The sequence below is a fragment of the Telopea speciosissima genome, chromosome 10, assembly GCF_018873765.1.
Source record: "Telopea speciosissima isolate NSW1024214 ecotype Mountain lineage chromosome 10, Tspe_v1, whole genome shotgun sequence".
In the NCBI taxonomy this organism is placed as follows: Eukaryota; Viridiplantae; Streptophyta; class Magnoliopsida; order Proteales; family Proteaceae; genus Telopea; species Telopea speciosissima.
The window spans coordinates 45189175-45332828 of record NC_057925.1 but is presented as its reverse complement, the minus strand read 5'-3'; the positions used below and the strand labels follow the sequence as shown (position 1 = coordinate 45332828).

The window sequence follows — 143654 nt, the reverse complement described above, 5'->3', positions numbered from 1 at the left end:
TGTGGGGTCCACACAACAACCAGAATATTGCTCCAGCTTCTCTCTCTCTCTCCCCTATATCCACTATCCGTTGGTTGCAGCAAGAAGACAGCTATTGTTGGAAATTGGTAGTAACTGAGACATGGCCCTACAGGCACCTGAGCCGTGGCGTAGATTGGACTGGGTTTGGCCCCAGAGTGAGTAAGCTATACATAATGATCATCAATAGTAGATGGGTGGGCATGAACTTCTCATGAACTTCCATCTTTCACTTAAAAACAAAAGGGGTAGAGGTGCCTTTTCATATGAGGAAGAGAGAGATAGACTCATGGCCAGGAGTGTTGGTATAGGCCCGGAGAGAGTACTTTCTCCCAAAAAAACCAAAACCCTTAATCTTAGCCTACCAGGTTAGACCAAACTAGGGCCCAATGACATGCCTTTGCATTACCGAGGGTATGGGTGTCAATTTTTCAGCCTGATATGGTCATACCAATCGAAACCGACAACGGTTCAGCCCAGACCAGTCTGGACCAAGCCTTACCGGTGTGGATTCAGTTTTGGTGTTATGAAATTGATAGAAACCAAACCCAATCCAAAAACTGATTTAAAAAATACAAAAAAGACATTATTTTTAGTATTTTAAGGGAGAGGGTTCTCTACGCAAGCGGTATGGGGGAACACATCAATGAGATGCGATAAAATGATATCATATATTGAAGTGTAGCAAGGTCATTTCATCCAGGAGAAGAGAGAGACTCATATATGCTAGTGAACCCTAACCCTGCGGTTTAGAGAACCTTTTTTTATTTAAACAAAAAAATGCATAAGTATGAAAAACCGAAATCGAACAAACAACAGCTTGATAAGAGTCAGTTAAACCAACCCAAATAAAAGACGAACAAAAACCGAGCTTCAGCTTGATGATTTGGTTTCAATTTGACCTATTACCATGCCCAAAACCAGTTCAAGCCAATTAAACCAACTGCTTGACACCCCTATGCATGGGTAAGACCGTAGGCCAAGTGGAAAGCATTTAATACCCGATGAAGGGTTTTGGGATCAATGCATTATATAACTGCGAGGAGGAGGAAATGACTTAGAATTAAATTTACAATACTATCATTCCTTCATCTTCAACATTGGTCAAGGGTAGTTTAAGAATTTAAAACCAAGGGATGATCTAAGTTTCGTTTAAAAACCAGGGGGTGACGTATAATTTACCCAAGAAAGAAAAAAAATCAGTCTCTTCTCCCACACTCATACACATTCCCCCACTTGGTTCATTTGGATGGGTAAAAAACCAACCCTTTACTACACTTTCGGCAAAAGTAAAATGCATTCTGCAGATAAGGTTGTAAACTTGTTCGTTGTCGCAAGCTTGTGTTAAAAATCAGATTTGTCCCGTTCTTGCTTTCTGTTTACGAATTTTTCCATGTTTCATCTAATGGCCCCTCTGTGTCTATCTGATGATATTCTTATATCATGGAGAGGGCTTTGGAGTTTTGACTAGGTTTAAAAACAAACAAAGAAACAAAGTAAGAAAAGGGCAGCAAAAGACTTTTTTGCTTTTGACCTTTGACTTGTAAGTGACTGGGTCATGACAGTATATTCGAGCTCTTGATGACTTGGGGAATTTCTGAACTTTGAAAGATGTTCATTTCCATATCCAGAAAGAAGGAAAGACCGAAAGAAAGCAAGTAATTAATATTAGGATAGAGAGAACCTCTCCCTGTGTTGTTTTTGTGTGTGCGTGTGTGTTTGTGGATGAGGATTCCGTTCCACATTTCCACCACCAATTATGGTCTCTGCTCCTCCTGTCCCCCACAATTAACCCTTTCTTCCTCCGTCAGTCACAAACTCTAGTGAGAGAGATCCACACATCAAAATGTCAAACTATAAAATTGAATAGAAGAAGTCAACTTCACCATCTTACCTCACCAGTCAACTCTTTTCTCCCTTCTCTCTCAGGGGACCTCCTCAAACACATTTGTCTCTGTGTCTGTGTCTGTGTCTGTGTGTGTTGGAGAGTGAAGAATGAAGGCGACCAAGACAAATTAAGGTCAAAAGAAGGAAGAGGTGACTGGAACGGGTTAACTCGATCAAGACCACATGAATGAAAGAATCCACCTATGTTTTTTTTTTTGTCTGAAATTGCCCTTTCTCTTTTTCCTTTCCTTGAAAATTAAAGGGTCACTGATAAGAATATCCCAAAAGTACACATATCCGGCTGTTCCCCATAAACAGATAATAATTATAATGACGATAAGGAAATATATTTATAAGAAAATTTGGAAAAGTTTAGATTCTTCATGGTCAAATTGGTCAAAAGCAAAGATCTTTTTGAGATGCAATTATCTTGACAAACCTTGGAAATATCCCCTAGTTTCTTTTCTTTTCTTTTCTTTTGGGGAGAGGATTCCCACGATGGCAGTGTATGGGTTGAAACTGCATACTCCCATGCATCCGAAATACTATGGCAACCTCTTTAAAAAAAAGTCCTAAATATATACCCCCACTATTTGGAATTTTTCTCCTCTCAGGTTCCTCCCCGGTCAGGTTCGTAGGTTCCTGTCATAGGGAGGGCGAAAATGACGATCTCACCCCACTCGGGTAGTGTGTTCGGGCAGGGGGTGAGGTCGTCATTTTCGATCCCCTATGAGAGGAACCTACGAACCTGACCGGACAGGGAACCTGAGAAGAGTTAATAGTGATGGAGTTTCTTATTCTACACCCCTCCTTCGCTTGAAACTCCTCATGAGCATTAGAGGGAACTCTCTCTTCTTTTCTTAACCAAATTAATGGAACTTAACAATGGTCCAATTACTTCATAGAGGTCCACCATTATCAATGGAGGAGAAAAGATAACATTCCGAGATTCTAATCTAAAATATAGTATGAGAAATAAAGCCCAAATTTTATGTATCGATAGACGTATCCTAAGGTCTCATGCTGACATGTCAATTTTCAACATAATCGAAATTTACCAGGTGGCAAAGAAAATTCCTTAAGGGGTTGTTTGTTTGACGATGAGGATGGGGTGGGAAGTGGGACTGGGACCCACAGTGTAGTGGGTTGGAGATCAAGGGAGAGATTTTTACTTTTCCCACGAACAGCAACCAAAGTCCTATCAGTTTAGTGAGACTTTGGATAGGATAGGAGTGGGATTTTCAAATGTCGTGACAGCAGACAAAGCATGTAATGTTGTTCCCTGAGCTTTTGTAAGTTCACCACCCCAAGTTACCAAACAAGATTGGGGTGGGATTTTGAAATGCCAGGTCAGTACATTCCCACCCCACCTAAGTTACCATCAAATAAATGACCCTAAAAGTAATCAAGGATTATGACAAAGGAGCAAAGACCATGACATGGACTATGAAAAGGGCCAATACATAAGGGCACATGTTTGTGGCTTGTCTAATCATGTCCTATCTATCCCAGAAGCAAAATTGCTGCCTCATATGGTTACTCTAAATAATGAAGTGTTAACTTAAGTTTGTAAAGGCAGTGTTAGGAATTTGGGTTTCAAAGCTTTCTCATCACTTCTCTATTCTCTCTTTTAGGCTATGTTTGGAAGTCAAATAAAAGACAAGAAAAAAATTTAATTTTTTTTAAAAAAAGAGATGAGAGATAGATACATTAAATCATCATTTGTGTCATCTTAATTTGAAGAATTTTCCATAAGGGTTGCTAACAACAGGTAAACCACCTCAAAGTAGGTTCATAGGGGGTAGTTGAAGTTTGAACATGTCAGATGGGATTAATTAGGGCCTCAAAAACTCGGGGGATCCGGCTCTTCTGCAGTGTGGGGGTGCGCTAGAAGATGTTTGGCCCACCATCGGAGCTCGATACGTGGCCGAGGTGCCCTTGAGACAGCTTGGATGGATGCACACGTCTGATCGTACTGCACATGCGATGGAGAGAATTATTTCCTACTCAGTCATCGTCAGATGTGCGCATCAATCCGAGCCATCTGAAGGGTACCTCGGAGATGTGTCGAGCTCCGGTGGTGCGCTAGACATCTTCCACCGTATCTATCACGCCCCCCGTCCCGATGTAAGATATTTTGCCACACTAGGGGGTGACTGGGAAAATCACGCATCATCCCAATACCTATCAGGATCATAGATACAGTGTCTCGAGCCACAGTCCGCCCTGTCACCAAAATATGATGACAGAAAGGAACGTACCAAATGAAATTAATCGTTCTAATCATAGAATTAGCGAAAGCGAAATTAAATTAAAACATGCGAAATTATAGAGCATCGGTTCTCTAATGATAACACATAGTACAATAACAATGTTCGTAACCATTCAATCTCTCCTAATAATTAACACACAATTTATACATGATTGTGGAATAAATACAGAAATTCAATAATAATTAATTGCTCCAAGGGCGCCACACGCTTGGGTGTACATCTACATCCAAGTCACAGTCACCGAACCCACTTGATTCGCATCCAACGGTGCTCGTCAAGATGTTATCTGCATATAAACTAAAAAGGGTTGTACAACGGGGTTAGCTACACTAGCTAGTGAGAGAGCAATGGGGAATGCGCATACATCACACAATCAATATCAAGCAGAATGATGCATGCTAATGTTAGATTCATTTTCCACCTAACACACACAATTCTATTGGTCAAGTATATGCTACTATGATAACTCGGGAGACACTGAGGGTCACTTATCCTATCGCCCTAGTGAAACCTCAATTATCACGAGGGGACCTACGCCGGTAGAAGCCATTATGATAACCCAGTGGTAGACCCCGATAGCCATTACTACCCCTGACCTGGCCTCTCCTGCCTCCACAGCTATCAGGTGCTCCGACTATCCAACACATAAACCCCTGTTGGCAAGGGTCGTAGCATAAGGGAGCAAGCATCCTAGCCACAGATATACTATATGCAGGTCCTTTTGTCCTGAGAGGTATTTCGGGTGCTTCAACATCCCATTCCATTTAGTACCCGGGTACCAGCACGGCACGACACATATAGATCAGGATGGCATATAGCAGTTTTCATAATTAAATAAATTGAGGTTCCGACAGCGGCACGCCCGACACCGTAGCCCGATACAATGGTGAGCATGCTATCACATTCACAACAGTACACAATTAAGATATTCAATGCAAATGCGCACGATGCTTATAAATATATAATAACATGCTTAATATTACCAAATATATATAATTTTTAAGCCCAACAAAGTCACCCAGAACCCACTCACCGAACTCGGGTGTAGCCCAACGTGATTGGCATGAATCTCCCCGGGCATCGGGTGTCATCCGGCGTGGTTCACATGAATCTCACCGGTGCACCAGCCTAAACATACAAAAGAAATCATTAAAGCATGTATAGAAGGGTCCCATGCTAGGCCCCCAAGATTAAAATCAAGTTTTAACCAAGACAGCACAAGCGGAGTCACAGACGGTTTCAACAGAGGTGGATCTGCCCCTGACTCCATTCAGGCCAAGAGGTAAAAACAGAGTGAGCAGACCCTCGAGCGGAACATCTTACTTAGATCCAATCGTGCATCTGTTTAACACCAGAGGCACACCAAAAAAGGAGTGGATCAACGGGCAGATGTGCTTCTTGAGTCCACCCCTGCATCCGTTCGATTCCTGAGACATACCCGAGAGCAACTGGCCTCGGACGAATGCAACAGACTTGAGTCCGTTCGTTCATCTGTTCAGGTCATTTCGCAGGGTTTGTACTGGGCGGATTGACAGATGGTACCACGATTGGTGGATCCAATTGTTCATCCGCCGGCAATCCAGTCCGAGATTTCAAAGGGCTTTTGCTCCAGCTTGAAGCTTGGAGTACCCCAAGTTCTCAAGGACATAGGAGGGGTGTCTAAGCCTTCCTAAGGCCACCAAAACCTAGGCTTGACCTCATGGATCCAAGATCCAACAAGGATTGGTCTCAAATTGGTCCAAGGGTTGGGTTTCAAGGTTCAAAACCAAAATTTAGCAATAATGGCTGCAAATGCTGCTTATGGGAGCTCAAACCAAGTCTAGGTCAGCTCCATTAGAGCTCCAACTAGGGATCGAGCTCCACCTTGAGTCCCAAATGGAACTCTAGGTCAATCCAAGCTCAAGGAATCAACCAAAACATAAAATAAAAATGGAGAAAGAGAGGTATCAAACTTGGAGTCTTACCTTGGTGAGGAGCTCCAATGGAGAGGCAAGATCCAAGGCTAGGTGAGCCCCCTTGCTCTCCTCCCTTCTTTTCCATCTCTTCTCCTTCACCTTCTTCTTCTCCCTTCGTCCAGACAGCAAGAGAAGGAGATGTGGGGGCAGCCAGCCACCTTAGCATGGCTTCCCTCTTCTTCCCTTCCCCTCTCATTCCTCTCCCACTTCTACTTCTTCCCTTTCCTTCCTCCTCCTCCTTCTTCTCTTGTCTCTTCTCCTCCATGATTTGCTTGGGAGGGGGAGAGATAAGGGAATAAAGGGGATCCTCTTATCTTTAAGGGGTAGAAGGGGCCTTAGGTTATGTTTCGTTAGGGGTCCCTAGAATGTAGTTTTGTCCTTAGGCTTAAATGGATTTTAGGTTAGGTCTTAGGCCATGTTTGGTCCATGTCATAACCATTGGGTCCAATTAATTAGTTGGGCCTTGTTTGGGGTTGAGCCCAAGTCCATAGGACTTAATTGTCCTCTAAGGCTTGTTTGGTTTAGGGTAGGGTGTATAAAACCCATTATTCACTTAAGTTAGGCCTTGTGGGCCTTACTTTCATGGCCCACTCACCCAACTAAGGTTAAGGGCTGGTGTCCACATGGTCCAATGGTCAAATTATAGTGTCCAGGACACGGGTATGTGGGTCCCATAGGAAAATTATCAAAAGAGCAAGTAACAGCATGGGCGGATCCTCGAGCGGATTCAGTACGAGTGAGTCCGTTCGTGACTCCGGTGCTGCTGTCAAGGCCCAAACTTCAAGGAAAATTACGGGATTTTTGACCCACATTTCCAGGGCTCCAAGGAGCTCCTTGTAATAATGTTTTAAGTCTGAGGTTACAAGTGTTGGCTGGTGCCACCATGGCATTGCCCTTGGTAAAGGTCTGAACTGCCCCGGGGCATAGGGGTATAATTGGGGTGCGGGTGTAACATCCCCCCAACCTTATTAAAATTTTATCCCCAAAATTTGAGGCAATCCCGATCCCCGGGGTGAGGCTTTGTTGAACGACAACACTTCCCTTTACCCAGTACATGGGCTGAGTCAAGAGGTCGGGTCAAGGTGAGCCAGTGCCTATATGACACAGCAAGTTAGATCTCACCATTTCTTTTTTCCTTAAAGGGTCACATTACCGCAGGGGTGTGATCCACAATAACCCTGGCTTCAATTGATTTTAGAGCCGGTGGTCGTAGTATACCAGTAGGTTAGAGGGGCATCACTTGATCTAGAGAATCTAGGGGACTTTCTGCTCTAGGTGGCTTAGTTTAGTGTGTAAAACACTATTCTGGTCGGACTTAGGTTACAGACTTAACCTGTCCAGTCCCCGACATAGGGTTCACATCTGGGATGCTTTCACTTTTGGTTATCTCATTACCTTACCCAACTTTAGAATGATTTGGAATATTGATGGAATCTCCTATTGTTCACTCCCCGTACGGAGGGAACGCATTTGGTGATCCATTACCCCATTCATATCTGTCATTGGAGAAGGTCCTGTTATATCCTTCAGTTTCAACCTTCAAGGTCTTTAAACCTATCACACAGTTATTCCACAGGGGAAAAATCCATTATGGTTCTCCTTCGAGAGCCAGACAACCTTCTATGATTTCGGTCTAAGTCAAATCATGTTAATTAATTTACCCCATCGTTGGCGAATTCGTTAATTACTACCCAGTGATCAATGTGACCAAGGGTCAGGGCTCAACTAAGTGATCACATCAAGACCAAAGTAAAACTATACTTGTAGTACTAGAGAATCACTCTAGTCACACAAGTCCAAGATCCTAAGGGGTATATATATATACATATATATCACACCAAGACATAGGCAAGACTTCAAGAATTACATTCATAATCCTATAGATATATCTGTCATCTAGGTCAGTCTACAAGAACAAAAGTCCTCGGGTACGGTCTTCTAAGTTCCTTCTGGAGAGTCAACTCATGGTGTAAAACTCCCTCTATGAGTCTAAATAAGGTTGGGATGAACCAAGCAAAGTACAGATAGAGTCGTCACTAATTTGAGGTGTCATAAATGATCTCCAGTACACATGGCCTTTATGGCTCTTTCAAATGAACCAGTCCAAGCCAGCCCATTACTTTCCTTTTTAATACCTACCCACAGGTTTAGTCTTCCTATTCATAAAGGTTTAGGTCCTTCAGGTCATAGGATTTAAGGGTCTTCATTCCCAAGAGTAACTCTCCTCCTTTTAGGTAAGAGGGGAGTCACGATGGTCATCAATGCCTACCATTTCTTATTGGTTGGCCCAGTCGGGTACAAGTTCTAATCCCCGTCAGTTTAAGGTATTGACTCAACTTAGGTGGCCCCCACAATTGGGTCACTCAACCAGGGTGTCCAATCTAGGGTATAGGCATACAATCAACACATATGGGTGTGGTCAGAAGGTCTCCAAAAATCTGGGCTCAAAATCCTAAAAGAATTCGAGCGGACTCATGAGCGACATCAGTACTCTGGTTCCGTTCGTGGTCCCTCCACAAAACAGGGAGAGCGGACAACGGGCGGATGCAGAACGTGAATCCGTTCGTTTGTCTGTCCTCAGAATTTTAAACGACCGAGAGAATATGAATCAAACGGATCTACAGACAAACTCATAGCGGTGGATCCGTTCGTTGATCCGGTCAATTTTAAAATGACAATTTTCAAATCTTATGCGGGGCGGATTAATGATCGGAGTCACGATCGTGGATCCGTTTGTTCGTCCGTTCGCAGAATTTTAACAAAAACAGAACCGTGAACTTCAAAACTCATTTGGCTCCAAAAGAAAACATAACCGCAGGGAGGGAGAAGGGCACTACAGGGCTTCCTTGAGTGGATCTCTTGCAACTTCAAGCCTCAAAGATCCCCACTTAATTAGGGTAAGATTTCTTTTCTCTTATTTCCTTTCCTTTCTCCTTTCTTCTCACTGTAAGATTTTACTTGTGTCTCTTCATCTTCTCCTACTTTTCTGCTTGAATTTGTGATGAATCATTCCAAGTATGATCATGCCTTGATTTTGTTTACATTTTCATGGCCATATATACCAAGTCCATGCCAAAATCGATCTGGGCTAAGGCTTTTGGATTTAAATTATGCTCTATTAATCAATGACACTATAGGAGCGGCTTCTTACTTGCTCTTTGCATCCTTTATAAGCATTGTAGAGATTGCTTACTATGTTTAGTTAAATGACTTGAGTTAGTCCTAGGCTTGATTGGATAAACTCTTTAATCCCTTCATGCTTTGGGAAAACCCGTCAAGTCCATGTTTAATCCATTGTATGCATCTAAAGATACTATTCCATTGTCTTATCCTCAAGTATATACTTTTATTCTTATTTCTAATAAGTCCCAGGTATTCATTCCCTTTCTCTTCAAGTAAGTTAATTCTTGTCTCTTGTTGGGGTACTTCATCCGATCACTTGCTTGTTTGACATTAGTTGGGATATATAAGAAAGCTAGAAGTACACATTGTTTACACCAACCTCACTTCTTCACTCCCACACACTAAAGGAACTCACATAACTCTGTGTGCGAATTTATCTTGTTTTTCCCCTTTTATTCCTAACACATCTCCAATAATATCCATGTCATATAATACATTCATAGTTATTTCTTTTTTACTTTCATCATCATGTATAGTCTTCCTGTCAAACCATTCCCTTATTACTTAAGCATTTCACTTCCCTAATTCTAACTGCCCGTCATATGCTATCTTTCCCATTTGGCTTACCCTTGCTATTTCTTTTGATGATGCCTTATGTGTGTAGGTGACTCTATAGCTCCTAAAAGGAAAAGGAACACTGCCATTGTGCCTACCATCTCCACTACCTACAATGTACATCAATTCACTCCTGAGAGGACCGAGGGAATTTTTCGGGAGCACCTCTTTAACAGAAGGATTCTCGTGGAAAGGGATATGACAATGGAGGAGCTGTTGGCATACAAAGTGGGTGCTAGGTTCGAAAGATTGGAGTGGAGCAATATGCTAATTCCTGCCCGAGTTTTATTACCCTACCTTAGTCCAAGAGTTTTACTCTAATCTATTGTTGACCGAGGGGGACGATGATGACCTCAGGCTGACTTCACTTGTAAAAGGGGTTGCCATTAGCTTTACTACAAAGGAGTTGGGAATTATCCTTGATGTCTCAGCAAAGGGAAAAAGGGTTTACTATTCTCTAGGAAGTCACCCAGACAAATGCCTGCACTCAGAGGAGAGTAAGAAGTTATTCAAGGTTCTGACAAATAATAAATACGAGGAGAATGAAGACCTCTCCAAATTTCCTCCTTCTCAATAAGTTCTCATCTTTATTGCCAAGACAAATTTGGCTCCCCCTAGAGCACACGGCACACATCCTTCTTTGATGTCCGTAGTCCTAGCTCACTCTCTATACACTGGCCAGCCTATTTGCCTTCCATATGTGATCATGAAGCACATAGCCCGCGCTGTAATGAATCTTGCCCGCAACCACACTCTGCCCTATGGTCGGTTGCTCACTTTGGTCTTCTTATGCTTCGAGGTCGATCTGGACCATAAGCCCAAAGAATCAAGCACTGAGGGGCCTATTGGATTCGGTGCACTGCAAAAGATGAACTTGTACCATATTCATGATAGTATAGGGGAGCAAGTTCAGTACAGGGAGGGTAGAGGGGTCAGGGATGATGAGGGGGATGATAGTGATAGCGATCCCGAGCTCAGGGGTTCTGGACCATTTGCAACAGGGCCTTCAGATACACCAAGGGAAGGAAGTGACATGTCGATGGCCATCAAGCGGCTGAGCGTGAGGGTGGTGGATGGCTTCGATGGAGTCAGGAAGTAACTCAATGCCCAAGCTTGGCATCTTGCGGCCATAGAGCGAGGAGTAGATGACATCAATGCCTTTCTTAGTCGCGGTGGTGGTGACGGTGTAGATGACTAACCCAGTTCTCCTCCAGCATTTCTCTGAAGTTATTTTAGCAGTCTTTTTTGTCTCTTACCCTTGATGGGTAGTTTATGGAACTATTTTCATTTTGCTTCGCCTTTAGTTTCTTGCATTTCTCTTTTCCTCCTTTGATCTGACAGTGTGAACAATCTGAAAACCTTTAAAATTAATAGATGTATATATTAATCTTGTGTGGTTACCATCAGGCGTTTGGATCAGATAGGTGGAATCTGGTGTTTTAAGTTAGAGAGGGCACAAATATGCCCAAATAGAAATTCGATACATTCATGGTTGGATTCAAAAATCTGGGTTAAACAGGATAAAATCACAGGTGTCAAATTGTGAAGGATATAATTGCCTTCAGGAAGAATTTGGAATCATAGGAATGGTTATGTTTAGCTTTATATATATATATATATATATATATATATATATATATACATATATTTTGTTTAATTCCCTCTTTTAGATCATTGCTCATAATTGTGGGTTGGTTGTATTTAATTCATTGTATATCAGGGACAATCACTTATAGTGACCCAATCTTTAACCAGTTAACACACAACAAATAATTACATATTTATATCCCACAGTCTAAGTTTCAAGTACTAATCTTCATGTTGCCTATTATCTTCTAGGTTCTTGTTTTCACTCCAATTAGTTTCCTGCCTATGTCTGCACACAATGATTTATGTTCTTGAGATTTTTAATTCAGGACCTAATTTGTGAAGAGTAAATCAAGAGGTTACGCCCAAACTGTGGTCGGTGCAGAGCATCATCGCTCTAATACCACTCTATCACGCCCTCCGTTCCGATGTAAGATATTTTGCCACACTAGGAGGTGACTGAGATAATCACACGACATCCCAATACCTACCAGGATCACAGATACAGTGTCCCGAGCCACAGTCCGCCCTGTCACCATAATATGATGATAGAAAGGAACGTACCAAATGGAATTAATTGTTCCAATTACAGAGTTAGCGGAAGCGAAATTAAATTAAAACATACAAAATTATAGAGCATCGGTTCTCTAATGATAACACATAGTACAATAACAATGTTCATAACCATTCAATCTCTCCTAATAATTAAACACACAGTTTATACATGATTGTAGAATGAATACAAAAATTAAATAATAATTAATTATCCCAAGGACGCCACACTCTTGAGTGTACATCTACATCCAAGTCACAGTCACCGGCTCCACTTGATTCGCATCCAATGATGCTCATCAAGAGGTTATCTACATATAAACTAAAAAAGGTTGTACAACGGGGTTAGCTACACTAGCTAGTGAGAGAGCAATGGGGAATGCGCATACATCACACAATCAATATCAAGCAGAATGATGCATGCTAATGTTAGATTCATTTTCCACCTAACACACATAATTCTATCGGTCAAGTATATGCTACTATGATAACTCGTGAGACACTGAGGGTCACTTATCCTATCGCCCCAGTGAAACCTCAATTATCATGAGGGGATCTACGCCGGTAGAAGCCATCATGACCACCTAGTGGCAGACCCCGATAGCCATCACTACCCCTGACCTGACCTCTCCCGCCTCCACAGCCATCAGGTGCTCTAACTATCCAACACATAAACCCCTGTTGGCAAGGGTCATAGCATAAGGGAGCAAGCATCCTAGCCACAGATATACTATATGCAGATCCTATCGTCCCGAGAGGTATTCCAGGTGCTTTAACGTCCCATTCCATCTAGTACCAGGGTACCAGCACAGCACGTCACATATAGATCAGGATGGCATATAGCAGTTTTCATAATTAAATAAATTGAGGTTCCGACACCAGCACACCCGACACTGTAGCCCGATACAATGGTGAGCATGCTATCACATTCACAACAGTACACAATTAAGATATTCAATGCAAATGCACATGATGCATATAAATATACAATAGCATGCTTAATATTGCCAAATATATATAATTTTCAAGCTCAACAAAGTCACCCAGAACCCACTCACCAAACTCGGGTGTAGCCCGACGTGATTGGCATGAATCTCCCTGGGCATCAGGTGTCATCCGGCGTGGTTCACATGAATCTCACCGGTACACCAGCCTAAACATACAAAAGAAATCATTAAAGCATGTATAGAAGGGTCCCATACTAGGCCCCCAAGATTAAAATCAAGTTTCAATCAAGACAACACGAGCAGACTCACGGACGGTTTCAACAGAGGTGGATCAGCCCCTGATTCCGTTCAGGCTAAAAGGTAAAAATAGAGCGAGTGGACCCACAAGCAGAACATCTTACTTAGATTCGATCATGCATTTGTTCGACACCAGAGGCACACAAAAAAGGGAGCGGATCAACGGGCGGATGTGCTTCTTGAGTCCGCCCCTGCATCCGTTCGATTCCTGAGACATACCCGAGAGCAACTGGCCTTGGGCGGATGCAACAGACTTGAGTCCATTTGTTCATCCGTTTAGGTCATTTCGTAGGGTTTGTACTAGATGGACTGACGGACGGTACCATGATTGGTGGATCCGATCGTTTGTCCTCCAATAATCCAGTCTGAGATTTCAAAGGGCTTTTGCTCCAGCTTGAAGCTTGGACTGCCCCAAGTTCTCAAGGACATAGGAGGGGTGTCTAAACCTTCCTAGGGTCACCAAAACCTAGGCTTGACCTCATGGATCCAAGATCCAACAAGGATTGGTCTCAAATTGGTCCAAGGGTTGGGTTTCAAGGTTCAAAACCAAAACTTAGTAGCAATGGCTGCAAATGCTGCTCATGGGAGTTCAAACCAGGTCTAGGTCAGCTCCATTAGAGCTCCAACTAGGGATTGAGCTCCACCTTGAGTCCCAAATGGAACTCTAGGTCAGTCCAAGCTTAAGGAATCAACCAAAACATAAAAAGAAAATGGAGAAAGAGAGGTATCAAACTTGGAGTCTTACCTTGGTGAGGAACTCCAATGGAGAGGCAAGATCCAAGGCTAGGTGAGCCCCCTTGCTCTCCTCCCTTCCTTTCCATCTCTTCTCCTTCACTTTCTTCTTCTCCCTTCGTCCGGACAGCAAGAGAAGGAGATGTGGGGCAGCCAACCATCTTGGCATGGCTTCCCTCTTCTTCCCTTCCCCTCTCATTCCTATCCCACTTCTACTTTTTCCCTTTCCTTCCTCCTCCTCCTTCTTCTCTTGTCTCTTCTTCTCCACGATTTGCTTGGGAGGGGGAGAGATAAGGGAATAAAGGGGATCCTCTTATCTTTAAGGGGTAGAAGGGGCCTTAGGTTATGTTTCGTTAGGGGTCCCTAGAATGTAGTTTGTCCTTACGTTTAAATGGGTTTTGGGTTAGGTCTTAGGCCATGTTTGGTCCATGTCATAACCATTGGGTCCAATTAATTAGTTGGGCCTTGTTTGGGGTTGAGCCCAAGTCCATAGGACTTAATTGTCCTCTAAGGCTTGTTTGGTTTAGGGTAGGGTGTATAAAACCCATTTTTCACTTAAGTTAGGCCTTGTGGGCCCTACTTTCATGGCCCACTCACCCAACTAAGGGTAAGGGCTGGGGTCCACATGGTCCAATGGTCAAATTATAGTGTCCGGGACAATGGTATGTGGGTCCCACAGAAAAATAACCAAAAGGGCAAGTAACAGCATGGGCGAATCCTCGAGCGGATTCAGTACGAGTGAGTCCATTCATGACTCCGATGCTGCTGTCAGGGCCCAAACTTCAAGAAAAATTGTGGGGTTTTGACCCACACTTCCAGGGCTCCAAGGGGTCCCTTATAATAATGTTTTAAGTCTGAGGTTACAGGTGTTGGTTGGTGCCACCATGGCATTGCCCTTGGTAAAGGTCTAAACTTCCCAGGGACATAAGGGTGTAATTGGGGTGCGGGTGTAACAGTATCCCCACACTACAGAGGAGCCCAATTCAAACTAGGGGAAAACTAAATATAATTTTGCATGACATTTAATTTCACTGTGACACCACACTTTTATGAGGTCAGCATTTTTGTTTTACGGATAGATCATATTGACCTATTGAAAATATTCATCCTTCTCTAAGTTACAAGGGAAGGATTTTCCATTTTAAAATTAACTTGCAAAATGGTGAATAACAATAAATTATAACTAGTACCAAAACAAATGCAATAGGGAAGGAACTCTGGGCATGGTGGCGGCTATCAATTTTAGTTGAGCATCAGCATATGTCATGGGAGAGGTCGATGTATGACATCTGTTCAAGCCATGGCGATGAGAGAAAGATTGTATTTACTCTGTGGCAACAATGGGTGAAGAATATTCTTACGTGGGAGGGGATAGTTAAGGCTCTTAGGAAGAAATCAGAAAAACCAGAGAAGATGAAGGACGATGAATGGCAAGAGTTTAGGGATTTGCCAAACAGTACGATCCAGTTGTATCTTGTAGATAAAACTCTTCTTGGGGTCATTGGGTTGGTGGATCCAGATGAAGTCTGGGCAAAACTAAAGAGCAAGTCCTAATCTAAGTCATTGACAAGTCAGTTATTTTTTAAGAAACAGTTATATGGTTTTTAGTTATTAGAGGAAGCGAAGTTTGAGGTACATTTGGAAGAGTTCACTAAAATATTGAAGGAATTGTTGGCTCTTGATGTACAAATTGAAAAGGATGACGAGACACTTCTTCTATTGGCATCACTACCTCCTTCATTTGATCACATTGTAACTACACTACTGTTTGGTAAAAATTCTCTCAAACTTGATGAGGTTATTGATGCTTTGCTAATGAATGAGACATGATGGAAAAATAGTGGCGAGGGGGCGTTAGAGGAGGGTAGTGCCATGGTTGCATGTGATGGTTATAGTAGAGGCAGATCAAGTGACAGATTGGAGGAGTTCGACAAGTAGAAGGGCTGCTCAAAGTCTAAAGGTCGAAAAATAACATGTTATTATTGCGAGGAGGAATTTCATATAAAGAAGAATTGTCCAAGGTGTAAGGAGGATAGAAAAGAGAAGGAGAAGGAAGGTAAATCATCCACTGTTGATAATGTGGAAGTGACGATGGAGATGTTTATTTCATTATGTCATCAAGTACAAAATTCTCAGATTTGATTTTAGATTTTGGTTGTTCATTTCATGTGTGTTCAGTTAGGGATCAATTTGCTACATATCATGCATGTGAAAGTGGTACTGTTAAAATGACAAATAATGCAAAAATCAAGGTTGTCGGGATTGGGACTATACGAATTCGCATGTTTGATGGGGTTGTGCAAACTTTGACTGAGGTGAGGTAGGTGCCAGATCTAAGGATGAATCTGATAACACTGGGAACATTGGATTCGATAGGTTTCAGATGCTCATCTGAAGATGTAGTTCTCAGGGTTTCAAGAGGGGCCATGGTTGTGCTGCAGGGACAAATGATTAGAGAATTTTCACAAGCTTGCAAGAAGTGTTAAAATAGTTGAACCTATTGTTGGAACTCAGGTAATAGGTAAGGGTGGAGGACAAAAACTGCAAATGGTTCAAGCGATGAACAGGTGCAAGTCTGGAAAGAAATGAGTGGCTTTCACTTCAGATTGGGTGAGTGGCGGTGCTCTCTCGGAGCGTGCAGTAGTGGTAGGAGAGGTGGAGCCACGTCAGCGTGCGACGGTAGTGAGCTGTATGAGACACCCTGGGTGGGGATTTGGGCTATGCCGATTTGGGTATGACAGACATGCAAGAATAACCCAGGTGGGGATGTGGGCCATTCCTGTTCCGGGTATGGTGGATAGACAAAGATAGTGGCGGAGTTTGCAACTATGACATCAATACCGGTTTTCTTCAGGGTGGCTTGTAGAATTGAAGCCAAGGTGGAAATTGTTGGTGTTATGTATGCCTTGTAATCTATAATGGTCCACATAATTGTAATTGGGTCTGAATTTGTAATTGAGACGGGTTTTAGGTCAATTAGATATACAGAGTAAAATTATAATTGTGTTGGGTTAGGGTTTTAGGGTTCCCTATATATTTTTTCTGTGTGGAAAACCCTGGTCATAAGCAAATCACAAAGGGGAGCACTTTGTGAGGTGGAAAGTGTAGAGAGTATTTCAGGAAGATTTGAAAAATCTCTAGTTCTCTCAAGTGGATGTAGGCAATTTTGCCGAATCACGGTAAATTTATTGCGTTGTGTGTGATTGTTTGGTTGGGTTCTTCCTCGTGGTTGCACATTCGTCCCCAACGGGGACAAATTAGACCCCCAATAAGCAAGGAGTCCCCAAAGTGTTTGAAGATCACAAGATCGTCTATAGGAGAGTTTCCTTCTCCCATAGAGCCAGGACATGGCATGGGGCACCGCTAAATGGAAACAATTCTACATCCACCTCGGGATAAGATCCTCTTTTAAGCTTTCCAAATGGACAAGAGAGCTCTAAGAGAGTTAGACAGTGGACCTGAAATCTCAAAAAAGAAATTGTTGTATTTTATAAAATGAAGTTCCAAAATACCTCTGTATGTTTCTGGTTATGTTTGACGTTGATTGGTTTTGACCGATGTTGACATGTTTGCATTGCGTCTCTTGAAGGGACATATCCCTTGGGAAGGGTGTCTCCAAGGGGTCCGTCTCCTCTATATACAGAGGATGTTTTTGGACACTTGTATGAGATGTACAACTGTTGTTACACACTCTCTCTTATACTCAATTTCTCTCAAGTTTTCTTTATAGTTTTTTTATTACTTTGAAAGGTCTTGTTATTCCATTTCTGTTATTGACTAAGCACAACCCGAATGTGCCTCGACAGGGCCCTATAAGCGAGTGCAACGACTACTGGAGGGGCCAATGGTTATTTTATCTTGGAGGCTAATTCACAAGAATCAGACTTGCACCATAGGGGGGCGTCTACAGTCTTAAGGAAAGTGTCCATTGCCACGACTCAACCCTTTAAGTTTCTCAACATAATTTTCAATTCGTGACGTTATATTTGGTGCTTGAGTTGCTAACATCAACCTTGGTTTGTCTACAAAACAGATAAGTAATCTAAACCGTTTGTTACATGTATTTTCATGTCTGATTTGGGTGATATATTTCCAACTAGAATTCATAAAAAGTAGCCATATATCTTAAAGAAAAAAAGGTAATATTATGAGCAAATGACTTGCCGTTGTTGAACTCTGGTAACAAAGACAAGATCAGGGAGTTAGAAACTAAGAATACTTTGAATGTTATCATGAACTCAATTCATGAGAAGCCTTCCAAGTTTTCTTTTATGGGAAATCAACATATCCTGGAAGAAGCAAATAAGTTGTAAGGAAAGAAACAGTGAAAGGAAGGCCATGGTAATTCTTCTTATAAATATAAGAGTGAGGAAGGAAGGTCATGTAAAATTTCTAAAACCTGTAGTAAACATTAGCAGCTCCATGGAAAAGTCTCGGAGAAAAGTTATAGCCTGTTCCAGATGGAGCAATTGATGATGAAGAAATAGGAACTCTGAAATTACGGTAAGAGAGAATGAAAGAAAAGAAGAAAAACAACAAAAACAAAGCTTACTGTCAAACCAGAGATCGTGGAAGTCCAATCTTAATCCAATAAGTACTTTCTTATTGGATTGGAACAGTAGTTCTTTATGTAATAAATATATTAATGGTTATCTCTATCAATATTCAACGACAGTTTGGCCGAGTGGTCTAAGGCGCCAGATTTAGGCTCTGGTCCGAAAGGGCGTGGGTTCAAATCCCACAGCTGTCAATAAAATTGGGTTTTTTTGAGATAACTCTTTGCATTTCGATCTTTAACGATTCTTCCCTATCACTATCACCTATTATTTTGTGTGGATTCATAAAAACCAGGTACACTTCAATAAAGCTGAAACCTAATCCTATGCAGATTATGTCAAATATATCTCAGTGGATAGTGACTTATGTAACATCCGCCTTGCCAACTTCTGATGTACCTTTTCCCTCTTTATCAATTCTTAAAGACTTATTTGGTTCCAAATGTATACCTACCAAAGGTCATCCTCTTTTGATTTGTGCTAGAAGTTTTGATAGAAATTCTTTTGAAATTGGATGGGAAGCAATTGTTACCTATCAAGACCAGTTTATGTTTGTGGGGCTGGACAATGGTTTTATAGGACAAGAAATTGAAGCAAAGGCAAGGAGTATGCTTCAAGGACTCAACACAAGATGGCAATTGGGATTCAAGCCAACAGATCGAAGTCTGGACAAGTTCGGAGGAGTTAAGTAGGTTTATACCAAAGAATGAGGAGGTTACATGGAAAATTATCGCCCCCTACTGTGCACACATGGGCAGTGCCCAATCGCACAATGGGCACTGGACCGCCCCTAGTACTGGGGGCGATAAGAATCCTTTCACATGGCCATGGGGTTGTCTTCAAGTCTTGTTTGAAATTCAGTTGGGCCATCTTAATTTTGAAAGTGTTGTAATTAAAAATTGTGAGTGTATATGTTAAGGCTAACCCGATATCTCGCTTAGCATGTGTCATCCTCTCTCTTCCTACTTTGAAAAAGGACCCCTTGCCTATACGTTTATACCAAATACAAATTGAAAGTTAGTGACATGCCCAACCAGCTTCCTTTTAATTATTATTTATTTTTCCTCTCTTGACCGTAAAGACCTATGTGAATGATACCATCTTGCACCGCCATTGATGTGGCGTGGGAAAAAACTCTCGCTATACGTTCATAGCAAACACAAATTGAATTACATCCAACCCAGCTCAATCATCAGATCTGCCACGTGGCTGAATGTGTACGTGTCCCATCACTATTCACTACACTACTTAGCTTACAAAATTCAAATAAGATTTGAGAGTTTTGAGACATTATTTGAGAGAGATGAGGCGATGGGGTTATGATTTATGAAGACGAGGAAGCGTGACAGGCTTTAGTGATAGGAATGGGTGGGTGGGACAAGGAACCATTAAAGATGCGGATTGCAACACGACGATTGGCTTCCTGAGAGTAATGGATCCCATCCCAACTAACGTAACTACTAGGGTTCTCACAAGCATTTCCGTAGACGGTCCCGTTGATCACTGCCTTCTTCCCACAATCCACATGATAGCCGTAATAGCTTCCACAACAAAACTTAAGTGGGTCCACGAAACCTTGATTCATGGCATTGGTGATGAGATCATATTTCGCGTAATACACGTCGACGTATGTGAAAACCGCTAGCGGGAACTGAGTCCTGAGTAGTGTGATCCGGTCCAAAAGCTGCCGGTTGAAGTCCTGGGCCACCTCGTTTTGGGTCCGTACACACCCGTTCTGGTCCAGATGCGAACCGTCCTTGTTTGGGTAATATATAACGGCGTAAGGCAAACAGCCCACCGGCCCCGTATTATGTACCCAAAATGTCCTCGCCCCTTCCTCATAAAGTCGCTACAGTCCCAACATGTAATTAATTATTGTACTAATGGCTACATAAATTATAAAATTAAGGGCAAATTTCACGGACACCCCCTATAAGTATTTGATATGTCACGGACACCCCAAACTTTGAAAAAATATCAAAGACTGCCCTTATTTTATGAATATATATCAACTTAGTCCACTCTGTTAGGTCTCTGCAGTTAAGTCTCTGTTAATTTTTTTATAATGATAAAGTTACCCTTACCACAGGGTCAACCCAAAGTTAAAATTGGTCGAACTCTCTTTCCCTTTCGCGATCAAACTCTCTGAACCCTAGTTGGATCTCAACGGCGCCTTCATCTTCTCCGACAAAGTTACTGGTAATGGCCAACAACACAACCTTGAACATCTGAACTAGTTCTGAAGAAGCTTCTCTGTTGGTCGTCTCTCTCTTCAGGAATGTCAGGAAGAAGCTATATAGAAAGAAGCGTTCTTCTTCTGCAAGCCCATCAGGTGAGGGTGGTTGTTGCCTCTACTGTATGCCGCCTCTCACGTTGGATTCGATGGTTAATCCTCAGACAAGAAACCCTAAGAGCCCTGATTTCTCTTATGGTGCTTTGAAAGTTCAAATAGAGAACAACGGTTTTTTCTCAAGGGAATGCAATGTCCACATGGATATTTCGTAAGCGCTTTCGTTCCTTTTCTTTGTTTCTGGGAAGAGAAATAAAGGTATAAGGAGCTTCTAATTATTCCATTTGGTTTACAACATCTGGTCGTTGTTAAGCTTTTAAGTCGCCTCAGCCTTTCATGAATTTCTTCAAATAGGTTTTGTATTGGAAATTCGATGTCCTCTGTTTGAGGTCTAGGCCTCCAGTGTGAGAATCAAGAGAAGGAATTTCTATTGCTTGAAGTAAAAAGACCTGTGAGATAAGAGGACAAAGCTATTTACCTTTATTATTGAAAGGTCAAAGACAAATAGCTGAACATCTGGTAGAATCAAATCGAATGGTGGGTCTTGTTGCGTCAGAAAATCGTCCGATGGTCCTTCCTTCGAGTGCCGTAACCTGCAAAAGACCCTGGGTGACAAAGGAGAACTGGTGTGGTTCCGGCCTAGGACTCTCCGATGCCTAAGTTAGATCTCTCTGAGCAAACAGATGAGTGAATAGAATTCAAGATGCCTGATGGAGTAACATACCTTCCTTTTTATAATGGAGTACGGCGATGCGAAGAGTCCTAGTTGATGGCGAATAATCCCCTTAGTAGATAGAGTCTCGGAGTGTCGAGGGTCTTCCATGGTTGGTTGCTTCTCTACGGGGAGGTAGTGTCCTGATAGGAATGGTGTTTCCAATAGATAAATGTAAAGTGTTTGTGTCCGTCTTGGATTATGTGATTGATGGAGGATGGTGTAGAGTCCTGAAGGTGATAGAAGTCTTGTCTATGACGGTGGTACAGAGTCCAGGTGGCGGTGTACCTCTTATTGGGGACGATGGTAGTATCCTTGTCCAGGTCCGTGGAGGGTGGTTGTTTGGGCCGCACCCATAGAGGGCCGTGTGGTTCGCGTCCACAGTTGGTCTTTCGCTGGCCCGGCCTTGGTCTACCTCCTTGGGCCGGGGACACATGGCGACCTCTGATTGATTGGTGTGATTTTGGGTTTATCAGGTCTCTACAATTCTAAACAGCAGGACAAAGACTTATATTCTCTGCTGTAATGCGGAACTAATGTCCGACAATTGAATCATCCATTTTTGCAGTTTTTTTGTTTCAGTTCATGGTCTTCTTGTTTGGAGTGGGTGTAAAATTGTTTTATGGGTATAAGAACTGAATATTTAGTCTAAACAAAAAAATAAAATAACCCCGTTTTCAACCATGTTGAGGACTATAATTTCTATTTGTTGGTGCAATAGTTCATTTGTGTTGGAAATAGATCTCTACGTGTCTCTTTTGTTTTTGTTTTTTTTTTTTTTTTTTTTTTGGGTTAATTATCAGCTACATCAATGATTTGTGTCAATCGAGCAATGGAAAAAGGGCCTCGGCTAAGTGAAAAGAGGGATTTGGCTGGGTTTTGAAGAAGTAGAGGAGAAGAAGCAAAAGCAGAGAAGAAGACGAAGAATAAACAGAAAAATTACAGTGATAGACTTGTCGAAGAAGAGATCCATGGATCTCCGATTACTTTACGGCGTCGCTTATTGGCACCCCTAGTTTGGGCGCTGGGGTTACAAATTCCACCGTGGGAGCTTCGGAGTTACAGAACTGCACAAGAATCTGACCTTTCACTGGATCGACGATGGTGAAGAAGAACAGAGTGGGGGTAAAATGGATATTTTAACTTTGAGTGCTAATTGAGCTTAACATCAGGGGGAAGGTTGATATTTTGCCCAAGTTTTGCATGTCTGTGACATTTTGCATACTTAAAGGGGGTGTCCATGAAATTTATCCTAAAATTAATTAATAACGAGTCCAGCTCAGGTTCACGTACGTGAGCGTACTAGAACGGTTCACAGCCGTAAAGATGGAATCCACCTCATGTGGGTCCCATGGCATGGATTCCATCTTGACGGCTGTAAGCCGTACGTGAACGTAAGCCCAACGCACTCTGTACCTGAATGGCCGAAGAGAATTGATCGAGAATATCAGGAACTGAAGCTCGAACTTGATCTTCTGACGTGTGTTGAAACCCGTAGGAGAGATCGTTCTGGCCGATATCGAATGTGTACAAAGCCTTGGAGAAATCCTCTGGTCTCGGTAGATTGTTCTTGCAAGCTGCGCTTTTCCCTTTATTGCAGATTTTACAAGTGAAATAAGAGGATTTTGATTACCAGATAAAGTTGAAAGAGGTGAATAAGAGATTAAAATTACCAGCAGCGAGTTGTTGCAGAGAGCGTGCTTTGAATTGTTGAAATTGAGAGATCTGGATATCGAGATGGAAGGGACTGTAACCTCCTTGGCGAATGGACGCCCCTCCTGCGGCGAAGTTCGCCCCCTTCCTGAAACTGGTTCCAATTGAGTCCAGGTACGCGCTCAAATACGGTAATCCCAATTCCTCCGCTGCACATCAAATTTTTTGTTTTAGTTTTGCATTAGCAACAAATATAATTAAATTAGAGGAGAATTGATTCACTTTGGATTGGAACCTTAAAAAGATACAAAAAAATATAGATTTCAGAGGTTCGTCTTAGAGGTTCTTCCTTCTTCTTCTTCTTCTTCTTTTTTTTAATGACCAACAGTGTCTGCTATTAATTGCGGATACGGTGATTGTACCATAGTAGAAACTCTTAATTTATTTATTTTAATCTCATTTCTTCCTGATCTGGACGGATTAGCGCAAATACGCAATGTGAATGTGGTAGACTATTGGGTAGAGTTAATGAATCAGGAATGTGGCGATGATGAGTAGATAAGTTAGTGGAATCGATCATTAAAAAATAAAAAATTAGAATTTCAGGCATGAAATGAAGAATCAGGGACTGAGGTTGGGCCTGTGCTCACCAATGAAATCGATAATGAGACGGCCATCGCAGGACCTGCCGGAGGGCTTGCCAAAGAAGGTCTCGCCGTTGGGGGGAGGGATCGCATCGAACGCCGCGGATCTAGCGCCGGTATCTGAGTTGGAGTCCCCGAAGTTGTAGATCGCTGGGAATTCGCAGCTCGAGAACTTGGAAGTGGATGACGATGATAGGTTTAAACTCTCCACTACAGCTACTCTTCCCATGCCCATCAACCCCAAAACCAACAACCCAAATAAAGGGCAAGGGCAGCCCCAGATTACCCTCCTAATTCCAAACCACCCCAAAGCCATAACCTTGTTTCTCAGTCAAGTTTATGATTGCTCTCTCTAGTACTGTCTCTACTCTCTAAGCAAGAAGCCAAGAACCTATACCCTTCAGTCCTCAGTCAGTCTTCCACAACGCCCGTCTCTCAGTGTTCATATGTCTCTTATCCAGAGTCTCCTTCACACTATTTTGATTGACTATTTACTTAGAGCCAGTCTGAGAGATAAGGTAGATGTTAGAACCAAGAAAGAACAACAAACAATAAGGGGAGGGAGAAGAGATAGGAAACCCAGCAATCGTGTGTACTCTGTACTGCCTCAACTTTGTCTTTGTGCGATAATGTGAGGTTACCCTTTCCTGAAGGAAGGAAATGCAGTGGCGGATTCACTTGCGTCATTTGCTGTCTACTCCACAAGATTCCAACTTTTGGTTTTTCCCTCCCCTTTCTATCTCTCCTTGGATGGCACACATAGGCTTTGCTGTGCCATTGGATGTTTACCGCCGTCCCATCAGTACTGCAAAGGAATTTAATACATCCCCTCTTGTTGTATGCCGACTCTTTTGGAACTTTGCTCCTTCGTCAATAAATTTCTTTTTATCGAAAAAAATGTTACTCTTTCCTTGTCTCTTTAGCTGACACTTGTCGAATAGTTTGACTGAAGGGAACAGAGAAGAATCCATCCTTGGGGGTTTTTCAAATTTTTGGTTTTTTTCTTCGCTCGCCAATAGGGATGTAAACTGGTCGGATTCGGCTCAGATAGTGCTATATCCGTATCCGTATCCGCATCCAATTAGCTTTTGGACGAATTTGGATAGTACTAAACGGATACGTACACGGATACGGATTGGATATTTTATCCGTTTACATGTAAATATAGCTTTTCGAATAGCTATAGTTTATCCGTATCCGTATCTGTTTAGTTTTCGGACGGATTCAGATAGTGCTAAATAGATACGGACACGGATACAGAAACGGATTTCGACTATTCATTTACATCCCTACTCACCAAGTAAGACTCTTTGCCACTCTCTCTCTCTCTCTTCTCTTTTCTCTCTTCTCTTTTCTTTTTTCTCTTTTTTCTTTTTTCTTTTTTCTTCCCCTCTCACCCCTCCTCTCCTACTTAAAATTTATTGGTGAACTAATCAGTCTTTTACTGTGACCCTGCCAACTGTATTGATGTTTTCAGTTAGGCAGTGCCATTGTTAATTTGGAATTGGGTGATTTGCAATAAGGGGACATGAACTAGATCAATTTGCCATTTTTTGGAAATATAATCAGATCATGAGCTTTTTAATCGGAATTCAAAGATATCTAGGGGAAAAAATCCTGCAATTGTTAGCAATAAGATTCTTCTTTTTCTTGATCCTATGAACCAATCCAATAACTGTAGTACTTGTCTGGCCGTTGGATTCTTTTAACAAATGTCCTTATAATGTAATCAATATAAAACACTCAAGTGAGAACTTGCTAAGGAAGCAATTCAACACAATTTCGGATTCGATTCTGATTTTCAAAACATTGGTTAGACCCACTGAGGTGATCTGTTATTCCGAAGAGATTCGACTCCTCTACTTCCAAAGATGGTACTTCCATCCTACTTCCATGCACTCTTAGTGTGCCACGTAGCCTAACAACCATCCAACGGTCAAAAATGCAAAAATTCAAATTAGAGTGAAAAACACCAGAGATGTGTTTGAACCACCTTCAATCCAAAACCAAACCCACCCGACTGGTTCAAACACATCAAACCAACCCCCTTTCACTCACTCTCACTTCTCCTCTTCTTCCACCGAAAATAGCTGCCAGACTTGGCACCGGAATTAGCTTACATTCCTCTTCTTCCACCATGCTCCCTTCTCCTGTTTTGGTAAACCCAACCCCAACCCCAACCCAAACCCAAAACAGGAGAAGGGAGCATGGTGGAAGAAGAGGAATGTAAGCTATTTTCGGTGCCAAGTCCGGCAGCTTGGTGGAAGAAATGTATGCTATTTTCGGTGGAAGAAGAGGAGAAGGGAGCTTGGTGGAAGAAGAGGAGAAGTGAGAGTGAGTGAAAGAGGTTGGTTTGATGTGTTTGAACCGGTCGGGTGGATTTGGTTTTGAGTTTAAGGTGGTTCAAACACATCTCAGGTGTTTTTCACTTTAATTTGAATTTTTGCATTTTTGACCGTTGGATGGTTGTCAGGCCACGTGGCACATTAAGAGTGCACAGAAGTAGGATGGAAGTACCATCTTTGGAAGTAGAGGAGTCGAAACCCTATACATGGACCCTTAAAACAGCAAAAGAGTTAAATAACCTTTATTGAACTCGTTTTGGTGAAGCAGATGTTATTGTCTTCTAATGTTGGGTTGTAAATGCATAAATGATTGTTTCCATGGTGGCCTCATCTTTCACCCTCTGGATTCATGATAGACTGATTGTGATAAATAATAGCAAAAGTATTAAGTTTTTGCAAAGCCATAAGATCAATTGACGTTGTATTGTACGAGCTAATAGAAAATTCTTCCATGTTGATTCTCTTCATTATGCTAAGCTCCACGAAAATGCTTACAAACAACAGCTGGAGATATTCAGAACAAACAAGGGCAAGTTTGTTTGAAATCTGCATTAAGAATGTCTTTCTGCACTCAGCACAAGCGAAGTACCCAAATCAGTTTTCGAGGAAATCCAATTTTCATTTTGATCCCGATTGACGATTTTGATGACGATGGCTTGCGCGTGGATGATGAACAAGGGTTTCAGTAAATTCCAAAACACTTCTAAACTTATTGTAAAATGCCTCAATAAGTTTTATTCCTGCACTGCAATTCTTTTTCTTGTTTCTTCTTAACGTACTCCTTATTACCTCATACAATAACACAGAGGAGTCCTTAAACAACTAGAAGAGTAACCCTAGGAGCATTTATTTGAGAACTCATGGATATGTAGCTGAGGTTGGGCTAGGAGTCAAGGGGCCCATTGCACATGAGGTGATGAATGTGTATTTGGGCCGATAAAACCATGGGCTTTAGCAGTATGTAGATTGCCTGAAGGGGATGTGGGAGAACTATGGAATGATGATCATGTGAGATGGATGGATTGGGGTTACGAGAAAGTCCATTATCAACCATATGGTTTGTTGTGATAGGATGACAGTATTCTTGAAATCTGTGGATGCATCAAAAAAGAAAAAAAATGCAAAATACATTGAGTATGACACTTACAATCATAGATTGGATCGCTTTTTGTGGGTGACCTCTTCTCGTACCCAGCCTGCCCGTCTGCCCACCTGCCAGTCATACATGATGGCTAAAACATCTAGTCAATGGGTCAATGACTGGTTCTTCATAGTATGATGACTAATATACCCTTTGAAAAGTTACATCGAGTATGTAGCTAAGGACATTTACAAGACAACTCTGAAGGACTTCAAGCATTTCTTCTGGCACACTATCACATGGCCTGTATTCGTCATAAAGTTGGAGAAATATGCATGTCAACACTATCGGTCCATGAGTAGGCTTGATCCTCCACGTCATAGTTATAGATATTAGCCATCTCCGGGGATCCACTTTGTACTTATGTAACACCACACTTACCATTTATTGTTGGGACTTGGGAGTTGGGTCTTATCACGTATCACCATACTTATCATATACTTAGACTATTTCATAAGGGCAAGATATCACTGCTTGATCGTGTAGCCCCTACACCAACACGAGGGGCCAATGAGAGCACACGTAGGGGCATCAACATAGATGAAATTTTTTATTTCAATAATGACTAGGCTGTAATTTCACATGCTCCTCCTATGTCTAAGCACAAGAGCCACACGACCAAGCAACATTCTTTTTCTCATTTTATAATTAATGAATATTATGTTTCTTCATTCATGGTGCATAATTTATTTGTTTTACTTGCCTTGTTCTGTTTGTTAGTATTAAAACAATGTGTAGAATAGACAATATTACACAATGTATACAATAGGGTTCGGGGAATACTGCCAACCAAGGGTCCAAACCCCCTCTTTGAGTGACTCTTTTTTTTTGCAATATGAGTGTTTATATATTTAGGGTTTTTTACAATTACCACCCCAAAATCTTTACTATCTATTATTACCCCTCCCCCAAAAACTTTCAAACAACTGTTACCCCCCTCTGATGAATACTAATCACTAATTGATCCCCACCGTTACATTTCTGTAACGGTGAGAGTTAGTCGTGACAGTGTACCGTTGTCATGAATTTTCTAGGACCAAAATACCCTTTTGGGGTGGTAATTGAAAAAAAAAAAAAAAAAAACCATCACCGTCCTCCTCCTTTCTCCCTCTGCAACCCCAAAATGTGGCTGTCATCATGCCAAAATCAAAAACCTTGGATGGAATGAAACCACGCCGCGAAGTCTCTTCTTTCTCTCTCTCTCTCTCTCTCTCTCTGGTGAGGGGGATATGAGTAGAATAAATCTCCTTTCCTTCAGCTGGGTTCTTCCAAAGCAAGCTTAAGAGTCTGATTTTGCAGTGATTCCTTGTATATTCTCTGGTGGAATTCATCCCAGTTTTCACTTCTTGGTTATTGTGTCGCCTGAAACACTCATTAATAATCTGAGAGACATCAAAATTAAGAAATAGCAGCAAAATTTAAGCACCCACCACGTTAATGGATCCAGCTATTATTAGCATGAAGAGGAGAAAAGAGAGAGGAGCAGAATCCCATAATATATGCTAGCTCACTCATCTCTATCCCTTTCAATGTCTTTGGATGCACCCATTAATGGAGACCTGAAAGCATTATCCACTACCCAACAGCATTTTAGAATAAGTTCCCTTTCATGTCTCATCTTCCCCCCTTAATTATTTCACACCATATCGCCATTACAGGAATATCTGTTGCTCCAAAAGTCCAAATCCATCGATCATCCATTTTTTATTTTGAATGACAAAAGCTTCCTTCACCCTTCCTTCACTCCCCGAATCCCAGAATCTTTCATCGAATAATCTTATCTTTCTAATTGTGTATTTTTTTTCTAACTTTCAAATTTAAAAGTGAAAGATTAAATGGCACACATTGGTGGGGTATCTGATTCAAGTTGAATAGATTATTATCCTTCCTAAAAATGGGGAAATAATTCATGAAAAAGTATAATTGAAATCAAAAGGCAAAAATTGATAATAAACAAACAAAATACGAAAACCCTTTCCTTCTCTTTTACGATATTAACACTGTACAAGTGTACATCCATCCATGGCGTCACGAAGAAATCATAAAGTAAAGAAAGGGATACAGGGGGAAATAAATAAGAGAGTTTGCTCATTGGAGGGAGGATTTTAAATGTTCTTCTTCTCAGGCAGCAGTCAGAACAGTGGTAATTTAGGATTTTTATGTTCATAACAAATTTAGGGTTTACGATTCAAAATTTTTTCAGGAGAAGCTTGCGGGATTAGATGTTTACTGATGATCCTTTTACAGGTGGAGAGACTTCGCGGCGTGGTTTCATTCCATCCAATGTTTTTTATTTTGGTTTGATGGCAGCCACATTTTGGGGTTGTAGAGGAGGAAGAAGAAGAAGAAGAAGGAGAAGGAGAAGCACGATGATGGGCGTTTTTTTTTTTTTTGTTTTTACAATTACCAACCCAAAGGGGCATTTTGATCCTTGAAAATTCATGACAACGGCACACTGTCACGACTAACCCCCACCGTTACGGAAATATAACAGTGGGGTCAGTTAGTGATTAGTATTCATCAGAGGGGGGTAACAGTTGTTTGAAAGTTTTTTGAGGGAAATAATAGTAGATAGTAAAGATTTTGGGGTGGTAATTGTAAAAAACCCTTTTCATTTATATAAGCTAAAACAAGGTTTTCCTGAAGTTCAAGAACCTAATATGGCCGATTGCTCACCGAAATGACCAACCGAAACAATTTGGCAAAAAATGAATTGTTTCAGCGAAATTATCATTTAGTCTAACTAAAATGGCATACAGAAATAAGTTGTCGAACTATGGTATAGCACCATAGCCTCAATCTAATTGTGCATGTATTTGTTTTGCTTAAAAGCAAGGAAACAAAACTTGAACGTAGAAAATTAACAGCTACGGATGGAGGATTTATTAAATCTCGACAACATGACCCAAGTGAAGAAAAACTTCTAAGGATCCTCTGGTTCTTTGGCATGGATCTCTCTCAAATTTTGAATAACAAAAGCATAAGGAGGATCATTTAATCATGCTGAATGGTTAAGATCATGCAATTCATTATCACCAATCTAAGATGTGTTTCAACAATTTATACAGTAATCATGCCAGAAGAAAAAGAAATTAGGAACTGGAAAGTTGGGACCTAAGAAAGCAACCATTTGGTGAGGGTTAATTCATGTTAAGGAAATGCATAACTTTATATGGCTTTCAATACATGCAGAATGTGCATGATTTCCTCGGTCATCTCGTAATTTTTCCTTGATCATGTGCTTTCATCAACATACACTTAAAAGATACTGATTTTTCAAAATGGCAGAAACTCACAGTTGTCTAAAGATTGTAAGTGCCCGAATGATCTTCCAACATAACCGGGTAATCAAATGCACGATCATCAGTCGATCTCCAGAGACTTAAAAATGGCATTGAACTGTCTTATACTGTGAGATGTAACTTGGGCCCAGTCCCATCAACCAACAACTGTGCTTGGTTTCCATCCTTGGCACATTCCAGTCATGACTAAAACTCAAGTGTTGGAGATCCAAACACCACCAGAGGTTCCAAACACCAATTCACATTGGCCAAAAAACTTTGCTGTTAAGTTTGGAAGCCAGAGACATCTCAAGCAAAAACCACTTACCTATCAACAGAGAGAAAATAGGAAAATGATCAAGTTATTAAAACATTAATTGACTGTTATACACAATGATAAAGGATAACTTTTCCAAGATGGGTTTGACTTCTGTCTTAATTAGTTTGACATTCTACATAAAAGTGACGTGTTTGCAAAGTAGAAACAATAAGATATCCCTCCAAATGGCCTCTTATAATCATAGATAATACTTCTCTCCGTAACTTCACCTTAATCTATCAGGAGACCGAGAGCTTCTTTCAAGCAGACAATATATTCTACAAAATTGCCTCTTATATAGTATTATTTCCTAACTATTGTCTCTATAAGTTCAGCTTATCCATAACTTCACCTTAATCTGTAAGGAGACCAAGGGCTTTTTCAAGCAGACAATATATTCTACAAAATTGCCTTCATAGTATTTCCTAACTATTGTCTCAGTAATTTCAGCTTAATTAGGGCTTCGTACCAGGCAAGAAAAAAGGGGTTACTAATCTTCTTAATTTTAGAAGTTGGTTTACTAGTATTATTGTTCACTAGGAATTGCTTTCACGACATAAAACCAAAACAGAGTAAGTGCATTTACCTTTACAAGAGAGAACAAGAAAAATCTTCTTGATGAGACTTGTGCCATCAGTGTATACTAGGGTACTATCCTGCTTTAAATTGTGTAAGGAAACAGAAGTTGATAGAAAAGAACAGGTGTAGAGAAAAGGGAACTTGCCTCTAAACAAAACCAAAGTAGGCCATCCTTCATTCCACCTCTTTCTCAGGTCCAAAGAACACTGTGCTACATACTGAAACCACGATGAGCAAACATCCAGCAATTCTACCAAAAGACAGAGCTACACTTGGTAAACCAATGCTCCACATCTGTGATAGGAAGGGCTACAACACAGAAAATAACTGTCATACATCTAATTGAGAAGAATGCAGTAACAAACGAAGGCAACATGCAAGTGAAACCAAATCGAAAAATAGAACAAGAGAGAGAGAGATTGTGGGTGCAGCCCATCTATGGTGCATTGGTTGCAGTAGAAAGAAATAAATCGGAAAATATTTGGGGACTCCTAAGTCTCAGGATTCAGAAAGCATTAAAAACAATAGCCCTTTTAGGCATCCATTAGGAATGTAAAATGGGCTGACTCCACCCCAAACTAGTCGATTATAAGATGCAATATCAGGGATTCTGAGGGCTAGTGCATCTTTTTGTATCTTTGGTCATTCCTGTACATGCTATGAGCATGCTCCTCATCCATGTCCTTTTCTATTCTTAATATACCAAGACAAATATTCCCAAATAAAAAGGAAAGATTTGAAGATGAAAGATGGAGTATGACACACATGAACCTTGTTTCCCTCTAAAAGTAAAAGGCAATAGTATTTCCTTTTTGCATATTATATGAAATAGAAGCATAAGCAAGAATACCTCAATGTACTGGATGTTTGCAACTTTGCTAGTTTTTTCAAGCTGAAGTCCACGTGCTAAAAATACCTACAATATATTACACATGTTCAAAAGCTCTTAATCAGTTGCAGAACTTTGTAATTCAGTACAGTATATATGAATTACATTTTGAATGACAACTTAGAATGATGCATCAATCAAAATGTTGACCATGTTTTAAACATATCCCAATACTATCCTCTTCAAAGATTGGCCTCAAATCTCAATAAAGTACCTACTTACAATTTATCTGATGCCAAGATCAATGAATTCAAGGTTGAATTTGCCAAGCATGGGATGTCAAAGGATTACTTTTACACAGATTCAGCTTTTCCTGTTTATCTCCCCTTCCCTTGGTGCTCCTTCTTTTCTATATATATTCCCTTCTCTCTTTTAATAGAATATTCTTTTTGAAGTGATGGAAGGAGGTTCTAAGAAATCTTATTTGTCCATTTCTGACGTAATAGGAGGCAAACCAATCTTCTGTACAATGACAATATAACAACAACAAACTTAGCCTTATCCCAACTTAATGGGGTCGGCTACATGGATCCAAATAAAATAAAATAGGAAAAACTGAGTTCTAACCAAAAAGAGAAAGAAGAGGTGGTAAAAGAGGGATGGAGACAGAGATGAAAGATGCAAAAATGGAAAAATGACAAATGAAGATGGAAAATTAATAAAAGAAAAAAGGATGAAAAGTGAAAGATGAAAGATAGTAAGAGGAAAGAGGCACAACCCAGCACGTTAGGAGATTCTCAGCTAAATGGGGTCTGCTACATGTATCCTTGCCCTCTAATAGGCTCTCTTCGAGGTCATACTTGGTACATGTAAACAGCCTTAGAACTGAATGCTTGAGTGATTAATCTGGATCACCAAGCTCCTTTATTTATATTCAAAGAGTTACAATCACTCAGACTAGAATTAGGAAAGCTACCCTTGCCAATTCTAATTAGGAATACCTAATAAGAATCGGCTAAGGGAGAAAATCATAAAAATAGACAAAAATACCCTTATTGGGTAGAACTACTTATTCTAACACTCCCCCTCAAGTTGGAGCATAAATATCAACCATGCCAAAGTTGACAAGAATAGGATGAAAAGCTTTCCCACTTAATCCCTTAGTGAACACATCAGCTAGTTGGTCAGCAGACTTCACAAAAGGGACACAGACCAACCCTTCTTCCAACTTCTCTTTGATAAAGTGTCTATCAACCTCCACATGCTTGGTACGATCATGCTGAACAGGATTGAGAGCAATGCTGATTACAACCTTGTTGTCACAATACAACATCATGGGAAGACGGACTGGAGTACCAAGATCTTGCAACAAGCCTTTGAGCCATAACAATTCACAAGTACTGTGTGCCATAGCACGAAATTTTGCTTCAGCACTAGACCTTACCACTACGTTCTGCTTTTACTACGCCATGTAACAAAGTTTCCACCAACAAATGAGCAATACCGGAGATGGACTTCCTATCAGAGGATCCAGCCCAATCTGCATCAGTATATGCTTCAACACGAAGATGGCCATTCGGAGACAAAAGGATTCCTTTTCCTAGGACTGATTTCAAATACCGGAGGATTCGGAGAACAGCATCCATGTGAGAAGAGTGAGCATCATGCATGAACTGACTTACCATACTTACAGCGACTGCTATATCTGGTCGTGTATGAGATAGATAAATAAGCTTGCCGACCAATCTCTGATAACGACCTTTGTCAACCGGTGCACCTTCCTTTTCTTTAAGTCGTGTAGTAGCTTCCATAAGTGTATCAGAAGGATGACATCCTAGCAATCCAATCTCTATCAACAAATTTAGGATGTACTTCCTTTGAGAAAGAAATATGCCCTTAGAAGATCGAGCAACTTCTATCCCTAGAAAGTACTTTAGGTTTCCTAGATCTTTTATTTCAAATTCTTGGCCAAGGTAAGTCTTCAACTTGCTGATCTCATTATTCTCATTCTCGGTGACCATAATGTCATCCACATAGACTATGAGAATGGTTATTTTTTCACCATTCCTTTTTATAAACAGAGTATGATCAACATTACTTTGCTTATAACCCACAGAAACCATAGCCTTGTGAAATCGTCCAAACCATGCACGAGGTGACTGCTTCAGCCCGTATAAAGCAAGCTTCAATTTACAGACTTTGCTACTAGTTTTATCACGTGAGAAACCCGGTGGAATATCCATATACACTTCCTCTTTAAGCTCTCCATGGAGGAAGGCATTCTTCACATTTAACTGTTGCAATTCCCATCCCAAATTTACTGCACAAGATAGTAGTACTCTGATAGTGTTCAGCTTTGCAACCAGTGCGAAAGTCTCCTGGTAGGTTGGTAGTCGATCCCATAAGTCTGAGTAAATCCCTTTGCCACCAATCGTTCTTTGTATCGATCCACAGTACCATCTACCTTCTGTTTCACCACAAACACCCACTTACATCCAACTGGTTTCTTTCCTAGAGGAAGAACCAGAAGTTCCCGCGTATCATTCTTTTGTAAGGCTTTCATTTCTTCCATCATTGCTGCCTTCCACTTTCCATCTGTAAAAACTTCCTGCCAATTCTGGGGAATACGAACAAAAGAAAGAGAAGAGACAAATGTACGAAAGGATGGAGAAAGGGAATCATAAGAGACTACATGAGAAATAGGATGTTGTGTGCAAGCCCGAATACCTTTGCGATGAGCAATAGGTAAGTCAGGAGAAGGGGGAGAAGAGATGTTACCAGGAGAATGATCTGGTTCCAAAGCCGGCAACTGGATTGGTACTGGTGCTGTAGTGGATGGAAGCTGCTTGTTTTTGGAATATCCTCTGTGGTAGGTTTTGATGTTAGAGTCATTGATTCTCTTCTGAAATTCCCTAATAGTTTGTTGGACAGGAGTCAACTCTCCCTAAATGGGATTTTCAACCATAGGATTTTAGGCATCTAAGTTCTCCACTTGTGGAAAATCCTCTCTGTCTTCATTAGGAGGTATGGGAGGAGCCAGAGGGTCAAGAGGGGTGGGGTCAATATTCGGCTGGTTCTGTACAGGAAGCTCAACCAACACATCTTCACTGAAATCCTCCCCCTAAAGAGGTGTAGATTGATAATAGGAGAGAGCCTCATAAAAGATAACATCCATACTGAACGGGTGGGGGGATGGTAACATTTATAATCCTTTTGGGATGGAGAATATCCCAAGAAAATACAGAGAATGCCACGAGGTTCAAGTTTGCTTGGGGATCGGGTATCCCTAGCATAACATACACAACCAACAACTTTTGGGGGAACGACAAAGGAGGAAGAGCCCTGTAATAAAGTAGCAGGGGTTTGGGAGTAAAGGACTCGAGTAGGCAGCCTACTAATGAGATAGGCTGCAATAAGGACAACATCTCCCCAATATTGGGAAGGAACAGAATGGGCAAACATACTAGCCCGAACCACCTCAAGGAGGTGACAGTTTTTCCTTTCAGCCACACCATTTTGGGCTGGGGTATCGACACAACTGGTCTGATGGAGTATTCCATAGGTAGCAAGGTACTGTTAGAACCGACCATCCATATATTCTTTGCCATTGTCACTCCTCAATATCTTGAGAGTGACATTGTATTGGGTCTGAACCATCTTATGAAATTTTTGAAAACAAGAGAAGACATCACTTTTGTTATGCATTAAATAGACCCATGTACTCCTAGAATAACAGTCAATAAAAGAAACAAACCAACGATGGCCAGAGAGGGTTTCGGCTAGGTCCCCATACATCAGAATGAACAAGATTAAAAGGAGAAGAACTTCTTTTATTAGAAATAGAATAAGTGGAACGATGTTGTTTGGCCAAAACACAGGCCTCACAAAAAAATTCGTCCTTATTACATTATTTAACTAATGCTGGAATTAAAAAAGATAAAGTCCCTAAAGGGGGATGACCTAGTCGTTTATGCCATTGTTGATGTTCAAAAGAGACTAATGAGCTTTGATGAATAGGAGAAGGAAATGGTGATGGTGAAGTAGGACTCCCATTATCAAGTAGGTATAATCCACCATGCATCTTACCACATCCAATCGTCGCCCCTGTTGCCAGATCCTGAAAAACACAATGTGAAGAGAAAAAAGTTACTTTGCAATTTAAGTCACGGGTAAGACTACTGATGGATAGAAGATTAGTGGTAAATTTAGGTATATGTAAAACAGAGGATAAAGTTAGAGAAGGAGAGCAACTGATAGATCCTTTCCCAGAGACTGAAGAGAGAGAACCATCAACCACTCGGACTTTATCTTTACTAGAAGTAGGAGAATACCGATGAAATAGGCTGGAAGATCTAGTCATATGATCAGTGGCACTGAAGTCTATGATCCAGGGAGAAGAGACTACCGATGCACAATGACCAGCAAAAGAAATACCTGTGTGGGCAAAATTTGAACCTGGAGTGGTGGAAGAACTGGCAGGAGTTGATGTAGTAGAAGTAGCAGAAGCCTGTAACATACGCCAGAAAGCCTGAAGTTCCTCCTTGGATAGTCCAGTGTCAGTAGTAGACTAGTAGGATAATAGTGACAGCCTCAGTATGATTGGCTGTGTTTTTCGATTTCCCACGAGCAGCACGCTTAGCTTCAAAGTCGGCTGGTTTACCATGCACCTTCCAACATGTGGCCGTAGTGTGCCATAACTTACCACAATGTTCACATTTGATGGTTGCCTTATAAGATTTAGAAGTTTCAGCAATAGGAGGATTCGAAGCAGTCCCAGTGTTTAGAGCTGACCGATATGGAGGTGTAGTATGGAGCATAGCTGCACGACGTCGTTCTTCAATGTGGACTAATGCATAGGATTCTTCCAGAGTAGGGAAAAGATCCTTGCTAAGAATCTGAACTCTAATCGGATCATATTCAACATTAAGGATAGCCAAAAAATCATAAACCCTAATTTTATCAACATGTTTCCTATATGCAGCAAAATCAATAGCATTAGTGGGCTGATAATCAGAGTAATGGTCAAGTTCTTGCCCGCACTTTCGGAGTTCAGCATAGTATTGAGAGACTATCAACTCATTTTGTTTAGTATCATGAATTTTTTTTCTTAATTCATATACCTAAGCATCATTCCCAACCTGGGAATAGGTATTCTTTGCAGCCTTCCATATCTGGACAGCAGTGTCTAGGAGAAGATAACCAGGTGCAATGGAAGAATGCATAGAATGAATAAGATATGACACTACCATAGAGTAATGAGATAACCATCGAGCCAGGGTAGGTCCTTCTTCAACAGGTTTGGGAAGACTGCCTGTAAGGTATCCTGTGTAGCCACGGCCAGCAATGGTGAGGTAAGTAGACCTTGACCACATCAAGTAATTAGTCCCATCTAGTTTAGTAGGAAAAGCAAAAGGAAGGTACTCTGTACGAGTAGATCCATCTGAGTCAGCTGAAGTAAGATCAGGCATGATGTTGAAAGTGTAGAAGACACGGGTTTTGAAATTCCCACAAATTGAACCGTCAGAATAGGCTCAAACTTGGATCGAATTCTCTTCAGGTAGTATGTAGCAAGTCCTCAAAAAATCAGCAACTTCTGATGAGTAAATGAAAAACCCTAGCAGGGCAGTTACCAGAATCGAGTAGAGTCCTTGGTTTTGAGATTGCAGAATTTTCAGCAGTCAGAACAAGCTGAAACTGAGGTCGAGTTTCCCTCTAGTAGTAGGGAAGTTATCCTCAAAAAATTAGCTCCTTCTGATGAGCCAATAAAAAACCCTAAATTTAGGAAAATTTAGGAAAAAACCTAAATGCAGAGAAATCGCAGGGTTAAATCTGAATTGGTGTTGATTCAAAGCTGCAGTCTTCAATCAGGGAAGGGTGTAGACCAATAATGGCAGGAATCAATCTCCAAAAAATAACAGAAATCAAGCTTGAGTTGAACTAGCAGCTCGATCCCCAAGGTTGGAGGAAACCTACGGCAGATTCTCATCACACCAATTGTCTTTGATCTTCAATGAGGTGACATTGAGGGCAGCAGCTAAATCTGTATTAGATCACCTCATAGTTTCTGCGCTGAATGAGAGAGAGAGAGACTGAGAGTGGTAGAGAAGAAGAAAACCAGAAACTGAGAAGGGTGGAGAACAGAAAACCTAAAAATTGAGAAAGCTGCTCTTCTAGATCAGAGTTGGCTTTGATACCATGTAAATAGCCTTAGAACTGAATGCTTGAGTGATTAATCCAGATCACCAAGCTCCTTTATTTATATTCAAAGAGTTACAATCACTCAAACTAGAATTAGGAAAGCTACCCTTGCCGATTCTAATTAGGAATACCTAATAAGAATCGGCAAAGGGAGAAAACACATAAAAATAGACAAAAATACCCTACGCTAAGCATGTCCTTCCTCACAACGTCTCCTATGGTCATTTAAGGCCTGCTCCACCCTTTTAGTTCCTTCAAGCGGAATCATATCAGTCCTCCTTACTGGGACGTCCATAGGCCTTCGTTGAATATGACCATACCACCATAAACGACTCTCTTGGATCTTGTCATTGATCGGGGCAACCCCCAAGTCCGCTCTAATACGTTCATTTCGTACTTTATCCTTTCTTGTTTTTCTAGACATCCATCTTAACATCCTCATCTCTGCTACACATAGCTTACCAATATGACGCTTCTTAACTGCCCAATATTCTGCCCCATACATCATAACCGGTCGCATAACAATCCTATAGAACTTTCCTTTAAGCTTTACAGGAATACATCAGTCACATAGCACTCCGGATGCACCTCTCCACTTCATCCATCCCACTTTAATTCTATGTGAAACATCATCCTCTATATCACCTTCTTTATTTACGTTTGACCCCAGATATCTAAAATAGTCACTTTGCAGTATCTCTCTTTCCCCAATTCGCACCATGTCATTATCCATCGTAGTGTTACTAAAATTACACATCATGTACTCCGTCTTCGTTCTACTGATCTTAAAGCCTCTTGTTTCCAAGGTTGACCTCCAAAGCTCTAACTTAGAGTTAATCCCTTCTTTTGTCTCGTCTACCAAAACGATATCATCGACGAAGAGCATACACCATTGGACCTAGTCTTGAATGCCCTTGGTTACATTGTCCATGATAAGCGCAAATAGATAAGGGCTTCTGTACAATGACAATAGAAACTAAAATTTGCACAACAGAAGAGGTGGGCCTATGTCTAAATTTATTAGTTTTCGTAAATCTTAATACTCTTTAATTAACATGAGGTTTAATACTAAAATAACTCACAGGCTACTTGTACCCCATACCCCACCCCCAAAAAAAAAAAAATTTAAAAATCACCTTACTATGTTGGTACACCAATTTTACAATTTAACAAGTATTCAATTTGTTTAAATTTTGCTAGTCATAGATTATTTTAGAAAATGTCATAAAGAGCCATAACCGCATAAGAAAAAAGTAAATTTGAGAACATTAATTTTTCTACTATAAGTTATTGAAGAGCTTTATATTGCTATAGGGGTAAGATTTTCATTTATGAATGAGGAATCAATTGACCTAAAATATTTTTCCTCAAAAACATGTTTCTGTTGACTGTCTTCTGTGAGTATTAAAACCAAAGTCATTCTCTGAGATTTGTTGTTTTGGTTTTGATTATTCAAAGAGCCCAAAGATTTAGTAATATAGTGTCAGGATATATCTCTTCAATGATAAGCATAAGGATTTTGGAGAGTAGTCATGAATTTGCAGCAATCGAGGCCAATGATTCCAACCAAGAGTAAAACAAGTGATTTATAATAAACAGTAATGGAGCTAGATCCTTATCCTTGTGTGTGGAGGGAGGGGGATAGAACATCGATGGTTCCTCCACATGGGTCTCCCTTTGCCACTATCTTGGTAAACTATCAGCTTGTAGAATCAGCAAAAGAGAATCACTATGGCCACCCAACACTATGAAACAGGAAGAGAGCAAAAATCTTTATGACACAATTTTACTTAATCAAAGCCAATAACTGCTTAAATCAATGGTCTTGCAATATTTAACTGTCTAATTTTTTTTAAAGCAAATAGGGCTCTATAGGAAGTTTCCTAGTAGCCTAAGAATAACAAAATCTAAACAAATTTAATTCTTACTAAAAATAGTAACTTACTAGAAACAGTAACACCTGACATTTTCTTACCAAAAATGAAAACCAATACATAAAAACAGTAATTTATGATCTACTAAAAGAGGTAAGATTTGTTTTTCTAAGAATAGTAAGAGTTCGAAATAACTACTTCGCAGGTAAAAGTTCTCTTCAGAGATTTATCCTTGCTTCTCTTGTAGGCCAACCTAACACTGTGTGGGTTTATTGGGTGTATTCTAGTTGTAAGGAGGATCGATATTTTCTCTCCCTCCCCCCCATCCAAACTTTTTCTTTTGGAGATTGGAATGCTTCTAATCAATTTCACTTGCATATATCTATTTCCCAAGAGTTCCATAACTTATTTATGATCGAACGATCAAAAGACAATTTCCGAGGAGCACTCACCACCTAGAGCCATAAAAGGGCCATAACCTTGTGCAAATCCCAATTCTGCAGGGTCTTAGAAGGGGTGGATTGGAGACGGTCCTACCCTCGACATTATGGACAAAGCGGCCGTAGAATGATGGCCGAACATTAAATGTGTCTTGATGGACTAGCTTGGTTTGGGTTCAGGTGAATGTGAACTACAAAAAGTCAATGTAGTCGCTGCAGCATTTTGACGATTCAGTTATTGCTTGCACTGTCTGAATTTATTTACTTGTACTATTTATAACTATGATTTGGACGTCAATTTCAATATCTAATATGTCGTGAGAGAGGAAAACATACAAGGTAAAATAATGATAATAAATATTTGGGAAAAAGAATGCTGCCTGGTCACGTGGCCCCTGCGCCCAGACACAGCTCCCCCTGAAATGACCGCCCTGCCCCCTACAAAATGAAAAATCCCCCCACTGGTTGATGCCCCTGCGCGTCACGACCGGGCAGCATTCTTCTTCCCTAAATATATATTCATTTTTCCAAACATTTTCTCCAGACACATTTCATGGGGTGCTATTTCCAGCAAGATAAAAACTTAAACCTCAGAACACTTCACTAATTTAGAAAGGTACCTCTGCAAAGAAGGCCAGTTCACCAAGTACTCCCATGTGAACAAGTGAATAAAAATCTGGAAACACAAAATCCTGCAAAGAATGACTTGATTATCATTGGCCTAATATAGTACAAGTAAAATGAACAAATGAACATAAAAAGTATTTCATCAGTTAGATAAGGATTTCAATCTCAGTCTATGATTGTTTTAAGCACTAAATTAATCATAATTGACCATTCAACAGACAACGAGGTATTTACTTGAAACTTTACTGACTGTGTCATAGCTTGATACGCTGCTTTTGTACTGAGTTTGGCTACATACTTATACACCATATTGCAAAAGCATAGCAGAATGGTCATGTGGGTAGGTAAAGCACAACAAATGGATTTCAGCCACATGGAGGGATGGCCAATGCTGTTGAATAGGTAGGGTCCCCGAGATTGGCCATACGTCAAATCTGGTGGCCAACTTGATCATATGGGCCACCGTGCAGCGGACTTCTTTCCGTTGTACTTAAGCCATTAACCTTTTGTCAAAACCTGACGTTTCAACCAATTTTTGAAGCTTTTCTCTGCCATGTAGCAAGCTTTGCCTGATATTTAACACATGAATATAGGAGGGTGGGGTCTACCTATGCAGTAAATCATGATGTCAGTAAGCTGCCTGTTGCCAACCACCCTCCCAAGGACCCAAACTACAAAACAATAATCTAGAACAATAAATGTAACAAATTCAACTAGATCATCATTTTTATCTCCAAAACAATCTACTTCAACCCAGTTAACAACAAAACAGAATCTCGTCAACTGACATGTAGATCACATAAAATTCCATATATTACAGCTTGGATCCAAGATTGTGCTTTCACAGAACCCATTCAGAAATTGTATGCTTCCGACACTTAAGTGTGTTTTTAGACCCTCATATCCAAACCACATAAAGAATTATCTGATATATGTTGCTCAGAAATCACATCATTGCTCGAACTCTAAACAGAAACTCATAACCAAGTCTTACTTTAAACACCAATTGTCCATCCTAACCCTTTGCAACTTTATATCTGAAGGGCCTAAAACGTAGGCACGTAGCCCAACTGCAATTCGTTGTTCCTGGAGAATAGAGGTCAAGACACAAGGTACAAACAAGGTGCCAGACATTAGGCTGGTGCCTCCCACTGAAAAGATAATAAAGCATTTTTAACTAAACAATAGCCACAAAAACAGATCTCGAAACCAACTTTTTCTTGCAGGTAAAATCACTAATACAATCAGAGACTTTTTTTTCGGTGCAGTTTTTGTTTGGACCCAACAACTCAACACACTTGGCATTCAGGTAGGCAAAAGCAAGTTACTTCAAGGAATATTGGCAAAATATCATTTGTTGACAAGTGTCACTACCTGCAAGGCAAAAGTACAAATTGCTGCAGCAGGGGTAGCTAGCAGGCCAAATGAGAAAACAGTACCCCTGCAAAAGAAGACGTTGGAGGTGATTATACTAAGCAATAAATTTAAAAATGTTTATCTCATAGCAAGACAACTAGCATATGTTGAGTTGTATACTATGCCATGGAAAACAGAAAGAATTTAAGGAGTAATGCTTAATGGTAAACATTAAATACGATTAACGCTCAAATTAAAACCCTTTTGGATTCAATATTCTTTTTTGCCGGTAAATATAATTTTCTCAATGTTTTCCTTAAAAAATACTCTCACTATTGGAAGAACTTTAAGCTTTAGTAAGTTTTGACATTGTAAAACAAAGATCATCATTCTTTACTGCCAAAATGTACCAATTACAGTAACAAGCAAGAACTCTACCTATGTCTCAACATGAAATATTTTACATCACAGATTACCACTTACACAGCTTGATCAGATGCCTTTGCTCCAGCTCGTATAAGGCAATAGGTGATTCCACCAGTTACTGAGGAAAACAAGCCAACTAACACCGCAAAAAAAGGGTGGCTCCCTCTGACAACAAATGTATTTCTTGGTTCCCCAGTTTCTGCTAATCCTCCTGTAATGGATCCACATTAAGTATATGCACAATTCCAAGGAGACAAGAACCATGGATCCATCCAGACTTTCATTCTCAAGAGCACAATTTACTATTTTGGTACCATCTATTTTTTCAAGAGAAGGAAAGAAATTTTGGTACCATCTATATAGAGCTATATATGGAATTTGCACCGCTAAGAGAAAAATATCAAATGTCATTTCATTGGCCTTAACCACTGAACTGTCATCTTATGAACAGAAATCCTCTTACACAGGGAAAAAGGTAGCTAATTGGCTCTATGACTGCAACATGACATAATTATACCATCAGGTAATCAAATGATTCAAATCTTGTGCATAACCATAGACAGTATCAGCATGCTATGAAATTAAGTGATGTATGTTTCATTAGATCAACAATTTAACTCCTCATCTCATGGAAAGTGTCGGAATATGTAATCCAGAATACCGTGGGGGTACTCTGGTCCTTTTGGGCTTGCTTAGTTATTAAGTTATCAGAATTAGACTGTTGCTCTTATAGAATCAGCTAATTAGGGGTATTTTAGTCCTACTTGGAATTTTTCCTCTATTATAAATAGAGGCCCCTATCAATGAAATACTAAGCTATTCTATTCTCTTATTCTCTCTTTCTAATTCACGGTTCTGCTAACATGGTATCAGAGCCAACTCTGAACTAGGTTTAGAAAGAAAGGAAAGAAAAACCTTTTTTCTCTTCAATCCACTTCTCCCTCCTTTCTCTCTTTCTTGGCTTCTCCTTCTTCTGTTTCTCTTCTTCACATCAATGTAAGGGGGCAGCACTAATGAGGAAAAACCTACTCCAATGATTTAATTGCTGCCCTCCTCCCAATCTACCTTTTTTCATTACTTTTCTATTCGAATTCTGCTGGAACCGTACCTGCAACTTGGAGATTTCTAGAATTTTTGAAGATCAGAATCCTCTCACTTAAGAAGGTTGATCCTCCATTGTTGGAGCCTCCTATGCAACCTTTTCCAGCACCTTTCTACCTTCTTCCATCTACTCCCCTTTCTTTTCTTTTCCAACATTGAATCATGAGGTTGTCCCCTACTATTCACCACCACCTCTTCAGGGGGAGAGTAGTAGTGAAGATGTGTTGATTCTTGAAGACTCCTTTCGATCTCTTGATAATGCTGTTTTTCCTGTTCCTATTCCTGATAACGGTGTTTCTCAAAGGGAGAGTGGTGAAGATATTGCAGTTTCAATTCAGGGGGGGAGCATACTCCACGTGTTCAGAAGAAAATTGATGATCCAAATCTTCAAACCTATTAGAGGAGTCACACCAGAAATAAGCAAGTTGAGACCACCACCACTCCAACACCTGTACCTATTCAATCGGAGTCTCTTGAACCAGATCCGATTTCTCTTAGTAATATCTTCTCCCAAGTTTGTTCTTAAGTCTTCCCCTAAGTTACTTATTGCTCTTCATAAAGGTACCAGGGCTTGCACCCAACATCCTATATCTCATGTTGCTTCTTATGATTCATTATCTCCTTCCTATCGTACCTTTGTTTCCTCTCTTTCCTTTGTTTGCATTCCACAAAATTGGCAAGAGGCTATCGCAGATACAAAGTGGAAAGCAACTATGGTAGAAGAAATGAAGGCTTTGAGGAAAAATAATACATGGGAGCTTGTGGCTCTTCCTCCAGGGAAGAAACCGGTTGGATGTAAGTGGATCTTTGTGGTCAAGCAGAAGGTTGATGGTAATATGGACAGGTACAAGGCAAGGCTGGTTGCTAAAGGGTTCACACAGACATATGGAATCGACTACCAGGAAACTTTTGCTCCAGTGGCAAAGCTTAATACTGTGAGGGTCTTGTTATCATGTGCTGTAAATCTGGGATGAGATCTTCAGCAACTTGATGTGAAGAATGCTTTCCTTCATGAAGAGCTTGATGAGGAGGTGTACATGGATGTTCCTCCTGGCTTCTTGACTGATACAACTAGTGGTGAAGTCTGCAAGCTGAAGCGTGCGTTATATGGACTGAAACAGTTTCCTTGGGCCTGGTTTGGTAGATTTCACAAGGCCAGGACCTCTGTTGGATTCAAACACAACAATGCTGATCACACCTTGTTCATCAAACGGACTGGTAACAAGGTTACTATTCTCATTGTATATGTTGATGACATTGTGGTTACTGGGAATGACAGTAGTGAGATTACTCGTCTCAAGGATTTTTTGGGACGAGAATTTGAAATAAAAGACTTGGGAAAGCTAAGGTATTTTCTTGGGATTAAGGTTGCCCAGTCATCCAAAGGCATATTTCTTTCCCAGAGAAAACACATTCTAGATGACACACCTTTGGAGGCTGTTGTAATATGGGATACAAGGACAAAAATGCCCTTAGGGTAACACAACATAAAACACCTAGGACAATTCTACCCTTATATCCCATATTACAACGCTAATACCCGGCCTAAGGAATGTGATGGTGAACCAGTTGACAAGGGCTGTTATCAACAGTTAGTAGGAAAGATGATTTATCTCTCTCATACATGACCTGACATTGCCTTTACAGTGAGCTTGGTACACCAGTTTATGCATGATCCTTATTCCACTCATATGGATGTTGTCCTTTGTATTCTCCACTACTTGAAGTCAGCACCAAGAAAGGGAATACATGATAAATTTCGGGTTGAAGGCTTCACCGATTCTAATTAGGCTGGTTCCCCGGACCAGAAGTCTATTACTGGGTATTGCACATTCGTTGGTGGCAATCTAGTCACATGGCAAGAAGCAAAATGTTGTGTCTCTATCGAGTGCTGAGGCAAAATTCCCTGCAATGGCCCAAGGAATTTGTGAGCTGTTATGGCTTCGAAGTTTACTCCAAAACCTTGGTGTTCCTACTCCTCTTCCAATGATGTTATACTGTGATAATAAAGATACAATCAGCATTGCCCATAACCCAATGCAGCATGACCACACCAAGCACGTGAAGATTGACCGACACTTCATCAAGGAGAAGCTTGAAAGTGGATTGGTTTGTGTACCCTTTATGAAGTCTGGTGATCAACTGGCTGATGTGTTCACTAAGGGATTAGGAGGAAAAAAATTTCATCCTTTTTTGTCCAAGTTGGGCATGTCTGATATCTATGCTCCAACTTGAGGGGGAGTGTTAAATTGTATGTAATATGTCGTGGGGGGCATATTTGGGTTTTTACCCCTCCACCAACTCTAAATAGTAGAGTCGGTTAGTGAGGGGGCAGATATGTAATTTTTTTCTCTGAGATTTTATTATAAATAAAGTACTTGGGCTGGTCACATTGATCACTTAAGCATTACAACATCAGATCTGTTCTGCTAACAATAACAATGACATCTATGAGATTAATGTTGAAGTTCCAACAATTTCTGTCAGCATGGAAGAGCCAGTCCTTGATGTTTTGAAAGTCAAGGTGTACATTGAAGAGTTTGAAACAGAGACGGTTGCAGACACAACTGTAGAAGACCCCATGGACATGATTGCTGATTTTGGAGTTGAACACATAGAGTTTGTCATGCCACAAGAGTTCTTTGAAAAGAAAGTTCCATGCCTTGAAGATTACATTCCTAACATCTACGAGCTGCCTGAGTACTATTATGGATTGAAGACAAATGTTCATCACACAAAGTTGATTCCTCCATTTTGCAAAATTGGACGACAAATTTTTTTTTTTTTTTTTTTTTTTGGTAGAAACAAATTTTTTTCAAGCAGAGGAGAATTGATGTAGACAAGTCACTTAGAGCTTATTTTAGTGGAAATAAGCTTTGGGTAGGGTCATATATGTATTGGGACTTTGATCCCATGGATTTATTTTGTAATTGGCCAATTTAATGAGCCTAAAATATGGGTAGAAAGTAGGAAAACGGGATTTACTTCATTAGTTTAGTTAGAGTCCTATTTTGAGTCTGTTTTCTTTATTATTTTACTTTTCTAGTCAATTTAGGTTACCTTATTAGTTAATGATAGGGTTAGGCCTTTCCTTTTTAGTATCTTAAGTCTATTTTTGAGTCTTCTATGAGTCTCTTGGTTTCCTCATATAATTTCTTGTTTATTGGAGGGTTTCTATTAGATCCTGCCTGGGATTAGACCTATTCAGGTTCTAGTCTTACATTATTGACACCCGAAAGAGCAAATGAAAACTGTGAAGAGAGGGCAGTGGGTGGACAAGGTTAGGCAAGCACAGAACTGGGTATGGTAAGATGAGCAATTCCGTCAAATTTGAATCTTCTTCCTATGAACCAAAATTTTTTCTATTTTCGCCTATTGGGCCCATCATCCGCAGGCCGTCTGATCCCGGTCTACATTACAATTACTTTCTATTTCGAAATCCAAGTCCTTATCCTTGCAATAACTTTAATGCTGTAGGAAACGGTAAACTCACCACTATGAACTAGAGTTTAAAGTGCAGAGTCACCTTTCAGGTAATTACATTTTACCCTCCCTGAGATGGTAGGGTTGAAAGTACGCTGAAGAACACAGTCACAGACAGAGTAAGGTCAATTCGACATAGCCTGGACTTTTGGGTGATCGGATTTGGAGGGTCAAATAGGGTGTTATGAAGAGATGGTATAGAAATTTTGAAATTCTATGGAACTTCAAACAGGTGTCTAAGAGAGTGAATTACAGGCACTTACTTTGTTCGGGGAGAAAATAGAGGGCATTACAGGGGGAGTTAGATAAAGAACAGTTTCCCTAAAGGAAGATAGGTTTCTTGTATCAAGATATTAACAACCAAATAGCTGCTAAGAGTACTGGAAAAACAAATAGTTCCATTAATGGTATTTCTCATACATTCTGCGAATGATGCAAGTATAAAGTCATAAAGGTTTTTGTGATGTCTACTAAAATGAAAACTTGCTGTTGCTGATAATAAACAACAAATGAAGCCAATGGATAAGCAATCGAATGTAACTCTTGAAGGTAATAATTATTCTTTTTGAATTTAATCTGCAACATATAATCAAATGTGCAACATAAAATGGATATTATGTTCAAAGGAGATTTTTGAAGTCGCTGACAGCATATTGAACCATAGAAAGCATCACAATATATTCTAAAATATGGTGAAAAGCTTCACATCAAAAATAAAATATGGGATTGAAAACTGGAACCACTTCAATCCACAATTCTATTCTTAACATCATGTATAAGATAGAAGCACAAAAGACAAACATATCAAGAGGCAAAGAAAGGGAAGAAAAGAAAAGGAAGGAAATCCAAACATACGAGTTTATATCTTTGTCATCAGAATCTTTTTTTTTTGAGGGGGGGGGGGGGAGGGGAAGGATAGATTTGTTAACAGTAATTTGTTGACATCTAAAAGGCATCAAAACAAAAAGAAAAGAAAAAGACCAGCTCCATTCATGCATATCCATACCTTGTGTACTAAGCATTGGTCGGAAAATGAATAGAAGGCCAAAAAAACTGCAAGCCAGACCTGATAAATGAGTGATACAGGAAAATCAATGACAACTTTGTATAGAATAAGGGCAACGATACTCAATGAATTTTGAGTGTCTAAAAGCTTGGCCTAAAGTAAGCAAGAACAAGGTGAAGAACCAAAATATGTTATTGATGCAAGGTCTCAAACTGGGTTCAAAGTCTGTTCTGAGTCTTCTGACAAGCCCAGACCGCGAGTTTAGCTGATCTCAGCCTAAGGCCCAGAAGCTTATACTACCACTGAAAATTTAACTGCAAGAACTTTCAAACTGGTTTACTAGCTTCTGGGTAACACGAGATTTTATAAACTCACCTTTACCTAAACTACAAGATCTACAAGATACTGACTAAGATAACAAAATTTTCTGACACAATCTTTACAAAGTTACTTTACTAAGATTTGCAGGATTTCTCCTGAGAAACTTCAAAAAAATACGGGATGTTTTTGTTTCTAAATTACTCCCTCCATCCAACAAAGATTGTCAAGTTTGACCAACCTCACTTTTAAGGAAAATTTGTTAGTCTATTAATTACCTACATCTAATTCTCCAAAATTACCCTTCATAGATTTAATCCTACACTAAACTATCCTTCCTTTCTCCTTCAATGGACAAATTTGTAGTCATAGGCCATAGCATTAATTACCACTACATGTTAAGGAGAATATGGAGAAGTAAGAAATTTTCAAAGCATTAATATTTTAAAGGACAAACAAAATGGGACATTGGAAAACTCCAAACCAAACAGTCTTTGTGTAACAGAGAGAATAGCAGCTTCTTCTTTCTGCAAGACCAAATGTATCATTTGGAAAATACCTTGGATAATTTCTAAGAATTACCTTTTATCCCAATTTCATCTAATGGTTCATTGAGAAGCAGGGTCAGAACTTAGGATTGAGGAGTAGCCATGCCCACCACTCTCCATGGTTGTGAAAACCCTCCTACATTTTATTAACAACTCTAAGATTTGGGGAAAACCTCTTAGGCCAAGTGCTATCCTATTCTAAAGTCAAAACACATGATGCATACCACCTTCCCCCCCCCCCCCCCCAAAAAAAAAAAACGCACACATGCATGAATGCATTCTTTCTCTTTTTCCTCTTCATTCTTTCTTTATACCAAAATAGCACCTTTTCCTCTCTCTCTGTGTTTACCCTACAATATTCATGGTGCACACATGATCATGTTTCCTATTTTCTTTCCCTGTCTGCCTCAAAAGGAGTATTTTTTCTTACAGAAACGCTCAATTACCATATATTCCATTTACCGAGTTACAGAATTTTGTTTTAATAATTTTTGGGAGAAAATTCATAGCAGCTCCATGCATGAAAGATTAGGATTCAGTGAGTCAGTGACAAAAGTACTACCATCATACCTCCAATATCTGAGATTTTCGGCTTCTCATCCAAAATGATTCTTGCTGCAATTGAAGCCATTATTGGCGTAGTGAAGTTCAATACAATGGCTTGAGACAGAGGTAGGGCTTGTATGCTGACAAGAAAGATTAGTTAAATTATGGTCATTAATTAGCTAACTTATGGTCACTATTTCCATGTATCCAGACAAACAAGTTACAAACCACTAGCACAAATATTACAAGAACAGAAAATCAAAAGTATTGACAAAAGAAGAAAAGAGAACAACTACAACTCAAAAGACTTGTAACAGCAGCACAGGGAAACATTTAAGAGTAACATAGGTAATAACCAAGTAATCATTATAGCTCAAGATAATAAACTTCTCAGTCTTAATGTCCACCTTGCAGTAGCAGTGATGTAGCCTGAAATAATGTCTAGGATAATTCTAGATATTCCTACATTTTGAAGAAAATATCACCCAATTCACATTGCTTTGTATCCTAAGAAGTTCCACCTTATTTTATGAACTCAATTTTAGAAACTTTATAGATATGAACAATGGTTTCTCGCTAGCGTGTTTGATGATTATTAGACTTGCCCCTTTGACATAGCAACCTCAAAAACTAAACATAGAGAAACATCTGTATATCTACACAATAATTATGTCGGTCCTGTGGTCAATCACCTAGGTTTGGTTATCATAACGTTCCTCTTCATGCACTACATACTATGTTTTCTTTCTGCAAGGAAAAAAGAAATGCACGAGGAATCTGATAATAGTGACATGAACATAAAATGAAAAATTGTACTAGATAACCACAAATGATACATTAATAATCTTTTTCAATTCTATAGGGCCATTCAAATTCTTAGCAGATTTAAACGGGCCTTCCAAATATTTCTTCAGTAGAAACAAAATAACATATGCTTTAACAGGTCAGAGAAAGAATAGTTCTGAGAAATAGCATCCAGATCAAGTTGAATCGGCCAATCCTAAGGTGAACTCATTGCAGAGACACCATAATGGAACCCCTTCTGAGAACAAGCATCCTTAACAAATAAGCCTATTTATAAACAAACCAAGCAATACAGTGCCACTTACCAATAGACAAAACTCAACAATGAGAGAAATCCCACTAAGGCTCTCAAAGTCAAAAGCTTCCTCACATGAGATGGTCCAAATACAGGTAATCCAGTCCTTCTCAACCACACAAATGATGAGATCAAGATAATTGTACATCTTGTAAATATAATTTCAAACAAAGGAACTGATCGAACTGTAAACAGAAATAAGAAAAGCAATCAATCAGTGGTATAGCCATATATTGTTCAAATTAAATATCAGAATGGCAAAAGACAATATATTAAGGCAATGGTATTTTTTTTGGGTGAATAAGGCAATGGCATTACATATGCACCAATCAAAAGTATATTGATCAATAGAAAATATAGCCTAGCTTCCTGAAAAAGGGACAAGAATTTCTGTCTACATAAACCAGATATCATTATAGACATATAATACCCAAGTACATGATGTCCAACTTCACAAAATTTCTTTACCAAAAAAGAAAGAAAAGGAAATCTGATATGTGGCTAAATGCATACCCAACCTAAACCCATGATATTAATTTGGGCCTAGGATGATGGTAAGATATTGGCCGAGCATCAGTAAGTAGTTCCTTAAGATGTCATGGATACACATGGAAACAATTGTATGAATTCAAATCTCAATCGTCCCATGCAATCCTAAACAGACAAAAGAGGTTTCCTGATCTTCTCTGCCACTTTGTAATGTAGTTCTAGATTGGCAGGAAACCAACTAGAAGCCAATAACCAGGATCTGCCATGAACAGGGTAGTTCAAATAGGTCAAAATAGATGTTTTTGGTTAAATTAGGGTTAGGGTTTAATTGGACCTAGGGTTTGATGGTAGGGTTAAGCTAAGTTGATGTAGGGGAGTCTATCAGTGAAGGTCTTGTTAAGTTTTAATGGCTGGAAGTGAGCTGGAATGGAATTGCAGCAATTTAGGGTTAGGGTTTTGGATTTTGGAAAAGGGAATAATGGTGGAATCTAGGGTTTAGGATGGGAAATTAGGGCAGGGGTTTCGATCGAGTTCTCCTTAGGGTGAGAGGGCAATTCGATCCAAATATGAAGGTATTTTGATGGCTGGTTTGGTCAGGACAGAATTAGGGTTATCGGATGATGTTCAGAGATGGAGGGAATGTTAGGGTTTGGTGGTTTAGAGGATTAGAAGAAGAAAGGTTAGGGTTGGGATGAATCAAACTCATTGTTGTTGCAGAATTCCCTTGGCAGCAGCTTGTTTGATTGAGAAACTTGAATAAAAATTGAATATTTGACTAGAACTTGAAGGAGACCTTCAAAGAACTTGAAGAAAAGCTTCAAAAGAACCACCCAAGCTTCACACCGCAAGGTGTCGATTGGATCAAACACAAATCCCACCAACGAACCACCCGGGCTTCCCACTGCAAGGTGTCAATCGGACCAAACACCGATCCCACCAGCCTTGATCAAACACAAGACAAAAATCTTCAATGGAGAAGAAGAGCAGCAAAAGCTTTTCATTAATATCAAAATTCGTGTTCAATACTTGCACTCCCCTTACAACCTTATATAAAAGATTCAAAAATAGACTCATACACTAAAAAGGAAAGGCCTAACTTAATCTTTAACCTATTAGGTAACCTAAACTGACTAGGAAACTGAAATACTGAAGGACATAAACTCAAAACATGGCTGGACTCATAGAGTCCTAATCCAGCCCAACTTAAATTGTCACATGACCACTAATTACATAAAAATAAAACCAAGTAAGGAATCCCGTATGCAACCTAATTACCCATATTTTAGGCCCAAAAAAGTGGCCTTTTACATTAAAAACCCATGGGATCAACGGCCCAACGCGTATATAATCCAACGCTAGACTTATTATTAATAAACAAAGCTTATTTTGATGATGAATCTGCATCACTTTGCACTCAATAACCAAATGGAAATAGACTCTTCCTATTCTAGATATAACAATGTAAACCTGTGAAACAACTCTAATTATTCTTTCCATCTGAATTCAATTAAAAGTGTTTACTTTTCTTATCAATTAAAAGGTAAAGGCATTATTTTTCTTATGGGCTGTTCCCCAACTAAAAGTCTGGTCTCTGAAGGAATAGCAGAATTCCAAAAGATTGCAAAAGGAAGACTGAACACAAAGGAGGAAGCATATTGGCTCTATCACATCATTCCATCTTTCTACTAGTGGAGGGAGATCTAGCATGTGAGTAGAGTTGGTTTAGGAGCATCCAATCACATTGACTTCGAGGCCCAGATTAGCCAATACCTTAGCCGATAAGCAAGCAATATTTTGTGCTCTCTGCATCTTTTGTCCCCTCTTTATATCTTTATGTATCTCTTCTTTCCTTTTCTCTTGAAAAAAAACATTATCAGCTATATATGTTGGGGTGGTTATGGATCTTTTCATGATGTAGCTGCTGTTTGTGCTATCTTTCATATTAGATAGCTTGTACTCTTCCTTTTCCCTTTTCCTTAATAAATTGTTATTTACCAAAATGAGAGTAAAAAAGAAACCATGAAAGGGATTCAAAATGAAATCACCATAAAAGTATCAGGAAGAGAAACAGCCATTTTGCTGAAGAATCCATACCCTATGATAATGCATCCTTAGTTAAGAGAATAAGAGAAATTATCTCATTTGATTCAACCTCATAAACCTCTAGGGAAACCTAGTTCAATAAATGGACCAAAGAGGTACCAACATGTAAGGACAGGAACATATTCAGAGGTTGACATATAAAGGTGTTGAAAAAACTCAATGTGAGCCTTATCCCCAGAATCCTCCTTTTTTTTTTTTGGTTTTGTTGGGGGGGGGGGGGGGTGGGGAGAGATGTGCAGAATAAATAATCAGATTCTATTGCCTTCCCAGTCTCATAACTAATAGGATAGGAGAATGTAAATTGGAAATATAAGGACACTGAGATGTTAGAGTTGGGTCCATCTGAGTCTACTCGTTTTGATTTGCAATTAGAGATTGTCATAGACTAAAGGGATACATCAAAACCATTTCTCTAAAGAACATATTTGGTTGACCTGACCATTCTGTAGCCTAGTCCCTTCCCTTCTTTTGCAGACAACTGCCCAGTGAAGTGGTATATTTTCACCACTCCCTGTTCCTACAAGAAATACATCTGAATATGTTCTTTACAGTTTGTCATCTTCACAGAGCACATATACTGGGAGATAGTAGTTGAACAGAGACTGAATTACTAATGTCTTAAGTGCCAACCAACACTGATACTTCATAGAGCTTCAACACACCTATTATTTGTATAAACTATTTTGAACCAGAATCAAAATCCAAAAAAAATGTTAACCCCCTATGTATTTATAAGATTGACCTTGAATCCTTTTTCCAAATTTTTCAGTATATGGTTTCTTAGATGAAGTATAACTAAAATTTCTATATAATAGACTATCTACAGTAATAAATATCAATTTACACACATATGTACATGGTCAGCACCTGGGAGACTCTAAATGCAAGCTTTTTAAGGAAAGATTTAGTTATAGTGATTAGTAAGTTGCTGGACCCAAACCCTCAGATGATATATCTTTCAATTCAGTCAGAAGGAAGACTTATTCTGCATGTAAGAAATGCTGTCTGACCATTACTTATTGATGGGTTATGAAACAGGTATTGGCTAACGAATGCTGTCACCCATGGTTTCCATAATGAATTTACAGAAACCCTTCATATACATAAGTAGTCATTTACATCTTGATTCACAGATTACCAGAGAATAACGAGATATAGAAGGAAACTTGTGAACCTGGGAAAATATCTGATAGAATTTCCATGATAAAGTAGATGAGAGAGGATGTGGCCATGCACAGTAAACCGGAGTACTTAGATCCACTCCATATCCACAAAATAACCTGAACAAATAATGAGATCTCCGATTCAACTATCTTTGTCACTTGTTCCTGCAAACAGAGAACGCACAAACCACATGAGATCCCAAATTTTGTCTTACACCTAAATTTGACATAAAAATGAATCACGCGCAACAAAGAATGCCAACAGCAACCCACATTGAGTACAATATCCTTTGATCTTGCCACGAACAAATACCAAAATCAAACAAGAACCAATAACTCCAACAGAAACCCCAATTCATTGGAGAAATTTCTTCGTGCGGTCCAGAGGACCAAAAGTAAAATATTTTTAAATTTCCAAACTGGGAAAGGAAGCTTAAGTTGTCTCAACCAAGCTCCCAATACGAAGTCTCTGGGTAGATGAAACCAGCAATTGTTCGTATTCAACAAAATTACATGCAAATCCAAATCTTTATGATCACAATTAAGTTAAAAAACAAAAATAATGGATAGGCGGAAACTAATCGAACAAACCACCAAGACGGAGGAAGAAAGGAAAAGAAAGAGAAAACGAAGCAGAAAAGAGGAAACGACTTATGAAGAGACAAATTGATTTACCCTGGGCGTTTTCCTAGCATAAGATACAGAGAAGATATTAATCTTAGGCTTCTGCGCAGCGCCCAACAGAGGAGTTATTTCCGGAGATCCTTCAGCCACACCGTCGTTTACTACAAGTTCTACTACATGATCTCCTCCGCCTTCGTTCATTTCCGCCGATGCCATGCAACCCTGAAATCCTTCCCCTCTCTCTCTCTCTCTCTCTCTCTCTCTCTCTCAATTGTGATGACTGAGACGACAAGGAGACAAGCCACAACAGAGAAGGGTACAAATTACGCAGGGAGAAGCTTGAGAGCAAAGTGCTCTCTCCCTTCCTTCCCTGAAGTAGACATCTAAACGGTCAACATTACATGGAACCCACGTGTTAAATTCCATTGAACCAGTCCTGATTCATTTATTTTAATTAAGGAACCTGTGCGCTGAGTTTGTAGTAGCATTTTTTTGGGATGCATTCTCTAAGCCGCCAGCATACTGGTTTTTATATTTTAATTGGAGGAAGAGTTTTCTCTCATAAATGATGATGTTTCACAAAAAATTAAAGTAAGATGAATAAAATGGAGAGATGCAACCGGAGTACTGTGTGACCGAAGCATTCCTTTAAACCTTAAAGGAAATTCTACAAGACCGTTGTCCGACCTGCATGATGTATGGAACAGAATGTTTGGCCGTCAAAAAGTGTCATATAGCAAAGACATATGTTGTAGAGATGAGGATGTTAAGATGAATAAAGTGAGGAATGAACGTATTAGAGTTGATGTAGGAGTTGCTCTGATCAATGACAAGCTCTGAGAATGTATTTAAGGTGGGTTGGCCATGTGCAACGGAAGCCTGAGGACGCCCCAATAAGGAGAAGTGATCTGATGCCGATTGAAGGAGCTAAAACAGTTAGAGGTAGACCTAAATGACCTTAGGTGAGGTTGTGAAGAATGACATGTTTAGTTTGGGTCTTGTGCCAAGTATGACCTTAGATAAAGCCTTTTGGAGGACAAGGAACCACCTTATCAACAACATGTAGCTGAGATTTTCTTGTTTTCCTAGGTTATCATTTTTCCTCTTACTTTCATTTTTCAGTTTTCATTACTTACTGTTTTATCCCATTTTTTCTTATTTTAATCTTCATTCCGCTTACTTTGTTTTTGAAAGGAACCATGTAGCTGACCCCATTTAGTTGGGATAAGGTTGAGTTATTGTTATTGTTGTTGGAAGAGTTTTCTATGCAAGAGTGTGGCTCCTATGCCAGCATGAGGGCCAATGGAAGTGCACGTAAGAGCATCAGCAAGGGCAGGATTTTTGTCTTTCATGGGGGTAGGGTGGCACAGTAATTTTGCTCCATCATGTATCTAGACACAAGAGTCATGCTCCAGGGTAGAGTCCCTTTTTTTTTAAATTTTTTTTTTTATAAAAGGTAGATAGTTGCTTGGTCGTGACGTCATGTAGCCCCTACATCAGTAGGAGGGCAATGAGAGCATGCAGGGTCATCAATGGGTTTTTAAATTTCATAGTGGACAAGGCAATAAATTCTTGCGCTCCTGCGTTTGGGAAAGGAACCACACGATCAAGCAACTTTTTTTTTCCTTTTCTTTTAAAAAAACAAGAAGAAAAATATCATTTTTCAAATTGTGTAGAGCCTAGCTTAGATACAAGAGCACCCAAAATTACTGGCCCACCGCCATGAAACAAAAAATCACATCCATATTAATGCCCCTTGTGTGTGCTCTCATTAACCCCCACACATATGCATATATTTTAACTTATAGGCATAATAGATATCCTTAAAAGGTAAAATACTTTTTACAATAAGAAGAGAAGTTCTAACCTTGAATAGCCGAAGACCCACCTTGCTAAACCATGAACACGAGAATTACACTCTACATACAGAGGAAAAAAAAATAACACAAATAAAAGGACTCCTTAAAGGACCTAATGTCACTAATTACAACTGAAACATCCATAAATGGATAAGAACTTGGTAGTCAGTATGAACCTGAGCCATTTTAATTCCAACAAGCAAAGTCATCTTCAACTCAATCTTATAGCAAAGGTCTCATCGACAATAACTAAAGAAGAGAATAAGTAATTTGTTGCAAGCCAACCCAATTTAAACTACTCGTTAAGAGAAAGACAATTAAACCCCATAGCCTTGGCATTTAGAGGAGAATGGCGCATCAGTATAGACAGAATGGCATTCAATAGACATAGAAGCTATTCCATTAGGAGGGGCTGAGTGGTGGGGGGCTATGTGGAGGACCAAGGCTGCAATACCTCATCAACACTCCTATTAACTGCCAAAATCCACCCATGTAAGGAAGATGATTGTACCATAAACCTTTTGAATTCCGATGCCTCGAATGCCCCAATAGTTTTCCCTTTTTATATTGGAAAGATATACTAGCTATAAATAGAGAGAGAACATAGAGAGAGCGTTCTCTCTGGGGAGGGAGGAGGGGGGAGGGGACAATGTGCACACGACAACTAATGAGAGCATGTGCGCTGACATCTCGAGGTGGTGGAATTTTCACTTTTCATGGAGGTGGGATGGTCATTTCATCCTACACTGTGTCTAGGCGCGGTCTCCCCAGAGAACATTTTCCCATATATATAGGAAAGATACACTGGCTAGGGAGAGTGTTCATTGAGCAAGCAAGTTACAGTCCTTTCTCTCACAAATTTTTTTTTTTCAAATCATTATCTCTCTCCCCAAAATCATTTATATTTTGATGAATGTGAAGAGGTACAATGTATGCCTTAGGCCAAGCGGCCTTTTTCTACTATGGCATAATTTACATTTTCATGTTACCTTTTTTAATATATATTTGTATTTATATATTTTTCTCCTGTCTCACCTTTTTCTTTTCTTTTCTTTTCACTATGTGTGCCCCAGGGACTTTACATACTACTAGCTACTAGAGAGTGAGAGAGAAGGAAGTGAGGGGAGAAGAGGGTGCATCTTAAGGCACATGGTGAAGACAAAAGAGTCTAACCCATAATCTCATGGAAGCTTGCATCTACTAGTAGAGCATTAACCAATTACGCTAGCAGTTGTCTTCAAGTTAGCGTTGAAGTAGCAATTCTCCCTTTGGCCTTTACTGCTGCGTTTCTTGTTGATAGGAGACAATGTCAAACCTACTAATTCTGTATTAAATTTTTGTCAAATCTACCTTCTCCAATTGTTACTTATAATGCTTCGAAATTTTCAAAGTCAAATTTATTTATTTAAAGCGAGGCTTCTCTACATAATTCAACCTTTTTTGAATAAAATGTGGAACACAAGGATTTAAAGATACAGGTCGAACCAACCATCAGCAATACCGATCCGATATTTGGTTGGATTGGCTAATCATACTGATGGGCCAACCAAAATCATGGATCGATCAAATTGATTATGTTCAAGAAAACCACAAAATCAGAATTCTGTTGAGAACCAAAGCTTCCTTTTCCATCATCTTCATTAACCAAAGGATTGAGTTTTTCTACACCTAGGGCACTAAAGGAATGGAACACGGGGGGAATTTTTGACCCGTATTGTGCAGGAAAGAGTAATTAAAGATCCAAGGATGCTGTGGGAACCCTCATCCACCTGTGGCAGAAAACTTTCCCCTTAACAAATATGTCAAAGAAATTGCTCCCAACCATGAGGAGCAATAGGTCCACAGTTTAGTTCTTTCAATAGCAGATCAGTTATCGGATCCGACACCGATGGTCACAAACATCAACTTTTTTTTGGGGGGGGGGGGTGGTTTCATCTCTACCATATAGCCCAAAATGTCAAGGCTTTTACGCTTGTACATACAAGAGGTGAACCAGACTTGTGCAATTTGAATTATCATGAAATTAGAGGGTACCGACTATTTTCTACTATGTTCGTTATATTCCCTAGACAAAGTCACCCACCATCCTAGGGTGTTCACAAAACCCTCCTAGGGTTTTAGTATGTTCCAAAATACCCTCCCAATACCCATTCCCGCCCTCTCCCACTCAGTGAATGGGAATGGGATCCCATTCACCGTGGGTGGAAGGAAACTTGGTCCATATTCTATAGTAATAGTACCACCTCTGCAAATATAAAAATTGTTTTAAATTTGGGTCAATATGGTAAGGTACCATATTAGAGAGAGCTGCATAAATTACAGATGGTCAATAGAGTATTCCAGCAGTAAGCATCCAGATGAGTTTGGTCTCCCACTGCTACTCATGTCAATCCTGACCAGCACAGCCACGCAAGACTCATTATGGAACTAGCAATTTGGGTAATGCTTTTGAAGCAGCGAAGCAAGTCTTCAAAACTCACTTGAGCCTGCGTGAAAATACTGATATGCAAAAATCGCCCTTTTATCACGGCATCCTCTATACCATGTTTTCTCTATTCTCTCATTTCCTTTGGAGTAGAATTGGGTTACTTACTTTTTTTCTGCCAGCTTTAACAACATCTCTATCTCCTCAAGAGAGCGCCCTTTTGTCTCGACAATGAAATTATTAGCAAACATCGCTGAAAGCAAGGAAACTCCACCAAAGCTTGCATAAACCGGAGAAATTCCAAATCTATCAACCAGCTCGAGAAAATACAGACCCACCATGAAGTTGCAAACCTGAAATTATTGCAAAATGTAAAGACAAAGCTCAGGTGGGTCTGAGAGTTGGGCTCATGTTTGAATGCAAATATTGTTAGGAGCACAAATAGTTAGGTATATCATTGTTCTCTGAGAAAAGTAAAAGTGAAATGGTATGGTAGTGCAACCAAAAACCCTTGCTTACAAATTCTTTACCCTTTAAGGCGAAGGATTTCCTTCACCAATGGGGGAGGAAGAATCCCCTCACCATTGGTGATGTGACCATATGCCAATCACAAACTGCCACCACCTATTGGAGTCGACACTACCCCTCCACTTGGGCATCTGATGATACCAATGGCCACGAGGAAGGAATTTTTCCTTCACCATGGGTGAAGGGATATTCAGTCCATTCTTTATCACAATATTAGGAGCTGAGAAGTTCACTGGAAAGGTATTTGCAAAGAAGGGTAAGCCAGTAGACCCAGGTTCTACCCTTTGAGCAGGACTGGGATCTGATGTACTTGAGATCCAGGTAATTAAGAATATAACATATTCAGGTCTAACTGGCCGTCACTTGGTGGAATTGTAAAAGCTCAAGCTGCCAGGGTGAAGACAGAATTTCGAGTCTGAGGGCTTGATGTAAAGTGATGAAGATTAGGACCGATCAAGACTGAATCTACCTCTCCTGGGAACCCGTGAAAGTTGGCCTTGCACTGGGTAATGGCCCATTTTTTATTCCATATTCAGGTCTAAAACTTGCCAATGGAAATGTAGACAACAATGCCTCAGTATTTCACACAGGTCTACTCCGTCATGCCCATTTCTATTGTCATCTGTTGAACAATTACATCAATACATACCCAATGAACACAGAGACTGAAGCCCATGATTTTCCCACGTGTTCTGGTGCTGCTAAGCTCTGGAATAATAAGAGCAGTAACTGGTCCTGCACCTACAGCAAAGGTGAATATGTACCTACAGGAAGAACATATGAATGTAAAAGGGGGAGTAAATAATGTATATATCCTTAGAGAGAAAATTTCTAAATTTTCCAAAGTTCCGATTAATATATGAAATTTAAAGTAGACATCAGCCTCTTAACATTTCAATGAATTTTTTTATGCATCAGGGACAAAGTAGGGAATAGAACGCTCAGATTTGTTTGTATCTTGATAGAGTACATGACATTAATAAGCACGTTTATGGCTCAATAAGGATATGAATTTCACAATGTTCTTCAAATTACTCACAAAACTATGCATTCTATATTTACCAGTTATATGGATGCAGATCCAGCTTCAGATCTAAGCTAATGTGGTGATGGCCAAACATATGGTCAAACTTAAGTGGTACAAAATACCAGAAATGTACATGTACTCTCTGATGATACTGTTAAGTCTCTAATGTTGGTTATGAGCCATGTCCAGGAGCAAAACAGTTGAACAATACATCCTGAGTAGTTTCCTGAATAAAACTATTTTAAGCAATATAACCAGAAGCATGAGATAGATATTTTGAGGGCATTATCATTTCATGAGGACATGACAGAGAAGACATACATGAGGGTTCCTAGTATTGACAAGTTGTGAGCAAGTTGCTCATCCAATGGAGAACTGATGGCATAAACAATTAGAAACATCGAAGCTGCCTGAAAACAAATGGAGATAAAGTCGGGAGTGTCATAATCAATACTATGCTAAAACTTCTACAGAAGAAATTATAGTACATACTACCATGAACCAGCAGAAAAATATTCCCCAGTTAGCAATATGTTGATACATATAAATGTGTAAAATTTGTCTGTGTTTTCTCAGTTTGTATGATTTTGAACCTGGACGCCCCACATATGATGTAAATGCCAATAATGGATTGAAATAATTCCGCATCATTAATCCAAATTTATTACAATAGCAATTAATTCTCACACACCATTCCCAAGTAGCTTCCTATCAGAAGCTTTTTCCTTCCTTGCTTGTCAATTAAGTATGAAGCAAACAGTGCCCCTAGAGATGATCAACAGACACGGTGAGTAAATGTTTTCAAGCCAAAAGCACATTTAAATTCATGGGTATGAAAATATGAATAAATACCTCCAAAGTTGGTAAATCCAACTAATAAGCTTGCCAAAGCACTGCTTGTAATGCCAACATCATGAAAAGTCAAGGATGAGAAATAGAGAACTCCATTTATGCCTGCAAACTGTTGAAGTACAAAAAGTGCGCCTCCAATGAAAGCAACTGTGATCATGCAAAACTTCAGTGCTTAAAACCGTGCACATTGATGGAACATAGTCTACTTGAAATCAGAAAGAGCAATGAGATTTAAGCAACTAAAGAAGAAGAATTACATTAAGAGATGCATATAACGGGATTTATAGAATCATAGTTCTCAAGGTGTTGCATTGGAATGGTTTATAGCATCATAGTTGTCAAGGTGTTGCCTTAGAATGGTTTATAGAATCATATTTGTCAAGGCGTCACCTAGGCAGCGTCTAGGATACAAGTCGTGTTGTCAAGAGCTGGGCAGTCACTCACATTATTCTTCAAGGCGTTTTATTTTTTTATAGGCAAAAATTTTCATGTATGGTCGTGCATGGTGCACGGTCGTACTTGAAACCCTTAGATGCGGATTAAACCCCTTTTAAAATACCAAACCCCCCCCTCTGAATATGAAGCTTTCGATTTCTGAAAGCGGTCGTACACAAAACCCATCCCCTTTATGATATAAAATTAGGGAAAAGGCTGGGCAGGCCAGGGCGCCAGGGTGCGAGCATGTCTTTCTCTCTCCTCACCCTATGGAAAAGACCTTGCAATCCTGTGTCCAACCCTGTGACTGGTGTATGCTGCTAGTTTACCAAAAGCTGTTGGCATGCCCAACCCTCTCCCATAAAATTAATGTTTTTTCTAATATTTTCATTGGGTGTTGGATATTGTCTACATAAAGCGACATGGATGAGATCATGCATGTGCATAAAGAGAGAGATTTAAAAAAAAAAAAAAAAAACAAACAAACAAACAAAAGAAAGAAGAGGACTGGAGGAGAGAAAGTTGAAGACATGTGGGAGGGGAACCCTCGAGCACAGAGGAACCCATCTTCTCTGCTCGGATCGGGCTACATCCAGTTACTGCGACAGCCTTGGACTTAACAATGTGTAGATTGGATGGGAGGAATAATGGATATATGGGCTGGGCCTTGGGTTAGTTCACATGAATATACGTGTCCTGGGTGGGTAGGCGGTTGTTTTTAAAAGGTGTGTATCTGTGCATGAATTACCTAATTGGCCCTATCAAGGCATATACACTCTCCCTGTTTAGCTGGACAGGTAAGTCCTTCCCCTCCCGTTTCTTATAGGGTGAAATCCTTACCCTCACTCTCCTTGTTTTATTACAGGTATCAAATCCTAACCTACCTCCCAAAGTCCAAACTATGGTAGGGTAAGGCAGGCAATGGGTATCCATTGCCACCCCTAGTGACTCATTGCAGCAAGGTTGTAGTCTGACAGATGTCTTGTTTTAGAGCCTCAATATCAAGCAGCAACATTGGAAGCTTGCACAATTAAAGAAACCATAGATATCATTAAAAATCATCCTAAAATGTACCATAACCTAGACCATAAAGTGATGACACTGCCCAAATATTCACTACAAGCCATTCATACATAAGTGGTTCTCATCACTGAACATTACCTCTCCTGTGAGGCTCCTCAAGGAGTTCCAACCAGCTGCTCTCCAAATCACTACCATCATTTCTAATAACCGACTGAAATTCTTCAATTGATTTGTCAACTTCAGACTTTCCCCAGAGGTTGCGGATAACAGTTTTAGCATCATCCAATCTTCCTACCTGCAAAACCAGCAACAATGTAGCTTTGAACACACTTTTTGGACTTCCATTACAACAACCCAAAAAAAAAAGTTGATTTTATCACATACTGTATAAATATGTAAATTTATGAATGTACATTGACGAATTGAGACATAAAGCAAGATCCTACTTTGCATAGCCAGCGGGGACTCTCAACAGCAAACTGCATTCCAAATGTAAGGATAAAAGCAGGGAAACTTGCAATGTATAACATCGTTCTCCACCTGCAAGCAAAAATTTAATAAGACTTCTCCAGCATATTCATGATGAAAACATCCATCCAAAAGTGTCTAGATTCTTCACATCTGTGGTCAAGAAGAATAAGAGATGGCTGCTATGAAATGGACATTGAATAAATATCATCCTTGCCACATCACACATATGAGTCTTCTGCAGGAGTACAGTGAGTCAAAATGCATGCACATAGTTACCAGGTAAAATACAAATGCTTGCATGGATGTACAAGTAGTCTTGCATAAGAATTAAGAAAGAAAAAAAACGGTGAAGCCATAACTCCTCCCCCCCCCCCCCCAAAAAAAAAAAAGAAAAGCCACCAACAAAAAAAAACCTCGTAGGGATCCCCATAGTTGTTATAATGCCCACCAGTCACCAGGCAGACACCCTTGAGAGGGACAAGTGATTTGCAAATAGTCTCAAAATAAAAGGGCAGCAGGATGAAGGAAATTCAGCCTAAGGAGAGAAGAGAATATTTTTTATTGCAACAACAGCAGTGGTTAAAGACATCAAGAATGGCAATTTGTGAGGATGCGTCAGAAGTCCCACAAAGAAGAAAACACACTTGGTTGTAAGGTTGCATTGTGGCAATCAGAGATCCAGAAATTGAACTGAAATCCAGTGTTAGTGATCTTTCTGGAAATTCAGTGGCAAAAATCAGAAGCATGATAGGTCTACAATGGAAATTGGCCAAATGGTTAAGTAAAAGGGACAAATGAGGTCATTTTAGGATTTTGAGAAATGACTCCACTTCAAGAAATGAACTTGCGCCCTCCACCATTCTGCACTTAAACAATTCCATTCCAAAGGATCTCTGCATAGCCCTTTCATATTATTTTTTCTAAATTTCCAAGTACATGTTCAAAGAATTGTCTCCTTAAACTTTCTTATTTATATTAAGTATTTTCTAAATGGGGAAAATTGCCTTTACACAGCCCCTTTTTGGCAGGGCTTTCTAAATGATCCAACATTTTGAGCCACAACAACCGATGATGTGGCAATTCTTACTACTGAGCAGAGAGAGAACATGGTTTAGATTAGCTGTGTCAAGTTTCAGACCCTAATGTAATAAAAAACCCTCTCATGTATTGACATGTATCCCAATGTATGTATGTGCATGCCTATAGTACTCAGACCAGTACTGTGCACTCTCCCATAGTCCTGGATTTTCAAAGCTATATTTTGCAACTTGGTAAACTCTAATTGGGCTAAAACTTGATATGTCAGCAGGGGACCTATGGGTCTATCTGCCACAAAATTTGGGTGCCATATGGTTTGCCACGTGGCAAATTTTTAGGGCCATTTAGGTAGAAGGCTTCCTAAATGGACTGTGTACGAAACATGGGTTCAAGGGTAGTTTTGTCCTAGGGATATTTCTATCTTTGTACCTTTTCTGGAATGTTCTCCAGCTCATTATAAATAAAGAGGGGCTGTGAGCATATCGTTACGCCATATTTCTCAAATCTCCACATGGTATCAGAGCTGGGATCCACATCGGAATCCAAACCCTAATGGTTCTCTTCGCGAACCCCTAGCTCTCTCCACTGTCTCTCTCTCTCTATCTTTCCCTTTCTCGTTTCTTGCACTGCAAGCACCACCAGGCACCACCTCCCTCCTCTATCTCCGTCTCCCTTCTTCTCGATTCCAAGCACAACCACCCCCACCTTCACCAGCCACCGCCGCCTTCTTCTACACCAACCACCACATCCGCCCTCGTCCCTCTCTTGGTTCACCCTTGGTGGTGAGTTTTTCCCACACCAAGAGATTTTTGACCAATCCATGGTCTTAATCTTCTCTTTGATTATGGACGTTTAATATTTCTTTCGGGATCCCTTTGCTGTTGAGGAGTTTGTGATTTTGTCCTAACCAGCAACTATGGGCGACTCTGAAATCTCCACCACATCATTTCAACGTGATTTCCTACCGTTCCCTGCTAACCCCATTAAATTAAATGAGAGCAATTACTCGATGTGGTTGCGGTCTTGTTTCCTTGCCATTGGTTCTCATGGTCTTTCTGGCTACATTACAGGGACATCTGTTAAGCCTACTGAAGCTGGTCCTTTTCATGATAAATGGGTGACACCCAATTTTCTCGTGATGTCATATCTCATAAACTCCATGGATCCTGAAATCGCTGGAGGTTATCTTTTTCTCAATACTGCTGCCAAAATTTGGAAGAGTGCTAAGGACACTTATAGGTCGATAATGCTGCCCAGTGTTATGAACTTCGCCAAAAAATACATGCTGCCAAACAACAAGAGCATCTCTTTCCCAATATTATTCCAAGCTGCATAGCATGTGGCAACAATTGGATTTTTATGGGTCCTTCACCACTACCTGTGATATTGATGCTACTACTTTCAAAAAATGGGAAGATGGTCTCCATGTCTTTGACTTCCTTGCTCGCCTCAACATTGAGTTTGATCAGATTTGGGCTCATGTCTTGAATCATGATCCCTTTCGTACATTGGAGCAGGCTTATGCCATGGTGCAATCAGAGGACAGCCGTCGCAATGCTATGGTTCATCCAGTTACCCAAGAACGATCAACTCTCTTGTCTAGTCCACAGAGTTCATCTTGTGGGGGACTTTCTCATGGTACTGGTATTCGTACCACTCCTGATCATATTCTGGTGAAGTGCGATTTTGTGGGAAAGAAAGACATACAAAAGACAAGTGCTGGAAATTACATGGGCATCCTCAATCCTAATGATACTCGGAGACGTGGGTAGAGTTGTTCTTTAGCTAGAGCTAATCACACTTCCTCTGAGGACACTGTTTCTGACCATTCACTTTCTCAGGAAGAACTCTAGCACCTACATCGTCTGATGACCAGGCTTGACTCATCTTCTTCATCAACTCCATCTGCAGCTTCAGCCACCTCTGTGCCAGGGTCCTTTGACCAGCCTTCTTCCTCCTCCCATAACTCAGGTATTTTCTTCTATGGCCATAGTACCTCTGTCATATCCAATTCCTGGATAATTGACTTAGATGCTATTGATCATATGACCAGTTCCCCTACTCAATTTTGTCAATATTCTCCTTTATCAAGTAATAGTAAAGTTCATGTGGCTGATGGTTCCCTTTCCCTTGTTTCTGGGAAGGGCATCATTAAGTGCACTCCTTCCTTATCTCTTTCCTCAGTATTGCATGTTCCTAACTTTTCTACTAATTTACTCTCTATTAGTAGTCTTACACGGGATCTAAATTGCAAAGTAATTTTCTTTCATATTCATTGTCTTTTCCAGGACTTGGTGATTGGTCGTACAATTGGTAGTGGTAAAGTGGTTGATGATCTCTTCTTGCTTGACAGTTCTCCACCTGGTTAGGCCTCTACTTTTGACTCTTTTGCATTGGCTTTGGATGATCTACATAGGTGGCATCGTCGGTTGGTACACCCCCCTATAGGCATTTTATCTACTTTATTTTCTAGTTTAGTCAATAATTGTAAAACAATTTTATGTGTTGATGCTTGCATTTTCGTGAAGTACACTAGAGTTGTTTACCCTGTCTCGGATAATAGAAGTTTAACTCCTTTTGGTTTAATCCATTCTGATGTTTGGGCCCTGCCCGTTGTGTTTCTACATCTGGTTATCGCTGGTTTGTCACATTTATTGACTGTTTCAGCTGTACCACCTGGGTGAATCTTATGCAGCAGAAGAGCGATGTATTCTCTTGTTTTCAACTGTTCCACAAAATGATCCAGACGCAATTTGATGCCAAGGTGAAATTCTTAGGACTGACAACGGGAAGGAATACATTGATGGTTCTCTTCAGGCCTATTTGTCTGCTCATGGGATTATACATCAGACCTCCTGTATGGACACCCCTACCCAGATGGTGTGGCTAAAAGGAAGAATCATCACATTTTGGAAGTTGCTAGATAATTGATGTTTGCAATGAATGTTCCTCCTCGGTTTTGGGGTGATGCAGTTCTCTTGGCAACCTATCTTATTAATAGTTTACCTTGACGGGTGTTGGCCTCTCGCTGCCCTCTTGAGGTGTTATTGGGATCGTCATTCTTTGTCGTGCCTCCCAAAGTTTTTGGTTGTGTGGTTTTTGCTTGCAATCATCATGTCAATGGCAAGTTCAGTCCAAAAGGGTTACGATGCATTTTTTTTGGGATATTCTGCTACCCAAAAGGAAGAGGGCGGGCCTTGGTGGCTGGTGCAATGGTAAAGGTTGCTCCATTGTGACCAAGTGGTCACAGGTTCGAGTCAGGAAATAGCCTCTCCGCGAAAACAGGGATAAGGCTAATGTAGTCCTAGATAGGTAGGAGATCTACTGGGAGCCAGGGTAATGGGGTCCACACAAAAGCTGGCCGATTGGGTTAGGGTTTAGTAATTTAGGGCAAAACTAGGGTTAGGGTTGGATATTGGGAAAGGGGTTTATAGGGTATTAATGGGCAGGTCTAGAGGGCTATTATGGTATAAAAAAAGTTAGGGTTTGGATGAGTTTTGAAATTCTGCAATTTTGGGCATAATTGAATTTTAGGTCAAAATTAGGGTTAAAGTTAGGTTTAGGTTAGGGTTGTCTTATATGGTAATGATAGGCAGGTGTAGGGAAGTCTAATGGTATAGGTTTTATGATGTTTGAGTGAATGGAAGTAGGTTAGATGAGTTGGACAGCAAGAAAAGGTTATTTGAGACAATTCCTAATGGAGGTAGGAGAAGGAGATTCTAGGGTTTAGGGTGGCGGGGGTCTGATGAAACTTGGATCGAGTGTCAATAATGATGTAAGGGATGTATGCTGAAAGTTTGGTTTGAAACTGATGGACAGATTTGAAGTTATGGAAGAATCCTAGTTAGGGTAGGAGTGAGAAGAAGGTGGTTTAAACAAAGTTCAGATTCAAACTTACTGAATTTGAAGATATCTTCAATGGCAGCAACTTTGAAGATGAACAATGGGGTCTCCCGATCTTCACGATGCAAGGAGATAAGTAGCAGCCCTTCCCGATCTTCACGATGCAAGGAGTCGATTGGAGACCCACCAATCCCTTCACCTTGATATTACTCACAAGGCACACTCACGATGGAGCAAAGGCAACAACAAAGGCAACATTCAAATTCGTATTCAATGCTGACCTCCCTTACAAACTTATATAGAAGACTCAAAAATAGACTTAGACACTAAAAAGGAAAGGCCTAATCCTATCCCTAACCTATTAGCTAACTTAAACTGACTAAGAAATTGAAATAGACTCAAAATAGAGTCCTAATCCAGCCCAACTAAACAACTAAAAGAAAAACTAATAAAATCACTTAAATTGAACCATTGGTTGAACCGATTCAATTTAAAACACCAAATAAAAAACAAAGTATGGAAATAAAACTAAGTATGGGAGCTAATCCTGTATGCAACCTATTTACCCATATTTTAGGCCCATAAAAGTGGCCTATTACAGTAGTAGTTACGCTTTTTTTCCCCGAATGACTCCTTCAGCCCCTTCCCCCTCCCTGCCTCCGGCATCTTCCCCTTCAGTACCTACCCTCCCTATCTCCCTGCCTCCATTAACTCCATCAACCCCTCCCTCTGCTTCGCAAATTATCAGTACCAAATCCTGGTCATCCCTTCTCCAGTCACCCTCAACCCCCCCTCCTCTGCTGACTCTTCTCTCCTCTTCATTCCCCCTGCTCTTGAAAATGGGCTCTCGGTTGTCCACTGCCCTAATTCTCTCCTTTCCCCTACAATTCCCAAATGGACTTCCTGCCTGGTTGGGCACTTCCTTGGACCCAGACCTCCCTTCAACCTTGTCAAAGCCTCCCTGTCGAAGCAATGGAAACCTGCTGGCTCCTTTGACACCTTTCTCCTTGACACTGAGGTTTTCGTTTTTTGTTTCTTCTCGGATGAAGCTAAAGCCCGAGTTATTGATGGTGCCCCTTGGATGGTTGGGTCTAAGCCTATCTTCCTTAGGCAATGGACCCCCCATCTCCTGCTCCACAAGGTCGACTTCAGCTCTATTCCCTTGTGGATCACCCTACCTGGTCTTCCACTCCATTACTGGTCTCGTGACTGCTTAAGTCGCCTTGGTTCCGTCATTGGTTTCCCGTTGCATACTGACGCTCGTACTCGCAAGATGGATAGACTCTCTTTTGCCAGAATTTGTGAGGATGTATCTGCTGAGTTTGCTCCTCCCTCTTTCATCACTGTCGTTGAAGACGATGGGTTTTGTTTCACCCAACCAGCCAAATTTGAATGGATACCTCCTAACTGTGACCACTGCCAAATTTTTTGCCACTCTTTGAAGGACTATGCAACCACTGCCCCCCTTTCTCTCATAGCCTTGCCGGCTGTCGTTTCTTCTTCCGCTACAGAGATGCCTCCTTCGATGCCTTGCACTGATGACTCAGATCCTGTCATGGCTCCAGCTTCTCAGTCTGCTCCAGTCCATGTGATTGCCCCTGCTCCAAGCCCTCTCATTGATGTCGCGTCTGTCTCGCCACTAAGGGGACGATCGATCTCCCGTTAACGGAGTAACAATCGCCGCCGTACGCTTCCACCTACAGTGAAGCCCTCGATTGAAACAAAACCTGCATCCTCTGCTACCACTGTTGTCCTGCCCTCTGCGCCTGGTTCGATGGAAGCAGCTCCTGCAACCTCCCTCAGCAAAAGCACTGTTCCCTCCCTTGGCAGTAGCTTTGGTCAACCTGCTTTTGTTGACGACGATGTAGCCCTATTGCCTAAGAGCACTAAAACGTTGCTGTTGTCGCCTCTCCTTTCAAGGTCTGAAGATTCGGCTGAGATTGGCCTCCCCATCGTTGATCCTCCCCCTCCAGAAATGGGTAGCTGCGAGTCTAGCTTGGTCACTGCAAATTCCCATTTTTGGTGCCTTAGCCATTTGCGCGATAAAAATCTGATCCATGCGCTCAGGTATAACCCCCCCTTTTGTCGTCCTTTAAGTCCCCAACCCTTGATCAAGTTTTAATTACAAATTTACCACCCCTTTACCCACCCCCCCTACACGTGGTTTCCAACACGTGATCCCAATACCTCTTTTAATTCCTTTGCTGCAACCTCCTCAACCCACCCATCCTCTCTCTTGGGCCCATCTTCACGGCCCATTAACCCTTTTATTGCCAATAGTGCAACCTCATCTTCCACCCCACCCCCTCTCTCGGGCCCATCCTCTAGGCCCAATAACCCTTTTAATCCCACTTTTGCAACTTCCTCTACCCACCCACCCCCTCTATCGGGCCCATCTCCTAGGCCTATCTCCCCCTCCACCTCTAAAACCACATCTCAACCCACTACCTTGGCCCACCCGAGCCCGTCTCCACAGCCCACTTCCTTTTTTACCTACAACCTTCCCATCATCAAACCCTTGGCCCATCTCTACCAAAAATCCTACCCCAACCCTCTTCCCTATCCCTTCTCTTCCCATCCTACCCTCACCCGCTCCACCTCGGAACCCCTTTCCTCTCCTTTTGGCCACCCCCTTCTATCTCCTCCCTTGTCCCCACCTTCCCCTACCTAGCTAGCATTATCTGCCAGATTCCACCCCTTCCTTCCCGGGGTAGCGTTGCCCCTCCCCCCTCGTCGGCCTTTACTGAGTAGCCCTGCGGTTGCCTATGCCCGTAGGTGGCACAAGAGCACCCCTCCTAGGATTGAGTTGCCCCCCTTATCTTAGTTCCCCTGTTGTCTGGCTTTATTTGGAATGTCCGTGGCCTCAACTCTTTGGCCAAGCATCTTGAGCTTCGTTACTTCATCAAATCCTCTAACTCTTCCTTCTGTGGTCTCCTTGAGACCCGTGTTCTCCAAGAAAATGCTCCCCGCATTGCTTCATCCATCGCCCCCTCCTGGTCCTTTCCAATTACTCCCACTCGCCTTCGGGTCGGATCTGGATTCTCTGGGACCCCTCCAAGCTCCACATCTCCCTCACTCGCTCCACTTCCCAGTTCGTCCACCTTCGTCTTACTTTTCAAAACTCCCCCTCTCCCTTCTTTCTCACTGTGGTCTATGCTTTCAACCAAGCCATCGATCGCCTCTCTCTCTGGACCGACCTCACCCTCCTTAAGCCTGGTATGGATTCTCTTCCTTGGGGGATTGGTGGGGATTTCAATGTGGTCCGCTCCCATCTTGAAAAACTGGATGGTAGGCCCATTGACCTCTTGACGGTTGATCCCTTCAACGACTGCATTGAGGATCTTGGCCTGGATGATCTCCGTTGGTCAGGTTCCCCCCTTACTTGGCACAACCGTCGCGTTGGTCTTGATCGCATCGCCTGCAAGCTTGACCGGTTTCTTGTTAATGAAGTCTGGCTCTCCTCTCTCCCCCATTCTCATGCATCCTTTCTTGTCCAAGGTCTTTCCAATCATTGCCCTTGCCTCATCTCCCTCCGGCCTTACTCCTCGTTTGGCCCCAAGCTTTTTAAGTTCTTTGACATGTGGACATCCCACCCCCTCTATCTGCCTACCATCAAGAAAGCCTGGCGCTTACCAATTTCTTCTCACTCTCTCCCTCTGGTTGCCCTTGCTCGCAAGCTCAGAAATACAAAATCTTCTCTCCGTAGGTGGAACCTCTCCACCTTTGGTAACATTCCCTCCATGCTCTCTTCCTGCCGTTCCAATCTCTCTCTAATCCAATTCAAGCTCCAGTCTGACCCTCTCAACCCGACTTTTGCCATTGATGAGAGGCGCCTCTCTGAAGAGCTTTCCTCTCTCTCCCTCGCTGAGGAAAGCTTTCTTCGCCAAAAATCTCGTTCCAAATGGCTTGAGCTTGGCGATTCGAACTCTGCTCATTTCCACCGCTCCTTTAAAGCTAGGCAGAATTCGAACTCCATCACCCTCCTCCTCGACTCTAATGGGGCCTCACTCTCCTCTCCCTCTGAAATCAAAGAAGCTGCATCCTCTTTCTTCGCCACCCTTTTCAATCCCTCCCTCCCCCTTCCCCTATTCCCCCGGCTCTCATTGATAAATTTATTCCGCCCTCCCTCTTCAACTCCCTCACTGCCATCCCCTCTGATGATGAAATTTCATAGGCAATCCTTTCCCACAAGTCCAACAAGGCTCCTGGCCCTGATGGTTTCAGTATGGGATTCTTCCTCAGCTGTAGGGACTCCTTTAAAGGAGAGATCTTCAAAGCCATCCATAGCTTCTTCTTCAAGCCTGGTCAGCTGGCTCAGATCAACCAAACCTTTATCTGCCTTATCCCTAAAATGGACAGGGCTACTTCTCTGACTGACTTTCAGCCCATCTCCCTTTGTAATCTCATCTATAAGTTCATTGCCAAGATTCTTGCCAACCGGATTAAAGTAGTTATTCCCTCCCTTGTTACCAAACCAGTCGGCCTTCATCGCCGGCCAGAGCATTGCGGATAACATCATCCTCTGCTCTGAGATCATCTGAGGCTTTGACCGCAAGTCTCATTCCTCGGCGGCTCTCTTAAAAATCGATCTTCACAAAGCTTTTGACTCCATTCGTTGGGATTTCATCTGTGATGTGCTCTCTTTTATGGGCTTCCCCCCTGTCTTCATCCGCTGGATTTACGCCTGTATCTCCTCCCCCTCCTTCTCTGTCTTGGTTAATGGTTCTCCCGCTGGGTTTTTCTGCTCCAAAGTTGGAATTCACTAAGGCTGCCCCCTCTCCCCTTTTCTCTTCTCCCTTACCTTGGAAGTCCTATCCAGAAGCCTCCAAACCAAAACTGATCTCCACCTCATCTCCCCTCTCCCAAAATGCAAGCACACCAACCTCTCCCATCTGGCCTTTGCTGGTGATCTAATGATCTTCTCTAAGGCGTCCCACTCCTCCATCTCTGAAATCATGGAATCGCTCCATCTCTTTGAGTCTCTCTCTGGTCTCCGTGTCAATCTTCTTAAATCCAAAATCTTTCTCTCAGGTATCTCGGACTCTACTAAAGAATCCCTTCGCCTCTTAACTAGTTTCTCCATCGGCTCTCTGCTTATCATCTACCTTGGTCTTCCCCTCATCCCTGCCAGGCTCTCGAGCCATCATTGTACTCCCATGCTTGACAACATTCGTAAGCGTCTCCAGCTATGGAAAGGCAAGCTTCTTTCTTACGCTGGTAGACTCGAATGTATCCGTTCGGTCCTTCAAGCTACTTACATCTATCGGACTGGTATCTTCTGCATCCCCAAATCTACCATCAAGGCCATTGAGCGCATCTTCTGCGCTTTCCTTTAGAAGGGTAGTAACACACCCAGATTTCTCCACCCAGTTAGCTAGAAATCTATCTGTCTCCCCAAATCTGAAGGTGGTCTAGGCATCCGCCGCATCCGTGACTCTAACACGGCGGACATCCTTAAGCTCCTCTGGAGAATCTCTTCCCACCAGGATTCTATCTGGGTTTCTTGGGTCTAATCTCATCTCCTTAAATCTGACTCCATCTGGACTGTCCCCACTCGTGCTGACTCCTCTTGGATTTGGCATAAGATCCTCTCCCTCCACCCTCTGGCTCTCCGTGGTATCTCCTTCTCCATTATTGATGGCAATTCCACCTCTCTCTGGCTTGACCCTTGGCACCCATTAGGTATCCTCTACAATCTTCTTGGTCCTAGAGCCATTTACTCCTTTGGCCTCCCCAAGGACACCTCGGTCTCCTCCCTCATCTCCTCTGGCTCTTGGACCCCCCACCCCTCCCTCAACCCAGTTATTATCTCTCAAATTTGGTAAACCCTTTACCACTTATGCTAAACCCCTCCCCCCCGCGCTGATAAGGTCACCTGGCTCCCCTCCCCCACTGGTAACTTCTCCTCCTCTTCTGCTTGGAACTTTTCCAGAGACCCTAGACCCTCGGTTCCCTGGCACAACCTAGTCTGGTTCAAGGGCCACATTCCCCGCCACAGCCTAACTGTTTGGAGAGCCTTCTGACTTTGCCTGCCTACCCAAGCCTTCCTAATTCACCGCACCATCCCAGCCTCCCCCTCTTGCAAACTTTGCTGGACCAGCCGTGAAGATACCCCTCATCTCTTCTTTGCCTGCCCCTTCACCTCCTTCATTTGGAAAAAAACCTTATCCTCCATTTGGCCGCGTAGCAGAAGGATCAAAAGATTTGACCGTGAATGGCTTTGGTTGCTCAAAACCTTCTTTGGGAACTCCACTTGTAACACTATTGGAAAGCTGGTCTTCAGCGCCGCTGTTCATCATATTTGGATGGAAAGGAATCTCAGGAGATGATCTTCCAACTCTAGATCTTTTGATATGATTTGGAAAGCCATCTCCTTCGATGTGTCCTCAAAGCTCAGCTGTATCCACCAGAGACCCTTCTCGGACATCCCTAGAAACAGGCACATTTTGACTTGTTGGGGCCTTGATAATGCCCTTTTACGCTCCTCCTCCTCTGCGTAGGCTGGAGGATCGCCCTCCCCCTTTATTCTCCTTTTCTATCTCCCCTCCCCCTCATTTTCTTCTCCCTCTTGTACATTGGTTCTCGGGTTCTTTCTTTCCTGCCCCCTCTTGGGGGCTCGGTAATATAATTATTTTCAAAAAAAAAAAAAAAAGTGGCCTATTACATTAGAAACCCATGGGATCAAAGGCCCAACATGTATGTAACCCAACCCTAGACTTATTCCCAATGAAACAAGCCCTATTTGGTGATGAATCTGCATCAAAGGCTACGTACATTATGACCCTCCCCAAACCCCGCAATAGCGGGAGCCTTGTGCACTGGGTATGCCCTTTTTTTTGCTACCCAAAAAGGGGTAAAAATGTTACCATCCTCCTTCCTGGAAATTGTTTGTTACCATGGATGCTATTTTTCGGAAAATGAGGCTTATTTTCCATCTCTTGCACCTCTTCAAGGGGAGTCTACAATTGAAGGGGAGTCTACAATTGAAGAGATGCTTTTAATTGCCCCATTGGAAGTTGATGTGCCTACAATAGAAGATCAGTCTATTGAGCTTGAAGATGGTATAACAGGACAAGAACGGGATCAGCCTTTAATCCAAGGAGAGCAGAAACAGACTTTAATTCAGGGGGAGGGGAATGATGAGCCTATTTTGAAGACCTTTACTAAAGGAACGTGGCATAAAAGAAAGAAAGTTGACAATACCACCACCACTGCTCCTAACCAATCGACATTACCAGTCTCAAGTACTGGAAGTACTCTTGTACCTTTTGGTGAGTCTCCTTCGATCCTAGTCTTGGCTTACCCATTGCTATCTATAAGCCACGTAGAAGTTCTACTTAGCATCCCATTTCTAATGTTGTTTCATATAACTCTCTTTCTCCATCTTTCTATGTGTTTGTTTCTTCCTTGTCCTCTGTTTCCATCCCTAATACCTTGCAGGAAGCACTAAGGAATTTAAGGTGGAAAGAAGCAATGAATGAAGAAATGAGTGCTCTACGAAAAAATGACACTTGGGACTTGGTGAATCTTCCTCCAGGAAGAAACCCATAGGCTGCAAATGGGTTTTTACAGTTAAACAGAAGGCCGATGGAACGGTAGAAAGATACAAGGCAAGGTTGGTTGCTAAAGGTTTTACCCAGACTTCTGGGATTGACTATCACGAAACCTTTGCCCCAGTTGCTAAGATGAATACAGTCATGGTAATTATCTCTTGTGCTGTCAACCAAGGATGTGATCTCCAACAACTTGATGTGAAGAATGTCTTTCTCCACGGGGGCCTTGAAGAAGAGGTGTATATGGATATCCCTCCTGGCTTCGCTGCCCTAGAAACTCAAGGCAAAGTGTGTCGTTTGAAGAGAGCTCTATATGGCCTTAAGCAATCCCCAAGAGCTTGGTTTGACCATTTCCATAGAGCCATGGTGTTAATAGTTTTTAAACAAAGCAATGCTGATCATACATTGTTCATCAAGAAGACTGGCCAGCATATTATAGTTTTGATTGTCTATGCAGATGACATAGTAATTACTGAGAGTGATGCCAATGAAATAAGCAAACTAAAGACCTTTTTAGGGACATAGTTTGAAATTAAGGATCTGAGAAGCTGAGATATTTTCTTGTAATTGAGGTGGCCCACTTTGCTCAAGATATCTTCCCTTCTCAACGGAAGTATACATTTGACCTTTTGACTCTGTCAAATGCAGGGATACTTGGGTGTAAGCTTGTTGAACTCCACTAGAGCCTAATACTCATCTAAAGAGTAAGGATGGAGATCCAGTATATAAGGGGAGTTACCAAAGGTTAGTGGGATGCTTGATAAATCTTTCCCACACGGCAAGATATAGCCTTTGATGTGAGTCTTGTTAGCCAATATATGCATGACCCGCACTCAACCCATCTATAGGCAGCATATAGAATTTTGAGGAATTTGAAGTCTTCTCCAAGAAAAGGTATTCTTTCTCTCCTCAAAATCACTTGAGAGTTTAGGCTTTTACCGATGTTGACTGGGCAGGCTGTCCGATTGACAGAAGATCCACCTCAGGTTATTGCACCTTTGTTGGATGTAACTTGGTCAATTGGCGAAGCAAGAAGCAAATTGTAGTTGCTCGATCCAGTGCAGAATTAGAGTTTAGGGCTATGGCCCATGGTATATGTGAATTCCTTTGGCTTCAGGGACTTCAGGATTTATGTGTCCAAGTTGAGTTGCCTATGCACCTCTATTGCGACAACAAATCAGCAATCAGCATCGCACATAATCCAAGTCAACATGATCAAACCAAGCATGTCAAGATCGATCGTCACTTCATCAAAGAGAAGCTGGAACAAGGAGTTGTTTGCATTCCTTTCGTCCAATCTAGTGAGCAATTAGCTGATATTCTCACTAAGGGAATTAGTAGTAAAAGTTTTAGTACTATAGTTGGCAAGTTGGGCATGTTTGATATTTATGTACCAACTTAAAGGGGAGTGTTGTAATATGGGTTCAAGGGTAGTTTTGTCCTAGGGATGTTTCTGTCTTTGTACCTATTCTGGAATGTTCTCCAGCTCATTATAAATAAAGAGGGGCTGTGACCATATCGTCATAAGCCATATTTCTCAGATCTCCACACCTTCTAAATGGACATTATGACCTTATTACTTTATATTAAGCTAAATATGGGAGAGGGAAAGACAAGACTTTTTCTCAGTCCAGAAGGAGGTGGGAGAGCATTTTAAATTATAAAGTACATCTTAAAGGAAATCAGCTATTTCCATCACAAAAAGTGCAGCATATTTGATTAGGGGTTGGTAAATGATGGAAATGTGAGAACCAAAAGAATGAAAGTGATAATTCAGAAGCCCCAGGGGAGGAGAGGTACAGTTGTCAGAACAACCCAATGACCGTCAAGAATTGATGGAGTTTCCAGCTCTGCCCACAGTTTCTCTCCTTTTGCTTTTTTTTTGGGAGTGGGGGGGGGGGGGAGAGTTTTTTTTTTCTTCACTTCTGTCCAAAATTCTTCGCTCTTGAACATTTAGAAGAAAGGAATGCTTTGTACTTTCATACATTGAATTAATAAACTCTCTGCAGTTATTGATATAAGGAAATACCACTACTGATGGGTCTTAAGCATAGATCTGCCAGCCTTAGTCCTTTTTCCTCCCTGACCTCCCTTTTTTTGGTCATAAGTGTATTTTGATGAATTGTCCAACTTAATCTTTCATGAATTTACTCAAGGAAAAAGAAGAAGGGAAAAAAGAAAAAACCATGGCTTCAAACCTGCGTAACCCATAAGATACTAGAAAAAGACGAGCCTCACCAATGTGGATCACTTTCAGAAGGAATTCCTAAGAACAGGGATGCGATTATTCCTATGCACGTGCCAATTTGACACAAGGTTCCCAATGAACCCCTATACCTTGTTGGTGAAACCTACAACAAAATTGATAAGGGAACTGATGAATAAAGATGTCAATAAATGGTTGAAAGTAAAAATCATCTCCTATGATCCCTTAAGATGCAGAGCAACATAAGGAACCAAGAATAACAACACATTAAAATTAGAATATTCCACCAAGTACATATCTTAATCGAGATTCTCAACAACAGTACTTTTAAGTGATTTTTATTCTTTTATTGCTGAAGGAATATTCTTTTATTTTAAGTTGTTTTTTAGTCCCCACACCCCACCACAATTTCTATAGGGGGAGTGAGTTGTATTAGGAATCAGCCTAGTGATCAAACTCCTAGGTTGAATAGAAATTAGGCCATTGGCCATATTATAAATATAGCATATCGTGGGAGGCTCCCCCACAATTCAGAATTTAAAAAATAGCTCTTGCTTGCTGCCATTGCTGCTGCTGCCTTGCTCTATTGAGTGTTGCTTTGTGAGTCATATCAAGGTGAAGGGACTGATGGATCTCCAGTTGACTCCTTGCATCTTGTAGATTGGGAGGACCTGCTACTTGTCTTTAAGCTGCTGCCATTGAAGACCTGCAACTCCAAGTAAGTGGTTACTATTATCAGCCATCCCCCTTCTTCTCCTAATCCTCTAAACCCAGCCCATCAATCCCCATTGCCAATACTCCATTAGAGCTATCAATCCATTAAAACCCTATACCTTCACATTCTGTCCAGCACTATTCCACCATCAGAATCCATCCATATTTTAATTACAATACCTTCACAGTATTCCCTCCACTTGATCCCAACTTCAGACCCATCCCATCATCTAAACCCTAATTTCCCTCATCTCCATTAAATTCCCCAAACCCTAAAAATCCACCTAGACAATTCCAGCCATCAAAACACCTCCATACTTTGGCCAAGTGTTCATCTCCACCCTAGGAGAGCTCAATCCAAAGCCCCCACCTTAATTCCCTCTATAAACCCTAAAATCCCTCACTTCCCTCTTTTCAAAAACCCAAAACCCTAACCCTAGTTGCTGCCCAATTCCATCTAATCTACTTCTACCCATCCAAAACCCATAAAACCTAGTTCATTAGACTCCCCTACACCTGCCTAGCTTTACCATATAAGACACACTCCCATTGACCTAACCCTAACCCTAAAATTGACATAAAACCTCAATTCTGCCCCCATCGAACCAGCAGCTCAACAGATCCTGGTTGCTTGGCTCCTAGTAGGTCTCCTACCTATCTAGGACTACATTAGGAAGGACATGCATAGTCTAGGTCTTGCACCATGTATGACCTCAGATAGATATTGGAGGGCAAGGATCCATGTAGCAGACCCTATTTAGCTGAGATTCTCCTGACTTGCTGGGCTGTGCCTCTTTCCTCTTACTTTTATCTTTCACCTTTCTTTTATTTTTCATCGTTCATTTGTCGTTTTCAATTCTTCACTTTTCATCTCATTTCCCATCCCTCTTTCCATCTCTCTACTCCCCTTTTTTTTTCCCCCCATTAAGTTGGGATAAGGCTGAGTTTGTTGTTGTTGTTCAGTTCCTCACCATCCGGCCGTTAACTTCCTTTGATATTTTTACCACTTTTTCACCCTCACAAGTCCTCTAGAATATATTAATTTCATCTTCATTGAGTTCAACGTTTGAGAGTTCTGTTCACTCAAGTTTCTGCTGTATTTTAGGTTCACTGCGATTCTGTTTTCTGTAGGTTTATCAGTGTTGATTTTTTCAGCCTACCATACCTCATCACCAATTATCTTCAGGGAAGATATCAAATAGAGGACTTTGGGTGATCCAAGCCAGTCTAAAGTAAATAACTGCTTAGGAATTATTAAGATGGCATAATGCAAGTCAAATGGAATCCACGTGGAGGAAAAAGAAAATATATCTATTAAACCACAGGCAAAGACTTGAAAATGTTCCTTCAAGATTTGTTTGAAATTATACCAGAACAAATAGTTGCAGAAAAATGTTCTTTCATGTGTTTTAGCATAATTTTCCCAACACACATGCACATACACATTTAGAATGCATACAGAAAAGAAAAATAAGAAGACCAAAAAGCTCTCATTGATGCCATATTGCTACTTTGATGTTTTTTCCCCCTTGTAGTTATAAGGCTAGTGACCCCTCTTCCCTAGTAAAAATGGTGATAATAAAAGAACAAAACAAGAAGCAGTTTACCCCCAAATTATCACCTAACTTCACTACAAATCACAAGTCACAACTAACATTGTGATCACTTAAATAAGAACACCTTCTTTCTCTTTAATTTGCTTTACTAAATCAGAATCATCACAACAAATTGAAATTGACAATCATCACCCCTCTATATGGCATAAAATGCATGCACGAATATTTGCTCTTCATTTCAAACAGTGAAATGAACATATAATAAGAATGGATTTCAACTTTATCTTTAAGAAGGACCAGTACCTCTGAAATATAAATTGGAACAAGGGCAGTGTTCACACCAATACCAAGGCCAACAAGAAATCTTCCCTAAAGCATTTCATCCAAGGAGTGGGCTTGTGCACTGAAACACAATAAAATAGCAGTAAATAATTATAAATACTTTTTAGTGTCAAAAACAGATAATAATTCAAAAAGAAAAGACAGGACTGAAAAGATTTCAGGTGAGGACATAACCACAAAGGGAGGTGAAACCAGCAAAAGGGTCAATTTAAACTTCAGGAATAATTGAAGCTTGATAATCTGCAAAAGCACATAAAGTATTCCACCATACTTGTGTTAGTTCCAATTTTAGATGGTAACAGTATCAGCCTATTTAGGCACTAATCTAGACTAAGAGCGTCCTAGTGCACGAGGCTCCCACTATTGCAGGGCCTGGGGAGGGGTAGATGTACGCAGCCTTACCCCCGCTTTGCTTCGTGGAGAGGCTGTTTCCTTGATTCGAACTCGTGAACACCAGGTTTCAATAGAGCAACCTTACTATTGTGCCAAGGCACTCATCTAGACTACTCCTCACAATAAAGATGCACTAGTGGGTTATGCACTTACGCAGAGCACTTATGTCAAGGCTCAAGGACAACTGGTACACCACCAAAAATTATAAGTATTGGCACCCGCACTGTCTTCAGTGCAATTGGAAAAAAAAAGAAACAATAGAGCTTCTAAAAGCCATAAAAAACAAGCCTACAGAGTGGGTTCCAATGCAAAGGGATGATCACATTTTGAGTGGCAAACTGTGAAGATATTAATCAATTTAATGAGTACACACAATCAAAGGCATCAAATAGATGACAGAATCCTTTTGCTTGGCCATTTTGCTGTTTATAGGGAGGCAGTACTCAGCACGTAAATGACCCATTAATTCCGAGTATCTTTTAGGTCAATTATGGGTAAACAACAAATGGACACTAAGCAAATGGGTAACATTTGTGTTGAACCCATGGTTCTAAAAATAAGGATCCAACTGACTGGTCAAACCAGGATAAAATGGAACCGTAAACCTAAATGAATTCTATTTTCTGGTTAGATTCCAAGTTTTATACGATATCAGGACAGTTTGGCCTCTAGTCTGGTTTTTAAAACTGTACTTTAACCCAACAAACCATAAATTGACCCAACCGGCTCCTTTTTTAACCTTTTATTAGAAAATTTCCCCTTTGTGTATCATTTCCTGTTGTTCCATGCTAATCAAACAGAAACATTCATTAGATGTTCTATACCATTTCCTGTCAGATTGGGGGGGTTCTTGTGAAACCGGATCACCTATCCGTACGTGAATGCCTCATGTATGGTGATGAGTCATAACCAACTCAGACAAATCGTCTCGTGACACGTGGTTGAAGAAGACCATCTTCAGCTCGGTCAACACACAGATCGGGTCGGCCATCAGCATCAAGACAACCCAGATTAACTCTAATTAACAATAACTCACCACAATTGACCCCGGTCAGTTAAAGGTCACACATTCCGCATGACCCTAGAATCACACGTTATGCATGACCCTAGGTCATACACGTGTCAGTTAAGGATCCTGCCACCAAGGACTACATGGAACCGAAGTTATTATCTATAAACAGGTAAAATTCAAGTACCGTTTAGCGACTCAAAGCTATAAATAGCCATGCTAGGCATAGGTAAGGGGACTTCACTTGGGTTTTAGCTTAAGCTCTCTAGCTTGAGATTTATCTGTTGCAAGCTCTGACTTAGGCATCGGAGTGTACTAACCGGCTCAGGCATTTCTTTGCCTTTCTGTGGTTTTTGCCTGTGCAGGCCCACTCAAGGACGACCTGACCAGACGAACCGTTGCACAAGTCAGAATTTGTCACAACATATGGTTTCATGATGACACGTGTCCTTTTGCTTCTATAAATGCCCTCCATACATCCATTAAGAGTGTTTAGAGGGGCATCACAAACCCATACATGAAGCATTCACCCACGGGTAGGTGATCCAGACTTGTTTCTTGTTGTGTCATTGTTTTTGTTAACCCACTTAATAAAGAGGCAGGGTGGGGTGTTATACTCATTCCTTAGTTTTATTTTATTGGGTTTGAAAACAATAAAATGAAACTAAGGGACAATTGATATTGGTAATCATTTAAAAAAAAAAATATTTGAAACACATATTTAAGTTGAACTCTGAACGTTCTGAAATGGTAGAAATCAAACTAGTCAAATTACTTCCAACCCTGCTGAATTTCAACACGCTTGTATCAAGTAAATTTAGTAAATGTCAAAACAAAGGAAAAGAACTAAACAATCATATAATCAACAATGTAGAAGATACGCATCATCTCAATGCCAATTGCAAAACAGATAATGTAAATGAGCAATCTGGAATACCTTAAAATTGCCCCAAGAATTAATGGAAGCGTATCAATCTGAATTGTGCCCCGACATCCAAGGTTATCAACCAGTGATCCAGAGCTTATGCTTCCAATAAATGCGCCAGCTATGAATATGCTGACCACAAGTCCCTCAAGAAGTGAATTTCCTTCAAAACTAAGCTCCCGTGCAATGGATACTATCGGACCATTCATTAACCTGTGAAACTACAGCAGTCTAAGTTCTCAAACAAGCACCGCCAAGGTTTTGTAACATTCACCAAATGCAACCAAGAAGATCATAACTTATATTGCCTGTAATATCCACTTTACAGTTTTACAATGAAAATGAGCCATATGAAGATTTAAGCTATTAAAATAAGCTGATTTCCACAACTGAAATAGTAATATGGTATTCAGAATCACGGACGCAGAGGAGAAGTTTACCCTATGTGATATCCAAAGAGAACGTTAGCCATGGAAGCCACCAGCACATGAGGAAAAACAGGTAACCAACCAAAGTCAGACTCTCCATCTTCCTTCTTAGACAGTGATACAATTTTGCTCTCTGCAGAATCAAGTAATCCCAAAAAAACATTTTCAGAAACGACAAAGGAGAAGAAGAAGAAGAGAGTAGAAGACAAGGGTATGGAAGGTGGAAGAAGAAGATAAACCAGTTGGTTTCTGAGTCTCTTCCAACTGTGAAGTTTGCTTCTTTGTAGCCGGGATTTCTAGCTTTCTCCGATACGAACATAAACGTAAACGGAACGGCAGTTTCGCAACAAGAGGACGACGGAAACATTTGGGTTTAAAAGTAAATTGAGAGAAAGTGATTGTCGGAACGGGTGAAGGTGATGCTTGTACCGCGGCGATCCACATCGGAAGTGAGGGACGATTCGTATTCCGACCTGGAAACTGTGATTTGATCGTAACAGTCCGTACATCAAAGTGTGCGAGACTAATCAGTGAAAGGATCATTGAAGTATTGAAGTTTCTCGTGATAGAGACAACACCGCCACACAGCTGTCGAGGGGTTACATGCGATGATTTTTTAGGAGTATTTATTCAGGATCGCTCAACAACAAAAATAACACCTTGGCTCTGACGCTCCATAATCCTTATGCTGCCAACTATTTTTGCCGGCAGCTTGTGGATTAGGAAAGGGAAACTATTGCGTCACCTGCGGGTGATTCATCCGAACAGCCAAGGGTGTCGATGGTTTTGGTTCAGACCGGTTTCTGTCTGGTACTGGACCAAATCGAAACTGAACCTTAAGTTTAATTCAAACCCCTCCCCCCCAAATAAAAAAAACAAAATTGAAGTTTGGATTTTGTATTATTTTGGTTCCTATACCCAACTGACAGATAAATATTTATAAAATTATATTTTTTCTGTTCATTTTCTCGATTTCTTATTGGTTTTCTATCAATTTTTTCGATTTTTTTTCTAGTTTTGATCAGAACATTCAGTCTTATTTTGATTGTTTATTGTCAGTTTCCATAAAACAACTCGAATCCTCCAATAATGGTTCGATTTTGGTTTGTTTTTATTTGGTCAATTCAATTGATTTGGGTTGGTTTTTCCACGAATAGTTTATTTATTTTTAAGAAAATAGATTGTTGTCTGGTCGTGTAGCATCTGCACTACCATGGGAGCCAATGAGAGCGCACGTAGGAGCATCAACATAGATATGTTTTTTTATTTCACAAAACAGTACTTTCACAATCTCCAGTGACTGGGCACATGAGCCATGCAACCAAGTAGCGTTCTCCTGGTACCATTTGATGTAGGGGTGTCAATTTGGCACAGCCAACCCGAGTCCACCCTAGCCCGCCTTGAGCCCAAACAGGGCCAAGGCTAAGCTTCTCAACCCGTAGGACGGGCTTGGGCTGAGGTTTTCAGGCCCAAGGCAGGGCCGGGCAGGGCATGGGCTTAAGTCTCAGGTTGAATCCAGGTCGGCCCAGCCTGGCCCAAACCAACTATAATGCGTCTATAAGTAAAGGGTTTAATCATATACAACACTCAACACATTCTTTGCTTTTTAATCAAAGGCAAACACCACCCAATCATTTTTTTTTCAGATTTTTTCCTTTTTTTTTTTAAATCAAAGTCATTTTAAAGAGTCAATCAGGGCCAATCCGGCCCAACCCAACTTAGCCCAATCAGAATCAATTAGGTTCGGATTGGGTTGGGCCCGGGCTGAGAGACCTAGGATTGGGCTGGGTCTGGACTGAGTTAAGAGAGCTAAGGGTTGGGATGGGGTTTTAAAAAAACCCGGCCCAACCTAGTTTATTGACACCCTTAATTTGGTGTGATGGATGAGGGAGAAAATGATGATATCGACATTAGTGATTCACTCGATCAAGAAGATGCAAAAACATAATCAAAAAGTAATGCCATTACAAGGAAGAGTAAGGGTGTGGGGCTTGCCTTAAACCCTAACTCAATCTTAGGAGCCTTAACTTAAACCCAAGCCTACCTCGGTCTGTCTTGATTGGTCATGAATATCTTGGCCCATTGAGTTGTGGAACTAACAAAGCCCAATCACAATCCACTTAACAAAGCCTAGGCTATAAAAATAATGGTTTTTTTTTTTATTCCAAATAAACTATTTCTAGACTCAAACGGTGTGGGGTTTGCCCTAAACCCTAACCTAACCTTAGGAGTCTTAACCTAAACCTAAGCCTAGCCCGGCCCTACCCTGATTGGCCTTGAATATCTTGACCCATTAAGTTGTGGAACTAACAAAACCCAATCACAACCCACTTAACAAAACCTAAGCTATAAAAATAAGGGCGTTTTTCCCAAATAAGCTATTTCTAGACTCAAACTTGTGACCACTTTGTCACACTAGAAGAACCTTGACCATTGCACCAAGGCCCACTATATAAATGTGATTTAAATATATATTAATTTGTTCAAAATTTGTGTTGTAAGCAAGTTTAGTAGTAAGTTAACAAAAAATAGACTAAAGAGGTTGTGAGGAATATCAATCAAGGGAAAGAGAACGCAATCTAGGTGCGTGTAGTACGTTGCCCCGCATCCAAACACAATGGTGGGCAAAATGACCACCGCACTCCTACTGAAAGTCGGAATTTTAAAATAATTTGAAAGTAACTTATCATAGGGTAGGAGGTCATACCAAAGGGGAACAGAGAGAGAGAGAGAGAGAGAGAGCGAGCTTATGATACACCGACGGTGTGTCCAACCTTCTTCCCATAAAAATAGATCTGATTTTTGTTCATAGTCATATATGTACACGGTCGTTGTTTTGGTCCTTCTTTCAATAAAGATCAGCCAGAAATGATATTACACACTTTCTGTCTCTCCCCATCCAACGACTTAAGGATGGTCTTGCACAAAACCTTTTCCCATTACATATTCCACTGAAAAAAAAAGGTATGTAATACATATACAAATTACAATCTCCCCAAATGGTTTGAGTTCGAGTATTATTGTTGCCTTCGAAGCTTCCTCGGCTATCATAATTAGGACGCAAATTAATTATGTATATAATAGAATGAGTTATGGAATTTACATAATTATTGGGGCAGAGGTTTCCCAAGATGTCGGAGTGGAAAACCACACCAATGAGAGGGCACGAGTTGGATTCGTTTAGTAATAACCCCATAATTTATTTGGAAAGAGAATGTCAATGTGAATCTCATGGCTCATCGTGTGAGAGATCGAGTATAAGAAAGAATCTCCACCTGGCATTGTGAATATTATTTTCTCTAACTATTTTTGTTAACTTATTTTAATAGTAAACAGATGTGAAGCTCCATCCAAATTCAAATATGTAAGATTTTTGCCTCTGCATTGACCCAACCAAACTCATTGTGCTAATTCAATTGTAGTCACAAGTCACAACCTAAATATTGGTTCTACAGACCTCATCCTCTACTTCTGTTACTACTTGCTTTAGATTCCTAGAAAACTGATGGACAACTTTAAGGTGTGCTTTAATGCTTGGTTTGGGGTGACTAAGTCATGTGCATGCATGTGTCTAGTCTACCCAACTTTGTATGAAGACATTTATGATGCATATTGTGGAAGATCTAACCAAATCCATTGAAAATACTCTACATTCAAGGATTAGTATTTTGATTCTTCTTCTTCTTCTATTATTCAGTAAATGAAGATGGTATACCTACCTTCAATAATGGATTTGCTGCATACATGTAGGCCAGATACCCATAGGGAAGAGAGAGAGAGAAAAAATAAATATTTTCATCATTTTCTAGTAGGATTTAGGAGGCTTCCATCATTAATTGCCATAACTATCAGTCTTTCCCGCGAAGGGGATGGGTTCCATAGCTTAACTTATATACTTCATCCTCTATTTCTATCATTTAACTAACATAACATCCGTGGGAGAGGAAACTATACACTAACGTTGTATACTGATATAAGATACGATAGAGAGAGAAATGTCTCTTTCGATGGATGTTGCCCACATGTATTAATAATGAGAGAGGAGAGAATATACGTGTGAGAGGACATATATGAACCACATCATTTTTAATTTCTAACAAATACCACTTTTTCTCTTTTGAATGGAATTTGTTAGCCCTACATTTTCTTTTGCCACGGAACATATCCATTGTAAAAAATGTCATTTAGATTATGTTTAGATGCCAAGAATAGGAGAGAAAAGCAAAGAAAAGAATAAAATATAATAAGATAAAAATCATGATGATGCAATGATTAATTTATGTGTCTATCTCTCTCTTCAATATCAAAATTTTTTTGTTTCTATTCTTTTCTTGACATCCAAACTTAGCCTAAGATGCGGATTTTTGTCTATGACTAATAATGACATGGCTGCAAAACAGACAAGAGGATACATGAAACTCCAACCTAACAATCTCTCCAAGGAAAATAAGACCACCAGACTATAGAATCCCCGTCCATTACTTCCAATGAAATTAACAAAGTCTACAATAATTTTACATTTCCCTGTTTCTTTACATCTGCCCCATTTTACTTCCAAACAAACGGAGGGAGAAGTGAGGGATAAATGAGACAAAAAAACAATAATTTAAGAAATATGGCGATGGCCTTCATCTTGGATACTTAGCAGCACTGTTAGGTCATCTTTCCATTTCAGTTGGGGAGAAGTAAGCCAGGAGTTTCCTGGTGGGCCCATAAGCCCAATAATGCATCCGTACCCATTGGTGGCTGCATTTAGAGTTCCAACGATTTAGCTTAGCTCAAGTTTGCCACTGTTAAGTTATTATTTGCCAAGCTTAAGATATCCATTCTATGCCCTAATTGAATTTTGGGCATAAACAATTTCCATTGAATATAAACCTTCCCCATAGGCTCCACAAAATTTTGTCTGGGTGATAGAAAGTCAACAATTGATAGACAATGGATGGCCTGAATAGTTTAATCGTCAAGTTTTAGACTCAAATTCAATCATATTCTCTCTGATATATTTTGAACACTGTTATAATCCTAGATTTTCAAAGTTCCATTCTGTTGCTCGACAAACTCTGAAACCTCATATGTAAGTAGGGAACTTAAGGATCAACTTGTCCATAAAAATTGGATCCCATGGACATACCATGTGTCAAACTTTTGGACCTAATAGAAATATTATATAGGGGTGTCAATTGACTAGGCCAGGCTGGTTTCGATCGGGTGCTGGTCCTTAATCAAGCTAAACGGGCCTTCAACTGGGCCATAATTGGGGCATAAACGGACTTTTAACGTGTCGGACTAAGCAAAATGGACTACAAACGGACCATAAACTGGCTATAAACATGTCGGGCTGGGTTGGGCTATTAGTCTGTCGGTCTCGATCCGTCAGGTTGGACCCTTGCATCGGAAATGACCAACTGTTATTCAAGCCGGGCTCAAGCATGACATACTTACTAAACAGGCCGGGCGGGTCTCGGGTTTTCCCGATCGGGCCTGAAATTAACGCCCTTAATATTCCCATTTTGCACTATACAACTTTAGTTTTGATTATTCAAGAATTCAATTTAAAAAAAAAATAGTACATATAGTTAAAAATTTAGGGTTTTCCCCATTTAAGAATTTATATTTCTTGGGTAGATGAAATTACGAAAAGATAAAGTGTGTCTATAGTTGCTAAAAACTATAGGCAACCTCCATGGACTTCTTGTGTCGTGCACCAACTTAGTTGGAAAAGAGACATTGTGGACCAACTGTTCACATCTGCCCCTATCATATGGCTGGTTTCAGTCCAAAACACATTAAGGCCCCACACAAATAAATAAAGTTTCCAAAATTAAAACAGAAATGAAAGGAAAATAATTCAATAAACCACATGGTTAAGATGTCCACAAAATTGACATTTGGTAGCTTTAGTCCATTATATATATAACTATTTAATGGTCAAAATAAACAAATCCACTATCTTTGAATAGATAATCATGGCTTATGGAAAGAAACTATACAAAATGTGCTTAAAGAGTTTTTTTCCCCATTTATTTTAAAAGTTTGTTTGTTTCATGGTAAAAATCATATAATAAAAAAAATGATTTTACTTACAAATGTTGATTTACTATTGTAAATAACTTGGTAATGATTTTGGCAAACGAAAACCCACAAGCTAAAATGGGGTGGATGTTTAGATCTGTCACATGGTAATTCATTAATTGCTGAAATTTTGTAGATAAGTAGACCCCAAATTCCACTTTACAAATATAAAGTTTCAATCTAATTGGAGTTACCCATGTGACAAAACATAAGCAAGGAAAAAAAAAAAAAAAATCAAAGATCACCAAGAAATGCAAGAAAATATAAGAGGGGTGTATAGACATACATTGGACCAGATAGGAGGGTAAGTAATTGAATTTGAGATTGAAATTTGAATCATATCCTATTTAAACCATTTTCTAAATATCCAACAATCATAATTGCTACATCACTATCCCACATAATAAAACATCTAAGCATCCACGAACAAACTCTTAAATCCCTTTCCTAAAAAATAGGGTTGACAGGGGGTGGGGAGGGAAATTATAGTTCTCTTTTTTCTAAAAAGGGAGAAACCCCTGGCCAAAGCGAGTCTGGATGTGTTGGAAATTCCATTTCATTGATCGTCCCCCACGTGGGGTGCCCCTCCATTTGACATAAGATGTCAAATGTCAAATGGGATGGAGATTTCATTTCATTGACCCTTCCCCATGTGGGTAGAGGATCCAGACTTGCCGAAAACCCCATATTTCGGTTGTCATTTAAACTAATCTTATGGTCAGATGGACAATGTTGGTAAGGTCACTCAATAAACTCTTAAATACCTTTTCTAAAAAATAGGGTTTGGGGTGGGGTGGGGTGGGGGGGGGGGGGGGGGGGGAGGGAAGGGAAATTATAGTTCTTTTATCTAAAAAGGGAGAAACTCTTGGCCAAAGCGAGTCTGGATGTGTTGGAAATTCCATTTCATTGATCGCCCCCCATGTGGGGTGCCCCGCCTCCATCTTACATAAGTGTCAAATGGGATGGAGATTCCATTTCATTGACCCTCCCCCACGTGGGTAGATGATCTAGACTTGCCGAAAACACCATATTTCGGTTGCCATTTAAATTAATCTTGTGATCAGTTGGACAATATTTGTAAGGTCACTCAATGGAGTCAAGATCAGCTCTTGTACATGGCTAGTAATGATTCTTATTTAGTAGAAGCTAGTAATGATTCTTCACATACCATTTCATAACAACACAAGTCTTTTTTCTTTCACAAATGCCTCTCTAAACATTATTGAGACTATGGAGGGGGATTAATAAGAGCAACAAAAAAGCATATTATCACAAGACTGTACATGAAGCCTTTAGGTACGGAAAATTGTTGGGAACTCCACTCTATTTTTTTGGGGGTAAGAGGATATACTAACAAGAGGGAGAACCATCCGATAGATTGAGCTCATTGACTTAGACAACATAAGGGAAGGGGTGGGGTGGATCAAAAAAACTGATCTTTCACCCCAGACAAGGGGTGGGGTGGATAAAAAAAACTGATGTTTCACCCCAGACTCGACGAGGGCATCAGCCACCATATTGCTTTGTTTATTAACATGCTGAAAAGAGACATCTTACCAACCTCTGTATTGGTGATACCAGGCGTTTTTCACGACCCAATGCATGAATTTTCTCTTACCAAAAAACCAAAGAGAGCTGAGGAAATATTGTGAAACAGTCCACAATAATAGATGCTATTTGCAATGGAATGCTTATTGAGACTTACGAATGATTTGAAAGATCAACATACAATCAATCACCTTTCAACAAGAACGTGAGTGAAACTTTTGAATAATACCATATGAACAGTTTGTCGAACAGCAAAGGCTTCAGCCACGTAAAAATTAAGTTGATCGAACAAAATCTGCAAAACCTACAATGAGATCTTCAAGTTCTTTTAAAAAAATCGGATGCGGAGTCATATTAGAATCAACACTGACCGATTTGGATAATTAACACTATTCCCTCCGATACTTGTTAGTTTCCGGCCAATTTTGACCGATTCTGACTGATTCGAATCGATAATCAACACTGGCCGATTTGTATAGGAATTCCGTTGAAACCCATACTCCAACTCAGTCACTCGCCCGCAGGAGAGGTAAAGAAGAGTTTTACGTTATGGATTAGTGGTGGTGTGATTTTACCAAAATGTCGGGCGGGGAACAAGCGGGCCCACAACAAGTGGGATCTGCTAACGATGGGTCAAGCCCTATTGCATCCAAATTTCCATGACACGCGCCCACAAGGCCACCTCACTTGCCGGGCGGCAGTGGAGGACAAACAGCCGTACGATGCGCCTTTTAAGGTGGTGGAGTAGAGTACTGAAGTACTGATTAGAAACTAGGAAGTAGGGAAGGAAGGTCAAGGGTGACAGCGTGGCACCGTGCCACCGACACCACCCAAACAACACAAACGGGGCCGCGGGACGGGAAACGTGACCGATTTGAGTCACCCTCTTGTCTCTTTCACCAAAACAAAAACAAAAAATTTCTGTCATACCAAAAAATTTTTCTTTTTTATGAAAGAGATATTCAAGAAAACAAGGAAGTTTTTACAGTTTTGCGAGTGTGATTGTACCATTTAAAAGTTAGGGTAGAGAAGTTCTGGGTGAGTTCAGCAAGATCCAAAAAACAAGGTAAAATGTTCAATGGAATTAAGTGAAAGGCCTGACTAGTAAAAATGTCAAAAAGTTTCTTGTTGCCAGGCCATATCTCCTTTAATTTGATATGATCTGCAGTCACAGTCTTCCATCCTTGTAGAATGCCACAAAGCTCTGCCTCCATATCATCCTTAGATGCTGTCTGACTGGTTCTGGTTACAATTCTTTCCCCATTAATGAACATCGAGAATGTCCATTTGGCTATTCTAAGTTCGGGATCAAAAACTCCTACGACCAGTAAATCAAGAAATTCCATTGTGGAGTCAGTGATAGAAGCAACACTAATGGGGAAAAGTATAGGTGGACAAGGTGTATAGTGTGCAGTGATTATGGGTGGATTGGTAGAAGGGGGGTCAAATTAAGATTAGAAATCCATCGATTAACATAATGTATGACCATTAAAGGGTCAGCCTTAATACCATTGTTAATGACTTTGTTACGCATAGACCAAACAGAATAACAAGTTATAAGAAAATAGAAAAAAACCAACAGAAAGATTGTTTGTTCATGGCCCTAGAGCCAAGTAAGGATACACACAAGCAGGTGAGCGAGGGGGCAGACAAGTGCTCAGTTCTCAATCCAAGCAGGTTAGAAGCCCAGATTCGCTTAGTCCAATCACAAGATAGGAAAAGATGACAAAGTGATTCGTTGTGAAAGTCATAGAATACACATGAAGGCTCGACATGTATCCATTTCGAAAGCGAATCTCTGATAGGTAGTCCTGCATTTAAGACACGCCAAAAGAATATTTTAAATTGCGGATGTAAGTTAAGTTTCTTAAAAAATTTCCACCATTAGCTAATCTGAGGATTATGCAATATAGTTCTTTTCATGTCCAAGTATTATCAAAATGGAAAATATTTATGCTGAGAATACTGGCAACAGAATGAGAATCAAACCAAGACTATAACAAAGGTCTATTCCAAGATGTGTTAGTGATGAAATCATTAACTAGAGTTAAAGAAGATTGCTTAGAGGAATTCAGGGGTGAAGGATTACCTGCTACGCTTGGGATCCAAGGGTCAAACCAACAAGATGTTGTCTTACCATTACCTATGCTTCTGGTCACCATAGTCTTAAGGCGAGGGAGCGTTTTGGCAATACTGTTCCATGTCCATGATCCCCTCTTCATTCCAAGTGTTGGATGAAAGATAGAGCGATTGGGGAAGTATTTTGTCTTGAGAACCTGTGCCCACATAGTAGATGGTTCAGAGAGAAGCCTCCACCCAAGTTTAAGAATTAAGGCTTCATTATGGGTCTCAAATTTTCTAAGTCCCAGGCCTCCATGTATCTTAGGCCGGCAAATCTTATTCCAGTTGATTAAATGGATTTTTCTTCGGTCACTGGGTTGGTTGTACCAGAACCTACTGTAAACAGAGTCTAGCTCAAGGCAAATCTTCTTAGAAAAAAGAAAACAAGTTATAAGGTAAGACGGTGTGGATTTGTCATATCAAATTGAATCCGCCTAAAAGAGTTTAACCTGTGGTAAATATAAATTAAAAAAAGGCGAGGTTTATCTGAGCAAGCGGCATAAAGAATTGAATCAATAAGTACATGGGACGGTTATGAAGTCATTTCATAGAGTTGAATCCCTCTATTCCCGAGCTGCCCGTATTGTGCCCTGTGCCTCAGACACAGCAAGGTGATGAAAAGACAGCCTTACCCCTGCCCGAGTGGGGGTAAGGTGGTCTTTTTCTCCTTATTGTGTGTGGGGCGCACAAAAGTAGGGGCAGCTCAAAAATAGAGGATCCAAATGCTCATGGGGTTGAGAGATGCTAGTGTACCTTGCTCTGAGGAGTTCAGAAGAACCTTTTCCCATTTAAAAATTAAGAAACACCAATGAGATGCGTTGAGGCATGGACCACCACAAGGATGAATGGAGATAACCTAGAGAATATTCCATCTAGAGAATATTCCATTACAAAGGGAGGGTAAATGATTAAATTTGGATTTGAAATATTTCATGTGACTAATACAAACCATTCTATACATATCAAATGGCCAGACTCAACAAATCACTTTTCATATGGCAAAACGAGATGTGCCCTTCAAAAAGCTGTGTGGACACAATCAATCTATAGAAAGAAATGGAGCAATTTTAGAGTGGATGAACCATTAGCCAAAATCAAATCTCATTAACTTATTTATGATATCTGTTGCATCAAGAAATCGTCGAGCGGTCTTGCGAGTGCCGTCACCTACAAGTGGACCAAGGGGTCAACAGAGAGAACCGGTGTGGTTCCAGCTTAGGGCTCTCCGATGCCAAAGTTAGATCTCCTGGCGCAAACAGATGAATAGTGATTATTCAATATGAGTTTAGATGTCCTTGATGGGGTTGTGTACCTTGCCTTTTATAGTAGCGTATGGCGGTGTGGAGAGTCCCAGTTTGATGGCGATTGTCCTGTTGAGTGGATAGAGGCCCTGGGTAACGGGGCTCTATCCTGATTGGCCATCTTCCCGTGGGAGAGAGTGTCCTAGTGGCATCAGGATCCTTGGTGGATAGATACCCGCGTGTGGTGATAATGTCCTTAGTGCTTGAATCCATCTGGCTGACGTGACCTCTAAGCGGCGGTCTAGAGTCTTGGTGGTGACATGAGTCTTAGCGATACAATCGGGTCGTAGAGGGGTAGCCCCCACCTCACGTGCCCACGATGCTGTGCCTGGGTGCAGGCCTCGCCTGGGTGAGGCTGCGCCTGGATGTGTGGTCGCGCCTAGGTGAGGCCGCGCTCGAGTGAGGCCGCGCCCGAGGGGTGGCCGCACCTGGGTGAGGCCGCGCCCTGATGTGTGGCCGCACCTAGGTGAGGCCGCTCCCGAGTGGTGGCCGGGCCTGGGTGAGGTCACGCCTGGGTGTTGGCCGCGCCTGGTGCTGGGACCCCGGTTCGTTCCCCTTGGCTATGGAGCGGGTCGTCTGTGACACGTGGCGGTCGTTGATTGGCCCGGTGAATATTGGATGTATCATTTGCCCCCCACTCTCTTGGGATAGGATGTCCAAGAGAGTAGATGCCTTTACATAGTAAGGGGTCCGCTGCGAATAGACTTTCCTTGTGGGGTTTGCCTGTAAATCCACTAATGAGGTAGGAGAGGTTGGGGGTTCAAACCTTTCCTCCTACACTTTTTCTTCTTTTGTTTTTTGTAGGTATATGTTCCTTCCTCTCACTTTCTCTTCTTTCACTTCTCATTTCTCTTTCTTACTTTTTGTCTCCCCTTTTGCTCTCCTTTAATTCCCCCTTTGCATTCCCCTTTTTGTCTTTTGTTCTCTCTTTGGTGCCCACCATGTGCTTGTTTTTGGGTCACCTCCGGTATCCACTTTGCTTGATTTTGGGTCCTTGTGTTTGGTTTGTGTTCTCTTGGTGCCTTGGTTTGCTTGGAAGGCTTGAGTGGTGCTTGGCTTGAGTGCCTTGCCTCTTGTGACCTCTATCACTTGATTGTGCCTCGTGGTGTGGCTACGTCATCGCCGTGTGCCTGTCTTTCCGTGCGGTCGCCTTTTTTCTGAGGTAAATCGATCCCCTTTCTTTCTTTTTCTCTCTTTTTTTTTTTATTTTTTTTTAATAAGGCGGCGCCTCGGTGAGGCTGCGCCTGCGGGTGTGGCCGCGCCTCGATGAGGCCATGCCTGCGGGTGTGGCCGCGCCTCGATGAGGCCGCACCTGTGGGTATGGCCGCGCAGGGGTGGCCGCGCTTGGGGTGGCCGCGCTGGGGCGGTCGCGCTTGGGGTGGCCACGCTTGGGTGTGGTCGCGCCTTGCAAGTGTGGCCGCCTGGCTAGCCGCGCCTGGGTGTGGCCGCGCTTTGGTGTGGCCAGGCCTTGCGGGTGTGGCCGTGCCTAGCTGGCCGTGCCTGGGTGTGGCCACGCCTTACCGGTGATGCCGCGCCTATGGTGGCCACGGCGTGGGTGTGATGGACCCTCGCTCTTCTTCCCTGTTCTTCCTCTTGTATGTGATGGATCTGCTGTTTATATTTTGCAGGTGGCATTCCTTTCATTTTTCTTGCCAACTTCGGGGAGATTGCTTTCTCGAGTAAGTAGTTCATTCCCCTCTTGTCCTTCATGTCGTTCCCTGGTGACCTTGGCCCTGCTTCAGTCGGGGTTGGATCTTCAGAGGAGCGTTCCCCCGGATCGCCTTCTTCTGTGGGTACTCCCTCCTCTATACCCTCCCCTAGTGATACTAATGGAGGAGTGGGACCTTCTAGTGTCTCCGGTCCCCGTAGGGATCGTCAACCCTCTGGGGCGGCATCCTCAGCCGCCGGTCCTGCTGATAGGTTAGGCCCTGTTGCTAGCATCTTGTCACCTTCTGACTTGGTCTCCCTCCGTGAGGAGTTCCATATTCCCGCCGAGGTCATGTTGCGTGCTCCTGGGCCTAGCGAGTATGCCTTCTCTCACCGTGTGGGTGAGATCTGTCTCTACCATTCATTTTTTCTCCAGGGCCTTCGCCTTCCTATCCCTCGCTTTGTCGAGTTAGTGTTAGAGCATTGGCACCTCACCCCTGGGCAGGTGTTGCCCAACTCTTGGAGGGTGATCTTGGGTTTCTATGTCTTCTTCGCTGGCCTTGGGCGTGCCGCCACTGTTTCCCTTTTCTCCCACTTTTATCTGTTGAAGAAGGGGAACCATGGATGCTATCACTTTGCTCGCCGCGTGCTCAAGGGGCCCTATGCCTCTGTGGAGCTTCTCACGGGGATCACTAGTCACGTGAAGTATTGGAGGGATCGCTTCTTTTTTGCCACGGTCCCCCAATGCCCATTACGGACTGTTAGGGAAGTTATTGACCTCAAGAGGGTCAATCCGGGGCTTGAGCTGAGTGATTTTGAGGGTGACTGCCTCAAGCTGTGCCTGGGTCGCGATCCATTCCACGTCCAGGAGTTGGACTCAGAGGCCTTCCTGTCTCTCTGGAAGTTGAGTCCTGGTAAGAGCATTGTCTTTTGTACTTGATTGGCATGTTGGTATTTGAATGTATATGTCATCTGATTGGTTAGGCGGTCTATGCAGTGGATATGCGTCCGGACTTCAGTTTGCTCCGTGGCAATCTGCGGAGGAAGGCCGCTTCTCAGGGTGGTCCATCTGCTGGAGGGACCGATGTTAGTGGCGCTTCTGCGCCCGTGGTTGTTGGAGCGAAGCGAAAGGGTGGACCAGGACATGCCCGCGTGACGAGCTCTGGTGTGCGTGTCCTCCTTCCCCGTACTTCTCTTGATGATGATGGCGTTTCTGGCTTTGTGCCTCTGCCTCCCTCTGCCGTTCCTTCCGGATCTTCTATATTGCCCCTTTCCAAGGGGAAAGGTGTGAGTTCCTCTGGCGGTACTGCCACTGATCTTCCCACGCTGGGTGAGTCCCTGATGATCACCTTGGGCGTGCCGGAGGGCTCGACCTTGGCCAAAGCCGACGTGTCGCGGGAGTGGGTGGATAGGGGCAGGCTCCCTACCGCGAGGATGGCCTTGCAGAGGCTTAGCGATGCTTGTCTGGCTCACACCCTCTACCATGATATGGCCTCGGTGAGTTATCCCTTTTTTTTTATCTCGTCATGTTCATTGCTCCCTTTATTTTTAGATTGTTTTACCGCCTGCCATGCTGATTGTAGGTCCATCATCGTATTACTGAGGCGGTGCTTCGATTGGAGGGTCATACTTCTCGTGAGGTGCAGATACAGCGCACCCTGCGTGACGTGGAGAGGGAGCTCTAGGGACAGATTGATGCCCGTGAGAGAGCCGAGGCCGATGCACAGAGGGTGTCGGGGGAGCTTGCGGTGGCGTCCGAGAAGCTCCTGGAGGTGTCTGAGGAGCTGCGTGGGACCTCTGCTGGTGCGGCCGAGAGCTCGGCTAGGGTTCTTGCCTTGGAGGAGGAGCTTCATTCATTAAGGGGAAGGCATGAGGCGGAGCTGGCATCTGCAGGTGAGCGAGCTGTGGCTGAGTTCCAGGCATCCCCTGCGTTCTCGGCACTGTATCAGGCGCAGCTTCAGCCCGCCTTTGAGGGAGGGGTCCGGGACTTAGCTGCTTGTGTCCTGGAGGTGACCCCCGATTATGACTTCTCTGTTTTGGGGTTCTCTGAGTTTGCTGCGGCGCTTTCGGGTGTAGCTGTGGTGGAGAGCGTCCCGGTGTCGGAGGTGGAGGCATCTGCTGAGGGGGTGCTGCTGCGCGTCCTCTTGAGGTGGACATGATGTCCCCTGCTGGGTCGGAGGTGACCCATCCCTCTGTGATCCCTTGACCCTACGGTTGTACCGATCCTGTAGACGTCTCAACCTTTTTCCTTTTTCGAACTTGAGTTTGTAACTACTATGACTTTTCTATGTGATCGCTTTTGATTTTCTTTAACTGCATTGTCTCCTGGTGATTGTTTGTGCGTTGATACTCTCTGACCCTTGATAGTCATGGGATTTTGGTAGTGGCATCGTGCCTTGGTGATCCTCGGACCTTGGTTGGTTACCTCCTTAGGCGTAGAGCCTCAGTGTTGGCATGTTGCCTTAGGCATAAAGCCTCGATGTTGGCATGTTGCCTTAGGCATAAAGCCTCAATGTTGGCATATCGCCTTAGGCATGAAGCCTCATGTTGGCATGTCGCCTTAGGCATAAAGCCTCGATGTTTGGCATTTTGCCTTAGGCATAAAGCCTCAATGTTGGCATATCACCTTAGGCATGAAGCCTCGATGTTGGCATGTTGCCTTAGGCATAAAGCCTCGATGTTTGGCATGTTACCTTAGGCATAAAGCCTCAGTGTTTGCATATCGCCTTAAGCATGAAGCCTTAGTGTTGGCATATCGCCTTAGGCATGAAGCCTCGATGTTGGCATGTTGCCTTAGGCATAAAGCCTCGATGTTTGGCATGTTGCCTTAGGCATAAAGCCTCAGTGTTGGCATATCGCCTTAGGCATGAAGCCTCAGTGTTGGCATATCGCCTCGGTGTTGGCATGTCGCCTTAGGCATGAAGCCTCGATGTTGGCATGTTGCCTTAGGCATAAAGCCTCGGTGTTGGCATGTCGCCTTAATGTAGTGGCAGTGATTCGATTGAGTGGTAGAAGAAGACAAGTATTCTTGCAACATCTCTTTATTTTGAATGAAATTCACATTGGCCTTGAAACAGTGATGTCGCCTACTGCTACTCCTACTGCTACTGCTTCTGTTATCACTACCACAACTGCTATGCTTCTACTGGTAGTACTTCTTCAGATGTTCTGAGTTCCAGGTATGGTCTACCTTCTTGCCCCCTGGAGTCTTCAAGCGGTAAGTCCCTGGGCGTATCTGCTTGGAGACTATGTAGGGTCCTTCCCAGTTGGGTGACAGCTTCCCTACCTTCTGTGGCTGTGATGCACTTGCCCTCCGTAGTACTAAATCTCCCTGGTGGAATAGCCTTTCCTTGACCTTGGCATTATAGTACCTGGCAGTACGTTGCTGGTAGGCGACGTTCCTTAGTAGTGCTCTCTCGCGGACCTCATCTATAAAGTCTAGGTTTGCCCGATCCGTCGACATAGGTACGTTCATTGAAGTGCGAACCCTATGGGACATGGCGCAGACCTCATCGGCGCCAATGCTTGATGCCATATGCTAGGCGAGAATGGGCTCTCTCCTGTGGGCGTCCGTCTTGTAGTTCGGTATGCCCACAGGGCGCTTAGTAGCTCTTCTACCCACTTGCCTTTGGCTCCTTCTAGCCTTTTCTTGACTCCTTCCAATAGCGTTACATTGGTGACCTCTACCGACCATTGGCTGTGGGTATGCTACCGACACAGGCCGATAGTCGATGTTGTAGCTGTGACAGAATGCTTGGAATTTAGGGTTGTTGAATTGTTTTCCATTGTCTGAGACGAGTATCCGTGGTACCCCGAACCTATAGATGACGTCGCCGCGGACGAACTTCTCCATCTCTGTCTCTGTTATCTTGGCCAAGGGTTTAGCTTCGACCCACTTGGTGAAGTAGTCGATCGCGACGACCAGGTACTTTCTATTTTCCGGTGCTGCGGTGAAGTTGCCTAAGATGTCTAGTCCCCACATGGAAAAAGGTATGGGGTTGAGGATTGATGTCAGCTTGGTGGCGGGTAGATGGGGTACGGGGGCGAACAACTGACATTGCTCGCACTTCTTGGCATATTAGATGACCTCCTCTTGCATTCGTGGCCAGTATAGCCCCTGGCGGAGGATTTTGTAGGCTAGGGCTCGTCCCCCCATGTGGCTTCCACATATCCCCTTATGGACTTCGGCTGGCGTACTCTGCCCCCTTGGGTCCTAGGCACGGAGTAGTGGTCTTTGTTGCCCCCGCTTGTACGATGACCTGTCTAGGACGGTGTACTTTGCAGCTCTCATCCCGATCTTCCTTGGCTCGGCCTTATCTTATGGTAAGACATCGTTCTGGAGGTAGTTGAGTAGAGGGTCCATCCAGCTAGGTCCCTCCTCGACCTAGTTAACCTGCTTTTCCTTGTACGTTGGCTCATGCAGGATCTCAACGTAGACTGCGCTAGCCAAATTTTAGAGTTCCTCATTGGCTAGCCTGGATAGGGCGTGAGCGGCGGCGTTCTCATCCCTGGGAACTTGAACCATCTTAAACTTCATGAAACCCTCGATCAACGCTTGAGCACGTGCTAGGCATGATGCCATCCTCTCATCTTTCGCCTCATACTCTCCATTCACCTGATTCACCACGAGCTGGGAGTCGCTCCGGGTGGATAGGTGTGTGACTTGGATGGCTTTGGCCACCCGGAGTCCAGCTAGTAACGCCTCGTACTCTGCTTCATTATTGGATGCTTGGAAGGTGAATCGGAGAGCATATTGGATACGAAATCCCTCAGGGCTGGTTAATATGAGACCTGTGCGGCTTCCTGCCGCATTGCTCGACCCGTCCACGAACATGTCCCACGATCCGTGATCCTTCTCTTCGGGCTCCCCTATTTCTAACTCGATCTCAGACAGGGTACACTCTGCAATGAAATCTGCAAGAGCCTGGCCTTTGATGGCTGTCCTTGGTTGGAACCTGATGTCATGCTCACTTAATTCCACCGCCCATGCTATCAATCGCCCGGAGACGTCCGGCTTGTGCAGTATCTTCTTCAGGGGTAGGTCTGTGAGGACTATGATGGTATGGGCTTGGAAGTATGGTCGTAGCTTCCTGGCTGCCGTTACCAATGTATAGGCTACCTTCTCGATCCTAGTGTACCTGGTCTCTGCATCGATCAGGACATGGCTGACGTAATAGATGGGCCTCTGGACTTTATCTTCTTCCTTCAGCAGTACTGCGCTGACCGCGACAGGGGTGGCGGCCAGGTAGAGCTGCAACTCTTTGTTAGGTTCTGGTTGCCCAAGCAGTGGTGGGCTCTCTAGGTACTCCTTCAATTCTCCGAACGCCTTCTGGCACTCTTCCGTCCATGTGAAATCTTTAGGGCTTCGGAGGTTCTTCAATGTTTTGAAAAATGGTAAGCACTTATCACCTGATCGTGACATGAACCTGGAAAGGGCGGCGACCCTTCCATTCAACCTCTGCACTTCCCTGACCATTCGAGGAGGTGCCATTTCTTGGATGACCTTGATCTTGGATGGGTTGGCTTCTATTCCACGGACTGAAACCATGAACCCCAGGAATTTTCCTGACGTTACGCCGAAGGCGCACTTTGCAGGGTTTAGCTTCATCTGGTTCCTCCTCAGTACTGCAAATGCCTCCTCTAGGTCGGTTAGGTGTTAGTTGGCGTGAATGCTTTTACGAGCATGTCATCCACATATACCTCCATGTTGCACCCGATCTGCTCCTCGAACATCTTGTTGACCATCCTCTGATAGGTGGCCCCTGCATTCTTTAACCCGAACGGCATGATGTGGTAGCAGTAGTTCTCTTTATCCGTCCGGAATGCAGTGTAAGACTCATCATCCTCATACATGAGGATCTGGTTGTATCCGGAGTAGGCGTCCATGAAACTCAGCATCTCATGGCCGGCGGTGGCGTAGATCAGTAGGTTGATCCTGGGCAGTGGGTACTCATCTTTTGGGCATGCCTTGTTCAGGCCGGTATAGTCGACACACATCCTCCACTTCCCATTTGGCTTTGGTACCATGACCACGTTGGCGAGCCAGGTTGGGAACTTCTCCTTTCTGATGAACCCTGATCGGCTTAACTTCTCGACCTCCTCCTTAATTGCTGCTTGTCGGTCGAGGGCGAAGTTAATTCGCTTTTGTTGAACGGGCTTCCTGGTTGGGTCGACATGTAGTCGGTGTTCCGCTATGGAACATGGTATTCCTGGCATGTTGGAGGTCGATCATGCGAAGACATCCATGTTTGATTGGAGGAAGTGTCCACGCCCTTCTTTCTGTTCCTTGTTTAGCAGCGAGCCAACCTAAATGACCTTGGAGGGGTCATCCTGGCTGAGGGGCCAGGGGATGAGGTCTTCCACTGGCCTTCCCCTTCTCTCTGTCAGTTCATCTCTCTGGTCACTGACCATGCTCTCTAGGCAGAGTGCCATTCCACGGGTGTTGCCATTATTCTTTTTTATGAAGGTGGCATAGCACTCCCTTGCTTTCTTCTGATCTCCTCGGACTTCGCCTACCCCATTCTCGGTGGGGAACTTCATCTTTAGGTGAAGTGGCGATATGACTCCTCTGAGGACTGTCAGTGATGGTCGCCCTAAGAGGCCGTTGAAGGACACCACGGACCTGACTACCATGAAATTCACCATGATGGTTACTTGTTGAGGGTGTACCCCAAAGGTGACGGGTAGTTCTATGGTACCTCTGATGGAGGCGGTGGCACCTGAGAATCTATGGAGATAAGTGGGCTCTGGTTTGAGCTGGTCGTCCCCGAACCTGAACTGTCGATAGGCGTCCAAGGAGAGTACGTCAACAGACGCCCCTGTGTCTATCAGTACCCTGTGTACAGGTCGATTGGCTACCTCTACCTGTACTACCAGGGCATCTTCATGCGGGAAGTTTAGTCCTTCTAGGTCTTCATCCGAGAAGGAGATCACTGCCTCGATCCTGGCTATCTTGCTGGGCTTCTATGCCACTCCCACGAACCTGGCATGAGCTTTAGCTTTTTTGGTGGACTCTTGCCCCGGTCCTCCAAGTATGGTGAGGATAGGAGGTCCCTTGGTGCCACTAGGTTCTGTTGCATCTCTCCGCTCTTCTGGGCGGTCTCTCTCTCGATCTGTTCTTCTTTCTTCTCGTCTCGGTTCCACTCTGTCTCCGTCGCGACCTCTATCTCCGTGGCCTGAGCGGTTGTCACGTCTCCCCTTCACATACTTGTTCAAGCTTCCTGCTCTTATCAGTTGCTCTATCTCTCTCTTTAATTGATAGCACTCCTCTGTGTCGTGCCCATTCTCTTTGTGGAAGAGGCAGTATTTGTTAGGGTTCCGCTTCTCTAGTCCTGCTAGCATGGGTCGTGGCCAATGGAGTAAGTCACGGTCCTGGATCTGCATGAGTATCTGGGATCTGATGGTGTTCAGTGGTGTGAACTTGGGGGTGCTTGCCCTCTCACTCCTCTCTGGGCGACGGTCTGTCCTCCTAGATGGGCGGTCACCCTTCTCTTGTCGGCGCTCTGTCCTCGACCTCTTACCCTCTTTGCGGTCATCAGGTGCTGACCTCTTGTTGTCTTGTGGCTTGGCCTCGATTATTTTCGTTCTAGCTTGTAGTACCTCGGCCATATTTGCAAACTCATTGCACCTCTCCAAGAGCTCTTTTATAGTCCTGGTCTCATGACGTGCCAGGTCCTTGATCAGGACTAGGTCCCTAATACCTCCTGCTAGGGCTGCATGCTGTGTCTGGTCATCCAAGTCTCGAACCTCCAGGGATTCTTTGGTGAACCTGGTAACGTATTCCCTGAGAGATTCCCCAGGATTTTGTACCACGTTCAGTAGATTGACGGTGGTCTTCTTCTGCTTGACGCTGCTTTGGAAGCGGGTGACGAACTGTTCGCATAGCTCTGCGAACGAGCCTATAGATCTCGGTTGTAGCCTGGAGAACCATGATGTGGCTGCTCCCTTGAGGGATGCCGGGAATGCCCGACAGGAGACCACGTCCGACCCCCCATACAGCGTCATCATGCCATTAAAGTAGTTGATGTGGTCATTGGGGTCAGCGGTACCACTGTAGAGTTCAAAGGTGGGTAGTCGAAACCTGGAAGGTAGTGTGGCTGACATGATCTCTGCCCGAGAAGGGGTGTTGTCCAGGTAGGGAATGCGTCTTGCCTTTGGTCTTCTTCCTCAACCCTTCCAGCTTCTCATCCAGGTCGCGGAGTCTTTGATCGAGCTCCTCGTCCCGTGTCTGCCCCCCACGCCTGGCCGGACGTTCCCTGCGACCCCGTTCACGCTCTCTCCTGGATGTCCCCTCCCGCCTTGAGTGTTGGCGGGATGGGGAATGGTCACGCCGTGATGAACCCTGTCGTGAAGGTGAGGGGCTTTCTTCTCTGTAGGTCCGGCTTCGTCGTGGTATGTGACCTTCTTCCAGTCGTCCGTCGAACACAGACCTCCGGACCGATATCTGCGGGCTAGATACCCTCGCCCTGGGTGTTGGCGTCCTCCCACGTTCTGACCGTGGTGAGCGGTCTCTTGTTCTCCTGGGATGCTGGGAAGGCTCCCCCCGCTGCAAAGTGGGGGTTGCCTGTCGCGCAAGTCTCTCTGATCTCACGCCCTTGGGAGATGATCTCCTAGGGTTTGGCTCTTGTCGAGGTACGGACTCCACCCTTGCTGATGGTGAAGTCCTTCGACGATGAGACGTCGCACGCTGCGTCAAGTATTCTCGAAAGAGTCGTTGTTCATCGAGGATCTGTCGTTGCAGGTCGTTGATCTGACCCACAGTGGCTGGGGCATTGGGGTCAGGTGTCACCTCTACCCCCGCATCGTCGGCCTCGTCATTGCTGGGCTCGTCGACCACGAACTGGTCATTAAGGGGGATCTCTTCCTCCAAAGGGACATGGTCCGGGTCGTTGGCTCTGCGAGAGCACTCTGGGGGTGGTGATCCATTCCTTGCTCCGTTGTTGGTGGTGGTAGTCTTCCTTCGTGCCATTGAATGAATATGGAAGCGAGCTAGTAGCTGTAATGGCTAGCGTCGTTCCCACAGATGGCGCCAATCTGTTGCGTCAAGAAATCGTCGAGCGGTCCTGCGAGTGCCGTCACCTGCAAGGGGACCAAGGGGTCAACAGAGAGAACCGGTGTGGTTCCGGCCTAGGGCTCTCCGATGCCAAAGTTAGATCTCCTGGCGCAAACAGATGAATAGTGATTATTCAGTATGAGTTTAGATGTCTTTGATGGGGTTGTGTACCTTGCCTTTTATAGTAGCGTATGGCGGTGTGGAGAGTCCCAGTTTGATGGCGATTGTCCCGTTGAGTGGATAGAGGCCCTGGGTAACGGGGCTCTATCCTGATTGGCCATCTCCCTGTGGGAGGGAGTGTCCTGGTGGCATCAGGATCCTTGGTGGATAGATACCCGCGTGTGGTGATAACGTCCTTGGTGCTTGAATCCGTCTGGGTGACGTGACCTCTAAGCGGTGGTCTAGAGTCTTGGTGGTGACATGAGTCTTAGCGATACGATCGGGTCGTAGAGGGGTAGCCCCCACCTCACGTGCCCACGATGCTGTGCCTGGGTGCAGGCCGCGCCTGGGTGAGGCCGCGCCTGGATGTGTGGCCTCGCCTGGGTGAGGCCACGCCTGGGTGCTGGGACCCCGGTTCGTTCCCCTTGGCTATGGAGCGGGTCGTTTGTAACACGTGGCAGTCGTTGATTGGCCCGGTGAATATTGGATGTATCAATATCCAAATTTGATCCTCCCCAACTGATATTATATTGAAGTATCCAAGTAGAATTCGTCAAAGAATGAAGTTTTTCCCTCTACAAAAAAAAAAAAAAGAGCATGAAATAACTAAAATTTCATGGGGGAAAAGAAGGTTGTGTGGTGGTGCTTACGCGCAAACTCATGAAAGGAAAAATGACAACCCACACACCCTTTTGAAATGAAAAATCACACTTTAACATATATATTGCTGATTTGACAAATCTCCATATGGACGAGACACAATGAACTCTTTATATATTAAGCAATTTGAAGATCTTTACTGGCTTATTAAAATGCTTCCACTGTTTATTCTTACTCCAATGTGATTGATTTAAATTATAAGTGTGAATAGAATTGGTTTCACTATCCACCAAAAGAACCTTGGTCTCAATGCGTTTTCTAAGTGAATTGATTCAGTCCTAATTCATAAAAACCCAAAAGTAAATCTCACCTATGAATAACAATAGAGATAAGCAAGGTCTATCTTTCTGGCTGTATATGGTTTTATTTTCTCTGAATTTTTAAAAAATATTATTTCCTTCTCAAGCTGTAAATACCTCTATTACATCCTTTCCTCTCTCTCTCTCACTTGCCTCCTTGCATTTACGCCTTATCAATCTCTTCTAGTTGTTGTGTTACTTTTTCGTCGGAGTTTATTTAAAAGTTGCGATTGCCGGATACGATATGGTGAACTTGGAGTACACGAAGACGAAGAGAGCAGCACAGGGTGGGTTGTGGAGATAGTGGTTGTCAAAGAGAACAAGGAAGATGAGAGGTGGAAGACAGAGGGGATTGTGTGTGTTTTTTTTTTTGGGGTAAGGAGGGATTGTGCCTGTGAGAGGTTAATAGGAAAGATAAGTTTGATTCGATATGTAACGGTAAAAATGGAAATAATTAAAACTTGATTAACTAAGTCAATGTTATCTTGGTTTACGCATCCAAAACATAATATCTGAAACATTGAGAACCTTAGCTGTAATGTCTTGAAACGTCAAGTACCTTAGGTGCCATTTACCATAAAATAAATATAAAGACAAGAGATCACTATTTTGTCAGTTAGTCGTGTAACCTCTGCACCAACACAAGGCCAATGAGTTGGTACGTAAGAACATCAACATAGATGGATTTTTTGATTTTAGGTCATGCTCATGTATTTAGGTGTAGGAGCCACACAACCAAACATTATTCTTTTTCACTAAATATAAATATAAAGTGGATTTTTTTTAAAGCATATAATAAATTAGTACTTGAATTCATACCTAATTATCAAATTCATATCCCCATAACCAAATATCTAGATATATATATGAATAATGACTGGATATTCAAATTCGCAACAATCCATTTACATCCCTACAGATATACAGTTATAACACATCAAACAAACTTCCATTGCTTGGCCATCTATGGATTTTAGAACCATAGTTTATACTCCTTCTACCATATTGATCTGAGAAATTGATTTATAGAACTGAGTAACTAATTAATTAAATGCGAAGAATTTATTTTTTGAAACACCCGAAATCCATGAATTAATACAAAATTAAACTCTACATTCTAACATTTCAGGTTTGACCAACTTGAGTTGGACCCCTCTCTCTTCAAATTGATTTTGTCTGAGTTCTAAGAATTGTAATTTTTGGATTTGTCATTCGATCTTGGTCCAACTCGATTAATTCGTAGACTGATAGTTAGCACCGATTAACTGAACCACCCAAAACCCAACATTGTTCCGGATCTTTATCTTCTCAGGTTCCCTAGTCGGTACACTTTGTCCGGTTCCTCTCATAGGAGGTAGAAATGACCACCTTATCCCTTGTCCGAACACTTTGCCCGGGTGGGATCCACCCCCTCTTATTAGAGGCACTAGGGAACTGAACCGGGCAGAGAACTTGAGAGGATAATTTTCCCATTGTTCCTGCCTCAAATGAGTAGCACATACATTTCATCATTGCTCTTGCCTTTCCTTCAATTTCTTCCTCTAATTGCAAGGTGAGTGAGCCGTTCAATGCAAACGGATCAAGCTCCTCTACAATGCGGGGTGTGCTGGAAGATATCCGGCACACCCCTACAGCTTGACATAGGGCCGAAGTGCTATTCGAATCGCAATAGGGATGTAAACGAATTGAATTCGGTCGGATAGTGACATTATCATATTTGTATTCGATTATATTTGGACAGATTCGGATAACATACTATCGATTTTCGAACGGATTCAATAGTTTTTGGATAATGTTTTTTTGAATACAGATTCTCCTAAATGAATGTGAACACGGATCGAATACGAATTTTCGACTATCTGTTGATATCTTTACCGTTTTTATGATGAGGGTTAGGGTTGAGACTTGAGAGTTCAGCAACTACCCCTTTTCGTACTTTTCTTAGTCTTTGATTTTCTTACGTTTTTCACTTTTGAATTTATGTTGTATTTATTTTAATAGATATGTGATTCCATGTATCACATTGCATAAAACAATATATATAAACCAATAGAAAATCTAAAAAAAGAATCACATTATCGTAACTTATAAACTTATAAGAGTAAGATAACAAAATCCAATGAGGTAACTTAAAAAGATAGACGAACACAGAGATATATTTCAGATATTTTATTACCATCTGATTGCTAAATGAATTGAATAATAATCAACCAAATAAAGAGATTATCATATTTGTATCCGATTAGCTTAAGACGAATTCGGATTCTCCTATCGGAATATGGATATCCGAATATTAGTTTACATCCCTAGATGGCAAGTGTGCACACGTAGTGGAGAGTAAGATTTCTAGTTCGATGGTGCATTCCATCCTTGCCATTCAAACAACACCTCAGCCACATGTCAAGCTATTGGAGTATAATGAACATCTTCCAACGCACCATAGAGGAGTCCGATCCCAATGCAGACCCATTTTACTTGCTAGGGCCTAGGAACCGTTAGATCCCCCAAGGGAGAACGCCTCTCACTAGAACTTACATTGGGTTGCATGGTAATAATAGTGTGACCTTAAGGAAGGAAGTAATTAATAGCTGCTAAGATTAAACCTTTTTTTAATTTATTTCATTTTCCCAAAAAAAATCAGGATTTTATCATCCTAAATAACCTTCCGAACTGATTGTGTGGGCAATCCCATATAGTATTTAATCTACACCCACCTCACGAAAACTGTCTGATCAATATCATCCATGCGGTGGTCCACAATAAAATTCAGCAATCAACGTTAAATCCTCACGCCTGCATTGCTTGGAGCAATACCTGCAGCTGCAGCAGCTGCAGCCAGCCACGCCAAAATCTCTAAAATCCCGTCAGTTGCGTCGTGGTAAAAGGATTCAAATTTGTAAATGAAACTTGTCACTGTCAACAGAATTTGAGAGAGAGGGAGAGGAGACTGGACACTGGAGAGAGAGCCTTTCATGTGCATATGCAGCAGAGGAGAGACAATCTTAAGTTAATAAGATACATAATAGGGACCGGGGAAAAGAGGGAACTTGAGAGAGAGAGAGAGATTTCCCCTTACATTCTGAACTTTTGTTGAGCTCTTGAAGGGAAGAGGTTAATGGAGGAGAAAAAGCAACTCCAACTACCAGAAGTAATTCTAAGAATCTCAAGATGTGTACAGCAATGGTACCCACTAATCCTTCTCTTGGTGATCTCTTCCACCGCTCAAGCATTCGATTATGGCGATGCACTGACAAAGAGTCTACTCTACTTCGAGTCGCAACGTTCTGGTCGGTTACCGTACAACCAAAGAGTCACCTGGCGACACCATTCTGGCCTCACCGACGGCTTAGAACAAGGAGTCAGTAGTTGTTCATCTCTCTTCCTCTGTTTCTTTAACTTCTTTCCTGTTGTTTGAACATTTACAGAACAGTGAGTAAAGTATGAGGGAAACCGGAATAATCATGAATGACTTAACTGACAGGTGGATTTGGTGGGAGGATACTACGATGCCGGCGACCATGTCAAGTTTGGACTTCCAATGGCCTTCACTGTGACAATGCTCTCATGGAGTGCCATCGAATACGGCGAACAGATCGCCGCAGCAGGGGAGTATGAGCACGCACTCGAAGCAATCAAGTGGGGGACTGATTATTTTATCAAAGCTCACACTCATCCAAATGTCTTGTGGGCCGAGGTAATTAAAAATCCATCATTATTCATTAAAGCAGAGGTATTAGAACTTTTGGAAATCAGAGATTAATCACTACTTGGATCTTAGAATAGTAATTCTTCAGCAAAAAAGTGACACTCGATTCTCAGGTTGGCGATGGAGACACAGATCACTATTGCTGGCAGAGGCCGGAGGACATGACGACATCTAGACGAGCTCACCAGATCGATGAGAATAATCCTGGTTCAGATCTGGCAGGCGAGACAGCGGCTGCCATGGCCGCGGCATCCATTGTGTTCAGGAAATCAAACCCACATTACTCTCACCTGCTTTTACATCACGCCCAACAGGTGAGTTGATAAGTGATGCAAGTTGTGACATTAACCAATAAATTTGAAGAGAAACAAGATCGAGTAAAAAAGTCTGTAACTGTAACTGATCTGAATTAAAATTTGGAGGAGAGGTGTTTGTAGCTATTCGAATTTGGGGACAAGTATAGAGGGAAGTACGATAGCAGCGTGGGAGTGGCGAAGAGCTACTATCCATCAGTGAGTGGTTACAAAGACGAGTTGTTATGGGCAGCTGTGTGGCTTTACAAGGCTACCGACAAGGTGGATTACTTGAAGTATGTTATTAACAAGGCTCACTGCTTCGGTGGGATCGGTTGGGCCATGACCGAGTTCAGCTGGGATGTTAAGTATGCTGGTGTTCAGATCCTTGCTTCTAAGGTAAAGTTATCTTCTCCATTCCTTCAATCCTCCCTCCTCCTTGTTTTATTTCCCTCTCCTTTTTTTAATTTTTTGGCTTTTTTTATTCCATTTCTGACAAAGAAGATGATAGCCTCATTGAACATAAGTAAAGCAGCTAGCTTCTCCGTTACTTTATAGGCTCAAAGGGAAGTGAAATCAATTTAATATTAAAGTAAAAATTTATATAATCATTATATATTTCTCATAATAGTGTAATTGTGTCTAAAAGATACTAAATTTGGTTATTAAAATTTTTTACTTTGAAATCTAATTCTTTTAATTTGAATACAGAAATTAGGGATAGGAATCGACATGTAATGACCCTGTTATATTGGTATCATAACCTGCTATAAAAGGGGATGGAGATCCTTCCATCAACCATCCGATGGTTGGGTAACATTGGGCAAGCACCCAAGTGCTGCCCAACCATCGGATGCACTGTGGAAAGGAAAGATTCGGGTCTTAAAGAAGAGGGGGTGAAGGAGTTTTAATAGATGTCGATTTTTAATATAAATGTATCGCATCATTAAATGAGGAGAAAGAGAGAGAAAGACAACGAGCCTTTGAGAGAGCGTTTACATTAGGATCGCATGCCTTATTTTTTGTCTTGAAGTTGAATCGAAATCCTTTACTTCCGCCTGCCCCTACTTCTGTGTGTGCCCTACACACAACGAGGTGTGCAAAGACTGCCTTATCCCCGCTTGGGCAAGGCGCTCGGGCAGGGGTAAGGCAGTCTTTGCACGCCTTATTGTGTGTAGGGCGCACATGAAAGTAGGGGCAGGTGGAAGTAGAGGATCTGGACTCCTTGAAGTTACATCGAAAGTATATTCTTTTAAGGGAAAATGTTTTTTGAACCACTAGAGTAGAGTATGCTAGCACCTCTATGTCTCTCTTTCCTCATCACATGATATGATCTCGTTGCCCTGCTATGTACAATATCGTCTTGTCATACCTCATTGATACATTTTTTTTTATCTCCTATGCCACTAGCTTAGAGAACCCTCATTTATTTTTTAAATATGATAATAGTTTTAAGGTAAGATTTTTTTGTACGAAAGTGTGGCCTTTGCACAAGTGCGGGGGCCAATGGGAATGCATGCAGAGCATCAATAAGAGTGGGATATTTACGTTTCATAGGGGACAAGGCGATCATTCCATCCCACCATGTGTCTGAGCACATTAGCCATGCTCTCGTATAGAGTCCTTTTTCCCATATTTTTAAGTAGATTTCACAAATCATGATCATAAAACTTTTATATTTTTATTTAAAAAAAATAAAATTTTCTTGTAGGAAAACAGAGCCCAATATGAGACACTATTGCAAACTTTTCACTCTTTGCGATGTGCTTTCTTTCCCTCAATCATTTCGTGACTCTTTAACTTGAAGTTCAAATTGCACTTTTATTATTAGTCTCCTACTTTAGCAAAAGGTTGAAGGATAAGTAATCCTTGTTTAAGGGTTCTGTATCAGCAAAGGGAAGTGGTTAAACTTAAACCTTACCATAGGTAAGCTGTAAAGTTTACTCACTACACACAAGTCATTGCCAATCTGATTGGTCTTGTCTCTTCAAGTGGCCCCTTGTTAGTTAAGGTGAAACAAATTTCCAAACATGGCAAAGGTAATTTTAATGGGACATCTATTACCTTTGTCTTTTGTTGGTTCCCAAGGTGATTCAATTTGATGGTAATAATATGAGACCACATGCATGCTATCTGCTGCTAAGGATTGCCTTATCACTTGAGCTGCTATACACGACCAGGGGTAGTCCTAAGGTAACATCAGGGGTAGTTTTTTTTTTTTGATAGAAAAACATCAAGGGTAGTTCACGGTATAGTGAAGTGTATCCATGGTTTGAGGTATCGGTATCATATAAAGGCGATATGTATCAATTTTACAAATCACCGATCCTGATACCATGTCAACATTGTATCGATGACACTGTAGAAACAAGGGGTTAAATTGTAAAATTTTAAAGGAGAATCAGTGGCAAATTTGTTTGGTATGGTTGTTCCATGCTGATACTGTATCGGTATTGTATCGATTTTATAGGTGATCAATACCCGATCCGATACCATGCACTAAAACCATGTGTATCGATTGTATATGAGGTTTTGGTTCACGGTGTTGGATATCAGGTTATCGGTTAATTCTAGGGAAAACAAATTTTGTTCGGGAGTGTGGCCTATGTGGCTACGTTAGTACTCCTATGCGTCCATCTCTCTCCTCCCCATATAAAAGGACACTTGTGCCCCTTTGTTTTAAGGAGGAGAGAGAGACAAATGGGAGTGTTGGCGTAGGCCACACTACTGGACGGAAAACTACTTCCCTTATATTTAATACATATTGGACTATATCTCTCATATCGAAGGTTTTTGTCCTCAAAGATATCATATTTTTACCATTTTACTCTCAGTCCTTAACGTATCATTGAACCAGTATCAAACAGGTATCATATTAGTAATAGGGATCTGACTCCTCTACTTCAAGGTGGGCAGTACTTCCGTGCGTCCAACTTTGCCCAGCATACAAGGCGGGCGGAAAGTACTATCTTACCCCTGCTCGGGCAGGGGCAAGGTGGTACTTTCTGCCGCCTTGTATGTGGGGCAAAGTTGGGCGTTCGGAAGTACAGCCCGCCTTGGAAGTAGAGAAGTCTCTTCCTTAGTAACAATGTTAGCTAATACTGACATGGATCAGCCGATCCGAATACAATTCCTAAAATCCTGGTTGTATAAGGGTGTATTTGGTCGATATTGGATCAAAAAGCCATTTTTTTCACTAAAATAATGGATGTTTGTATCGTATCAGTCAATCCGTATCCATTATGTATTGAATCAGTCACAATCAATACTGATACGAATCATCTGATTACCGATCCGATATCAATACATAAAACAATGTACTATACCTGATTTTGGAGGTCCTCGGATAGTAGAGGTACATGTAACAATTATCTTAGGTTGTATTTGGAATTTTCGGGTGCGATTCTTATTTTGAATTTCTTGGATTTTTGTGGTATTCTAGAACTCAGATTATTCTTTTGTCATTGAGAATCAGCTCATAGTTGTTTGATTCTGTAAAAATCAGAATTCACCCCATTTCTCGATTCAAGAATCATGGTCCTCTAGTCGGATCCAAAACGAGGAGGTAGAATCCACTCAAACATGATCATGGAGTTAAAAATCGGAATTGGAATTGGATCGGATGAATTGGTCATTTTCAATCGGGATCGGTTGGGTCCGATCCCGGTTTCTGCCGTTTTGGAACGGTTGGTCAGACATGGGTTTCTAGGGATCAAATGAAATCTGGCCCATTCCGGCCGGATTAGCCGAAACAGAATCATATTGGGATCAGCTGGACCCGATTAAGGTCTCGATTCCTTATTTTAAAACCTTGCACATGGTGCTTATCCATCATGTAGATCACATGGACCTTTCAACCAAGTCAATTATTCGAAAGTGTCGAAGCCTTGTGTCCCATTCATGAATGAAACAACTATAAATCTCCTTATAGAAGGGTCTAAAATTCACCAAAACTGATCGTCTGATCCTGACTATAAACTCCATTCTTAAGCATATTCTTATTGTTGCAGTTACTGATGGAAGGAAACCACAAGGAGCACACTCACATACTTGAACAGTACCGGTCGAAAGCCGAACACTATCTATGTGGATGCCTTAACAAAAGCAACGACGACAACGTCGAACGTTCACCGGCAGGTCTCTTATACGTTCGTCAATGGAACAACATGCAATATGTATCAACAGCAGCTTTCCTTCTCACTGTTTACTCAGACTACTTACATAATTCAAATCAGAAACTACACTGTCAGAGAGGAGAGGTTGAGGCCCAAGAACTCATCGGCCTTACCAAAGCCCAGATGGAGTACATATTGGGCTCCAATCCAATAGGGATGAGCTACCTAGTGGGTTTTGGATCTAAGTATCCCAGGAGAGTCCACCATAGAGGGTCATCTGTTGTATCATATAGAGAGCACAAAGGGTTCATAGGGTGCACACAAGGGTATGATAATTGGTATGGTCGCTTAGAACCTAACCCTAATGTTCTAGTGGGAGCTCTAGTTGGTGGGCCCGATTGCCAAGATAATTTTAAGGACCAAAGAGGGAATTACATGCAAACTGAGGCTTGCACTTATAATACAGCACCATTGGTAGGAGTTTTAGCAAAGCTGCATCAATTAGAGAGTCAAAACCTCTTTTGTTCTTCTAGTCCATGTTTAGTTTATTCTTCCTAGAAGACAATGAAATGGAGTATACAGGAGTTGTTTTCAAAAGATATGTTTTTAGTGGCAGAATCAAGGTCTTCTGGCCCAATTTGTACTCTCCATTCTTATAAGTTATAGGAAAAAGAAGTATATAGCAGTTGTTTTCTAAAGATATGTTTTCAGTGACAAAATCAAGGTCTTCTGGCCCAATTTGTACTCTCCATTCTTGTAAGTTTCAGGAAAAAGAACAATTTGTGAAAGAAAAAAAGGATAAAAGGGTGTTCCCTCCCAAATAAGACTTGGATAATTTTCTTGCTCTTTCCGTGCTTCTCTTTTCTTTCATGTAAGATTATATATATCAAAAGACTTGGATAAAATAGCCAAAGAAACGATAGGTAGGGCATGTTCCTTGGCATGAAAGACGTTCCAAACGGTGTTAAGTCAAGGGGTATTTTTGTAACTTTACCCCTTGATTTTAACACTGTTAGACATAAACTGACGGAATGAGTTTATTTGTTAACGTTTGAAAACCTCAGGAGGGTATGCAGAATTTTCCAAAATTGGAAGGTAAAATCGTACTTCCGTTAAACTTCAGGGGTGGTATATATAAATTATAATTATATTTATTAAATTAATAATTATGTTATTAAAAGCGAACCTATATAAAACTAAAACAGAATTATTTTTCTATGGTGCGACTCGGTTCGATTGTCAACAATCGATTCCGGTCCCATTCTGACACACTTAAAAATATGGCACAAGGAATATCATGATACGATCACGTATCAATTCCAAGTATCTCCCACGTGGGGGGAAGTCCTCGTACAAACACTAAAACTCTTAGAGAAATTCTATTGTCGATAAACTTTGTTATTCAAGAGTCTTTTATTGGATTACAATCCAACTCGATAACTTGCGATAGAATGTAAATTACAGAAGATAATTCTAACAATCGGACGCACGTGATCAAAGATAACCCAAAGACAAGTACTTACCCCACCCAACTAACTAAAAGATAACTCAAATAACTAAAGATGACCATGATACGATATTACCATGATACTTGATCATGATTTGTAGGTAAAGTTTTAAATTCCTATCTTTATTACCTTTTTTTTTTTTGTAATAATCTTAAAGTGAGAATAGATATGGTGGTGTTTCTTACGCCCTCTCACATGGCACTTTGAGATGACGTCTCTGTCCCTGGGTAGATACTTAGATGTTTTCATCCATTAGCCCAGACACTTAGGAATAAATCATGCAACCAAGTAGAGATCTCTTGCCCTAATTTTAATTACCTATTTGAACTCAATCACGTTAAGAGAAGGTCATTGGAGAGGATTTCTCTTCAATGTCGTTGGAGTGGATCCAGACTCCACTATGGCTGGACCTCAGGCTATCAATATGCAGAGATAGGATCACGATCACATAAGTCCATATGGAGTGGATTCCATTTGAACGATTGTGAGCCATTCTCGAACGCAAGCCCAACTCCAATATAAATAATATGGATAATAGAGATGAGAGACCCGACTCTATTGCGACACTATCCTACCCTAGATAAGAATGTTACAAATTTAATACAAGTTATAGATTACTTAAACAAGTGCACAGTTTCACAGTTTTCGTTGATATCAACATATTTTGGAGTTTCATATCACAATATATTGTAATTAATTTTCTTATCTAGTGGATCTAGGCAATTTCCCCTATAATGTACTGTTAATCGAGGATCAAGAGTATATTTACTCTGACTAGTCACATGATCAGGGGTGAAGGATTGCAGATGTACGAAGGAGATCATGTGGTGTATGCATGGGATGAACACACCTCTATTCTTTGTTACTATTGGTGTGTTGGGGTTTGTGTCTTCTCACTGTCTTTTCCCTCGTTATCCGTTGAAACAGTTTTACAGTGGCGGTGAGGGAGAGAGAGTGTGAGCCAGCTGAAATGGTGATAGCTGCCAGCGCAGGAGTTGTTGAGATTCCTTTCTATACGACCAGGGAGGTCTGTCGTGACAGATCCATACTGTCCCAGTTGCTTAAGAAAGCTCATAGACTTATTAGTGTTGGACCTGTCTTGTTTTGACTGGACCAATTCAAAACCGTCTTGATAAGGGAAGGTTGGGTTTTGGTTTCGGTTCTATTGATTCCGATTAATTTTGGTGTTATTTTATTGGGCTCTTATTAGTTTAATATCGAATTTGGTTTGGTTTGTTCATAAATATAGATGAGAAAAACATGGTTTTTCAGGTATTCGGGTTTGTATAATTTTTCTATCTTTTTTTTTTTTTAAAAAAAAAAAATTTGATCGGTTCTTTGTGGCTTGGTTACCTAAATTAAAGCTGGCCTAGCAAGGAATTGGGTTCAATTTGGTTTTTGGTTTGTTTGGTTGGGTTTGACCAGTTTGGTTTTGCTTTTGATACTCATGTAAAGGTCTGTTGCTTTTTCAAATATCACAAGACATCTATTTGGACATGTGGATAGATGCATGATGTATTCATCTCAACATAGTGGACCATCAACCTTAAGTTGGATCACAATTTGTCAGCCTAAGCGATGTGGAGGTTTTAGAACGGCTCTTCATATGGCGATTGCTCGAGGTTACAATCAGGTGTACATTGAAAGTGACAATCTTCTCATCATCAACATCCTAATCGAATAGTAATAGAGTTCAATCCATTCCCTGGTGTATTCAACAGTACTTGATCTTTGGCTACCGACTTCTTGCAGCAGACTTCTGAGAGGTGCTTTTCAAGCATACACTTCGAAAGGAAACTTTGTTGCAAATGCTTTAGCCAGTCTAGGGGCTTCCTTTTAGACCAATCAGACTTGGAACAACTCGTTCCCCCCTTTTGTTTCATCTTGGTTATTTTTTAACTTTTGTAATTTTTCTTTGAGTTTGGATCCTTTACTATTGCCTGCCTGTGCGGCCGGCGTGCAGCCTCACACAGGTAGGGACGAAATGACCGCCCTACCCACTGTCCGAGCACCCTGCCCGGGTGGTGTAGTACGGTCATTTCGCCCCTGCCTGTGTGAGGTTGCACGCCGACCGCATGGGTTGGGCTTCATGAAATGGTGCAAAGCAATCTCTACCACATGATCAATTTATGCCATGTGTTGTGCAGTGAAGGTAGCATTGCCAGGTATTGCAAGATTAAAGAATTGGAGAGGATTTTTATTGCTCTTCCTAGTGAGGTACAACCTCTGCCTAGTCTAGCATTTAAATAGGAGACCTAAGGGTCAGGTAAAATGATTTAACCAATTTTCTTGAATTCCCTTGCATTATCTGTGAACTTGTTTGGTCCCATTTTATTAAATGGGACGGTACTAGGATTGGTACTGCTACCCGTACGGACCCGTCCCAATTGACACCCTTCTGGCCTAAGGTTCAGGTAAAATGATTTAACCTATTTTCTTGAATTTCTTTGCATTATATGCTGCTAAAAAGACCTGACTTAGGCATCGGAGAATTCCCAATCGAAGAACAACGATTCTCCCTTGCTTACCTATTCCTCTCTGCAGGTTTTATCCCGGAGGATTCATCCGACGGTTTCTTGACGTAATAGGAACAAACACGCTTCTAACTTTTTCTGAAAGTAAATGGAAAACATTTCAAACAATTGAAGAAAAGAAATATAGTATAACAAAATGCAATGGCTCCAAGCTTTGGGGGCGGGGGAACCCCTTTATTAATTCAATGAAGTCTTATTAAAAACAAGAGAATGCGTTTCTAAAGCAAGAAGCCCTAGCTTTGACAACATTCTTGCACCCTCAATGGTTGTGAAACGTTTAATTTATAGAACAAGAGAGACAAAGAGCATTAATTTATTTTTTTTAGGAAAATGTTCTTTGTGCTGGGGATGCAAGTTGTGCCCAGACACATGGGGGTGGGCGTAATGATCATTCTATTCCCCCTGAATGGCAGGCCCATGTGTTTGGCCTGAGCTACGGCACAGCGACCATGAGCCCTTTTTTTTTTTCGGTAGGAATAAAGATCATTTATTAGTTTTAATTTTTAAAGAAAATTATTTGAACACCCCCTATATTATGCCGAATTACTTATTTTCTCCAACTTTTCAAATAATTCCTTGAATGTCTCTTGCAGTTTACCATTTCTTTCAACTACGTCCTATCCATTAATTTAGTGATGATGTCATCGGTCAAATTTTTTTATAATGCTTAAACTACCCTTTAAGGATAGTGAAGTGACCCATTTACCTTCTTTTTCCTCCTTCCTACAACCCAATTTCAGATTCAAATCCTAATTGATTTAAAAAAAAATTCTCTTTCCTTAAACAAATTTCAAATCAAAACAACCTGAAACCCACGTATCGTTCAGCTCAATAAAAATGTTACTGTTTCTTAGGTTAGCATTTGCTTTCTAGTCTTCAGTACATCAAGGACAACAGGATGTTAATGATATAATAAGAACAGGTCTACCCAGTTCTGCAAAACCATTGGATGCTTTGCTTGCTATAAGAAGAAGAAGAAGAAGAAGAAGAAGAAGAAGAAGAAGAATAAGGAGGAGGAGGAGGAGAAGTGAAAGTTGATAGAGAGAGCATTTGATACGATTAGGGTTCCAATTCTCTTTTTCCTTATTTCAATGCCCATACAAAACTAGGAAACAAACAAATCCCCATTACAATAAAGAAACAGAAACCCCCTGATGAGGCATAAAACACCCCACCTATCAGAGGCTGCCACGTGGCCGACCCGACCTCAGTCCGAGAACCGAGTTGGGCCGAGTAGGAAATTGGGCCGACCCCATATCCGATAAGTCACCAGACAAAGCCTGGTTTGAGCGAGTTGGCCGGCAGCAGAGGCCAAGATTATACGGGTCAGCCTTAGACTCCTAGCCGACCTCATGGCCGAGATCGACATCTTCCTGGGCCGACCTCCATTGCCGACCCCACGGGCCGACCTCGTAGGCCGAGCCCTCCTCCATGGAGGCACTCATAGCACCCCACTGGGGATCTCTGGGCCACGTCAGCCACATCCCGAGAATCATGGGATAAGGATCGAGCCACGATCCCAATGCAACACGGAATCACACTCTACATGGACTCTTACCTTAATAAGAGTCCGACCCAAAATAACTCTCCACTCCGCTCTACGCGAGAGAACCTTCCGAAAGAAGGACTCCTACCATACTAGGACTCTCCCGCCGTCTCATCTCCTCCTTACTCTATAAATACCCGGTATGTAGCTCTATTCGGGGGCTTGCTTTTTAATACGTGAGTTACTGTGTCGCGTTGAAGACCTGACTTGAGCATCGGAGAGTCCTAGGCCGGAGCCACACCGGCCCTCCGTGCTTATTGCTTGGTTTTTGCAGGTTCATCCACGGGCGAACCAACTACGGAGGTTTTCATACGCAATGATTTGGCGCCGTCGGGGAACGACATCGCAAGCATCGTCGTTTACGCCAATTCCTAGAACAATAATAATGGTACATACGAGGTCGGGGCAGCATGGCTCTACTTCCCGTGCGAGGAGGAGCCGCAACCCGTTGTGCCGACGAGACGATCACCGCCCCGAAGCCTCTCGGCAGGGGATAACAGAAGACCCCCTAGAGCAGGGGGTGCGCAGCCCATCACGGGCACCATTCCACCTCCAGAGAGCGGGAATGGAGGAGGTGCACTAACCACGGCCGCGGCTAGTTTGGACGGGAATGTCCTACCTGCACCGCCACCCTTGCCGGAGAGTTTGGACCCAGAAGCCCCGGCAAATAATCGACAGGTTATGGATTTGCAGCTGCAGATGCTCCACACCAACGAGATGCTGCGCGCCTTCATGAACCAGATGGCCCGAGGCGGGCTGATGGGTCAGCCGCCAGCCGCGCTCCCTCCAGCTCCGGCCCGCTTTAAAAGAAACTTGCAGCAAAGTGGTGGCCGCGTAGGGCCGAGCCGAGTCGGGCTACGCCTTCGCACCCGTCTCGTCGGAAGACTCCACCTCCGCGCCCAAGAGAGGCGCTCGACGGGGTGAACAAGAGCATCGCCAAAGCCCGCGAACAAGGTGAAATTGAACCAGCCTGGCTCGGTAGCAAGGAGGTGTATTTTCTCGGACGGATCGGGAGGACGAACCGCCGAGGATATTCCGAGAACAAAGGAAAGACCCGGTTGAAAGGCGCGCGCCGAGACACAGACAAGGATCGCGTCATACTCCCCGGCGTCAGAGCTCACCTCCCCGAGAAGAACAACAGGGGAGCCCCCGAGGTCCAACTTCCAAGAAGAAAAAGTACAAGGAAGGATGGTGAGGACCGAGCTGACCGTAATGGCCGACTACAACTGGACGACCGACCATATCAACCCCGGTCGAGGAGCCGGTTGGCCGAGCACCGAAACCGAGCTGGAGAAGCGGCTACGAGATTTGGCCGAGCAAGTGGAGGGGTTGAAGAAACAAGCGACCCCGGATGCCTACTCTTTGGTCAAGGCGTCACCCTTATCCTCCCGAGATCATGACCGCGCCGCTACCACACGGTTTCAAACCTCCCCGTTCGACAGGTATGACGGGACGGCCGACCCGGCGATCACATCAACTACTTTAATGCGATGATGACCATGTACGGGGAACCGAGATCGTTTCTTGCCGAGCCTTCCTCGCATCCCTCAAGGGCGCGGCGACCTCATGGTTTTCTTGGTTGCGGCCGAATTCCATAAAAGCTTCGCTCAACTCGTCGAGCCTTTGTCACGCGCTTCGCAGTAGTATGAAACATAAGAAGACCACGGTCAACCTGCTCGTGAAGCAAAGGCCCGACGAGTCGATCCGAGCATTCATCTCCCACTTCAACAAGGAATCCTTAGATATCAAGGATTTGGATGAGGCCACGGCCCATACGGCTATGAGCAACGGATTGGCCGACATGGACCTTATCAAGGACTTGGCCCGGAAGCCGACAAGAAACCTGGCCGAGCTCTTGGAGAGGTGCAACGAGTTCGCAAATATGGCCGAGGTCCTCCAAGCTCGGAAGGGCAACGAAGGTCGTACCGACAAGAAAAGGCCGACAAATGACGACCAAGAGAAGACAAAAGGCCAAGGACGGATCGCCGAGGCTGAGTCGATCGAGCTCGGAGCCCCGACTACACGCCATTGAATGCATCTCGCAAGGAGATCCTGATGCAAATACAAGATGGGGGTACATCCGCTGACCCCGACCGATGCAAGCGGGGTCATCTCGGAATCCCAACAAATATTGCCAATTCCACAAGGACATCGGTCACAACACCAAAGATTGTTATCAGCTGAAAAGAGAAATCGAAGAGCTGATAAAAGCGGGCCACTTGAAGCGATATGTCAAAGGAGGCCGAGAAGATCGTGGAGGTTGGCGGCCTGATGACCGAGATCAAAGAAGAGCCGAGCCTAAGGCCGAAAATAGGCGAGTTGAAAGAGACGATGACAAGGTCCGAGCCGAGAAGAAGGAGGACGGATCCGGGCCGAGCAATGACAAGGGAGCCCCCATATACACTATCCTCGGGGCCCGGCAAGAGAGTACTAGAAAGGCTAAGGCAAACGCCGCTTCGTCGGAGTAGCCGAGATGCCCGCCAAGAAACTCAAGCCGGCGGTGACGATCTCCTTCACGAAGCCGACCTCGAAGGTATAAGTTTACCTCATGACGATGCTTTAGTGGTGCGTAGAAATTGCAGCACAGCACACCGTGTATTGGTCGATACCGGCGCATCCGTGGACCTTATGTCATTGGAAGCGTCATCGACAATTTGGCTTCGGACGAAGCGCTTAAGCCCGAAGGAACCTCGCTTCACGGGTTCTCGGGCGGCCGCGACTATCAAGGGCTCGATCGATCTACTAGTCACAATTGGGCAAGCTCCTGCCAGCGATGATCCAAGTCAAATTCATGGTGGTACGGCGGTAGTGGCTTTCAACGCCATACTCGGCCGTCCGTCATTGACCGCCCTCCAAGCCATCATCTCCCGACTCACTTGAAGATGAAGTTCCCCACCGAGAACGGTGTCGGCGAGGTCCGAGGCGACCAAAAGAAGGCACGAGAGTGCTACGCTACCTTCGTCAAGCAAAACAAGGGTAATGTTCGAGGAATGGCCATGTGCATCGAACATCTCCCCGAGGATCAGCGGGATGAGCTTATCGAGAGAAGAGGGCGACCCGTGGAAGACCTGACCCCACTTCATCTCAGCGAAGATGACCCAGCCAAGGTGGTCCAGCTCGGATCACTACTAAATAAAGATCAAAGAAGGCGGCTCGGAGTTTTCTTAAAAGCGAACGCCGATGTCTTCGCTTGGTCGTCGCGACATGTCGGGCATACCTGCACATATAGCCGAGCACCGACTCCATGTGGATCCGGGTCGGAAACCAATCCGGCGTAAGAGAAGGAACTACGCACTTGATCGACAAACCGCAATCAAAGAAGAGGTGGAGAAGCTTCGCCGATCAGGATTCATCCGAGAAGAGAAATTCCCGACCTGGTTGGCTAACGTCGTCATGGTCCCTAAACCGAACGGGAAGTGGAGAATGTGTGTCGACTACACCGACCTCAACAAGGCCTGCCCAAAAGATGAGTACCCACTACCTCGGATCGACCTCTTGATCGACGCCACGGCAGTCACGAGATGCCGAGTTTCATGGATGCGTACTCCGGCTACAACCAAATCATGATGCATGAGGAGGACGAGTCGTACACGGCCTTCCGAACCGACCAAGAGAATTTCTGCTCTGTGGTCATGCCGTTCGGATTGAAGAATGCCGGAGCGACATACCAGCGCGTCGTGAACTATATATTCCCGAGCGGATCGGAAAGAACATGGAAGTCTACGTGGACGACATGTTGGTGAAAAGTTTGAAGGCCGAGCACCACTTGGCCGACTGGAAGAAGCCTTCGGCGTATTGAGGAAGAACCAAATGAAGCTGAATCCCGCCAAGTGTGCATTCGGCGTAACCTCGGGAAAGTTCCTCGGCTTCATGGTCTCTGTCGAGGCATCGAAGCCAATCCGCAAAAAATCGAGCCATCCAAGAGATGAGTCCTCCAAGGACGATCCGAGAAGTACAAAGGCTAAACGGACGTGTGGCGGCGTTGGCGCGATTCATGTCGAGATCGGGCGACAAGTGCCTACCGTTCTTTAAGGCCCTAAAGAATATCCAACCCAAAAGATTTTATCTGGTCATCCGAATGCCAAGAAGCTTTTGAAGAGTCAAGAAATATTTGGAGAACCCGCCTCTTCTCACCGACCTGAACCAAAAGAGGAACTTCAAGTCTACTTAGCCGCCACTCCCGTAGCGGCGGTGCGGTGTTGATCGTGGAAGAGAGTCGAACTCAAAGGCCGATATACTATATCAGCCACGTTCTTGTTGATGCCGAGACAAGGTATTCCGGGTTCGAGAAAGTAGCATTCGCCCTAATCACGGCTGCAAGGAAACTAAGGCCGTACTTCCAAGCCCATCCGATCGTGGTACGACCGACCAGCCACTCAAAAAGATATTACACAAACCCGACGCTTTGGGACGGCTGATTTCTGGGCGGTTGAGCTGAGTGAATACGATATAAGCTATCGACCGAGGACGGCGATAAAAGGACAAGCCCGGCCGACTTCATCGCCGAATGCACGGGGCCCGAGCATGAGGTTGGAGAAGAAAAGACAATCGAGGAGGTCGGGGCTACGCCGACCCGACTTGGACCATGAATGTTGACGGCTCAAGCAATTCCGGAGGAAGCGGGGCCGGCCTAATACTTGTAAGCCCCGAAGGCTTTCTGGTCCAATATGCCCTAAGGTTCAAGTTTTCCGCCTCAAACAATGAGGCTGAGTATGAAGCCCTTCTAGCCGGACTTCGAGTCGCAAAAGCTATGGGGCATAAAGCGGTTGAAGGTGCGAGGAGACTCCCAACTCGTGGTCAACCAGGTCAACGGAGACTACGAGGCAAAAGACGAAAGGATGATAGCATACCGGTCGAGCCCGAGATCCGATCTCCGAGCTCGAACACTTCGAGATGACTCGAATACCGAGACAAGAGAATGCCGCGGCGGACTCCTTATCTAGGTTGGCCGAGGCTGACCTCCAATATCCGAGCCAGGTCAAGATACATAGAAATATTGGAGAAACCATCCTTACAAGAAGAAAGCATAAAGCACATTGAAGAGGATGGGCCGACCTGGTTGGACCCCATTGTCAACTACTTGGAGAATGACCTGCTCCCGGGAACCGAGATGAAGCAAGGAAGGTCAAGATCCGATCTTCCAAGTACTCGATGATCGACGAGTACTCTACAAAGGGCAATCTCGGCCCCTCTTCTCCGATGTCCGGGACCGAAGGGGGCCGAATATGCATTAGCCGAGGTGCATGAGGGAATATGCGGGAGTCACATGGGCGGCCGAGCTCTTGCATACAAGATACTTCGGCAAGGATTCTATTGGCCACGAATGCAAGAAGAGGCCATGAAATACGTGAAAACATGTGAGAAGTGCCAACTGTTCGCGCCAATCCCAAGCCGACCAAGCAACAAAATTAACCTCAATGCTGAGCCCAATCCCATTCGCTATGTGGGGAATGGACATTCTCGGAGATTTCACCCGGCGTCGGGAAACAAAAATACGTAGTAGTGGCGATCGATTACTTCACCAAGTGGGTCGAGGCCGAGCCCCTTGCCACCATCATGAGAAGAACATGGAAAAATTTTTCCGAGATAAGGTCATCTACCGGTTCGGGCTACCGAAAGTTCTCATCACTGATAATGGCGTGCAATTCAATAACCCGGCCTTCCGAGAATTCTGCGAGCACTTCCACATTGACTTCCGACCCATCTCGGTAGCTCACCCACAAGCAAACGGACAAGTAGAAGTGACCGTCGGATGCATGATGGGCATTTCTTCTAACACGTGGAAATGTAGGATTGGATTGATAACGCGATAGCGCAGGAAAGTATTCCAACTCCGTTGGAGATGAATCACAGCCTTCTTCGCTTCCTAATGCACGTGGCAGTTTACTAGTTTTACACGTTATGCGCGAGAAGCATCAAGAGAACTACAGACAGCATGAGGAGAATAGCTAGGAGTGTCAACGAAGAAGATCTCCTGTTCGGCATTCGAATGTGTGCAATTGATATGATCTCTCAAGAACACATGGAACCAACTGGCATAGAACCTGATGGAGCTGGCACAAAATGTGAAGCAACCGCCATGACTCAGCCATTGAAAAGGATCACAAGGCATCGTACAAGACCTACTAATTTGGATGATTATAAGGAAGGGATAGGCTGATGAATAACAGAAAAGTTAGAAATGTTACAGATATTATGAATTGTATTTAAATGGACCTTGGGTCATTAATGAAAGCCAGCCAACTATTTTGTTCTATCTCTCTCTCTCTCCTTCTCTCTTTCTTCTTAAGGAGGTAGCTCCCTGGTCAGAACCCACAGCCTAACACTGATGTGAATCCCCCTCCTGACAATGGTAGCTCAATTGATGCCGTAGCAGCAGGGGTGGGGTTTCTCAAAGAAGAAGAAGAAGGAGATTGGAGACTGGAATATTGGAGAAGATGAAGAAGAAGAAGAAGAGAGATTGCAGGTAAGGATAAAGAAGAAGAGATTACTGAATGGAGACCTGGGCAATGTCAGCGGCCATGGTTTGGGTTGCTACAGGGGTGGGAGGCGAGTGGGGTTGTTGAAAGAAGAAGAGGGGCGAGTGGATGGTGGTAGGGGTGGAACAAAGGATGGTGGGGCGGGTGGGGTTACAGGAGGAAGAAGAAGATGAAGAACAAGGGGTCGGTCAGGAGTTATATATATTTCTAATTAAAGGTAAAAATGACGCTTCTACCCTCTATTTTGGGACTGGACTTATAGGCACATGCTACTTAAAGTCAGCGAAAAAATGACACAAAATCGGTTTTGATCATAATCTATAGTACCATTATCATTTTGGTGGTGTTTTCAATTATTTTGATGTTCTGTAAATAGAAATAGGATCCATAAATTGTATCAAATACTTATAAAAACGTTTATGTGTCAGAAACTGAAAATAAAAAATGATACGAAAGAGGCCCTTAGTTTAATTGAGAATGGGTATTTTTGTTTTGGATTCCATTTCAGCCATGGATGCCAAAGTTGCTGGTGCATTGGCGAAGCGATTATTATCTCTTGATAAATAGGAGAAAGTGATATTTTCAAACTCTTTAGATAACATCTCCACATGTTCTTGATATTGTATCTGTTACATCAACACTCCAGCTAATCTATTCTTGAATCCTTACTCGTAGATCAAACCCATGAGGATTAGACTTCACAATTGGATCTATGCCTTGAGTGTTGAAGGTAAGATGATTCTCTACTTAATTGGATGATTGGACTTCATATCACTTTATTTAAATCCTTTAAACTATATGATATAATCCCCCTTCATGCAAGCTCTTTGATATATATATATATATATATATATATATGACTACAAAACTACGTTTAATATACACAAATGTAAAATAAAAAGAATGACATATTTACAGACAACCCTAGAACATCAAAGAAGATTAAGGAAAAATAAGAAGACCTCTTTAAAAAACCCTAAACATGGTAAAATTAAAATAAAAACTCCTATATAAACAAAATAGTGAAGATACAAAAATACCCTTAGGGCTAAACTAAACCTAGAAAATTCTAATAAAATCATGAAAAATTGGAAAATAGCAATGAAATTTGAATCAATGGTAAAAAAACACGATGAAAACATGAAAACATCGACAAAAGGTGATAAAGACACATATTATCCGATAAAACCCTAATTCATCGGTAAAATCATATTCAAAAGAAGGAAGAACTGAATGAAGAGGATAAAAAAAAACAAAAACATGTTACAAGCCCTAAGACATGATAATCATAGTATGAAAAATTATGAACAACATGGAATTACCTAAATCAATTTATGAATGCAAGCAAAGAAAAGTCTAGCTTATATGCATGCATAGAACACAAGAATATCAAAGGTGTCAAACGGTGTGGTTTTGGTTATTCGATTCGGTTGCGGTGCGGTTTACATTTTGATAAGGTAAAATCAAAATCGAACCGGATAGGAATCAGCCAAAATTTTTGCGTATAGTCTGATTTTACCGATTTCTATTCGGTTTTCATTATCCGATCAACAACCAGTTTCCATGCATTTTGTGTAGTGTCGATTTTGGAAAATAGTAATGAAGACAACCTCGATTTTCAATGCCTTTATTTTCCATGTTCCTTATTCTCTCTTGGTCTCCTTTACACATCATATTTCCCATGCATATGTGATAAAAAAAGAAAACTTTCTATCCTTACCTGTCCTTTTCCTTTTCTATTCTTTGTTTTTCTATTTTTTTTTCCTTTTCCATTCTCACATGATAAACAAACTATTTCTTATATTAGAAAATAGGGTTTTGCTAATCCATTTTAACATCATCCATCATTTTCAATTTGTTCATATTTCAAGTATGATCAATAATTATATTTATTAAATTAATGATTATGTTATTAATTAATCCAATTGATGCATGGATTAGTAGTATTCGAGTGAGAGATATTGGTTTCTATTTGATTTTTCCGATTTCTTATTCGATTTAGAACCACGATTTTGTGGTGCAAATCCAAATCGAACCGAAAAGAAAATCTATAAAACCAAAACAGAATTATTTTTCTACGATGCGATTCGATTTATCATCAACAATCGGTTCCGGTCCCGTTCTGACACACTTAAGAATATGGCACAAGGAATATCATGATACGATCACGTATCAATTCCAAGTATCTCCCACGTGGGGGAGGGGGAGGGGGAGGGGGAAGTCCTCGTACAAACACTAATTCTCGTAGGGAAATTCCAATGTGGATCACCTTTGTTATTCAAGAGTCCTTTATTGGATTACAATCCAACTCGATAACTTACGAAAGAATGTAAATAATAGAAGATAACTTTAACAATCGGACGCACGTGATCAAAGATAACCCAAAGACAAGTACTTACCCTACCCAACTAACTAAAAGTTAACTCAAATAACAAAAGATTACCATGATACGATATAACCATGATACCTGATTATGATTTATAGGTAAAGTTTTAAAGTTCCTATTTTTTTTACCTATTTTTTTTCGGTAATAATCTTAAAGTGAAAATAGATATCTATACTTGGTGGTGTTTCCTACGTCTCCTAACGGGGCACCTTGAGATGACGTCTCTGCCCCTGTGTAGATACTCAAACATGTTCACCCATTGGCTCAGACGCTTGTGAATAGATCATGCGATCAAGTAGAGATCTCTTGCCCTAATCTTAATTACCTGCCTATTTGAACTCAATCAGGTTAGAAGGTCATTGGAGAGGATTTCTCTTCAATGTCGTTGGAGTGGATCCAGACTCCACTATGGCTGGACCTCACGCTATCAATATGGAGAGATAGGATCACGATCACATACGTCCATATGGAATGGATTCCATCTGAACGACTGTGAGCCATTCCCGAACCTAAGCCCATTTCCAATATAGATAATTAATATGGATAGTAGAGATGAGAGACCCGAATGTGCTGGGACACTACTATCCTATGCTAGATAAGAATGTGATGTGAGAATAACAATCCGGTTGATAAAGAGAGAGATGAAGTGATGTATCCTGAAACTAGACGTGTTTCTCTTTGTCTCTCTCTCTCCTCCCCACCCGCTAATCCGCTATCCGCTATAAATAGTGTTCCTTAACCTCTCCTTTCTCCCACCATTCCTCTCTTTCTCTCCTGAGTTTATTTTTTTGAAGTGTTCCGGCCTCATGATGGCGAATCTCACAGCTTTACTATCTTTTTTTGTTTTGTTGTTCTTCACTCTTACATTAGATGCTTTTGAAATTTCCAGCAGTAATGTTTCTTCTGCAACTAGGAATTACACTCACGTATGTGACCCTCAAAGGTTTGCAGATCAAGGGTTGGACATGTCAGCCTTCCTTTTCTGTGATAAATTGGTTCCATATGAAATCAGAGCCAAAGATTTGATCGACAGGATGACATTGGCAGAGAAAGTGAAGCAAATGGGAGATAATTCAACTGGGGTTTTCAGACTTGGGCTTCCCCCTTACGAGTGGTGGTCTGAGATTCTTCATGGAGTTGCATCTACAGGCTTTGGTACTAAATTCACTAAAGAAGTTCCTGGTGCCACAAGTTTCCCTACTGTTATCCTCACTGCTGCCACCTTCAATGAATCTCTATGGAAGCTTATAGGCCAGGTAGCCGTCGTACCCAATATATATTTATATATAAATTTATTATGGTAAATTTATTAGAGAATTAATAATTAATTAATTAATTATTAATGTTGTTATAATTGACTAATAATCAATTAATTATTAATATATTACAGGTTTCATCGACGGAGGCCAGAGCTATGTATAATCTTGGAACCGCTGGATTGACCTTTTGGAGCCCAAACATTAATGTGGTTAGGGATCCTAGATGGGGAAGAACCTTAGAAACCCCTGGTGAAGATCCCTTCGTCATTGGAACTTATTCGATTAATTTCGTTCGAGGGTTGCAGGATATTGAGGGATTTGTTGATGTACCTAATCCAAACTCAAGGCCTCTTAAGATTGGTGGATGTTGCAAGCATTACACTGCTTATGATATTGATAAGTGGTATGAAGTGGATCGCCATTCTTATGATGCTAAGGTACGCTATAATTAATTAATTAATTAATGCACAAAATTAATAATTGTGTTTTTAAGAATTTGATATAATAATAATTCATTTATTTATTAATTATATATGTTGGTTTTGTGAAGGTTGCTGAGAGAGATATGGTAGAGACATTTAATCGTCCTTTTGAGATGTGTATTCGAGAAGGAGATGTTGTTAGTGTTATGTGTTCTTTTAACAATGTCAATGGTATCCCAGCTTGCAGTGACCCAAAACTCTTGAGAGAGACTATTAGAGGAGAATGGGGTCTTAATGGGTAATAAATATATTGCTTTTTAATTACTACTACTCACGTTAATTTTTTTTTTTCCTTTTTTAAGTGGGTCTCTTCATCTCCTTTCACATTTATTATTGCTAATTGCTGACAATGTTTCTTGTTTTTTTTTTTTTTTTTCTTCTTTAAAAATTTGTGGGTTACAGCTACATTGTATCTGATTGCTATTCAATGGATGTAATCGTTCATAACCAAACATGGCTAGGTGATTCAAATGAAGATGTTATTGCACAATCACTCAACGCAGGTATTGTTGGATGTGCATGTGTCTATCAAATTGATTAATAAAGTCATTAATACTTATTGATTTAAAAAATATTAATTAATGGGTTTACCACAAATGGATATCTCTTTTTTCTGTTTATTTAATAATTTATTCAATCTTAATATTTAAGACTCATAGTTGGTGACTGGGGCCTGTCTTTAAGATTAGGTATTTTTACCTGAGTCATGACAAATCCGTATTATAAAACAATAAGAAACCCTCAACTCTTCGACTCCCTTCTCTTGTTCAATGGTATAAACCCAAGACGAGTCGAGTCAAACGACCTTGTTTTCCAATTATGATTTCAGTTTGGTTTCAAAAAATGTCCACAACTAGTTGGCAAATGCTTACTTAATCCTTAATTTTCTGTTTATTTAATTATTAATTTGCCTGTAAATTCAGGTTTGGATTTGGAATGTGGATGGTACTTCCAAGATTATGGTGAGAATGCGACGATGATTGGGAGAATCAAAGAAGGAGACATTGATAGGGCTTTGAAGAACAACTATGTTGTGCTCATGAGACTTGGATTCTTTGATGGAATCCCTTCTCTGGAATCTCTTGGAAAGAAGGATATTTGCTCTGATGAACACATTGAGTTAGCTGCTGATGCTGCCAGGCAAGGAATTGTTATGCTTAAGAATGACAATCAAACTTTGCCTTTGAGTTCTTCCACAGTTAAGAACATTGCAGTGGTAGGACCTAATGGTAATGTCACTGTTACCATGATTGGAAACTATGCAGGTATTAGACTCTCTCTCTCTCTCTCTCTCTCTCTCTGATAGTTTCGAAATCAAATGCTGATATATAATAATTTGATTTTATCTTATTAATTAGGTATTCCATGCAAGTACACTTCTCCTAAAGATGGATTCTCTAAATATGGAAATGTGACTTTTGTAAAATCATGTGGAGATGGAACTGCATGTACAGAGACAGATGACTTTCCTGCAGCTGTGGAGGCAGCAAATAATGCAGATGCTACCATCATTGTTGCTGGCTTGGATTTAGGGTTTGAGAGAGAGGAATTTGATAGAGATGATCTCAAACTTCCAGGTCAACAAACTGATTTAATCAATCAAGTCTCCAATGCTGCTAAGGGTGGACCAGTCATTCTTGTTGTCATGTCTGGAGGTTGTATTGATATTTCTTTTGCTAAGAATAACCCTAAAATCCAAAGCATTCTTTGGGTTGGTTATCCTGGTGAGGAAGGTGGTCGTGCTATTGCTGATGTTGTTTTTGGAAACCACAATCCAAGTAAATATATTAACCCTTAATTAATTCTTCTTAATTATTGCCTTGTTTTGATGGCTAATTGATGATTAATTCTATTTAATTTTTTTTCTTCCTTATGTGTTTGATAGGTGGAAAGTTGCCAGTTACATGGTACACTAATGACTACACAGACAAGTTGCCCATGAATTCCATGTCCCTAAGGCCAGTTCCTGAATTTGGGTACCCTGGAAGGACGTATAAGTTCTTCAAAGGTGAAACCCTTTATCCTTTTGGATATGGTCTTAGCTACACCCAATTTCAGTACTCAATGGAATCTTCTGGTAAAGCACTTCACCTGAAACTGGGAAGACTCCAACATTGCCGTGATCTCGCTTACGAGGACGGCGCCGCTAGTCCTCCTTGCCCAGCAGTTGTGGTTGATGACATCAATTGTGGGAAAGAGTTGGAATTTGAGGTTGATGTTCAAGTTCAAAATGTGGGAAAGATGGATGGATCTGAAGTTGTCATCGTCTATTCAAAGCCTCCAGAAGGTGTCGTGGAAACTCATATCAAACAGGTTATTGGGTTCCAAAAGGTGTTCTTGAAAGCTGGGGAGAGCAAGACCTTGAAGTTTACATTTAATGGCTGCAAGAGCTTGATGCTGGTGGACAAGACAGCTTATAAGGTTTTGCCTTCCGGGGAGCACATGATTGTGGTTGGAGATGAAGAGCTCTTTTTACCAGTTCAAGTCAATATTCAATCTAACCAAAACTAGATGGTTACTTAGAAAGATTATTTAGGTTATTAGCATTATCTTGTTTTTTTTTTTTTCTTCCTCAAACACCAGCAGGAGTTAGGGATGGTTATATGTGCAATACATGCACGGGGTCAGTTTGTTGAGAGTCTTAATAAGTAAACATGTAGTAAACTTTTACTTTTACAATTATATATAATTCAGGTTGCTATTTAAATTTGCATATTTTGTTGGTTAATTAATTTTAAATTCATGTACATGCTCTCCATATCTTTTTTTTGCTAAAGATCAGCAATGTATATTAATGATAAAATAAAGTTACAAAATCACCCTTAGTTCAACAAATAAGAAACCCACCACGCCCCAACATTGGTTAGAATATGTGATATGGGCGTTTCATAGCTTCCCATATAGTTGCATGGGCTAAAAAATTCGGGACTGAGACCCAGATGCGTGACTCTTTAAAGATTGCTGCCTTCTTGGCTAGTGCATCAGCTATTGTATTGACTTCTCGGTAACAATTCGTTATACGCCACTAAATTGAATCAAGATAAGCTGCAATCGCCCACCATTGTTGCACATAATTCCAAGGCAATTTAGTTGATAGAATAGATGAGACCACTGATGTCGAACCACATTCCACCCATAGATAGCCAATATGAAGATCCTTCACAACCTTAATCCCCTCTAAGAAGGCTGCTAATTCTGCATTAAAGTTTGTCCCCACTCCTTAGTAGGTCGTGAAACTCCTGATTACAGTGCCAAGATTATCCAGAAAGGTTCCCCCCGCTCCTGAAGACCCTAGATTTCCTAGGGATGATCCATCGATATTAAGTTTGATCCAACCCAGTGGAGGATGCCGCCACCTTACTTCCATGATTGATTTTGCCTGTGGTCTGGAGGTCATAACATGGAATCTTCTTGCCAACACCAGGTCTTGGACTGATTTGACTTGCACCTCTTTGATGCGAGAGAGCCCGAAATCTCTCTTAGACAGTGCTTCACTACATGCATCGGTGTGCCTCTGAGATTGTCGTATCTTCTTCTATTTCGTTCATATCAGAGCTGCTGACAACCCACAATTAGAAGCACCCCCCATACAGCTGGTAAGCTAACTGACTTTTTAAATGGAGATATTTGGACTTTCCCTCAAGTCTCGGCAACAGCACTCATAAGTGCTTTCAATAAAATACAAGGCCTTGGAATTAGAGCAACGGCAAGGGAAGACCTGTGGGTTTGGGCTCACACAAGCTCAGGTATGTTTTCGGTGAAATCGGCATGGGAAGCTTTGAGGTTGAAGGGAGAGCCAATGGAGGGGTGCTGGGCGATATGGCAACGGGATCTTCACCCAAGAAGCTCCTTGTTTGGATGGCGACTCTTGCATGGGGCCCTTCCAACGGATGAGAAAGTAATTCACAAAGCTATTCCACTAGCTTCACGATGTGAGACGTGCCAGGTCGAAAGAGAGTCATGTGCACACCTCTTCATTGAATGTCCTTTCTCGAGTCATGTCTGGACTGAGCTGCTTTCATACTTCAATGAAATTTGGCCTGGGTTCCCAACGATGGAGCTGCTCTTCTCTTGGTGGCGGAGGAAAAGCAAGTCAGTTAGCTTACATGCTCTCCATATCATGTTGTTATGTATATGCCAAAAGCTCCAGATTTAATGGAATGCATTAATCAAACTTTTTAATCTATTCATACTAAGTTGGTCCAATCTAGCACCCATACACTAAATTGAGCTCTATTAGGCACATAACAGGCCACCATGCTTCGTAGTTGGCGGCTCTCACTCTAGCTATAGGTAGCCCTCTCCAAGTGAATCCATTATGCTCTAGGGTTTTTGTCTGGCAGTAGTAACCCTTTTTTGATGGCTTTCACTCTACTTTAGGTAGCCATTTCCTAGGTAGTCCTTTCCATGACTCAAACTCGTGATGTGATGTCCACTTTTGATACCAAATAGGTCATTTAAGGGTCTGAAACTTTGTACTCGACCTATTTTAGGTCATTTAAACACATTAGCACTATCGGATTTTGCAAAAATAAAATCCAAATAGGAGTTTCACTTAGTGGGAAAAATAAAATCCAAATAGGAATTTCACTTAGTGGGAAAAATAAAATCCAAATAGGAGTTTTACTTAGTGGGAAATTAGGACAGACACTTACTTATTCCAGAAATTAGGACAGACACTTAATTACTTAAGATATTATTCATAAATAAACAACTACCCCCTATTTGAATCCAATAAAAATAGTTAAAAAATCAAATTCCAAAAGGAAAAAAAGTCAATCCCCCAGTTTAAGAATAAAAACTGGATTGTCGACGGTAGATGCAATTTTCAACATTCTAATGTTGGGGTTTTTCTCAAATCTAAAAATTCCATAAATCGTATTGATAAAACGTTGCTAAAAACCAAAAGTGCGATGAAATATTCATTTGTTTCGATGTCCAAAAAAATATATTCATTCAGAGTGATTTTGACAGCAGTCGCACACACCAAATTAAGTTTGACCGAAACATAACTCCTTCAATATAAATCAGATTTAAGTAATCTTTGGGCTTACTGGTTTCAATTTCTTCATCCCGCGGATGTTCCTGCACTCATCTTCAGAGGCCATTCCACCGGTTTACCTTCTTAGTTACAAATTTCATACTAAAGCTAAGATGTTAGATACTTTAGCCATGTGCGCTATAGCTGCAGTTTCTTCAATCTTGCATGCCTGGTACTTTGGTGAACATAATGCAGAGGTAATGATTCTAGAAACTACTGATGAGGTTACTCCAAGCACACCAACCGGAATTGATATTGTAGATCAAGATTCTGCTACTTCTAGTCCATTGGAAGTGAACCCTAAGTTGTTGCTAACATCTCAGAACCGACTGCTTCTCAACCTTGACCTTCTTCATCACGTACACAACTATCAACTTCATCAGTAGAGAATCAAGGTCAAATTCTAGAGTTGAGGTTTGAGCTTAATGTTGTATATTGGGTGACTCCATTCCCAGATGGAGGGATTATTGCTGAAGTCGCTGGGTTCCTTGGAAATTTGAGTGCAACTCATCCACATGAGATATTCTTCAAGTTCTACACTTTGTTATTATATGCATCCTTATTTTTGGAGGTGGTCTGTTCTTAGTCGCATGTTTACGCCCAAACATTCGAGCTTTGGTTAGTATTGCTCGGTTCTTCATGTGCATCACTTTATGATCAATGGTCTACCATGACATTTGTAGCTTGCATTCTGTAAAAAAAAAAAAAACACAAAACAACAAAAAAAATGATTTTACAAGTTACATGCAAAGATGATTCTGAGCAGGTCTTTGGAGCATTGTTTTGAGTGATTGGTAGGCCCCATAGGTGGTACCATGGGTGCATTAGATTCTCCATCTGATGGACTTTCAAATGGTGTCAAGTTCTGGCCAAGGTGACGTACTAGGTGGCTTGTACACGTGCCCAAAGTAGTGATGATGGTCAGCCTGGAAGAAAAAAATATGGATTTTGAGATTCCTTTCTGGGTGATTCTATTAGAGCGGTGGACTTGGAGTTTTCTACACCTCCACTATATAGATATAATGGACCTGGGTTGGTAGGAAATTTTTAATCATTACATGATTATTTAACTGCATGATAGCATAGATTGGGACTTGTTATTGGTGAAGCCTGATTTCGGTTCAAAAAGTCGTTTAGAGGGTCTTCAAAGGGCCATTTCGGCCTTGAAACGACCTTGGATGGCCTAGAAGGGCGTACATCACGTCAAAGGCGATGAGTTGTGTTGAACTCGTCGAGACCTTCTAAATGAGTACTTTTTCGACATTTGTCCAGTTTGGCAATTTTTGGGCCTGGGGGTATTTCTATACTTCAGAGTTAGGGCTTCTCTATATTGTTCTTTTCTATGGGAGGACTGTGTGTTAGGGTTTGTAACATTTCAAAGATAGTGAAACCTATTTTGTTGCTCGGCCGTGGACGTAGCTTCCCATCTTGGGGGTGAACCACGTAAATCTCTGTGTTATGTGTTGTGTGTTTTTCTTCATTTTCGTTTTTCTTCTGCAAATCACTACTCTTGGGCGTTGTTTTCTTAACAGGACTGCCCAGCTAAATCTTAGCACACATAATGAAAATCGCAGCATTCAAAGTATTTAAGTTTTGTTCGAACTTGACGAAATGGAAATTCAAATCTATAATATAAAACTATAATTAATATTGTTCTTTCATTGTACTAAATTAAAGAAAATGTAACCAAAGAATGCAATTCAAATCTATACTATATAATTGAAATTAATATGGTTCTTTCATTATACTAAATTAAAGAAAATGTAACCAAAGAAAATTGTATTAAACTTTTGAGGTAAAAATTAAAACAAGGGAAAGACGCCGAACTATGAAGTTTTGTACAAACAGAAGACACCCTATGAAAATTTCTATTTTTTGGAGTTTCTCCATATTTAGAAGAAAAAAATTTGTTCAAACAATCCATGAGATATATCATTTTTCAGGTCATATTGGTTACCCCAAAAGGAACTATCCGTTGAAGAACCTTTGAGATGGTCAACCTTATTGGAAGGGTGATGAGAATATTTATGGAGTTTCTATACATGGTATTTATAGGATATATTTTCATCTTTTATTTATACTAAAGTTCTCATTTGTCATTTCAAGATGTGGTATTCATTAACACCGTGCTTGGTACAGATTTTCTTCATGTCATGTCTTTTGTGCTTGGTAATTTTCACAACCATGAGTTTGCTGCTCTTGCAGGGGTTACAAACCAAATATACTAAATTAAAAAAATAGAGATTTGGACATAAATTTAAACCCATACCTAATCGAAGCAGTTTTGATTAACTGATGTGAAGCGCTCCTGATTCCAACAGCAAAATCTTCAACAAACCAGTAGCTCTACAATTAGGTTTTTGCACAAAAAAATGAAAATTAGAATTAATACAATCCCATATGTCATTTTGTTTTATCTATATTACTTAAATCCAAGTCAGTATTTTTTGGGAAAACAAAATAGCAGGTTTTTGCAGAAGAAATTCGCCACAGATCTGACGGGGTAGAGAGAGACAGAGAGAGAGAGAGAGGATGTGACGAAGGAGATCGTGGATAGAGAGTGGGAGAGGATTTGTGAGTGACGATCGTATTTTAGAATTAAAAAAAAAATTTAATCCTGATTTTGAGTGGGGAAGCATCTGTTAACGCGTGGGAAAGATAGCTAGCAAGAGAGACACGGATACGGTCATCTTTGTGTGTTTGGGAGAGATGTTAGGGGCATTTTGGGTAGTTGAATTAGAGTACCTACTTTTATAGTATACATAGATAAATATATATATAATGTTTCGTAAAAAAAATCCAAAAACAATCACAAAATAATTATTCATTTATGGAAAATAATAAAATGGTAAAGTTTTAAAGATTCCTATCTTTATTACCCTTTTTTTTCAGTAATAATCATAAAGTGAAAATAGATATCTATATTTGGTGGTATTTCCTACGCCCTCTCACAGGATACCTTGAAATGACATCGCTGCCCCTAGGTAGATACTCAGACGTGTTCATCCATTGGTCCAGACGCTTGTGAATAGATCATGCGACCAAGTAGAGGTCTCTTGCCCTAATCTTAATTACCCATTTGAATTCAATCACGTTAGGAGAAGGTCATTGGAGAGGATTTCTCTTCAATGTCGTTGGAGTGGATCCAAACTCCACTTTGACTGGGCCTTACGCTACATGTCAACCAATTATAGGTGGTCATGTCACAGATTAACTTAAACAAGTGCACAGCTTCACAGTTTTCGTTGATGTCAAAATATGTTGGAGTTTGATATCACATGGATATCTGATGTGAGGATACCGATCCAGTTGATAACGAGAGAGAGAGAGAGAATATAGACATGTTTTTCTCTCTCTCCAGTCTCCTCTGAAACTACTCGACTACACGTGTTTCTCTTTCTCTCTCTCTCTCCAGTCTCCTCCCCTGCTGACCCGTTATTATCAGCCTACGTCTCCTCCCCACGTGACCCGTTATTATCAGCCGAATATAGCCTGCCATGTATGGCTGAGCTATATTCAGCTGATATTTACAACTTATAAATAGTGTTTCCTGCTCCTTTCTCCCACCAGTACTCCTCTCTTTCTTTCCTGAGTTTACTTTTTTGAAGTTTTCTGGCCTCATGATGGCGAATCTCACAGCTTTAGTATCTTTTTTTGTTTTGTTCTTCTTCACTCTTACATCTGCTTCTGAAATTTCCAGCAGTAATGCTTCTTCTGCAACTAGGAAGTACACTCACGTATGTGACCCTCAAAGATTTGCAGATCAAGGGTTGGACATGTCAGACTTCCATTTCTGTGATAAATTGCTTCGATATGAAATCAGAGCCAAAGATTTGATCGATCGGATGACATTGGCAGAGAAAATGAATCAAATGGGAGATAATTCAACTGGGGTTTTCAGACTTGGGCTTCCCCCTTACGAGTGGTGGTCTGAGATCCTTCATGGAGTTGCAACTACAGGGTTTGGTACTAAATTCACTAAAGAAGTTCCTGGTGCCACAAGTTTCCCTAATGTTATACTCACTGCTGCCACCTTCAACGAATCTCTATGGAAGCTTATAGGCCAGGTAGCCATATATAAATTTAATTATGGTAAATTTATTGGAGAATTAATTAATTAATTATTAATTATTGCAGGTTTCATCGACGGAGGCCAGAGCTATGTATAATCTTGGAACCGCTGGATTGACCTTTTGGAGCCCAAACATTAATGTGGTTAGGGATCCTAGATGGGGAAGAACCTTAGAAACCCCGGGTGAAGATCCTTTCGTCATTGGAACTTATTCGATTAATTTCGTTCGAGGGTTGCAGGATATTGAGGGATTTGTTCATGTACGGAATCCAAACTCAAGGCCTCTTAAGATTGGTGGATGTTGCAAGCATTACACTGCTTATGATATTGATAAGTGGCATGATATTGATCGCCATAGTTTTGATGCCAAGGTATAATTAATTAAATTCCCTTAATTAATTACAAAATTAATAAGTTAGCTAGAATTTGATATAATAATAATCCATTTATTTATTAATTATATGTTGGTTTTTTGAAGGTTACTGAGAGAGATATGGTAGAGACATTTAATCGTCCTTTTGAGATGTGTATTCGAGAAGGAGATGTTGTTAGTGTTATGTGTTCTTTTAACAATGTCAATGGTATCCCAACTTGCAGTGACCCAAAACTCTTGGGAGAGACTATTAGAGGAGAATGGGGTCTTAATGGGTAATAAATATTTTTCTAATTAATTACTACTCAGTACTCACATTAATTTTTTTTTCTTTCTTTAATTGGGTCTCTTCATCTCCTTTGACATTTATTATTGCTAATTGCTCACATTTCTTTTTTTTTTTTTTTTTTCATTCTTTTAATGATTTGTGGGTTACAGCTACATTACATCTGATTGCTGTTCAATGGATGTAATAGTTCATAGACAAAAATGGCTTAATGATTCAAATGAAGATGTTATTGCACAATCACTCAATGCAGGTATTGTTGGATGTGTTGTCTCTATCAAATTGATTAATAAAGTGTTTAATATTTATTGATTTATAAAATATTAATTAATGGGTTTATCATAAATGGTTATCTCTTTATTTTTTTGTTTATTTAATAATTTATTCAATGTTAATATTTTAGATTCATAGTTAGCGATTCAGGCCAGTTGTCCGAGTTGAGTCAAAATTTTTGAAAACCTGATCAAGAGTGTAGACTAGGTCAAGATAAAAAATGACATGATTGGGTCATAAATCAAATCAGACTCGAACTCGTCGATTCCCTTCTCTTGTTCATTGTATTTTTCTGATTATTTTACTAATTTATATATATTTATTGTATTAAAAATTAAAAAAAACATGACTCGCTTTGACTGGGTTTGACAAGACTGAGTCACCAAGTTTTTCTGAAAGACGAGTCGAGTCAGAAAACCTTATTTTCCAACTATGATTTCAGTTTGGTTTCAAAAAATGTCTATAACTAGTTGGCAAATGCTTACTCCTTAATTTGCCTGTAAATTCAGGTTTGGATTTGGAATGTGGATGGTACTTCCAAAGGTATGGTGAGAATGCAACGATGAATGGGAGAATCAAAGAACGAGACATTGATAGGGCTTTGAAGAACAACTATGTTGTGCTCATGAGACTTGGATTCTTTGATGGAATCCCTTCTCTGGAATCTCTTGGAAAGAAGGATATTTGTTCTGATGAACACATTGAGTTAGCTGCTGATGCTGCCAGGCAAGGAATTGTTATGCTTAAGAATGACAATCAAACTTTGCCTTTGAGTTCTTCCACAGTTAAGAACATTGCAGTGGTAGGACCTAATGGTAATGTCACTGATACCATGATTGGAAACTATGCAGGTATTAGACTCTCTCTCACTCTCTCTCTCTTTCTCTTTGATAGTTTCGAAATCAATTCCTCTTCTTGTGTTCTTGTATTTGTCTGGGTACGCCTGAACGTTAAACATTTGTTATCTCTTTTTCTTTAATTTTCATTTTAAATCTTTGCTGACCTTTAGCAAAACAATAATAATTTGATTTTTTTAAATCTTATTAATTAGGTATTCCATGCAAGTACACTTCTCCTAAAGATGGATTCTCTAAATATGGAAATGTGATTTTTGTAAAATCATGTGGAGATGGAACTCCATGTACAAAGACAGATGACTTTCCTGCAGCTGTGGAGGCAGCAAATAATGCAGATGCTACCATCATTGTTGCTGGCTTGGATTTAGGGTTTGAGAGAGAGGAATTTGATAGAGATGATCTCAAACTTCCAGGTCAACAAACTGATTTAATCAATCAGGTCTCCAATGCTGCTAAGGGTCGACCAGTCATTCTTGTTGTCATGTCTGGAGGTTGTATTGATATTTCTTTTGCTAAGAATAACCCTAAAATCCAAAGCATTCTTTGGGTTGGTTATCCTGGTGAGGAAGGTGGTCGTGCTATTGCTGATGTTGTCTTTGGAAACCACAATCCAAGTAATTATATCAAGCCTAATTAATTCTTCTTAATTATTGCCTTGTTTTGATGGCTAATTGATGATTAATTTTATTAAATTTTTGTTGTTGTTTCTTATGTGTTTGATAGGTGGAAAGTTGCCAGTTACATGGTACACTAATGACTACATAGAGAAATTGCCCATGAATTCCATGTCCCTAAGGCCGGTTCCTGAATTTGGGTACCCTGGAAGGACTTATAAGTTCTTCAAAGGTGAAGCCCTTTATCCTTTTGGATATGGTCTTAGCTACACCGAATTTCAATACTCAATGGTATCTTCTGGTAAAGCACTTCACCTGAAACTGGGAAGACTCCAACATTGCCGTGATCTCGCTTATGAGGACGGCGCCGCTAGGCCTCCTTGCCCAGCAGTTGTGGTTGATGACATCAATTGTGGCAGAATGTTGGAATTTGAGGTTGATGTTCTAGTTAAAAATGTGGGAAAGATGGATGGATCTGAAGCTGTCATCGTCTACTCAAAGCCTCCGGAAGGTATCATGGAAACTCATATCAAACAGGTTATTGGGTTCCAAAGGGTGTTCTTGAAAGCTGGGGAGAGCAAGACCTTGAATTTTACATTTAATGG

At 41.6% G+C, this 143654-nt stretch overlaps 6 protein-coding genes and 1 non-coding gene across 9 annotated transcripts in view; 4 read left to right on the top strand and 3 right to left on the bottom strand.

Annotated features, from left to right (window-relative positions):
* Positions 1–18656: 18656 nt before the first annotated feature.
* On the top strand, positions 18657–18736 carry TRNAL-UAG. The gene has a single exon. It is a non-coding gene; the product is annotated as a tRNA-Leu (tRNA).
* A 1103-nt stretch (positions 18737–19839) lies between these two features.
* Positions 19840–24246, bottom strand: LOC122642551 (GDSL esterase/lipase At5g14450-like). 2 transcript variants are annotated; one of them, XM_043836060.1, is made up of 4 exons: positions 23848–24246; positions 23218–23406; positions 22961–23121; positions 19840–20391 (listed from the first exon to the last, which is right to left on the bottom strand). In XM_043836060.1, the coding sequence occupies exons 1-4, from the start codon at positions 24155–24157 to the stop codon at positions 19867–19869; spliced, it is 1185 nt and encodes a 394-aa protein (XP_043691995.1). In that variant the 5' UTR covers positions 24158–24246; the 3' UTR covers positions 19840–19866. The 2 variants fall into 2 exon arrangements, with proteins under 2 accessions (XP_043691995.1, XP_043691994.1); XM_043836059.1 differs by having other exon boundaries at positions 22961–23135; positions 23223–23406.
* Positions 24247–30314: 6068 nt separating this feature from the next.
* On the bottom strand, positions 30315–56023 carry LOC122642553. 2 transcript variants are annotated; one of them, XR_006330061.1, is made up of 12 exons: positions 55788–56023; positions 55124–55277; positions 51368–51542; positions 50283–50398; positions 48847–48906; positions 43314–43467; positions 42849–42915; positions 41468–41539; positions 32355–32422; positions 31652–31813; positions 31514–31583; positions 30315–30936 (listed from the first exon to the last, which is right to left on the bottom strand). XR_006330061.1 is itself a non-coding variant. In XM_043836061.1 (11 exons), the coding sequence occupies exons 1-10, from the start codon at positions 55950–55952 to the stop codon at positions 31681–31683; spliced, it is 1164 nt and encodes a 387-aa protein (XP_043691996.1). In that variant the 5' UTR covers positions 55953–56023; the 3' UTR covers positions 30315–30936; positions 31652–31680. The 2 variants fall into 2 exon arrangements, 1 of the variants encoding a protein (XP_043691996.1); XM_043836061.1 differs by lacking the exon at positions 31514–31583 and having other exon boundaries at positions 31652–31815; positions 32357–32422.
* Positions 56024–59917: 3894 nt separating this feature from the next.
* Positions 59918–84926, bottom strand: LOC122644127 (probable plastidic glucose transporter 1). Its single transcript, XM_043837731.1, is given in 12 exon segments — positions 59918–60373; positions 61198–61312; positions 61897–61985; positions 62267–62340; positions 62428–62574; positions 64024–64180; positions 64332–64425; positions 79029–79141; positions 81570–81669; positions 83948–84148; positions 84376–84496; positions 84603–84926. Coding segments are annotated over 12 exon segments (1704 nt in total). The 5' UTR covers positions 84907–84926; the 3' UTR covers positions 59918–60184.
* Positions 84927–110280: 25354 nt separating this feature from the next.
* On the top strand, positions 110281–116002 carry LOC122641634 (endoglucanase 11-like). Its single transcript, XM_043834919.1, has 5 exons — positions 110281–110583; positions 110707–110919; positions 111045–111245; positions 111369–111623; positions 115235–116002. Exons 1-5 carry the CDS (start codon positions 110341–110343, stop codon positions 115895–115897), a joined length of 1575 nt encoding a protein of 524 aa, XP_043690854.1. The 5' UTR covers positions 110281–110340; the 3' UTR covers positions 115898–116002.
* Positions 116003–130673: 14671 nt separating this feature from the next.
* LOC122642781 (beta-xylosidase/alpha-L-arabinofuranosidase 1-like) lies at positions 130674–134093 on the top strand. The gene is made up of 7 exons (XM_043836361.1): positions 130674–131048; positions 131183–131488; positions 131602–131771; positions 131936–132036; positions 132457–132798; positions 132892–133311; positions 133419–134093. Exons 1-7 carry the CDS (start codon positions 130758–130760, stop codon positions 134042–134044), a joined length of 2256 nt encoding a protein of 751 aa, XP_043692296.1. The 5' UTR covers positions 130674–130757; the 3' UTR covers positions 134045–134093.
* A 6104-nt stretch (positions 134094–140197) lies between these two features.
* Positions 140198–143654, top strand: part of LOC122643633 (beta-xylosidase/alpha-L-arabinofuranosidase 2-like) — a 3606-nt gene continuing 149 nt past the window's right edge. The window contains exons 1-7 of the mRNA XM_043837240.1: positions 140198–140641; positions 140712–141017; positions 141125–141294; positions 141458–141558; positions 142088–142429; positions 142630–143049; positions 143159–143654. The exon at positions 143159–143654 is cut by the window's right edge and continues 149 nt beyond it. Coding sequence (XP_043693175.1) covers positions 140198–140641; positions 140712–141017; positions 141125–141294; positions 141458–141558; positions 142088–142429; positions 142630–143049; positions 143159–143654 — 2279 coding nt within the window. The remainder of the gene's footprint in view (positions 140642–140711; positions 141018–141124; positions 141295–141457; positions 141559–142087; positions 142430–142629; positions 143050–143158) is intronic.

Excerpts from the sequence above, each read along its gene's own strand:
- LOC122642553 (XM_043836061.1), bottom strand. The coding sequence starts at position 55,952 with ATGGCATCGGCGGAAATGAACGAAGGCGGAGGAGATCATGTAGTAGAA. Across the intron at positions 43,468-48,846 it reads ACCAATGCTTAGTACACAAG|GAGGATTAGCAGAAACTGGG; the intron begins GTATGGATATGC and ends GATCCATTACAG. Across the intron at positions 41,540-42,848 it reads TTTGTACTTTTGCCTTGCAG|GATTTTGTGTTTCCAGATTT; the intron begins GTAGTGACACTT and ends CATTCTTTGCAG.
- LOC122642551 (XM_043836059.1), bottom strand. The coding sequence starts at position 24,157 with ATGGCTTTGGGGTGGTTTGGAATTAGGAGGGTAATCTGGGGCTGCCCT. Across the intron at positions 23,407-23,847 it reads TCTCATTATCGATTTCATTG|CGGAGGAATTGGGATTACCG; the intron begins GTGAGCACAGGC and ends TTTGATGTGCAG. Across the intron at positions 20,392-22,960 it reads AATTCTCTTCGGCCATTCAG|CGACTTTATGAGGAAGGGGC; the intron begins GTACAGAGTGCG and ends TTGGGACTGTAG.
- LOC122642781 (XM_043836361.1), top strand. The coding sequence starts at position 130,758 with ATGTCAGCCTTCCTTTTCTGTGATAAATTGGTTCCATATGAAATCAGA. Across the intron at positions 131,489-131,601 it reads GCCATTCTTATGATGCTAAG|GTTGCTGAGAGAGATATGGT; the intron begins GTACGCTATAAT and ends GGTTTTGTGAAG. Across the intron at positions 132,799-132,891 it reads CATGATTGGAAACTATGCAG|GTATTCCATGCAAGTACACT; the intron begins GTATTAGACTCT and ends CTTATTAATTAG.
- LOC122641634 (XM_043834919.1), top strand. The coding sequence starts at position 110,341 with ATGGAGGAGAAAAAGCAACTCCAACTACCAGAAGTAATTCTAAGAATC. Across the intron at positions 110,584-110,706 it reads CCGACGGCTTAGAACAAGGA|GTGGATTTGGTGGGAGGATA; the intron begins GTCAGTAGTTGT and ends CTTAACTGACAG. Across the intron at positions 111,624-115,234 it reads TTCAGATCCTTGCTTCTAAG|TTACTGATGGAAGGAAACCA; the intron begins GTAAAGTTATCT and ends TTATTGTTGCAG.